General features: G+C 34.7%; 1 pseudogene; it reads right to left on the reverse strand.

The window, feature by feature from the left end:
- Positions 1 to 11688: 11688 nt before the first annotated feature.
- On the reverse strand, positions 11689 to 11958 carry LOC110589018 (annotated as a pseudogene).
- Positions 11959 to 144179: the final 132221 nt, after the last annotated feature.

Raw genomic sequence — 144179 nt, forward strand, 5'->3', positions numbered from 1 at the left:
ATTAGTTCTGTTTCTCATTATTGAGACTATACAAAGTAATGCCAATCTTCTATAATCTTAGCATAAGGATAAACAAAATACTATAGAAAGAGTATATTTGACTTTGATTGTTTTTTTTTGAAGAAGACAAAAAAATGTACTGAAAGTAAAGAAAAAACAAAAAGCAAAGTCAATTCAATTTAATAACCTATTAACGATTGTAGTTCATTGCTTATTATCCAGGTACTTGAGCTTCTTGGGAAAAAAAAAAGTGTGAATCCAAAACAATATTATAAGAAGGTTTGTGGTTAAGATCATTTTTATTGCTCTGTTAATGCTAGATTGGACGGTGATGTCTTTCAAGGGATTTCATTTGAATGAAGGTGCCCGCTGGTTGATGTCTGTATCTCATAGGCTCACTACTAGTCTGTTCTTCAATTGCCTAATCTCTAATTGCAAAATGTTCTGTGAAGCAAGGCTTGGACTCCCTTCATCTCACTCTCATTTCTTTTTTTAAGCTTTTTTTTTTAATAAGGAGAATCAGTTAGGAAATGTGGATGGTGATGCTGAGAATGACCTTCTCATTGATAAAATGATGCTTGTAATTTCACACATTGCCAGTTTTAATGAGGAGATAGCCGGTTATTTTGTTCTGAGTCTTCCCTCTCCATATTATTTGAAGATTCATTTAGCATGCCCTCTCCTCTGGCTAAGGAGATTCAGGAGCAAAAATGAAACTAAATAAAACCAAAATCAAAACTGAACATGCAGGTCTAAACAATTCAAATTCTACAGGAGCAATTTATTTTACCTCATTGTGACTGTATTTTTTTCCAAAGTAGAATTGGCAATACCCTTCGAGTGAGGGCACCCTGCCATACAAACAGATGGACAGGGAAGTAGGTAGCTTAGAGACCATGTTTATTTGTCAGATTTGTTTATAGAGAGCGATGTTTGCAGCCAGACTGGTGAATGTTGCTCTCTCAAAATTTCTCTGCCTTTGGGAAGACTCTTTCATTTTTAGAGCTGAACATAATTAAAAAAATATATATATATTATATATATTTCTGGTTCATGGTCAGACCCAAGAAAACACAGAGTAACTGAATCACTTTTTCTAGTGGAATAGTATTACAATGAATTATTGCATGACTGTCTCCTATTGGGAACTGCTACCAAATCTTTTCATAAAAATAATCTTTGAAAAGGCAGAGGTATGCTTTCAATAAATTAAGGCTAAAAAAAGTTGAGAACAGATTTTATAATTTCTCTCTACCTTATACAAGCATGGTGTATTTAACTAATGGTGCATCATTAAATTATCTCTGGAATTGTTTTTTGGCTGTCTATGAAAATGAAAACTGTAAGTCTAGTTTCATTCTCTTGCATCTGGCTACTCAGTTTTGCCACCACTATTTATTGAGGAGACTGCTCTTCCCCCATTTTATATTCTTGTCTCTTTTGTCACAAATTAATCGGCCATATATGTATGCATGGGTTTATCTCTATTCTTTTCTGTTGATCTGTGTGTCTCTTTTTATGCCAATACCATGCTGTTTTGATTACTATAGCTTTGTAATATAGTTTGAAATCAGGAAGTGTGGTGCCTCTAACTTTATTCTTTTTTCTCAAGATTGTTTTGGCTGTTAAGGATCCTTTGTGCTTTCATAAAAAAAAATCAGGATTTTTTCTGTTTCCATGAAAAATACTATTAGAATTTTGAAATGATTATTAAATCTATAGGATACTTTGAGTGCTATGAATATTATTTTATATTTTTATAATGTTAATCCTTCCAGTTCATGAACATAGAATGTCTTTGCATTTATATGGTTCCTCTTCAGTTCCTTTCATTAGAGTCTTACAGTTTTCAGTACAGATCTTTCACCTCTTTTGTTGAATTTCTTCCTAAGTATTTTATTCTTTTGATGCTGTTGTAAATGGAATGTTTTTCATTTCTCTTTCTGATGGCTTATTGGTGTATAGAAACACATTTTGTATCCTGCAAATTTATTGACTTCATTTATTCTAAAAACAATGTTTTGATGGAGTCCTTAGGATTTTCTACATATAATATCATGTCATTTATAAGTAGAGACAATTTTACTTCTTTCTTTCTTATTTGGATGGCTTTTATTTCCTTTTCTTAACTAATTGCTCACTAGGATTTCCAGTACTATGTTGAATAAAAGTGGTGAGAGTGGACATTCTTGTCTTGTTCCTGATTTTAGAGGACTTTCAGCATTTCACTGTTCAGTATGATGTTATCTGGGGGCTTGTCATATATGGCCTTTATTATGTTTAGGTATGTTCCCTCTATACCAAGTTTGTTGAAAGTTTTTATGATGACAGTTTGTTGAATTTTGTGAAATGTTTTTTCTGCATTTCTTGAGATGTTGATACGATTTTATCCTTCATTTTGTTAATATCGTTTATCATATTTATTCATTTGCAGTTGTTGAAACATCCTTGCATCTCAGGAATAAATCCCACTTGATCATGGTATATGATCCTTTAAATGTATTGTTAAATTTGGTTGGTAATATTTTGTTGAGGGCTTTTGTATCTGTGTTCATCAGGGATATTGTCCTGTAATTTTCTTGTCATGTCCTTCTCTGGCTTTGGTATAAGGTTAATGCTGCCCTTGTAAAGTGAGTTTGGAAGTGTTCTGTTCTATTTTTGAAAAAGTTTGAGATGGATTGGTAATTAGTTCTTCTTTAAATATTTGGTAGAATTCACCAGTGAAGCCATCTGGTCTTGAACTTTTCTTTGTTGGGAGGTTTTTGATTACCGATTCATCTTTATACTATTAGTACTAAATTTGTTCAGGTTTTCTATTTATTCATGACTTTGTCTTGGTAGTTCCTATATGCCTAGGAATTTATATGTTTCTTGTAGGTTGCCCAATTTGTTGGTGTATAATTGTTCATTGAAGTTTTTTATGATCCTATGTATTTGTGTATACATAGGTATCAGTTGTAATATCTTTTTTCATTTATAATTTTATTTATTTCTGACCTCTTTTATGTCTTGCTAGTCTAGCTGGAGGTTTCTATATTTTGTTAATCTTAAAAAAAACAGCCCTCAGTTTCATTGATTTTTTTTTATTATCTTTTTGTCTGCATTTCATTTAGTTTTGCTCTGATCTTTGTATTTCCTTCCTTCTGCTAACTTTGGGCTTCAGTTTTTCTCCTTTTTCTGTTTCCTTGAGGTATAAAGTCAGGTTATTTATTTGAGATCTTTCTTTTTTCTTAATGTAGGTGTTAATCAATATTAGCCTCCCTTTTAGAACTTCTTGTGCTGCATTCCACAGATTTTGATAAGTTGTGTTTCCATTTTTCTCAAGAGATTTTTTGCCTTTTCTTTGATTCCTTCTTTGGCCCATTAGTTTTTCAGGAGCTTGCTGTTTAATTTCCAAATATTTGTGAATTGTCCAGTTTACTTCTTATAATTGATTTCTAGTTTCATACCATTGTGTTCCAAAAAGATGTTTGATGTAATTTCAATCTTCTTAAATTTATGACTTATTTTGTGGACTAACATATGATCTATCCTGGGAAATGTTCCATGTGCACTTGAGAAGAATGTGTATTCTGCTACTTTGGATGGAATGTTTTGTATATGTCTGTTGGGGTCCATCTGATCAAATGTGTAACTGATTATTAATTTTCTGTCTGGATAATCTATTGTTGAAAGTGGCATCTGGAAGTTCCCTGTGATTGTTGTATTGCTGTGTATTTCTCTCTTCAGATCTGTGAATATTTGCTTTATATATTTAGGTGATTCTATTTTGGGTATGTAAATATTTGTAATTATTATATCCTCTTGATGAATTGACCCCTTTATGATTATATAATGACCTTCTTTGTCTTTTGTAACACTCTTTGACTTTAACTGTTGGCTTTCAGAGCTAGATGTTTGGAAGCCTATCCCTCCAAAGTCTTGAAAGTTGAGGTGATAGATGTGGGGTCCAAACCCTTTACTTTTCAGGGAGAAGCTAGGGGTTGGGGATCCGTCTTGATGGTATAGCACTGTGTTGGGGTTTATAGTGAGAGTGTGTCTCAGCCTTTCCTACCCGTTTCTATTTGGGAATTTGTCATTTGTCTGATGTGTAGGAGTTGCTCAGCTGTTTTCTGGATCTCTTTCACAGGGGATTTCTCTGTGGATAGCCATACATGTGGTGTATCACGAGAGCAAGAGAGCTCATGAGCCCTGAATATGTCAGAGAAGCTCTTTTAAAAAGCAAAATTACTTTATGGTTGTTTAATTGATTAACCAAATGTAAGCCACCAAATTATTAATAGCCATGCATTACTTAAGGCAAAAAACAAAAAAACAAACAACAACAACAACAAAATCACTTGCTTTCTTTAGTAGAAATCATTTGCATTTATTTGTAGAAGGAGAAAAGTAAAACATACAAGCCAAAATTTTTGTCAGAATGATTAAGTGAATTATCGCTGTTTTTCCAAGTCTTAAAGTTTTATTTTCACATGCATAGCTGCTAAGTCAGTATTCGCTATATGAGCAATAGGTGCAAATACTCTTTGAGATTAATGGGATATGGCTATATTTTTGGTGGTTTCCGTGTGGCAACTACACAAGCATTGATATTGTCATGACAAGGTTACTGTGTTGTAATAAAGAGATAGGGAGCTCCTAGGATGATGTGCTTGGCTGTCCTTTCTACCTTATCTCTATGCACATCTTTTTTTGCACTGTTCTCCTTATCTCATCCACTTCCTGCCATAATACTTCCTTTAATGCATAGACTAGAGATACTGGAGAATGACTATCTTCCCTTTTTCATGTAGCATTTCAAATTGAGTTATGTTCTGATTGTCAGTTGCAATAGCACCAATAGAGGTATCTCTTTTTTATACATATTTAGGGGATGATTTCTTGTTCCTCTAGTTTGGTGACCCTTGCTAATTTGTTTGGGGAATGTTTATGGGCTTTTGGATTCATTATGGAGGAAATTAATTTGAAGAGAAGATTAAAAAAATAAATAACTTGAGTCAAGGAACCAGTAGGTATGCTTGACCAGGTTCTGTTGTTTTGTTTTGCTTCAAGTATACTTTGATTTAAATCCATTTTGACTCTTACTGGGAAATTTGGGCTGATTGCTTAACTTCATGTGCTCAAGTTTTTGATCTATAAAGTGAAATAAAGTCTATAAACTGATCAACATAGTATCTTGCATGTGTTAGATAAATACTAAGTGCTAGTCCCATTTCCCTTGTTCATGCCTCTCAAGGGCAGGGAGCAGGACTTGCTCTTTGTCAGATCTTTCATTGTTGTAGAAACATCTGTCCGTATACAGGCTTTTATTGTGTGTATACCTAGTAGGTGCACCTAGATAAATGTTTGCTGAATAAATGGACCTGAAGACATTCTGTTAATGGTGTTTGGTTTCTTAGGACATCAGGGTACTGATGATATAGTTTCAATTAAAAGAAAAGGAAAGGCAAATGTTCTCCATTTCTCTGATACTGATACTATGGTTTCTTCTAATCAAACTCACTTAAGTGATTTGAACTTAAATTTTATATTTATTCATCTTAAGGAATGAATTCTTCAGCTGTGTTATACTGTTTTAAGAATGGTAATTCAGACAATCTACAGAAAATTATTGATCATATATTATGTGAATTGTACTGAATTAAGTGCCCTAGCCCTTTAACTTATATTCTCAAGAGGGGGTCACTTTACATAAAGCAAGAGCCAGTCTGATGATGCAGACATCAGCCTTGGGACCACAAAATTGTTTTTCTATTATTAACTGTGTGCCCTTGAGGAAGTTTGTTAATGTTTTGAGTCTCCTTTCCTCATATCTACAGTGAGAATAACAACCACTTTCTAACTTACAGCAGATTTAAATGTAAAGCAGAAATAAGACAATAAGGTGATGCCACTTTGTAAACTACGAACTACTGTACAAGCATATGCTTTTGTATAGGCCAGAAACATAGTCTTAGAGAAGGGGGAAGAACAGCATGAGATGAAACACTCAGAGCATTAAGACTTGGGAAGCAAAAGGGAGGATTAGGCCTGATGTCCCCCACTCTTCCAAAAGGTCACTGAGTAGGTAGCTGGGAGCAAAGGTGTTTGTCTCCATGCCGGGAGGAGGAGACAGGGTTCCAAGTACATTTTACTCAGCTGTGTGAAGAAGGTAGCCTGAAACGGACTGGATTCAACTCCTCTCCATAGGGGAGAGAGATTTAGGTGGCTGAGAGCATCATATTGAAAAATTCAAAGCGTATTTATGATGACACTTCAGGAAAGTGTCTATGTTTTGATGGAACATGGGGTAAAAATACAAATGTTTCATAGTGTTAATTAGAAGCTGAGGAAATAGAAGTGAATTCAGCCTGTGTGTTGCTGGCATCAGGCTCGTAGCAGAAGCAGCAGCTGCTTCGGTCTGTGGGGATCTCTCTACGTCACTGGGACTCTAGCTGGTGTCCCAGTGAGTCTTCCAACCCTGAGGGTTAATCATTTAATTTTAACCTGATCCCTGGAGCCTGGCCCATTGCATTTGATCAGGCAGCAGCCACTCCTTGGCAACCCTCATTTGACTTTGATGGCTGTTGGGCTCTTTTCTGTGTTATTCACTTTCTGTGTCATGGGCTTGGTTTGCTGCCATACTCTCTCTGCTCAACATACTCTCTAGATTTGATGTCCTTGCCTCAAATAAGGGTATCTATAAATTTGGCTGACAGCATTTTCAGTTTGGAGATTAAGAGTCTATGAAAGAGGAGGAGACAGGTAATTGTCATCACTGGGTAGCAAATGAACACTTTTAGGCAAAGCTAACAGTTCCTTTGGCACCATGTAAAAGTACTGAGAAAAGCTGGCCAGGTAATAATGCAACTCACTGCACTGGAGTAGCTAAAAAATTGATGCCTCGTGAAGTGATCTGTATTTCATTTAGTTCTCAAAAATGCCAGTTTGGATATGTAGCTATTTCTTATAAACTTATGAAGCTTCTTTTCTGTTTCTATTTCTTTTTTCCTTCCTTCTTCTTCCCTTCCCTCTCTTCTTTCTTTCCTTCCTTCTCTCCCTCCCTTCCCTTCCATCCATGCCTCCCTTCTATCTTTTCCTTTCTCCCTCGCTCCTTCTCTCTCTCTCTTTTGTGTGTGAAATAAACAGTAGAAAATGTTGAGTGATGCCTGTAGAGACTTGCATATATATATATATATATATATATATATATATACACACACACATATATATACATATATGTAGACACACGCACAATAGTAAAAGTACTTCACATAAAATCTACTTCTTAACAGTGTTTTTTTTTGGTATATAATACAGTATCATTATCTATAGGTACAACATTGGCATAGTAGATCTCTAGAATTTACTCATTTTGTTTAGCTGAAATTTTAGACACATTGATATGCAACTCCCCATTCCCTCCTCCTCATAATTGGCAACCAATGTTCTATTCTTTGGTTCTATGAGTTTTTAGATACCTGATATAAGTGAAATCATGCAACATTTGTCTTTCTGTGACTGACAAATTTACACCGAGCATAATGTCCTCAAGTTTTATACATGTTGTTGCATATGGCAGGATCTCCTTCTTTTTTTTAAGGCTGAGTAGTATTCTGTTGTATGTGTATGCCGTACTTTTTTTTTATTCATTCATCCACCAATGGACATTTAAGTTGTTTTGAACATCTTGGCTATTGTGAATAGTGCCTCAATGATCATAAGGGTAATATCTCTTTAAGATCATGATTTTAGAGGCTCCTGGGTGGCTCAGTTGGTTAAAGCATCTCCCTTCGGCTCAGGTCATAATCTCAGGGTCCTGAGATCGAGCCCCACATTGGGCTCCCTGCTCAGCAGGAAGTCTGCTTCCCTCTCCCTCTGCTCCTGCTTAGCAGGAAGTCTGCTTCCCTCTTCCTCTGCCCCTCCCCCTGCTTGTGCTCTCTCTCTCCCCCCCTTCAAATAAATAAATAAAATCTTAAAAAAGAAGATCATGATTTTATTTCTTTTGGATACTCAGAAGTTGGATTGGTGGATCATGTGGTAGTTATATTTTTAAATTTTTTAAAGATTTTATTTATTTGTTTGACAGAGAGAGAGCACAAGCAGGGGGAGCGGCAGGCAGAGGGAGAGGGAGAAGCAGGGTCCCCACTGAGCAAGGAGCCTGATGCGGGGCTTGATCCCAGGACCCTGGGATCATGACCTAAGGCAAAGGTGAATGTTTAACCAACTGAGCCACCCAGGTGCCCCTCAATTTTTAATTTTTGAGGAAAAAAGTACTTTGGAAAAAATACCGTTTTTCACATTGGCTGCACAAGCATTTCCGTCAATAGTATGCAAGGATTCCAATTTTTGACATCCTTGCCAACATTTATCTTTTTTTTTAATAGTCATCCCAACAGGTGTGAGGTATTATCATGGTTTTGATTTGTGTTTTTGTGATTATTAATGATGCTAAGCATCTTTTCATATACATGTGGGCCATTTGGGTGTCATCTTTGAAAAAATGTATATTTAAGTGCAATGCTGACATTTTAATTGGATTATTAATATTTTGCTGTTGAGTTGCAGGAGTTCTTATATATTTTGGAAATTAACCCCTTATCAGATTTTTGGTTTGCAAATAATTTGCTGTGCAGAAGCTTTTCAATTTGATTTAGTCCTTCTGGTCTATTTTTGCTTTTGTTACATATGCTTTTCATGTCACATCCATGAGATTTTTGTCAAGACCAATATAAATAAGCTTTCCTTCTGTGTTTTTTTTTTTTTTTTTCTCTAAGAGTATTATATTCAGGAGTTTATTCAGGAGTATATTCAGATCTTGCATTGAAATATTTTATCTGTTCTGAGTTGATTTTTGTGTATTGCATAATATAAGGATCCAGTTTTATTATTTTGCATGTGATACCCAGTTTTCCTAACACCATTTGTTAAAGAGACTATCCTTTCTTCATTGTGTAAGCTTAGCACCCTTGTCAAAGATCAGTTGACTGTATATGCATGGATTTATTTTTGGGCTCTGTATTCTGTTCCATTAGTTTGTATGTGCTTTTATTGCCAGTACCATAGTTTTTCTTTTTTTAAAGTAACCTTGCAGTATGACTTGAGACCGAACTATTCATCTTAAATGTGTAATTTGATTAGTTTTGATATAAGTGTACACTCACGAAGCCTCCATTACAATCATGATATAAAACATTTCCATCATATCAAAGGTTTTTCATACCCCCTTGTGGTTCACCCCTTCTTCCACCTTGACCCCACAGAACCACTGATTTGCTTTCTGTCACTATAGATCAGTTTGAATTTTCTAATGGGACTGCTCTGAGATTCATCTGTATAATGTATATTAGTTCATTCCTTTTATTGCTGAGTAGTATTCTATTGTATGGATATACCATGTTTTGTTTATATATTCACCTGCTGATGAGCATTTGGGTTATTTCTAATTTGGGGCTATTATTAATAAATGGCTCTGAACATTTATGTAGACATATGTGCATCATACTGTTTGAATTACTGTAGCTTTGTAATATATTTTGAAATGAGGAAATGTGATGTACCTAGCTTTGTTCTTTTTTTAAAATTTTTTATTATTTGATAGGGAGAGAGAGAGAGAGAGGGAGAGACAGTGAAAGAGAAAGTAAGAGAGCACAAAAGCAGGGGGAGTGGCAGGCAGAGGGAGAGGGAGAAGCAGACTCCCTGCTGGGCAGGGAGCCTGACATGGGGCTCGATCCCAGAACCCTGGGAAGATGACCTGAGCCAAAGGCAGATACTTAACTTACTGAGCCACCCAGGCAGCCTGCTTTGTTCTTCTTTTTAAAGATTGTTTTGGCTATTTGAGGTCTTTTCTGGCTCCATAGGAATACTAGAATTATTCTTTCTATTTCTATAGAAGGGATTTTGGGATTTTGATAAAAACTGTGGCTCAGTCAGTTAAGCGTCTGCCTTCGGCTCGGGTCATGATCTCAGGGTCTTGGGATCGAGTCCCACATAGGGCTCCCTGCTCACGAGGGAGTCTGTTTCTCCCTCTCCCTCTGTCTCTTCCCCCTGCTCATTCTCTCTCTCTCAAATAAATAAATAAAATCTTTAAAAAAAAAGATAAAAACTGCATTACATCTATAGATTACTTTTGCTTTCATATTTAAATATTTGAATTAATTGGTTAAATTATTTATCTTTACCTCCAAAATTTTGGGGTGAGATCAACACTTTAGGATGATGAATTATATTTATTCTATGGCTTTGACCACTCAGCATAAGGTCACATGTTCCAGGTGAAAAGTACATATAATGCATAAATTATTTTTAGCTGCCTTTCTTGTATGTCCCCTCTTCTGTTAGTTTGCTATGATTCCCTGTGCCCTGTTCTTCTTTGTTCATTCTATCCCTAGCCTGTTTTTCCTATGATCAGAATACTGACAACCTAAATAAAGAGAAAAGAGCTATAATCAACTAGTTAACGTGAAAATTTTTACAAATAATGCCCATTTTGAACTATTGAAACTCTAAGTGATATTCTCATTTCTATAGAAAATCTCTAAAGCCAGTCATTTGTGTAATTTTCACTTTATTAAAGTCTTTGTCTAGGCCATTTTAATCTTCTAAAAGTTTAATAATCGTCAGGTGAAGAAGGGGTACGTAATGCCCTAGCCCCTCATCCACTCATCCTATATCAGCCCATGTTCTGTCTGTTCTAGTCCTACCCACAGACCTCCCTCCTGGTTTCTAAGAGTAAGTGAGATAAGTTCAAGAGGATCCACCATAGAGGTATAATTAGACCTGTAAATTGAGTTTTATTTCCTTTCCAAAGTAAATGGATATATAAGAAAGGCATTCTCCAAAGATTGGCTCCCAGGACAATTTAATACAGCTATATGAAGACTCTTTTAGGAAAGAATAAAAGCAAAGCAATTAAAATTCAAAGAAACCTATTGATTCTCTTCCTATATAACCTTCTCTAAAAATTTAATTGGGGATTTTGACATATAAGGGTTAATCTTGATTGGTAAGGTCTTTGAGTTTCAAAAATTCAAAGTGGTGGGAAGTAACTCTACCTACTTGGGAGAAGTGCTGATCATTATCATTATTTTGCTAATATAATTATCATGATTTCAAGAAACTCTCCAGTAGTATGCTTCTGAAACTTTCTGAAATATTCAAACTTAGAATTGAGTTTATAGTCATGAGATACATCATCTGACATTTTCCAGGGAGTGGTGCCAACTGTTGTCTGTTGAGTTAGATATATGACTTCCCAAATCACTTCAAACAAAATCACCTGGTCATAGAGTACCTTCGCTGGTCCTACTGTGCATATCCTTTATTCCATCCAGAAATTGTGTAAACGGGCAGTTTTAATCTGTATCACTTTATTGCTCCTGTAGTTATAGCATTTATTTTCTTCTTCCTCCTCTTCTTCCAACTTTTATTTTCTAAGGGGGTCTGCATTGTTTGACAAAGTTTATTCTTTTCTTTAATATTCTTTATTATACCAACCCTTTTTTAAAATTAGATCAGGGTTTAAAGTCTAAATATACTTAGATAGGTTAAGGTTGTATAAAAAAAAGATTTTATTCTCACTGAAATATTATATTAATGTAGAAATGACTAAATCACATTTTTAAGAAGTTGTGTGTGTGTGTGTGTGGTTTTTTTTACATAAATTGACCCATTTATTATAGGTTAGCGATGTTTCAAATGGTGGAGCTTCTACTGGTCTTCCAACTCCTTCAGTCTTCTGATGGGCGACTTTACTGTGACAGCAGAAGTGGTGTTGTAGGTCCAGGCGCCACCAGCGACGGTTTTCATGCAGGGGCCACAATGCCAGATCCCCACAGCTCGTCTTTTCATCTTGGTTTTGCCACAGAAGGAGCAAGTACTTAGCTTGCTGGCTTATTCAGTCTTCACCATTTTCCTGAGGGAGGCACCGTAATGGGTCCCGTATTTATCCACAATTCTGACCTTGGTGCGTTTAGCCATGTCGCCGCAAACTAGGTCTGAGCCCAGAGAGGAAGAGACTCGAAGTTGTGGTTTTTGACTAGAGATCCTGTATGAACAAATGATTTCAAATTCAGTTACTCTGAGTCGTGGTTGATATCTGACACAGAGACTGCTATACATCAGGTCACTTGGTATCTATTTTATTTAAATGTAGTCATGAGCTTTAAAAGTACTAATTAGACAAATTTAAAAGTTTAGAGCCTTTAGAGGAAAAGGAAGGAGAAAGAAAGAAATATGAAGAGAGATGAATTATAAATCATTCTGTAACAATCAAAATACTGTAATTGTGTAGTTTCAGAAAATGTCAGAACATTGAGGTTTTTGTGGCTTTCTGTTTACTTGTTAACTGCTTAAAATCTTCAGTATTACAAAGAGTATTATTGTTCAAATGCTTTTTAGTTCTCTTTCTTATCATATCTGTTGTGCATATTTTTCAAAGCTATATTGTTCTAGTACATTTTATTCAGTAATTCCAATATGTAATCAAACATATTGGCTATTCAGTTTCTGTTTTCTCCTTGTACAAGATACTTAAAAGCAAAGATTTGATCTGAATTATTTGAATTGAATTCATCAAATTTCATCAGTCTTTAAATTCTTTAGTGGAGTAATTGTTAAATTTATGAAAACACTCTTCTCTACATGTTTTTTTTTTTCCACATGGATTTATTTCAGTAAGCCTTTATATCTTGACTATTTCAATAGTCATCTTAGCAAAAATTTAGATACTGCGATTTCATTGTTTTTTTTTTCAGCCTTACTGTATTGATTCTTTTCATAGTAGCAAGAACTGAGACACCAAAATTCCATTTTTCTTTCCTATAAACCAATATTTTGGTTTCATAGGCAAATACCAACATTTAAAAATAGAAGCATCTTAATAGAAAAAGGACGTTTTCATGCTAAGTAGACTTTATTTCCTCACATTAGACTTTAGAAAATAAAACAAACACATCACTGATTTTATGTTATGTTATTCTTCCCAGTCAAGGAAGCAGTGAGCAATTAACATTGAAACTTTAAAAGTTAATTTTTTAAACAAGAATAAAATGAGGCTTTATTTCTAATGAATTAACAAATTTCAAGTATTCTATAAAACTTTTTTTTTGTGGGGCAAAACCCAAAATGATTAGGATGATTTGAAAACTCTTCTTCTCCATTAATAATTGTAAAAAATTTGTGAACCTGTCTTTTCTGAAACTATGTCAACTGTAGCAAAAATTTAGATTGCACCTATATATGTATACATATAAGTATATGCATATTTTAAATGAACTTGTTAGACTTTCAATGAGGATGTATGTGTCACCAAATATATATTCTCATACTACTTACATATTAATATCATATATACATACTATTGTTATTTGTTGTCTCCAAATTTTATTAAACTATATTCCTTTTTTTAAAAGTTTTTATTTAAATTCCAGTTAACATATTGTAATATTAGTTTCAGGTGAACAATTTAGTGATTCAACACTTACATACAACACCCAGTGCTCATCACAACAAGTGCACTCCTTAATCCCCATCACCTATTTAACCCATCTCCCCACTCACCTCCGCTCTGGTAACCATCAGTTTGTTCTCTATACTTAAGAGTCTGTTTCTTGGTTTGTCTCTCGCTCTCTTTTTTTTCCCTATGCTTGTTGGTTTTGTTTCTTAAATTCTACATATGAGTGAAATCATATGGTATTTGTCTTTTTCTGACTTATTTCACTTAGCAAAATACTCCCTAGTTCCATCCATTTCATTGCGAATGGCAACATTTCATTTTTTTATGGTTGAGTATTATTCCATTGTATATATATATATATACCACATCTTCTTTATCCATTTATTAGTCAGTGGACGTTTGGCCTGTTTTCATAATTTCGCTATTGTAATAATGTTGCTATGAACACGGGGTGTATGTATCCCTTAGAATTAGTATTGTTTTATTTTTTGGGTAAATACTTAGTAGCACCTTTGCTGGATCATAGGGTAGTTCTATTTTTAACTTTTTGGGAAACCACCATACTGTTTTCTAAACTGTATTTCAAATATAAACTATATTTCAAGTAGATATATGAGGACACATATATTCAACATATATTCTATAAACATTTCTGATATTTTAAATATATATATTTATTATAGTATATATAATAATACTATATATTAATATATAAATATATATTTATATTTGTCTATATGCCTATACATACATATGTTTATGTTGTTATGAATCTGGTGTTCTTTAGAATTCTGTGTAATTTATTTTCCATGATAAATTTAGCTTACATCATGGCTTTTCTTCTGGGTTATTTCTATTAAACATGGGTAATTGGCCAGGGTAATTTTTAAATTTTATTAGGGAAATGAAACCTATAAATGATTTTTTGAGAGCTAGATGAAAACCATTCTGTGAAAACTATTAATTTGAGAAAGTAAAAGAAAAGAAAGTGACCATATTAACATTTAAAATATTCTAAGTGCGAAATAAGTCAATCAGAAAAAGACATGTATCATATCTCACTGATATGAGGAATTCTTAATCTCAGGAAACAAACTGAGGGTTGCTGGAGTGGTGGGGGGTGGGAGGGATGGGGTGGCTGGGTGATAGACACTGGGGAGGGTATGTGCTATGGTGAGTCCTGTGAATTGTGTAAGACTGCTGAATCACAGACTTGTACCTCTGAAACAAATAATACATTATATGTTAAAACAAAAAAAGAAGATAGTAGGAAGGGAAGAATGAAGGGGGGGAAATCAGTGGGGGAGACGAACCATGAGAGACTATGGACTCTGAGAAACAAACTGAGGGTTCTAGAGGGGAGGGGGGTGGGGGGGATGGGTTAGCCTGGTGATGGGTATTAAAGAGGGCACGTACTGAATGGAGCCCTGGGTGTTACACGCAAACAATGAATCATGGAACACTACATCAAAAACTAATGATGTAATGTATGGTGATTAACATAACATAATAAAATTAAAAAAAGAAAAAGAAAAAAGGAAAATAAAAAAATAAAATATTCTAAGTGAAAATTTAGGACAAATGGTACTTTTTCATTATAAACAATGATCTGAATATTTATATTTATCCCCACACTGTAGCTTAATTATAATCTTTTATCCTCTTGCCATAAACTTGTTTTAGTTATATTTAAATTTATTAATTTTAATAGCTTTATCAAGATGTAATGGACATATAACATTGTTTAAGGTGTACAGGGTGATGGAAGTTTTAAATTTATCCATTTTTATTACATCAAATTAGCTTTCCAAAATTAAATGATTAAATACAAAGTCTGGTGGTAAAATCTTGACTACTGATATATATGTGTATATATATTTTTTCTTCTATTTTAACCTGCAGAAGGATTTGTACTAGTCATGTAAATGGTCTGTTCTATTAAATTAACACACAGAACTCAAAAGCTGTATTATTCCTTATATGAAAGCAGAACTATTACTTTATTTCTAATACTGGCTAATTTGTTATTCTCTTATAGCTAGAAAGATACACATTTTTGCTTGGAGAGTAGGTGGAGAAAGTTGGCTACTGGAAAGAAGAAGAAGAGAGGACCAACTTGTCTGTTAGTCATAGTAGGCACAATGGGCCCAAGGCAAGCATAACTTTAAAAAAAAATTTTTTTTATTAACATGTAATGTGTTGTTTCAGGGGTACAGGTCTGTGATTTATCAGTCTTACACAATTCACAGTGCTCACCATAGTACTTACCCTCCCCATTGTCCATCACCCAGCCACCCCATCGCTCCCACCCCCCTCTACTCCAGCAACCATCAGTTTGTTTTCTGAGATTAAGAGTCTCTTATGGTTTGTCTCCCTCTCTGGTTTTGTCTTGTTTCATTTTTCCCTACCTTCCCCTATGATCCTCTGTCTTGTTTCTCAAATTCCTCATTACAGTAAGATCATATGATACTTGTCTTTCTCTGATTGACTTATTTTGCTTAGCATAATACCCTCTAGTTCCATCCATGTCATTGCAAATGGCAAGATTTCATTTTTTGATGGCTGCATAATATTCCGTTGTATATATATACCACATCATCTTTTCCATTCATCTGTTGATGGACATCTTGGCTCTTTCCATAGTTTGGCTATTGTGGATATTGCTGCTATAAACATTGGGGTGCATGTGCCCATTCAGATCACTACATTTGTATCTTTGCCATAAATATCCAGTAGTGCAATTGCTGGGTCGTAGGGTAGCTCTATTTTCAACTTTTTGAGGAACCTCCATACTGTTTTCCAGAGTGGCTGCACCAGCTTGGCATTCCCACCAACAGTGTAGGAGGGTTCCCCTTTCTCCGCATTCCCGCCAACATCTGTTGTTTCCTGACTTGTTAATTTTAGCCATTCAGATTGGTGTGAGGTAGTATCTCATTGAAGTTTTAATTTATATTTCCCTGATGCTGAGTGATGTTGAGCACTTTTTCATGTGTCTGTTGGCTATTTGGATGTCTTCTTTGCAGAAATGTCTGTTCATGTCTTCTGCCCATTTCTTGATTGGATTGTTTGTTCTTTGGGTGTTGAGTTTGATAACTTCTTTACAGATTTTGGATACTAGCCCTTTATCTGATATGTCATTTGCAAATATCTTCTTCCATTCTGTCGGTTGTCTTTTGGTTTTGTGGACTGTTTCCTTTGCTGTGCAAAAGCTTTTTCTCTTGATGAAGTCCCAATAGTTCATTTTTGCCCTTGCTTCCCTTGCCTTTGGCGATGTTTCTAGGAAGAAGTTGCTGCGGCTGAGGTAGAAGAGGTTGCTGCCTGTGTTCTTCTCAAGGATTTTGATGGATTCTTGTCTCACATTTAGGCCTTTCATCCATTTTGAGTCTATTTTTTGTGTGTGGTGTAAGGAAGTGGTCCAGTTTCATTCTTCTGCATGTGGCTGTCCAATTTTCCCAACACCATTTCAAACTTAACTTTTATTAGGAGCCCATACAAATGCTTAATTTATTTTAAAATCATAAAAAATATCTGAAGAAAAATAATATATTAATATATTTATACTGAAAGCACTCATATGTTATTTTTATTTTTCTTATGGAGGAAGTGAACTATGAATGAATATGAATGCCATAGTTCTACCTTGGGTAAAGCCCATGCAGCGTATAGTACAATCAGGAATGTGAGTAAATAGGGATTTGATGATATGAAGGTTACTGTCTCAGACTTTTCTGAAGACAGACTAAAATAAACACCAGGTTTATATGCCATGAAATTTTCATAAACATTTATACATTGATAATATTGGCTGAATGAATACTCATGTGAGAAATCACCTTCTCCTGAGTGGACTGACTTTGTTGTGCAGCAGAATTGCCTTGGAGGGAAGCTGTGCCCCTCAGTGCTCAGATAAAAATACTTACCACAAAAAACAACATCCCAGTTTTTCTGTTTCATCTATCCTGTGAGTTTATTAAGAAATTTTATGCGATTTCTGGAGTGCCTGGGTGGCCCAGTCGGTTGAGGGTCTGCCTTCGCTCAGGTATGATTCCGGGGTCCTGGGATCGAGCCCCACATTGGACTCCTTGCTCAGCTGGGAGTCTGCTTCTCCCTCCCCCTCTGCCCCTCCCCCCACTCATGCTCTCTCTCAAATAAATAAATAGCATCTTTAAAAAAAATTTGCAACTCTTTACAAGGAGACTCTTTGCTTTATTGGCTATTTTGGATTGTTTCCCATAGAAAACTAGCTCATATCTAGGTACTTTGCTCATCAAATCTTCTCATAAAGCCATATTTTCAGGCAGAAGTGGAGTTGTTAAAAAAAAATCAAAGTATTTGTATCATTCTCTAAGTGAAATTACAACAGAGATCGAGTGAACAAAGAGTAAGGAAAGACTGGGAAAATTTGGAGTGAAAATGTCATTTATACTCTCCTGCTCATATCTTTTTTCTCTAGGCTAGTGTTTTAATTGGCGACTGTAATAGAAATACATACTTAGAACATCGAATTTCATTGTCATAATTGAGCAAAATTTCTGAGGGAACCTCCTGATTTATAAAAAATTAAACTCTGGGGCGCCTGGGTGGCTCAGTTGGTTGGGCGACTGCCTTCGGCTCAGGTCATGATCCTGGAGTCCCGGGATCGAGTCCCGCATCGGGCTCCCTGCTCGGCAGGGAGTCTGCTTCTCCCTCTGACCCTCCCCCCTCTCGTGTGCTCTCCCTCTCTCTCTCTCTCACTCTCTCAAATAAATGAATAAATAAAATCTTTAAAAAAAAAAATTAAACTCTGGATCAGACAGTTTCGAAGATTATTTTGATAGTTTATATTATGTGTCAATTTGGTTAGGTTGTGGTGCCTAGTTGTTTCTTTCTTTTTTTTTTTTTTTAAAGATTTTATTTATTTATTTGACAGAGAGAGACAGCGAGAGAGGGAACACAAGCAGGAGGAGTGGAGGAGGGAGAAGCAGGTTTCCTGCCGAGCAGGGAGCCCGATGCGGGGCTCAATCCCAGGACCCTGGGATCATGACCTGAACTGAAGGCAGACGCTTAACGACTGAGCCATCCAGGCACCCCTGCCTAGTTGTTTCTTAAACCCTGAAATATATATGTTGTTGGAAAGGTATTCTTTTAGATGTGATTAACATTTGGAATCAGTTGATTTTAAGTAAAGCACATGGCCTCCAAACTGTGGGTCGGCCTCAACCAATCAGTTGAGGGCCTTAAGAACAAAGTCTGAGGTTTCTGAAAAAGGAATTCTGCTTCAAGACTGCAACATAGAAACTAGCTGTTTCTAGCCTGCTGGTCTGCTGGTTGACCCTACCAATTTCAGACTTGCCAATATTCACAAAACTGGGTGAGCCAATTCCTTGAAAGTGGTCTCTAATATTAACCAATATGTATATATGTGTGTGTATATATCTACTTAGAATAAAAAAAAAAAACAGCCTTATTAAGGTATAATTGACTACAAAATTTCACATATCAAAATGTATAATTTGAGAAGTTCTGACATATGTATTAGCAAATCAGATTCTTACTACAGTCAAGGTAGAGAATACATCCACTACCCATAAGTTTCTACTACCCTTATTGGTTGTTTCTCTGGAGAGCCCTGCCCCCACTGTAGCAAGCAGAATAAATATGAGTGCGCTAGGCCCTTTGTGAATCAAAGTTGGGGGTCTGCAAGACCAGGAGTTGGATTTGGTGGTCAAGATCCTTAGCACCTGGTCATCAAAACATGCTGCAGAACCTTTTTAAATGTTAATAAGCAAATGAATCATTACCTTTTCTACTTTTCAATTTTCTCAGTACCTCCTAAATAAAGTACCTATGGTGATATATTATATTTCCAGTAAAGCCGTTAAATTTTAAATGTCTTGGGACCAGGGACAGTGTTTATATTCCTTCTTTTCACACTCAGGCACAGTTTCTGTCTATAATTGCTGCTCAGTAACTATATTCTTAAATATCCTTAGTATATATTGTTCTGTGATTCCATGTATACTATCTACAAGGCTAATGGCTGGTGGTAGCTCTAACCTGTACAACGGTACTTTTGAAAGTAGCTCTGTTATATAACAAATTCCATTCAATGGGGTTCCTTTTAAGTAGCTTGCTGCAATTTTCAATTGCACTTGCACACACATTAAAGCATGTCTGCAAAATGAATTTGTGTAGTTTCTTATAAGCGTCCAGAGGATTAAAAACAGCATTCTATCTTTTTTTTTTTTTTTAACATTACAATGCTTTTCCACTTGCTGTACTCTATTTTCCTGGGTAGAGGATCAGAAAATCTAGTATTTTAGCAAATAGCCTTGTGGTAAGAGAGGTAAAGTGACCTAAGTAGATTTACCTATTGCCCTCAAATTTGGAGGACTTTATATTTTTTAAAATGATGAGATGACCTTTTGGTTTATCTTTGAATTTGGACTGCAGGCGTTCTTATTTGTCTTTTAAATTGAATGTTTAGAGTCAATTTTGTGTGAAGCTCTGAAAACTACAGGCCTGCAGAGCTGGAAAAAGAACATTGCCTATCTCTATTTAAAAACACTGATGGCTATCGTTAGGATTAAAAAAAAAATCTTGGCTTGCTGCCTATGTTTCCCTCACTCTGTGCTATTCTTTCTGTTCCTTTTCATTCTTTTAATGTGCTGTTGTGTTTGCTATGACTTCCTTTCTCTTGACCATGTCATATTCTTGTTGAGTGTTTTTTCTTGCCCTGCTTATCTACTCCCTATTCTGTTCCTTTTTCTGCTTCCTTTTCTTCTCCCCACCTCAAGGCCTCTTGGAGATCAAGATCACTATTCTGAGTCTGCAAAATTACCTTATCTTTATTTGAAAAAACTTCAGCCCATAGACAACCTTCCTGTTGGTCCTGCAGGTGTGTCCCTCAGTCTCTGAATGTATAAACCACAAACTACTAAGGTTTGAGGGGCAAGCTGTGCTCAGGGTGAGATTGTGGGGAAAACATTGCTCTCTCTCACATTTAACCCTGGGAAAGAAATGGAGGGTTCTTTCTGAGCAGGACATTGGAAGAAGAAATGAGAAAGGAATGTGTCATCGTCAGCTTCTATACTTGACATTTGTTGAGTATGGGAAGAAATTGCTGTAATTGAGTTAAGACTTTGTACTTAAACATTTAAATCTTTCTCCAGTTTATATGGTTTATTTTTATTGTTCATATCAGAAAAGAGTGCCTATTCAGAATGTCTTTGATTCCAGAATTTCTCTTTATGTGAGGTGAATTCTTCTATTTTCTTTTCCTCCCTTTTTTTCTTCCCTTTGTACTTTCTTCCACCCTTACTTCACTATCACATAAATATTTAATAACTTAAGCAAGATTTTTTTGTTTCTTTTTCTTCTTTCCTTTTTAACCATCTGAGAAAGGTGAAATAACTAATACCAGAGTGAACACTGGATCTGGGAATGGGAATTAAAATTTTAATGGTTTCAGTTTTTCTTCATGAAAATTCCTACAAGTGTTTTATTTCATTGTGTGTTTGAGATGTGCAAGAAGAGTATATTATACATAATACTGTACTTTAAAAAAGTAAGCAAACAACCTTCCATGAGTTTTTTTGTTTTCTAGGAAAACAGTTTATTCATCTGCCACATTGCAAGAAACAAGCTGTGTTCACAATAAGTATTTATTGAACAGATGGTGTTTAATTGAATAGAGTTGAACAAATAAGTGTACTAGATACATTCAAGGCTTTGTTCTGAACTGAAGGTACCATCCCCTTTCCCTAGTATTTTAAAAATAGTGGCTTGTCTATTTAAAATTTCATCATTTTTATTCCTGTCTCTTCACTCATCTTTCCTTTTCTGTTTCATTGTTTTTAATGCATGGTTTAGATTTTCCCTATTTTTTCTCTCAGTTATCACTTAATGAGAGTGTTTTTGTACAGGGATTCTGCTAAATTTTAAGGATACAGAAATGAATAATATATCTTTCATCCAGTAGCTCGCAGTATATAAAAGCTAATAATGCAGCAGGATAAATGTACTTAAACCTCTAAGAAAAAAAGCACAGTGATTACTAGTTAAACTGCACTAATATTACAATGTACTAATATTCACTTCGATTTATAGATAGGTTGCTGCTCTATGTTAGACAGAGTATTACCCTGAACTGTTACATTATCTTTTAGTGTTGATGGGGCATTTCCTTTTATACTTTTTAAAGAAAAATAGTCCTTTTTTATCAAACAGTACATGTTTATTAAGAGCAAGTCCATAACAAGTCAGAAAACAGATGTTGGCGAGGATGCAGAGAAAGGGGAACCCTCCTACACTGTTGGTGGGAATGCAAGCTGGTGCAGCCACTCTGGAGAACAGTATGAAGGTTCCTCAAAAAGTTGAAAATAGAGCTACCCTACGACACAGCAATTGCACTACTGGGTATTTACCCCAAAGATACAAATGTAGTGATCCAAAGGGGCATATGCACCCCAATGTTTATAGCAGCAATGTCCACAATAGCCAAACTATGGAAAGAGCCCAGATGTCCATCAACAGATGAAAGGATAAAGAAGATGTGGGGTGTATACACTCACACACACACACACACGCACACACACACATGCACACACACACTAGAATATTACTCAGCCATCAAAAAAATGAAGTCTTGCCATTTGCAATGACATGGATGGAACTAGAGGATACTATGCTAAGTGAAATAAGTCATTCAGAGAAAGACAGTTATATTGATTTCACTCATATATGGGATTTAAGAAACAAGACAGGATCATAGGGGAAGAGAGGAAAAAATAAAACAAGATGAAATTAGAGGAGGCAAACCATAAGAGACTCTTAATTCTAGGAAACAAGCTGAGGGTTGTTGAAGGGAAGGTAGGTGGGGAGATGGGGTAACTGGGTGATGGGCACTAAGGAAGGCATGTGATGTAATGAGCACTGAGTGTTATATAAGACTGATAAATCACTGAACTCTGCCTCTGAAAGTAATAATACACTATATGTTAATTAATTGAATTTAAATAAAAATAAATAAAAATTAAAAAAAAAAGTGGGTCAGGCAGTGCATCCAAGTTAAAGGAAGAAAATTAAAGCCTGGCAGACTACAGTGACCCTGAAAGGACTTATTATGAACATTATGTGAATATGTATATGAGATGCCTACCTATGCACTATACAGATAAGATAAAAATAATATATGAAGGAAAAAATATTTGCTACCTTTTATTATTAATAGTGAAAATGTTATTATTAATTGGTTTAAAGGGGTAAAAGAAACAAGTTAACTGAAGAAATGCTGATAAATGGTCCTTCATCTCATGCTATATTTTTCTTGAAGGTTATGGAAAACATAGAATTTATTTTATTAATATTTGAATTACATGTTAACTTTTGGGCAGCATTGAAGGTCACTGCATCAAAGTTGTAAAAACTGACAGTTGGCTATATTCTTCCACCTTCACTTCTGATTTATTGTTAATTATTAAAAATGACATTGCCATGCTAATATTTATATAACTTTTTTAAGTTAGTTCTGTAATGCGTTATTATTTTCAATGGTTTAGGTACATGACATTTACATTTGTTCTGTAACAATAATCCTCACAGGCACTTTGATTTATTTCTTTATTTTAAATATATCAAAAGTATGGCACCAACTCTTTAAGCATGCAGTTTCCTTCTTAATGTTTAATTTTGAATCATAATTTGGTAAGATTTCATTATCACATCATTTCTTAAAAAGTGATTATAGATTCTGTTTCCTCTGTTGCTTGTCTAGGAACTTCAGCCTCTTATTATTTTTAACTTAAATATAAATTTGTCTAGGTATAACATTGTTGGATCATATTCTTTTACTCAGATATCTATATATGTAGCTCTACTATCTTCTGAAATTTAATTTGGTTATGGAGAAATCTGAGAACAGTCTGATTCTCTTTTTTCATATTGAAGTGCAGTAAATTATGGATTTCAATTGTATCATTTTTTTCTGGAACATATTATACATTTTCCATCTAAAATTGTAGTTCTTCTTACAGGTTAGGGAAATTTTTCTTCATTACAACATTGAATGCTTTTAAAATATTATTTAAATTATTCTTCCTCATACCCTACAGATATCTTTTTGGTTTATCTCTACTTATGCTCTATTGAGTTTTTTCTGTTATTCTTAAGTTTATTTTTTCCTACTCATTTGTTACAGGTAATTCAGTACTTTCTGTTAACAAGTCCATTTCTAGTGATGTTTGTTCTGTTTAATTTTGTTTTATTACCATTTTATTTGTTTACTGGTATGTTTTTGGTCCTTAGCTTGCTATCTTTTCTAGCCCTCACAAGAGCTAGATTATATAGTCATTTTATAACCAAGGTAATAGTCTCCAGGTAAGGAGGCAACATCTAGAAAGTCCAAAGATTTTAACACTGGAGTTGGAATTTGTCTTTCCCCAGGCAGTTAACTGGTAATAATTATTTATTAGTGTTTTTAAACCAAATAATAGAGGCTACAGTTTGACTCATTTGTTATTACTTATTATCAGTGTTTTTAGTTCCATATTTTTAAAGAAAATAATTTTTGAATGTTAGTGCATGAGCAAATAGGATGTTCCATTTAGTTGCTTATCTACTTAAGTATACTTTGATATACAAAAGCAAAAAGGTAGCTGAGAGAAAATATTACAGTGGGTGACTCAATTCAGTGATATTTGAGGGATGAGTACAGTAGAGATTTCAAGAATTGAAATAAGTTTTAAATTGGAAAAATCTGTTAGAGGAGGCAACACACACTGTTTAGTTTTAGTTATGTGCTGTCTTACTTGAAGAGGTGGTTATACCAAACAGTCTTTTGCATTTCTATAAATAATTTAGCCAAGAAAGATTTGTGGCCCATAGTCATAGACACTTAGATTACTCCTTGCCCAAACATAGTTGGAAGACTTAAAGCAAAATAAAACAACAGTGTTTTTTTTTTTTTAATTTGAGAGAGAGAGAGCACATGAGAGGGGGGGAGGGTCGGGAGGGTCAGAGGGAGAAGCAGACTCCCTGCCGAGCAGGAAGCCCGATGTGGGACTCAATCCAGGGACTCCAGGATCATGGCCTGAGCCGAAGGCAGTCGTTTAAGCAACTGAGCCACCCAGGCGCCCCAAAACAACAGTGTTTTAAAAGATATTATTCCCAGAGCCATTGGCAGAGACTGAGCTTCCAGAAAAGAGCTGGAATGTCCATTTGAAAATTAGGGTCCAGGGCGCCTGGGTGGCTCAGTTGGTTAAGCGACTGCCTTCGGCTCAGGTCATGATCCTGGAGTCCCGGGATCGAGTCCCACATCGGGCTCCCTGCTCAGCAGGGAGTCTGCTTCTCCCTCTGACCCTCCCCCCTCTCATGTGCTCTCTCTCTCTCTCTCTCTCTCTCTCTCATTCTCTCTTTCTCAAATAAATAAATAAAATCTTTAAAAAAAAAAAAAAAGAAAATTAGGGTCCAAATTCTAGAGACCAGTGGAAAAGACTGAAAAATTAGGGATTTTAGAAAAGTTAATATGACATTCATTTGCCAAACATACATTCCCTTTTTGTTGGGGAGACTAATGATCTTGGGAAATTTGACTTGAGCAACAACAGTCAAATTGATTGGGGTAAGCCTAGCCAACTTCAATTTATATCAGAACACAATGACCAGGAAAAAAAGTGCTTGACTTGGTAAAAGAAAGATAAATTCTTACTCTGTGCTGTTAGGAAATGATATATCTAATTTTACACAGTCTTCTTGCCTGACACATTTAAGAATTAAGTAAATGTTTGTGGAAAATGTAATAGCACAAGGTCCTTAGGCTCAGAACTGGACTCCAAGCAAAGAGATTCTGAAGCATCAGGGTGTGTGTGTGTGTGTGTGTGTGAAATGTCATGTGTGCATGCATGTGTGTATAAATAAGGAATAAAAAGGCATTTGAGACCCTTGTAGGGGGTCAAATTCTTCTTGGGCAGGATTTTGAAACACTTCACATTGTAGGACTCAAACATTTCAACAGATAGACCCTTTATTGCCTTCCTCTCACTATCCTGAATCCTGTTTTAGTCAAATGTAAATAAAACCTCAGTAGATTCTAAACATTTTGTCTTTATTTTTTCTAGGTTCTATTTTGTAATTCAGATTTTACTAACTCCCTTTATTTTGGAAGACCTGAGATGATTCTAAATTTTGATTAATCTCGTCATTCCTGAAGGAGGTATTTGTTCAGTACATTGGGAAGCTTTCAAAATGCTTAGTGTCTTTTTTTATCCAGAGTTTATCTAGGATGTTCAACTAATCAGAGCTATAAGAATAATCTAGAAATAAGTAGAAATGTTTGTGAGCATCTTTTAAGAAGCTAAATTAGGTCCCTGAAAACCCATATTACCCAGAATATGAATGACATTTTCTTTCTTTCTGGACTGCAAAATTCTAGAATTAACTTTTTTTATAAGCATTTTAGATTAATACTCTAAATTAATATTTGATTGGACCAAATGCTCTGCTGATTTAAGCCTTCTGTCTCCATTGGCAGATGTCCTACATCTCTCCACGCATTTACATCTTAAACTCTAGTGTTTTTTTTTTGTGTGTGTGTGTGGAATATTTACTACTCTGTAATCATTTTAACCTATTTATAACTGGCCTAAGAAATGGACCCCATTCTGACTGTGACCAGCCTGTGTCCTCTTTCTCTTCATTACCACAAAGAAATATTCAAGACTTCATACTATTCATCTCAGGTTTAGGAAGACTCAAACTGGTTTAATAAATAGTTTTTCATTGTGTTAAATAGGATTATCAAGCCTTTGCACACAATTCATTTTTTTCTAAAGAACCAATTTTATTTTGTGGTAATGAATGGATATAATATGCCTACACAACTGTAAGAGCTCTTTGTGCCAAACTGAAAATCAGGGGATTCATCTTTGGTTTGTATTCTGTCCTGCTTCCTTTTTTTCCCTCTCAGGAAATATAGCAATTTTTAAATCTGGAGATAGCAGTGACTCTTGAAGAAGTGTGTTGTATTGCAATTATTTTTTAGCACAAAGCATAAGTGTTTTGATAGTTGATAGTATTTATTCATCTGGAGCTCTGGGTAAAGTTATTCTGCATAAAAATAAACAGGCTGATGAAAGGAGCTAGTGCCTGAATCATTTATTTAAATATTCACATTGAAGTTCTGTAATTGTGCTTTACCTGGCTTTTAGATGCAAGCATTTCTCATGCAAAATAGCAGAGGACACACAACAAATACATTCAATATTTTCATTATTTCTAAAATTTAAAATATATATGTATATATATTTTATTCACTGGAGATGGAAAAAACAGAAATCTCCAAATGATTACCAAACCTAATTTTAGCTTATAGTTCCAAACTTCCTACCTTCAAATAGAAGAAAAATGGTTTTCGTATACCCCCCCTTTTTTAACAGCTAATCGGCAGTGAAATACATTAAAAGTACGCAAGTTCTTTTTTTTGTAGTTCCTTTGTTTCTTTTTAAGATTTTATTTACTTGAGAGAGAGAGCACAGAGGGAGAGTGAGAGGGAGAAACAGACTCCCCATTGAGTAGAGAGCCCAATGCAGGGCTGGATCCCAGGACCCTGAGATCATGACCTGAGATCATGACCTGAGCTGAAGGCAGACGCTTAACTGACTGGGCCACCGGGCACCCCATAATGTACACAAGTTCTGTCACAACACTTGGTTTCCATCTATAGGAGCCAGAAAAGATGAACATGTGTTTGTGCATGCATGGGCATGTGTCAGCTTGGGAATACCCTTTATGCCAATTTTAACTGGACAGATCTGAAACTGTTTTAGTGAAGCTTTAGCTACTAAGAATCTTTTTGAAACCTGGCAAAATAGTTCCCCAAACTGGAATTTCAAGCCAGGCAAACTTTGAATTATTTCTCAACTTTGCCACTTATTAGCTGGGTGAACTTGGATGTTACTTAAATTTCCCAATAAAGTACTTAAGTTTCTCTATAACTCAAAAATTTATCATCATACCTATATTCCAGGGAGAGTGTTAATATTAATTTAAAGTATTTATTATGTGTGCTACCTATAGCAATATTTCTAATGTAATTTTAATATTAATATATATATTAGGTATGTTCACACCTGTGCTTTTCTTGTAGATTCTCCTACTTTTCCAGTCATTTTTGGATTAAGGAACAGGAAATAGCTGTTGTTGTTTTTTTTTTATAAAATTAATATACCTACTTTATTTTTTAGAGAAGTTTCAGGTTATAGAAAAATTGAGTAGAAAGTACAGGCTCCCTATTGATTTAGTGGTAAGGCTGGAGGGGAGGCAAAGCAATCTTTAATCCTGTGATTAGGTCCTAGTCTTTTAGATAACCTGTATCCCAAGCCCAGGGAATTGTGATATTTCTTGGTAAATAAAATGTTGGTGCTTCTCAAACTCTAGTGAAATATCATATACAATTTTTTTCAGCTGCTGTTTTAAGGGAATTGAAGAATTAACATGCTATAAATACATGGGATTCTCATTTTTAAATGCTGATTTGTGTATATTTCTAATTTATCTTCTGTTTGTGTTATAGATTTACTATAACATTTTGAAATATAGTAAACTATCCTGTTTAGAAAGTATTTGGACTCAGAGTTTCTAGACTATTAACAATTTATTGATACTCCAGATTTTAATTATCCCTTGATTATTTATGAGATCTCTAAAGGCATTTGTGTAATCCATTTGGAGGCTTTAGAAGTAGTTTCACATCTTCCTTATGCAAAAGTTTTTCAGTACCCTCAACTTCTCATAATAAAGAGTAGAGTCTAGAAATAGAGGTATTTTGGGTGTCCTTTAAGAAGCTAAAATGGAAACTTCAAAGTTCATTTTAAAAGTCCATATACTTTATTTTTTTAAAGATTTATTTATTTATTTGAGAGAGAGAAGAAGGGAACACGAGCAGGGAGGAGGGGCAGAGGGAGGGAGAGAAGCAGACCCCCAGCTCAGCAGGGAGCCCAATGCCAGGCTGGATCCCAGGACCTTGGGATCATGACCCAAGCCAAAGGCAAACACTTAACCAACTGAGCCACCCAGCACCCCAAAAGTCCATATACTTTAACCTAAAAAAAAAAAAGCCATATACTTTATTTACAAATGAATAATCAGAGCCAATGGACAGAATACACATTTTATAGATTCCCTTGAAGTTGGTTATCTAACTTATTCCTAAACTGTAACAATTGTCAGTAACGATCGCTCAGCAGAGGAGAAAGTAGGAAAGGTTTAAAACCATGACAACATTTTTAAAAAGAAGAGCATACTGGCTTAGTTTTAGCACACTGGCAAACTGCTTCACTGGCCAGAATTGACATCATATAGGAGAAGAAAAAGAATTATGAAGATTACCCAAGTTTTAGGAAAAAAATGCATATATATGTATGCCTGGATGTTATTTTGTGTGAAAACACTTTAGAAATATGTGGCTATTTAAACTGTGTGGGAATTGGAGAATTTGAGACCTCTGTGTTCCTGGATAATAGTGGATATATGATGAGTTGTTGTATAAAACAGATAACTTGCCTGGGACAGAGTTTGATTTTCAGCAAAACTAGATTTTCAACAGGAGCATTATGAACAGAATGAAAGTTATAGAAAAGGAGAGAAAATTATCTAAAGTAAGTTCTTTCCAGTGAAATGTTATACATAAGAGGTAATTATTTTTTAGTTTGGTTTTCTTTTGATTTGATTTGGTTTTGTTTTTAGCCCTTAAATTTCTTTTAAAGACAATTGTTCAGTGGTAGTCTTGACTTTATACATAGGGCTGCAATCTCAATATTTCTGGAATTTCTACTCCCTACTATGTTGAGATTATTTAAAATGTTCCTTTTCTTTCCAACTAAATTTGGTAACCTCTTTTGTTATCAATTAAAAAAAAAACTGTCTTTGAATGAAATCTTCTCTTTAACTATGCTTTTACCAAATATATACTAGCTCTGTATAAATTTACAGATTCAGTATTGATTTGAAATTGAATAATCATATGAATAATCACATTAAATATAAATGGTTTATAAACTCTACTTAAAACACAGAGGTTCCGATATTAAATTAAAATGACCCAACTAAGTGCTTCCTATAAGAAATTCTTTGCAATTCTAAAGACATAAAAAGATTAAAATTAAAGAATGGAAAAAATATACCATACTGCCACTAATCAAAAGAGATTTTTATTGATGACAGTATTAATATCAGACAAATTAGATTTTAGAACAAAGAATATTACTAGGGATAGAAAATATAATTTCACAATGCTAAAGTGGTTAATTCATCAAGAGTGCATAATGATCCTAATACTTATGCACATAATAAAATCTTCGAAATATGTGAAATGAAAACTGATAGAAGCTCAAGAAAAAATAAAGAAACCCAGAATTAATTTCCGTTGTTTGAAATTTCACATCTCTTCTCAATCATTGATAGAATAAGTAGATAAAAAATAACTGAATAGAAAATATTTGAATAACACTATCAAGCAGTTTTACCCAATTGATGTTTATAAAATATAACACCCAACATCAACCAAATGCATATTTTCTAGTACACAAGGATGTACTTTATTCTGGATCATAAAATAATTCTCAATGAATTTAAAATGAATAGTATACTTTTAAATAATCTTTAGGTCAAAAAAAATGTCAGAAGGAAAATCAGACAGTATTACAGTCTGATTTTTAAATTAAAATCACAGTGTATCAAAATTTGGGGATACCCCTTAGGCAGTATTTAGGGAGAAATTCCTTGCTCAAAATGCCTATATCAGAAAATAAGAAAGGTCTTAAAGACCTCAACTTAACCTTAAGATACTAGGAAAAGAAAATGATATTAAACACAAAATTTGTAGAAAAAAATAATAAAGAGCAGAAATCAAGGAAATTGAAACAGAAAAAACAATATAGAAAATTAATGAAACCAAAAATTTGTTCTTTGAGATGAATTAACACTGATAAATTTTTAGCCAGACTGATGATGGAAAAAATTTTTAAAAAGTGAAAACTCAAAAATACAATATCAAGAACAAGAGAGATGGCATAAATTCTATAATTATTTAAAATATAGTAAGGAATGTTATGAAAATTCTCATGACAATAAATTTGACTTTGATGAAATAGCCAAATTTCTAGAAAGAAACAATTTATTAAGACTAACTCAAGAAAAATACATAACCTGAGTAGTCTGTTGAAGAACTTCTTTATATAACTAGAAACTTTGCCACAAAGAAGAGTTCAGGAAATACAGCTTCACTGATGAACACTAGTAAATTAAAAAAAAAAAAATCCCATTTCTACACAAACATTCCCCCAAATTGAAAAATATGGCGATTCTCCAGCTTATTTTATTAGGGCAGCATTAGGCTGATCCTGAACTCAGACAAAGATATTTCAAGAAAAACTATAGTAACAATATATTTCATGAACAGACATGCAGAAATTCTAAACAAAATTTCAGTAAATTAAATCCAAATTGTGTTATACAAAAAATATTATATAACTCAAGACTGGTGAAATTTATCCCATAAAAGCAAGGTTAGTATAACGTTTGAAAACCAAACAGTGTAATTTGTCATATTAATAAATGGCATGAGCAAAGTGTTTTGGATGATGGAAAAGTTCTACATCTTCATTGTGATGGTGGTTCCATGACTGTTTTACTTTGTCAAAAGTTGTAGAACTATATCCGTAAAAAGGATGACTTCTAAGTAAATTATACCTCCATAAATTTGATAAAGACAATTACCTTTGTCAATTTGAAATTTATTATGTATTTAAAAATATTTTCCTAAGTATATATAGCTAGATATCTTAAAGATTGTGTTTTTGATATTTTACTTAAATGGCCTATTGCTTTCTGATTCCCTGACCATAGAGTTAATGCCGGCTGAGAATTAGTCAAAGATTATTTGTGTTGAGGTACAAAGCTGAACATAGTGTCTTCTGCTGTAAATCTTCTTGACCATATGGTAAAGGTACAATGTTGGCACTGAACCCTAATATCCATCTGGACAGAGATACATTTACTGAATGAGATAAAATTTTCAAAATCAACCATCTGTATGCCAGTTTTGCAAAAACCAAAAACCTGTAAATAAAACAATTATGTACACAAAAAAGAGTGATTACAGAAATAATGTGATATTTAGTTTGCATAGTTTAAAGCCTTTGAAAAACCTATACTGAGAATTGTCAAATGCAGTATTTTGCTAACTTGAAAATATAAGTCGATCCATATTATTTGTGCAATAATGTCTAATATATGTATTGATCATCAAGTCCAAAAGTTCCTTACCTATTTTCACTTAAGGTTCCCTTCACCTCACTGAGGCCAAACTCAGTTTTTATGGTTTTATTTAAAAATATTCATTGTTTTTGATGTTTGTGGATTTCTATTGTCAGTGAGTAAAGAAGTAGAATAGTAAATGAAATATATTACTTATTAGGAATTGGTAGTTATTCCTTAATTGAGTGTTACTTTCCCAAACAGAAATATTAGATCGTTAAAAGCACAGATCTTGGAGTCATACACATTAAAGTTCAAATCCTAGTTTTTCCTTTTGGCAACTGTGACCTTAGGCAAGTCACTAAATCTGTGCCTCAATTAACTCATCTTTGAAGAAGCAATAATAATATTGGCTTGTTGGTTGTTATGAGGATTAAATGAGATCAGAGAAGGTAAAGTAGAATTATCACTTGTCATGAATAAAATTTGTGTAATTATGGTTATTAAAAAGAGTTGTTTCTTACACAAGCATGAATAGTGAGGGGTGATGAATCCTCTGGGAGATGTGGAAATAAACCTTGAAAACAATATTTCTTTTTCATTTTGTGTGTTGTGAGGTAGCTTTAATATGCTGTCCTGTACCTTGTATCTCAACTGTCTTACCGTTTACAGTGGGATAATGTGGACCACTTGAGAAATAGAATGCCTTCAAGGTTTGTTATAAAACAAATTTCTGTCTTTGTTAGTATTTCATATGTTGCTTACCATTAGACAAAAAGAATGAGAGTGTTAGATATTCTAATAAGAGTTTCCTTGATTGATGTGAATAGAGTGCTCTTTCTTTTGGGTAAAATATTTCAATTGAATTTTATTTCAGATGAAATTAGAAGACTTTCTTTGAACAATGTCTATAGGTTAAGTTATTAGAATGCAAAGTTCCAGATGATAGTCAAGGATAATTTATTTGAGCATATTTTTTACTTGAAGTTTTCTATGAAATTAGATCAACAAAATAAAAAAAAACCTCTTTCCTTCTTAGTACTAATAAGCACTAGAGCATGAATATTTCAAGAATTTGGCCTCATGCAGTATTTCTGCTTGTTATTTGTTTTTGTTTCTTTTTAATTTTATTTTTAAATAAAAATTGTATATACTTAAGGTACACAACATGATGATTTGATATACGTATACACAGTAAAATGATTACTACAGTCAAGCTAATTAACATATCATCTCCTCACATAGTTACTATTTTTTTGTGTGTGGTGAGAACATCTGAAATCTTAGTAAATTCCCAGTATTAAATACAGTATTATTAACTATCGTCATTATGCTGTATATTAGATCTATAGAATTATTCATCCTACATAACTACAACTTTATACCCTTTGACCAATACTTCCCTATTTCTCTCACCTCTCCCCACCCCCTGGTAACCACTGTTCTACTTCCTGGGTCTCAGTATTTGACTTTTTAAGATTCTACATATAAGTGAGATGATGCAGTTTTTCTGTGTCTGGTTTATTTCACTTGCCATAATGTCCTCCAGGTTCATCCAGGTTATTGTAAATCACAGGATTTCTTTCTCTTTTAAGGCTGATGACATATCTGTCTGTCTAATCACAGTGTATCCATTTGTCCATCAGTGGGCACTTGGGTTGTTTCCATATCTTGGCTATTGTGAATAATGCTATAATGAACATGGGAGTGCAGATGTTTTCAAGGTCCAGATGGTTGTAAGCAGACAACTATTCTCTAAATGCAATGGTCATTCCAAAGGAATACTGTGTGATACCACTGAAAACATATTTATGTATAACATTTACCTATTTATTTTATTTATTTTACCTTTTTAAGTGATACTAAACATTTAAGGTTATCTGATATGCATTTAATTGAGTGTAAGAATTATTGTGCACCATGGAGAGTAAACATAAAGAGTAAGCATTTGACCCGCATTGGTGTAATCTCTTCTGGGGTGAGATTGCCCCCCACCCCTCAACATAAAGCAATAATGACATATATATATATATATATATATATATATATATAAATTACATATATATGTATATATATAACAGTAATTATATATATAAGCTTAGTTTTCTTCTACATCTGTAGGTTTAATTATCGTAGCTCTTGAGATAGCCTAGATTTCCAGTTGCCAAAGATGAAATTTGTTCTCTATATATTCATGAATATATATTAGGAAAAACACCCAGAATATTCAAATATTAAGGTTATTTTAGGACCTTAATCATTGAATTAAACAGTTGGTTTGCTGTTTTATAAAGAATATTTTGAAGTTACCTCATCTACCAAATGCATTAAATCAAAAGTGATATAAAACACTACAAATTTGTAAATGATAATTCAGATAATCTGGCACTTCTGTATTAATTTCCTAGGGCTACCCTAACAACTTGCTACAAATGTGGGGGAATAAAACAACATATATTTATTCTTTCAAATTTTTAGAGGCCATCAATCCAAAATGAAAGGTTCTTGGCAAGGTCATGCTTCCTCTGAAGACACAGGGGAAAATCTTTCCTTGCCTCTTCTATTTCTGCTGACTTCAAGAATTCCTTGGCTTATGGTAGCATAAATGATCTCTGCTTCCATCTTCACACAGCCTCTTATTCTATGTCTGTCTCTCTTCTTCTCTTAGAACTCCCACTTGGGCCCACCTTAATCCTGGATGATCTCATCTTGAGATCATTAATTTAATCACATCTGCAAAGTCCCTGTTTTCAAATAAGGTCACTGTGCACAGGTTCCAGAGGACATATCTTTTTTGGAGGGTGGTCACCATTCAACCTACTACACTTACTCAGCTGTTTGATCTTCGTCCTACCATATGCTCCTTCAAAAGAGATTTACCTACTTTTGCACATCTTACTTATTTTTGCACCCAGCCCATAAAATAATTGTATCCAAAGTGTTTTAATCTTATTATGTGAGTCTTTGTGAACCTTGGTGCAGGTGAATCTGAAGTTTCCTTATTTAGTTAGTATCAGTGTTCCTACTGATTTTCACAAGAAGCAAGGATGTGATTGAGTGCTAGATGGTTTTGTGGAACATGCAAGTACAAATACGCATTGGATTTAGTAATTTGGACTTTATCTATAATTTACAAAGTTTGAGGAATCAGCTTTACAAAGGTTGTGAACTTAGTTTTAAAATCAAAACAATTTTAACGTAAAAAATAGCTCGAAAACACCAAGGAGACAACTGAACATTAATCATAGGAGAGTGGGGTTTCACTTCCTTGCTGAAACAAATCACATCTGCTCTCCTAGCTAGTCTATACATGAGTCACTGGGTTTTTCAATTTATGAAATAAAGAAACCCATTTATGTTTTGTAGTAAGATTTAAAAAAATGTCAGTGATCTTAAAAATATTTCTTCTGGCAGACTTCTGATATTTTTAGATTATATATTGGTGAGCTATAGGAATACCTGTTAAATTTCTGCTGCCATAAAAAGAAATCCTACAATAAATATACAAAATATGTATGTTTGGAATATGGTTAAGTGTTTTGTGACCAGTACATTTTGGGGGCAAGATTTTAATGAAAGTCAAGACTGTCAGAGAAGAAGTGCTTTCTAAGCTTTCACTAGTTTCCAAGATTCACTAGTTTCCAGATTCAGTAAAGTTAAGAAGTATGGAGTTCTTAAGATTAGTATGGTATTGGAAATTATCACTTTATAATGGTTATATTAAAATAATATTTCATTAATAACTAATTATTTCTATGCTGTTAACTAATAACATGAAAAGAATATTCTTGGGGCAGATGACCTTGTTTGATTCTGGCTTCTTTCTAATATCATGATTTGGGACAAGTATCAAATCTGAATTTCAGTTAGTAATCTAAAATAGGAGTAATAACACTTATCTACCAAGTTCTTTGGAAAGATAAATAAGATAATACAGATAAAACTAACTAGCAGTGCTTGGATTATAGCGTGTTAACAATAAACGTCATTAAGTTAGAATTTCAATATACGCATACTGAAATTTGTGTTTTAATTTGCCAAACTCTGATTTTACCAAAGCTTAATAATTACTGATGCATAAATTAGTGATAGAATTGCACATTCACCTTCTTTTTGATAGCAACATTTAAAATATTCTGAAGATCAGTTTAGAATATTTAATTAAACTCCTGAAATCAAAGCATAGCAAAAACAGCAATCTTTTTCCGTGTCAAGGAAGAGACTGAGTTAGGAACGTCCTGTCACAGATAGTGTTGTAGCATTACTGCTGTCCATGAAGAAGAAAAAATATATATTTTTGCTGTTGATGATTTGAAAAACTTGAGCTTGTCATGAAAGGACAAAATGTGTGGACACTTTTTTACCTTTCTTGTTTATGACTGGTCTACTTAAGAGAGTAGGTAACCTACATCTTTTTGCTGTTCTTGATCAAAGATTACATATTTTTTTAAAATTTACAAACCCTGAAAATTATTTTAGTTTGCTTTGAATACCAACAGCATAGGGGTTTAGGGCAGTACTTTTAGGCGTTGAAAGAAAGGACCTTGATTCTGTTAGTTATTCACCTCTGTTTCTGTGGGCTTATAGAAATGGTGTGAACTGTTCTGGCAGGAAGGTCATTGTATCATGTCTCCTAACTTACTGTTAACATAAAACAATTTTGCCTAAAATAATTATCTCAAAATTTATTGATTTTATATGTGGTCAGCACTTGCAGTTGGAAATGATTTAGAAGAATACGTGACATTACTGCCCTTAAGGAGCTTAATGTTTACTGGGGGTGCAGCACAAGAAACTACGAGAACTCATTATTTAAATTAACTTAATCTAATGTATTAGGTAATTACTATTCTTGACCTTTAGAGAAAGTACAGATTAGTGTTGATTGCAGTAGTTTCAAAAAATTATCATGAGGGTTAGCAGAATGCTGACTGGAGGTGGATATTGAAGAATGGGTAGAGTTTATATAGATGATGAGAATAAAGAAGGGAAATTGAAATCCTTGTGAGAGCCATCATGTTGATGGTATGTTCTCAGTGGTGTGATGGAACGCTGACTATGCAGAGTCTTCCTGTTATGTATGCACAATGGTTGTTGGACATGAAGAGACGGACTTAAATATAGACAGAATTGTGTAAGCACAACTCTTCAGGCAATGGAAATTCTTGTAGGGTTTAGAAATATGAAATAAGTTGATAAAAGAGATACTTAGAGGGCTGTTGCAATGCCATGGTGTGAATTAAAAGGATACAGTATTTGAAAACATGAAAGGCCATTGTAGTTATCTGGGCTTGGAATGATGAAAATCCAAACTAGGAAAATAAAAGCAGGAAGGGAATGTTGCATTACACATAGAATAACCTTTTGAGGTAGGTGAAACAGATGCTCATTAAATAGATAAAAATCAAAACAATAACAACATCAAAATCAAGGTACCGAGAAGCTGAGTTAAATAATGAAATCAAGTACTGAATGGAGCACTGGGTGTTATACGCAAACAATGAATCATGGAACACTACATCAAAAACTAGTGATGTAATGTATGGTGATTAACATAACATAATAAAATAAAATTAAAAAAAAAAAAGAATGAGAATCCACATGTCCTGGCTCCGAATGCTGGCTGTTTTCCAGTAAATAATAAAAATGAGTCTTAATAAAAATTCAGTCTCCAATGATGTTTTAATTTTGGTAAAGAAACAAATTATAATTTTAATTTGTCACCATTAATATTACATCTTTCTTTACCCAATAATTTATTTTTTCCTCTTGATATGTAAGAAAGCTTCATCAAATTATTTTAATGACAATGCTTAAGATAATTAGAATTTCTCAGCATAACAAATACTAATGTATCTTCTTCAAAGAATGGTGTTAAGAACGAATGATTAGAAAGTAACTGCTACACCATATGGCATATATTACTGTAGAGTATTATGATTCAAATATTTATATTTGTAAAAATATAGTCAATATGGGTTTCATTCAAATGTTTATTATATTTTGCTTTCTGTCATTTCCTTGTTTTTTTACTTGCCCTCCCTTGGTCTGAAATATCCTTTTTGATCAATCCCTGAGGTTCCCTTACTTTAGCTAATTTCTAATTCTTAAGATTGAGTAAGGTTTTGCTTCTGAAGACATTTTTCTGATCCCCTTCAATTGGGTTAGGGCCCCTTACTCCCATATTATCTTACACCCTTTTTTTTTTTCTTTTGTAGCAGTTATCATAGTTATATATGAAGACTCCAAGCTCTATAAGATCAGGGATTGTGTATGTCTCTTCCACCACTCTATTCTCAGTATTTAAGTAGCACCTCTGTTTTGTAACTATGGAATAAGGATTGTTGAATGACTAATGGGATAAAGACACTGAAATTAACTGTTTCTGGTGATCAGGGCATCCTTCTCTAAGTGCTCACAGAATACACCTCCTTTGATTCTCCATGTAGTTGGTTGCTTTGTCCTCTGTATCCCCACAGCATTTAGATCCATATAATTTATATTAATAAATGCAATACCTTGTAATTCCTCTCTTTGCATTATGTTTACAGGGTACTATTTGTGTCTGGACAATAAGCCTCTTCTCTGAAAAGAGTGGTGGCATCTATCATTCAGCTGGGTGACAATGTATTTATTTCATAATCTCTCTGTTTCTTCAACTCTGAACTTAGAGAAATATGAATAATAACTTTATAGGGAGATAATGGGGGGTGAAAACTTCAAAATAAATGAACTAAAGCATATGAGTGTATAGAGTGTGCTCACTGGAAAGCGATAAGCTGTCAACACATTTCTGTGTCTTTTTTTAATTTTTATTCTGTGTGTTTCTTTCCCTTCCTTCTACTTCCCTTCCTCCCTCCTTTCTTTCTTTTCCTAAGTGTTTGTGAACAAAGAAACTCAGACTGTTAGTTCTGTGTCACTAGCACTTAGCATAGTAGCATAATAGCTAAAATATGGTAGTCATACAATGCAGACTTTAGGGCATAGAGGTGATTGAATTAATGATAAACAACAAAATTATTCATTTCCGTCCATTGTCTGAATCATAAAATCTACATGGTGATATTGAGATATAATATAAATTGAAAAGAACTTCTCTGTTAACAACACCTAAATATCCCCTTAATCTCTGCTTCTTACAGATAATAGAAATGCAATTATTGTGATTTTTTTGTAATTTTTTCAGAGTAAGAACATTCATTTAATGAGAGAGGGGACAGACCAGGCAAAAGACAACTTTAAGCTAGAGTTGCAACAGATTTCAGGCTGTTGTTCCATTCATTTCTTCATCCTTGGTTTCATCAATTGCTTTCATCTCATTTCTTCCTTTTAGATGTGATATTCGTTGAGTGATTTTTGCAGATGGCCTTTATCAGGTTGAAGAAATACTATTCTATTACTAGTTTGGTGATAATTTTTTTTTTTTTAAGATTTTATTTATTCATGAGAGACAGAGAGAGAGAGAGGCAGAGGGAGAAGCAGGCTCCCAAGGAGCAGGAAGCCTGATGCGGGACTTGATCCCAGGACCCTGAGATCATGACCTGAGCCGAAGGCAGACGCTTAACCATCTGAGCCACCCAGGTGCCCAAGAATTTTTATCATGAGATTTTTAGATTATGTTGAATGCATTTTGTGTGTTTACCGAGATAATTATGTTGTTATCCTTTTTTTTCCATTAATATAGTGCATTACATTAATTGAATTTCAAATGTTGAACTAATTTTGCATTCCTGAGATAAAGGTAATTTGGTCATTGTGTGTAAATTATATTATGAGTTGCTAAATTTGATTTCCTAATATATATACATATTTACAGTTGCTTTCATAATACTATCTTACTGATTTTTGCATTTGAGTTCATGCAGGTCATTGGTCTATATTTTTAAATTATTTTATTTTATTTTATTTTATTTATTTATTTTGGCATTTCAGTGCCAGAAGGCAACTATGACATGTATGTATGTATATATGTATGTTTATATGTATTTATTACTTAGGTATAATTGATATGTAAAGATGCACATCTTTATACCATTTGATGAGTTTTGTTCATTCTTTGTATCTGGTGTTGGGATCAGAGTAATATTGGCTCAATTATATGAGTTGGACAGTTTTTTCACCCTTCTACTTTCTGAAATTATTCATCCAATAGTGGTATTATTTCCTCCTTGAATTTTTTTTTAAGATTTTATTTATTTGAGGGAGAGAGAGAGAGAGAGATCACAAGCAGGGGCAGGGGATAGAGGGAGAAGCAGACTCCCCACGAAACAGGGAGCCCGATGCGGGACTCAATCCCAGCACCCTGGGATCATGACCTGAGCCAAAGGCAGACACTTAACTGCCGAAGCCACCCAGTGCCCCCCTCCTTGAATTTTGATGGAATTCATCAATGAAACATCTGGGTCTGGAATTTTATTTGTGAATTGAGCTTTTAATTGATCTTAAGATTTTTTTATCTCTTCTTGAGTTTGTTATGGTATCATGTGTTTTTCTAGAAATATAGAAATATATTTTCTAGAAATATTCCATTTCAGTGGAATTGTGTAAGTTATTGGTATAAAGTTTTTAATAATGTTTGCTTATAACTTTTAATTTCCATAGTATCTGTACTGATATAGCCTGATTTTGGTAATATAACTCTTCTCTCTCTTTTTCTTGGCCAGTCTAACCAAAGTTTTATCAACCTTGTTGATATTTTCAGGCAGCAGTTTTAGATTTCATTCATTTTTCTACTCCATTTATATTTTCTATTTCATTGATTTTTCACTCTTTTTTTCTTATTTCCTTCCTTTGCTTTAGGCTCAATTTGCTCTGATTTTCTGACCTCTTGAGATAGACACTTTGATTTAGAATTTTATATTTTCTTCTTTTTAGTAAAAAGGATTATTTGTAGATATATACATACATATACACACCATTATTAGCTGAACATATGTGAAATATATAAATGACAAAAAACACATACACACAAACATACTAAATCCAGTATCTTCTCCTAATCACAGTTTATAGTAACTGCTGTTAATGAATATAGGTCACACTCCTCTTCTTCTTCCTTTTTTTTTTTTTGCATGTCTCAAAATTTTTGTTGAAAAATGGAAATTATGGATACAATATTGTAGCTAAATTGAATTTTGAATTTTCTTAAGTCATTCTCTCTCTCTCCTCTCTCTCTCTGCTCCTTCTCCTCTTTTTTGTTCTCTTTCTTTTTTATTTTATTATACCTATGGACTTAAACTATGGAATTTGCCCTTTTCCTGCTATTTTCTTTCCACAGTTTATAACCACTTATGTCTCTCCTCAAATGCATTGAAACTGTAAGGCTTCAACTGTCTGCCAATTAATCAGGGTAGGTTTGCAAACACACTGTAAGTTCAGCCATTTGGCAAGCTTTTTTGGCTTTCACTTTCAGGTGGTATTATCTATGTGATCTCTTTCCACATGTATACACTTCCCAGTTAGCTAGAAAAGTATGGAGATCTTGTCATTTGCTTTCTGGCTCTCTCTTCTGAGAATCTTCACGCTATTTTTTTTTTTTTCCCAAGGACCTCTGAATGTCCCATCTTGGATTGAAAGGTCAGGATAGCAGATATGAACCTTTTCCCATTTGTTTCCCACTCAGTTGCTAAATTTACTGACAATGTCTCCACTGGCTTAAAACCAAGACCACTCCTTCTGGCAACAGTATTGATAGTTTTCCCATTCTTTTTTTTTTTTTTTTAAGATTTTATTTATTTATTTGACAGAGACAGAGACAGTGAGAGCAGGAACACAAGCAGCAGGAGTGGGAGAGGGAGAAGCAGGCTTCCGCTCGAGGAGGGAGCCCGATGCGGGACTCCATCCCAGGACCCTGGGATCAGGACCTGAGCCGAAGGCAGACGCTTAACGACTGAGCCACCCAGACGCCCAATAGTTTTCCCATTCTTGTCTGCACTGGGAAAATCGTTTCACAACTGTGTTGGGAGGATGGCAACTTGGCACAAAAGGCCACGTACTATCACTATTACTATGCAAAGCTGTATCAGGATTGTGAGTATGCTCCTCAATCTCTTGTTTTCCTTTGAGTGACTTCTAGAACCAAAATGGTTGGTTGTTGACAATTGGCTGTCAATGATTGTTAATGGTTGTTAATAACAATTTTGAAAGAGGATTAGTCAGCTTCTTCAAACTATTATAGCCAGATGTCTGTAGAAGAAGTGTCTGTGTTTCTGGTCCTTCATGAAGGGAAGATTTATTTATTTTTTTGTTTAGTTGTAAAGACAAGAGATAAGAGGAAAGTGTTTCTTGATTAAGGGTGAGGTGTTGGGATCAGCATAGAAATGAAGCCTGAGGTAAACCTACTTGATGTCTTGATTTTTCCAAGGGCAGATCAATGTATGTTGGTAAAAATAGTATCTCCATAAGCATCTTAATCATAGGGAAATAGTCCATAGAGAGGGAAGAATCAGGGTTAAGAGACTAGGTTTCTTTTATCTATGTGTGTCTGGAGGAGCTCAGAATTAATCTCTGAGCTTCAGCATCCTCATCACTAATACAAAGAGTTTAGATTCTGTGGTTTGGCAGTTACCTCCAAATGCCTGCCTATAGATCAGTTGTGTCAGTTTTAGTATAAAGTTCTTGGTCTTCTTCCTAAATTCCTCATTTAGTGCAAGAAGAGGGGAGGTGGGGCCTTTATTTTTAACAAGCATCTCTGCATTCTCTGTGGACCCAGAATTTGGAGGCACTGCCCCCTCCCCCACAGCTCCACTGAGGTTTCTCGCTTCTTCCTCTAGCATGTATCAGGTATCATAAGTGAATATTCTTGGGGCGCCTGGGTGGCTCAGTTGGTTAAGCGACTGCCTTCGGCTCAGGTCATGATCCTGGAGTCCTGGGATCGAGTCCCACATCAGGCTCCCTGCTCAGCAGGGAGTCTGCTTCTCCCTCTGACCCTCCTCCCTCTCATGCTCTCTGTCTCTCATTGTCTCTCTCTCAAATAAATAAAATCTTAAAAAGAAAAACTTTGAAAAAAAAATAAGTGAACATTCTTTTTCTGGACAATTATACACCATCTGTGTGGAATTTTCTTGGTGCATTGTACTTCCCTAAATAAACAATGCATGTTTCCCGCCCCCCCCCCCCCCCTAATTATGGTACCTGGTTCAGACACTGGATATAGTTTATGTAGGTGTTGGCAGCTCAGCAGAAAGAAGATTGTTTACTTAGTGAAAATGCTGGCACAGCCCTCTCTGCAAGGGCCAATAATGCATATAGGGCCAGAGAGGTCTGGGAATAGCCCTGCATCAGTCATCATGCTGTCTGTTCACATCCCCGAAGAAAGGATGTTTTTGCTTTTGGTCTCCCACAGACTTCTTTTTTAAATTCCTAAGCCTTAAGAGAAAAGTAAAAAACAACAACAAACAAACAAACAAAAATGTGGCATGGCATAAGCTTTCTTGGGATATATAAAAATTTGCAGTGTATTAGAATGTATTAGACCCTCTAGTAAAAGAAGCAGGGAAGCTGGTGCTGGCATGCATAGGTACTAAAATTAAATCCATGAGCAATGACAAATAAAAAGAGATCAGACTGTAGAACTTATAGACTCTCTCACTCTTGCCTCCTGATGTTTGTGTATCACTAGAAGTCCAGGTGGCACATATCTATAGTTGCTATAAAGTACTGATTATGTTCTCTTAGCTTAGTGGCATAGAAAGCTAGTGAAGGTAATGAAGGATGTAATTGGTAAATGTGCCTAGATAACATAAAAAAATCATGGACTAGTGTTTTCATAATTATAATAGTTTAATGTTTATACTACTTTTACCTTTTTAAATAATATTTTTGCAGTCAATTGCCCTTTTGTGCTTCACACATTTGTGAGTTTTGCAGAAGAAGAAATAGTGGCCTCCTTTAGATCATAGGAAACTGACATTCAGAAAAATGGCTTGCACAAAATCATAGGGAAAGAAATGGATGGTCTGCAAGAAAGACTCAGTTTGAGGCAAGCAACTGTGATCTCATTCACAAAAGTAGAGACTCTTTGAATATTTGCGAGGTGATGGTCTTAGAAAACAGTGAAACAAACAAAAAAACCAAACAATTCAGGAGAGCTGGTCAGTACAATTCATCACAAAATGTGAACGACCTGGAAAGCAGCTCAGTGTCCTAAATCACTAGCAAATGTGCATGTTTTTCCATCTATCACCCAGTGGTATTAGAAATGACAGTTACTTGATGAAGGCAACAGATTTTATTATGGGATTTGCTACTGGATTTTATCTGAGTTCTTTTTTTTAAATTTTATTTTGTTATGTTAATCACCATACATTACATCATTAGTTTTTTGTTTTTTGTTTTTTTTTACTATTTACCTAGCATTGTAGTGTTCCATGATTCATTGTTAGCGTATAACACCCAGTGCTCTGTTCAATACGCTTTTGAAAGAAAACTTGGTCACTCTTTTGTTAAACATATTTATTAATCTACACATTTAAAATGTATTTGTGTAATTCTTGGAAATGGTAATTTTACTCTTCTTCAGTCTCAGTAAAACATGTCTCCCCTGATGCTGGTTCTTGACAAATCCCCAGACATACTTAGCCTTTAAAATCAATCCCATCTTGTTCATTTCTCATCATATTGGAACAAACAAGACACACAAAAATGTTGTGTATATTTGGGATTACAGATTATGATTTTTAAAATGTGCTGATGTACCTAAAATAATAAGTTTAAATTAATTACTGTGTATCAGAGCAATTTTCTGTCATTCTGTGTTCTTCAAGTCAGGGGTTTTATTCTAAATGAACACATATTTCTACACCAGCAAATGAACATTAATAAGTACATTTTGGGTAAAATGAAGTGAAAATGAAACAGGATTTACTATTTGAGCTGAAATTTTAGGCAAAATTAGAATGTATAAATGAGGCAGTTGATTGATAAAATGGAATTATATGTTTATATCATGATGTAAATGGATTTATAGGAGTTTTTCCTTTGAAAAAATATATAATTTTTATTAGTCTTAGGAATGGCTGCAATTTATCCTTCTCGGATCTGATGGGTCTAATCTGCTGGCCTGGAACTGCTGCTTTCCTCAGGTTGGGTATCTTGCTTCTAGGCAGCCACTACCAATTTGCTCATTCCACCTGCAAGACCCAGGCAAGGTGCATTAGGTCTGAGCCTGAGTCAAATGGCTGCTGCAGTTTTAGTAATATTGTATGTCTAGGCCTTATTGCTATCTTCTGACTCATCTCTTTTCTCTTGGCTATTTTGGCTATTTACTGTTGCTTTGTCCTTTTGAACTTCCATTTTGTGCCATTTGGTACATGTATCCCCATTCTCTCTGACTGTGGACCATATGCTCTTTGCACTCTGTTGATCTCCTCTTTGGTTTTGTTGTACATCCAGTTAATTTTTGACCTTTTTTGTCAGTGAGAACACTGTTGTGTACTTGTGTTATCCCCAGTACTGTTGCTGCATTTTCTAATCATAATAGCATCATTGTTTATTAGTTTGTCTAAGTACACCAGATGTGCTACCTACTCTTCAGTGGCTCTATTGCCTATTTTAAAGGGTTGAAATAAGTTAAAGCATCTGCTCTCTGATTCATTCATCTTTCTCACTCTTGGTTGGGGAGTAGGGTTGGAGGAGGAGAGTTTGTGGGTAATAAGTAGGTCACCCAGACCAATCTGTTAACTTGACCTTTGGGTAAACCAACTAATCATATTTGTCCAGGAAGAAGAGACTTTTATCTTTGAAATGCTTTTATTAGGATATTCCTGGAGGATTGCTCAGGATCAACTAGCATGACTCCCTGGAGAATATCAAATAGGTGATACAACTCTCTGGGGTATAAAATAGAGATGTTTTACATGCTAGCCTTCAATGAGGGTATTCTGTCACGTCACTCAGAAACTTCATGTATGGGGTGTCTGGGTGGCTCAGTCGGTTGGGTGTCTGACTCTTGATTTCGGCTCAGGTCATGGTCTTAGGGTTGGGCTCTGCACTGGGAATGGAGCCTGCTTAAGATTCCCTCTCTCCCTCTCCCTCTGCCCCCGACCCCATGCTTTCCCTCTCTCTCTCAATCGCAAAAAAAAAAAAAAAAAAGAAAAGGAAACTTCATGTATTATGGACCAGAGAGGCTTAGCCAACATGAGAAGAAACTTGGGATCAACTTTTGACAATTGCCTGTGTCCTTAACATTATTTATTAAAATTTGACACTGGTTAAGATCTTTGAACCATGTGAGTCTGATTTGACAATCTGATGTTGTGTATTAGCTCAGGAATTTTGCCTCTGGATTTGAATCTTTGTTCCCCCAGTTTTTGCCTATGGGCTTTGGGCAAGTTACCTAACCTAACTTCCCAGTGATTAATTATCTTACCCATAAAATGGAGACTAGGAATAGTTCATATTTTGAATTAATACATGTAAAATGTAGAACATTGTCTAACACATAGTAAACTTGAACTTATTGTTTAATTAAGATTCAATTTAAAAGTGTGGCCATGATAAAAACCAATATTTATTAGGTACTTAGTTTGTACCAGGTACTGATTTAGGCACTTTAAAATAATTGTTTTCCTCTAACTTTTAAAAAATCAATCCTGTAAGTAAGGAGAAGAATTTCTACAAATGTGGAGGAGACTAAGAGTAGGGTTTTCAGTTTGTCATTCTAAATCATATATAAGGCATGTTACTCCCCACTCCCAAAATGAATGTCTGTAGGTCTGTAATACTCAAAATACTATCTGTGGCATTGGTATCTCCTGGGAGCTTGTTAGAAATGCAGACTCATGTGGCTGTATCAAAGACCTCCTGATTCAGTATCTGCACTTCAACAAGATCCCTGGGATGATTTATATGCCTGTTAGAATTTGAAAAACCCATTTTAGGTAGTTTTGGATGTTTCTTTCCCATTCATTTTATCAAGTACATCTGCCATGATTCCTAAATAAATATGTTTTTAACGCTGTAGATTTTCATTGAACTTTGTGGTTTAATCTTCAGCTACAACCTGAGAGTCATTTTACTCATGTTCAGTGCTAGTACTAAGGAAGGAGGAATGTAAGGCAGAAAATTAAGGAAATGTTCCTTAATTGAACTGAGTTTCTCTCCAAGTAGTTTTATTCATACTGCATTAAAAAGCAAAAACCCAGTCACATGGAATTTAAGTTCATGAATGATTTTAAGTAGAAATAAATCTAGCATTTCCACTGTCTGTATTTTCTTTCACTTGTGTCTCTGCAAAATGAGATCAGATATGGAACATAAGTACTTGATAATTCTCAAAGCCACTAGTTTTGGGGAAAGTAATTTACTCAGATTTTGATCCAGTGTCTTTTTCTACTGTATGATTTATGAAAGATTTTGCAAAAGTTTTTATTATATACTTTTTATGAATCAGGTTTGATTGGAGAAAATAGTGCATCTTGCAGTTGCCCTATTGATTAGAATACCTGGAATACAAATAACATTTTTGTTTTGTAACAGTGCTAAACTTCCATGCATACTAAATCAATTAATTAAACAATGTTGATCATATTGTAGCAATACATTTTAACTTAAACAAAATTAGTTTTACTTATTTCACCATAATACTCCCAAGCTCCATTCATGTTGTTGCAAATGGCAAGATTTATTTATTTTTTTATGGCTGAGCTGTGTTCTATAAGTCAGAAAAAGACAGACACCATGTGGTTTTAGTTATGTGTGGAATCTAAAACACACACAAACACACACAAATGTACAAACAAAACTCATAGATACGGAGAATAAATTGGTCGTTGCCAGATGGGAGGATAATGGACACAGTGGGTGAAGGGGATCTAAAGGTACAAATTTCCAGTTATAAATAAGTAATGGGGATATCATTTACAGTATGATGGCTGTAGACAATAATATTGCATTGCACATTTGAAAGTTGCTACAAAGGAAATCTTAAAAGTTCTCATCAGAAGAAAAAAAAACTGTAACTTTGTATGGTGACAGATTATAACTAGACTGTTGTGATCGTTTTACAATGTATACAAATGCCCAATCATTATGTTGTAGACCTGAAACTAATCTCATGTTGTATGTCAATTATACTTCAATTAAAAAAATAGTGTAATTTTGGGAAGCTTAAAACAGTAAAGTAAGGGAGGAAAAAAGAAAAAAACTCTTTGTTAATCCACACCTTGTAAAAATACTAGCCTGTCATTGATCTTATTTTCAGTCTGCCCAGAGACATTGAAAACATAAAACAGCTTTAGGGCTATAAAAATAAATGAAAACAAACCCAGAGACAACAAAGGGTGTTTTTTCAAAGCTTGGTATAGCATGGGAGTCAGCAACCATCGCTTGAATTTGTCAGAGATTCAAAGCCAGCCAAGGAAGCGTAAAAGCTTTACAGTTAGGGGTGGGAGGGCGAAGAGAGGGAGACTTCGGGTATGCTCTGATTGGAGGTTATTGACATAGAAGTTGGAGGAGGGCAAACTAGAATCACAACATCTTATATATTTGACCTGGAGAGCCTGTTTATTTGGCCTTCTCTAGTTGGTCCTGAGTTGGAAGCACAGGCAAAAATTAGGAAGCTGGTAGTTAGTAACCATATCCTGATTGTTTTCAGCCAGTTACTGTGGAGGTTGTGGTTTGCTTCCTGGGCTGGTTACAGCAGAAGTTGTAGGTCGGAGTTCTATTTTCGTATATCATCTGGTCACCATATATTCATTCTTTCAGGGAAGAATTCAAATTGTTGACATGAAAGAACTAAAAATATTAAACCTGTTATTATACTCTTTAAAAAAGAAAATGTTTTTACTTGGTTTTAGGCCAACGCTCTCAAATATTAGAAGTTATTGGGACGCCTGGTGGCTCAGTTGATTAAGCATCTGCTCAGGTCACGATCCCAGGGTCCTGAGTTTGAGTCCTGCGTCAGGCCCCTTTCTCAGTGGGGAGTCTGCTTCTCCCTCTGCCTGCCGCTCCCCCTGCTTGCTCTTTCTCTCTTTTTCTCTCTGGCAAATAAATAAATATTTTTTAAAAAGTTATTTAAAAATAATACAGGTAAGTATTTGAATATTTGCATTTGTGCTGGGTAAAATGCTGACTGCCAGAGTTAAAGGAGAAATAAAACAAGTTGTTATTGAGGTGATTTGACAGCTATTATTTTTGTTATCTTCTGGACCTCAAAATAAAGCTGCAGTGGGGATTTTAGAAGAAATTTTTAAAAAGATGGATATGATGACTAAATTTATAGTCTTCACACTGGTATAGGAATCATCCCAATGCAACCTTGCAAGCAGTTAACTGATGGTTGAGTGAGAAGGATTGGTCAGCACTATAGCAAACTCTAGTCCAACTTGTGGGACTAACTAAAGAAATGAACAAGTTAAATCATTTTAACCAACATTTGAACATTTATACTGCTCCAAGCTTAGTGAATATTAAAAAGAAAAAGATCAAGGTCAGTCTTCATGGAAATGAGTACAATGGATAGACATTCAGTTACTTTTATCCAAATGCAAAAATCTACTATTCAAATATGACACTGTCTCTTTAGGAATGGATTATGGCAGCTAAAAGAATATTTTAACCAATTGATGGGTTATCATGCTACTTTCAAAGGATAGTAAATTTATGCTTTTTACACATTATGTATGTATCTCTTTTAACTGCTGTTAGGTGTTCAGGTATAAGCACGTCATCAGAATACATGTAACTTGTCAAAATGGCTTTTTAACTTCCTTAAGTTATATAATAACAAGTTTTAATATATTAATTAAAAATTACTATACCACCTATGTATAGCCAGTTGACAATGGAAGAATTTACAGTTAATTCATCTTCAACCTTCATTAAGGTTTTGGTAAAGATAAATAGCACCAGAAACTGGCCGGTTTAGTTTATGTGCTTCTTGGTAATCAATGAAATTCAGTAAAGAACATTAATATTTTCATTGGATTTCTGAAAGCTCTTCTGGGGTTCTGCAAATATTCCCCAATCCCCACATTGGGATTCCAAATTAATAGTTCCAAAAGAATTTTCCAAGTTCTTCCTTGGCTGCAAATTCATATTTATTATAGTGTGTGCTCATATGGTTAGTTAATGAACTAGGCTAAGATAAACAAAATTGTTTGCAAATTGGACAGGCTTAAAAGTGCTTGAAAGAGATTTGTATGTTGAAGAAGAATAAAATTAATACAGTTAAACTGGAGAAAATAGATTCTGTTTTCAAAAGCTTCAAAGAATTTTTATACTGTTGTGTCAGACTGAGTTAAATTTATGTTCTCTCAGTATATGCAATGTTTGCTCTTATTTTTAATTTGCTTTTGTTAATGTTTCATTTTCATGATTTATTTGGAAATTTAACACTCTGAGAACCAGCAGGTGAGGATGAGCTCTTCCCTTATCTTAAACTTAGTCTCTCCTGTAGTCTTCTTCACACTCCTTGAGAACCCCCCACAAAGTGTCTCTTCTCCAGAGAACCCTCCACTGCCTTGCTGCTCACATCTCTGAGCTCCCCTTTCTCTCACTTCCCTTACTTCTCCTTTGACTAGTTACGCACTGTAACCCTACCCATCTTCAAACCTAACAAAAATCCTGCAACTAATACATCTGTAAAACAAAACAAGAATCATTCTAGATATCATCTATGGCCCTGTTCCTAAAGCCTAGTTTTGGAGTTTAACAGCAAACTCCCTCCCTGCCCTCCCTCCCCTGCAACCAAGTAACTTACCTGCCCAAATGATGTGCCCCCACTCCCAAATGAAAACATATGCAATACTATCCTCTGAGTGAATTTTCTTACTGGTTTCTAAATGTAGTCAGTTTTATTCAAGTCCATACACCTGCTACAAACCTCCCTTCTCCCAGTTTTTGCCTTTGAGTGTCCATTTTAAAATTACATTTTAAGGATCCCTTCAAAATAAACATGTTTGTTTGGTCAAAATCGTAGGGATGCCTATGTATGTAGCAACATTTCTCATCTTTAAGATTATAGAAATCTGTTCTTTATGCAAATTTTCTAAAAATCAGCATTATTCTTAAGTGATCAAACTATTTACCCTTTGAATTTTTTATGGAAAATGCTCCATATAAAATATACCCATGGTTGTGAGTGTCCAGCACTCTAGAAGCAACTTTCATTACATTTCCTATGAGAGAAAGACCGTCCCAAAGAGTGTTTTCTTTAAACTTCATTAAAAAAAATGAAAAACCTGAAAATGAAGAGAAAAACACTCGTGGCTATAACAGTATTTAGAAACATTACTAAAAAGAAAGAAAAATAAAACATTAATATTTCTGTGGATAAAATACACTTTATTAAAGCCTGCATGTTTTTGGTGATTTGATTTTTCTGCTGACTCACAAACAAGACTAGTTTATATATCATGTCTTGAGAATTATACAGTAGTTTAAAATTAAATTAACCTAAATTAAATAATTAACAAGTAGATGTCTTATTTGTGAGAACTCTAATGGGGCTCCTGGGTGGCATAGTCACTAAAGTGTCCAACTCATGTTTTTGGCTCAGGTCATGGTCTCGGGGTGGTAGATTCGAGTGCCCCATCTGACTCCTCGCTCAGCACAGAGTCTGCCTGGGACTCCCTCCTCCCCTTTCTCCCCCCCTCATTTCCCCCCTCCCCATGCATGTTCCTGCGCTCTCTCTCTCTCTCTCTCAAATAAACAAATCTTTAAAAAATCATCTTACTATTTGAAAATAACTAACGAGCAATAAAATAACTTACATATCCCTGATATGGGAAATGTCCATTTGCATTTAACATACTCATGACACAGACCACATGCATTCTAGGTACCATTGTAAGCCAGTAAACACTGAGAGTGTTTAGATCAGCCTAGTGCAGTAGAAATAAAATGCAAGACACAGATATGAAACACATATGTAATTTTTAATTTTCTAGTAGCCACATTTAAGTAGTAAAAATAAACATTAATTTTAGTATATACTTATTCAAACCAATATGTCAAAACTTTATTCTTTTACCATGTATACAATATAAAATTATTGAGACATTTTTCATTCTTTTTTTCTTATTAAGTTATGAAATCCAGTGTGTACTGTTTACTTATAGGACATCTCAAATTAACTCTATTTCAAGTGCCTAATAGCCATATATGTAATGGTTCCCATATCTAACAACATAGCACTTCCATTTATCCCAAATTTTCAACTGCTATTGATGAACAACTTGATTAAAAATCCTCAAGTTTGGCCCTGCACAAGCATATAAATGTAGAGAGATGGAAGCATATAAATGTAGTGAAATTAAAGATCTATTTTGCTAAAGTAAGCAATAGATGCTATTTTTGGTATAATTCAATAACCGTATTTTACTTTTATTTCCAATTTATTACTTTTAATTTTTGCTTGATGCTACTCTGGCTCTACACTAAGAAGATTTTCTTCTTTCAGATGGTAATTTGATCTGTCTTAAGAAGTGTTCTTGAAGTACACTAGATTTTTGGAATTTCCATGGTAAAAATTACTATCATTCTAAAACAAAATTTAGAATCATATTTAAGGGAGATAGGCTTTGTAATAAATAGGGAAAATAATAGAGGATGCAGATTTCACAGTTACAGGGTTATCCTTTTAATTAGGAAGTCATAGCAATCTTAGAAAATAGTTGGCAAAAAGGAAGTGAACAATCTAAGGATACTTAGAGTAACCCATAAATCTGTGTATTGAAGCTGTGTGGTTGATTAATTTGGTTATAGCATGCCTACATGTTATGTTTAGTGACTTACTAACTTCCTACAGACTACTTGATTCCAGAGAATTTTTTTTACTGTTGTTTTTGCTGTTTTACATTTCTATATTTTAGTGATTTTAAATAGTCTTTAATATTGGTATCCAGCTTGTATATAGTTGGCCTTAAGAGAATGGATTAAGCAGATATGCCCAGCATTTCTGTGCATTTGTAGACTACATGACTAAGCTATCTTTTTTTTTTTTTTTTAGATTTATTTATTATTTTAGAAAGAGAAAGAGCACGTAGGGATGAGAGGCAGGAGAAGGAGAGAGAATCTCAAGCAGACTCCCCACTGAGCAAGGAGCCGAGGCACGGCTCTATTTCACAACCCTGAGATCATGACCTGAGCTGAAATCAAGAGTCAGACCTTTAACCAACTGAGCCACCCAAGGGACCCTTCACTAAGCTGTCTTGTTCAGAATCGTGTGATCATTCACGTCACATCAGTGCTTTCAATATTATTGGTTTGGGATTCAGTAAAATTAGATGAATAATAATTTAGTATAAATGCCAGCACCTGATGGTAAGGCGTGCACACACAGACACCCCCTACTGCCCACATATATCTTAACAATAAATGAAAAGTTTAGAAAACCTATGAAATGTGTAATATACGGTCAAGAAAAGTATATCCATGGAGGTACATGAAGCTGAGCATTATAATGTTCTAACACCCTTTAATCAAAGACTATTATTTCTACATGATTAAAATGACTAATAAAATAAATTTATGCCCTATGAAAAAATAAATAAGGGAAACAACTTATTATATGTAATGTGACTTGCCCCTTTTAAATCTGAATATCCAGGTCTTTTCTTGGCATATATGATCTTGCACTGACTTTTATCAGGCAGTATCATTTTGTTCATGATTTAATTTTTTTAAGTATCATTTAACCTAAAGGAAGTAACAGGAGACAGTATACCTTCTATGGTTGAAACAACTATACAAATTTAAACATGAAATATAACTCAAAGTGCTTTAAATCTGTTTTAAAGATTTTGCCTGGACATTTCTGTTACTTTTCATCTTTTTTACTTTAAGGATCTCTATAAATTCAGTTATTTCTGAAACCCTCAAATTCAGATATACCTTTTTTAAGTCTCTATCTCCCTTTTCACCTTCATGTCTTGATCCTCCCTTGATCTTTTTTTTTTTTTTAAAGATCTATTTATTTTAGAGAGAGCAAAAGAGCATGTGTGAATGGGGAAGGGGGGAGAATAGGGGAAAGAGAGACTCTCAAGCAGAGTCCCCACTGAGCATGGAGCTCAATGCAGAGCTCAATCTCATGACCTTGAGATCATGACCAGAGCCAAAATCAAGAGTCAGATGCTTAACCGACTGAGCCACCCAGGTACCCCAATTTTCCCTTGATCTTAATGATGGTCAGGTATTTATTCCCTGTATACATCTGATCATTTCTGCCTTCTGTGCCCTTGCACATGAATATGGGATGGCTTTACTTGCTTACTTCATCTGACTTGTAGCCAACCTTCAAGACTTTCTTCAGTGTCAACACTGCACGAAGTCTTCCCTAATTCGCCACTTGAGTCAGATACGCCACTACATTTAGAGTTACCTTGGTAACTCAGTGCTTAGTAGCATGAATAACCCTTCTCCTTCACCAGACTGTGAGTTCTTTGAAGACATGAGCTAGGGCTTAGCTATATATGCAATTTCAGTGCTGAGACCACGTTACATTAAGTATTTATTGGTGAAATCAGTGAGTGAATGGGTGGATGACTGGATGTTAAATGAATGAAGGTACACTTGGCATACTTTGCTTGCCTAGACTTTATCTTATCACCTTTGTATAGAAGATATATCAATCAAGATTCAAATGAAGTGGCAAGAAGACCCATTTCATTTGGTATTAATTTGGAAATTCATTCCAACTTTTTAAAATTATTACAGAAGTGCTTTTTTCCTGATAAACTCCTGTTGATGATTTTGATTGCATTAAAGAAAAGAAAGAACAATGCATTATCAGTATGATATTTAGCAGGTTTTGGTTTGCTTTGTTTTCTTCTGTCGTATTATAGAACTTGAATGACCCTGAGCTCATTTTTAGCTATCAGATGTATTTGGGTAAAATGGTTAGATTTACTATTATTAATCAAAAATGCTTTAGAAAAAACACACCATTTTGTTGGGAAGACTTTTGGTTGGAGATCTGTGCTTAGTTTGTATATGTGCATATTTATGCCAATCTAAAGCTGGAGTAATTGCTTTTGTCTTTTACCATCATTAGTTTTCCCACAGTGCCATTGTTTCCTTAATATTTGAAGAAACATTCCAAGAAACACTAAAACTGTCTTTGTAATCATTGCATTGAGCGATTCTCGGAGCTGCACATTTGTTTGAAAATAACTAATGATGTTGGACTTCTTCCAGGCATCATACACATTTGGAATATTTATTTTTATTCAGTCAAAGAGTATAAACACATGTCTCCTTTCTTAAGGAAAAGCTGTCTCCGTTCACCTCATGCATGGACTTAATAAACTCTCCACAATAAAGTAGTGTTGATTATTGCTTCGCACAGTTGCAACAGCCTCATTAGTTTCATTACATAGCTTGAAATGGTTTCATGCCAAATTAAAAATGTAGGTCATTCAAAGGACTAATGGTGTTAGTTCAGCATGAAGTGATTTCAAGCTCACCTATATCCAGGCCTTTTATCTTACTCTATTACAAACCACTTCTCACAATGGTTGTAATCTTATATGCCATTTTTATGAAATTATATATAATTGCATTATGAGAAACACAGGCTTTACATGTCCACCAGATTATAGAAATTTAAGGCAGTAATTTTCAGTGTCTGATAAAGTATTCAGGACATTTTTTCCTTTAATTTTATGGAATAATAATCATAATTTCATGTTTTCCAGAAATGCATTCCATAGAACACTGATTCTGTTGTTTCTTAGTATGTGCCATTCGAAGAAGAAACAAATGATCAAGTAAATTTGGAAAACTATGAGTTAAACTCTTTTAGATGATTTTCAGTACTGTGGGACATCTCAGAGTCTGATATATGCATTGACAAATCTCACTAATGAATCAATGACAATAAAAATATTTCATGCTTCTTATACCTCAGTTCACTTGCCCTTTCAGCAGTGTTTAGCATCACTGACTGCTTATGTTATTATTTTTCAAAATTTAAAGTCTAATTACTGAAGATTAATATAGTTGCATATTTCAAATGTCAAAAGTGTAAAAATGTATAAAGTAAAAAAGTTTGCATATGCTTTTCCATACTCTGTCCCTTCCCCTACTCAGGTATTCATTGTTATTAAATACCATCTCTTAAAAAGTGATAAACATTACCCACATATGTATGCATGTATGTCTGCAGGTATATACATATTTTTCTTTTTAAGATAAAGATTATCATACCTTTCACCGTATTCAGTACCTTTATTTTTAACTTTTCAGAATAATTCAAGTTTTTTTTCCATGTTAATACATAGATTTTTTTGTTGTTGTTCTTTTGTAAAGGTATGTGGCATTGTATTCTTTGGATGTAACAATTTTTTTTAGTCTGTCCTATATTTATAGACCTTTAAGTTGTTTTCAGTATGTTACTGCCATAAATATGCATCAACCTTGTTCATATATTATCTCACATGTGTAGTAAATATTGGGTTGTTTTTCCCAAAGTAGAATTGCTGAGTACAAAAGTATTGCATTTATAATTTTGATAAACATTAACAGATTGCCATCCACAGGGGTATTACGATAACATTAGTAAGAGAGTACCTGTTTATACCCAGATTGGCCAAGATGATTTATCAAATTACAAAAATATTTTTTCTAGTCCTTTTTTCTGATTTAGAGCTGCCTTCTTCATTATGTATCCTGTGCTAAGATGCCGATGTTAATCTTTAATTTAGGAGTTTTGCACTGAAAGCTCAAGTGGACTTTCTTTATAGTATTTTGTTATGCAATTTTGGTCACATGTTGGTATTAATGTTATATTTGCTTCAAAAAATTTGGACAATTAAATTACAAATTAAGTTCTGACATAATTTAAATAGCATTTGAACTGTCTACCTTAATGATCTGTTTGAGTTTTCTGAAAACACTTGGATCAGGTGCTTTTCTGGGAGGCAGTTCTTCGTATAATTTCTGTATCACCTATGTGAAAATCTCAAGTGATTAGAATGTATATCTCTTTGTGCTTTTTCATGTTAAGTTTTGTGGGCTTTTTGTTTTGTTTTGTTTTGTTTTTAGATTTTATTTATTTATTTGACAGAGAGAGAGAGACAGCTAGAGAGGGAATCCAAGCAGGGGGAATAGGAGAGGGAGAAGCAGGCTCCCCGCTGAGCAGGGAGCCCAATGTGGGGCTTGATACCAGGACTCGGGGATCATGACCAGAGCTGAAGGCAGACGCTTAATGACTGAGCCACCAAGGCGCCCCTCATTTTAAGTTTTTTATATATAAGGAAACTCTCTCTTTGTTTTATGAATTCAATAAAAGTAGATGAGATTTGGTCATATTTTTTTTTTAAATTACTAAAAGGACAATTGAGTAGGTAAATTTCCATTATATGAAAGAAATTAAATTTAAGCACACATCCAGATGTAAATGCTCTTTGTGGAAAAACAAACAAGTAAACAAAAGCAATAAAAAACATTTTTTTCTTCTTTTCTTTTCTTTTTTCTTCTGATAGTCTATCCTAATCATCATTACTGCCTCATCTAAGGGGTAAAAACTAAGTAATTTTTCTCACTATTTTTACATTTCACCATCATGGATGAGTCTTGGTCCATGGAGCTTTTCATGCTTTCTTCAGAATGTAAGTCAGAAAACCCTTAAAACAGATTCCTACATGGCTCAGGAAATATTTTGTAGCATATGATGACATTCAAGGTGAAAGGAATTTCCTTTTCCTAGGACTATATTAATTTCAGATTCCTAAAGCCGAGTATACTTAATGAAATATGTATTCTGAACAGGTGCTCAGTGGCCATGTGTTAAAATTCCTCTTTGGACTGAGTGATGGGCAAATGTGTTTAGATAAATGTACCATCTCTTGCTTCCATTTGGCTGTGCTGACCTGTTTTGAATTCTGGAAGCTAACATGGGTATGTTTCATCAATCTTATTGGAATTTTTTTTTTATTATTGGATTTGTTCAAAGTTCATTATGGATTTGGGAGCAGATGGTCCACCTGTAATATCCAATGATATCTGATCATTGGGCTACATCCACTTTCACAACCCCATAATTGTTCTGTTTTGTTTTTTAATCAAAAGGAGGAAGAATAATTAAGTAAAATAAATGTTTCTTATATTTAATTAAGTAGACAGATATTATGTGATAAGCATCCATCCCTTTGTTGTTTTTCTAATAATATTTCAATCTTTGTATGAATATAGTAAATGTCTCTAGTTCATATTCTTCTATAAAATAATCAGCAGGGAAAAGAAAGACCTTCTCTACTACGTAGGCTGTGGATAGGTGGAGAATATGTGGTCCATCCATATTCATTTAGAATTTTCAGATTATAATAGTTTCTTTAGAGCTAGGCCTTAAAAGTGTGTGTGTTGTGTAATTTTTAAAAAATCAACTAATATTTTCACAGTTATGAAGAAATAGAATAATATTTATTGCTATTATGAGATTGATAACAGAAATGGTGAAATGCGCCAGTTAAATTAATTTTTATCTCTTATGCTATGCTACATGATGAAAATATTTCATGTGGACGCTGTGATTGCCTGAAAGGAGAAGATATCTTTGTGTAACCTGTTTTCTGGGACCAGTAAAAAAATATATAAATTTTCCTTATGTAGGTACTTGCATTAAGTCATTTCCCATACCTCTGTTAGGAAAGGTGGTTTGAGCAGTATTCTCTTAACCTTTATTTACACTGAATCTAACTATTTTTTGTGATTTGGTGGAATAATTTATATTACATTTACTTAATTATGCTCTATTTAAAGTAGTACCACTTACACGTGAATCATAATAGGATTCTTCTTAGTGATAGAAATGAATTTTCCAAAAAGAGAACAAAACACGTGTTTGGTTTTTTGTTGTTGTTGGTGGTTTTTTGTTCAACTGATGTGGATCATAGTCTGAAACAAGGAGAACCACATTTTCACTTCTACTATAGAGTTAGTTAACAAATTGTGCTTTTGGTACTCTGGCAAGCATTTTTTAAATGCTTCTATATATGTGATTCACAGTTTTTACCCTATTAGTTTATGGCAATCCACTTCGATTTTCTAACATTAATCTCACTCTTCTAATTTACATAATACATCTCTGTTACAAATATAACTTATTTTTTACAGAACATGAAATTAACTGGGTTAGTAAGATGGTTACATGGGTAACTGCTGGGAATATAGTACATGTTTGTCAGTCCTTTGCCTAAATTTTATTAAATCTGCTCCAAAGTCCAAAAACTTTGAGATGTATATGTCTTCCCTCTTTTTCATGCCTGGCGTTCAGCTTCTGTAACTTTTATTCCAGTTCCAAAAATGGCAGTAGAATAAATGTCTCATATATTGTATTTGTCATTGGAAACATTCAAAATGACTCCCTCCGTGAACAGATTTTAACAGACCTTTGCTTTTCAAGTAGAATGTCAATGACTTTAGAGTTTTTGGTCTCCACCTTAGACATCTGCACAAATGAATGTCTTTAAAACATTCTGTTTATAGAGTTGGGAATTACCAAATGAGGCCCATTGGAAAGGACATCCTTTTTATTTTAGATGTTTGCATAATTGTTATTTACATGCAACAGCTGAGACTGCAGAACAAAAATGAGTCATTCAGATGTTCATTTCATTGAACAAAGTGCACCTGCCTTGCCAAAGGCACTACTTCTTTAGGAATAATAGCATTTTTGCACATCTAACATAAAACATGCATTGCACTCTCAGAGAACAGTTTTGTTGTAGTAGATTATGGTAACTAGCATTCAGAAGAACTTAAATTTAGTAATAGCTCTGTCATGTATTAATTACTTCCTACAAATTTTTTTTTTTTTTTTTTTTTGCTTCCATGAGTGTCATTTCCTAATATTTGAAATAGAGTTAATGTTATCTGGGTTGCCTGCTTCTTAGGCACTTGTTGTCCTACTACAAGCAAAGCAAAGTCAGGGTGAGCAATAGTTCATCTTGGCTATGTGACGTAAAATGGTCAATCTAGAGATAGTGAATGGTTTAATGTTAAATGCATATTATCTAGAGAAATCCTAAATAAACTCTGTTTCCCGATGTGTAAATCTAGTTTACAGAGGGAAAAGTCATATGAAGAGTTGTATGTATTGTACACATATACCTTAGAAAGACAGGAGGAGCCTATAGAAGTTACACATGTAGATTCTGGAGCCAAACTGCGCCAAATAGAATTTTGCTGTATCACTTAATGTCTCTGCGACCTTGTGGAGATAATTAGCCACATTGTGCCTCAGTTTCCTTATTTATAAAACAAGGATAATGATGTCTACCTTATAGGGTTCTTAAAGACGATGAAATGAGTATTAAACTGTTTGACATATGGTAAGCTCTCTATTATAATAATAATTATTATTACTTAGCTGTACACTTACAAATTTGTAAGGCACTTTCCTCAGCAGTCAGGTGTGGTATGGTTCTTCCTTGAAATATGGCTGGTCTGTTTAGAAATAAACTATAGTGTGAAAAATCTGGACAGGAGATAAGTCTAAAATGATGTGTCTAAGAAAGTGATGTCTTACTCTATTCAATTATCTATTTATGCCAAAGACACAGTTAAACTCACACAACACTCACAAAACTAAATTATTTCCTTATTCCTTCATTCAGATCTGTTTGAAAGGAGGAAGTACAGTATATTATCGTCAAAAACTAGGTTTGTGATTCCAACTCTACTAGCTATAGTATCTTAGCCAAATTTCTACCCTTTCTGACAGTCTCCACATTTGCAAATTGGGTCTGTTGTGGGGATTTAATGAAACAGGTGGTTTTTCTGGAAGTGGTCTTTAGAACATAAACCTTACAAAAAACACTAATATGAAGAGGAGGAGGGAAGAAGGGAGGGAGAATAATCTAATAATAGATCATTAAATATTTTATTGCTATTATTAGTTTAATAACTTCTTTAACATGGAAATTGGGGGACGGCATTTCTTTTTTTTTTAAGATTATTTATTTATTTATTTATTTTTGAGAGAGAGAGAGAGAGAGAGCAAGCAAGCATGAGCAGGAGACGGGGCAGAGGGAGAAGCAGACTCCTCGCTGAGCAGGGAGCCCTATACAGGACTCCATTCCAGGACCCTGCAATCATGACCTGAGCCGAAGGCAAACACTTAACTGACTGAGCCACCCAGGTGCCTGGCATTTATTTTCTTAAGAATTTTAAGCAATGACTCCAAAGTGTCCCTGCACATAGTGGGCTCTTAGTACTGGCTGACTGAAGAACTGGATGAATGGGAGAGATCCTGATGATATTTCAGAATGAGGTACGGGCTTCCACCTGTGAAATGAGTAAGTCATGGGAATAAAAGGTACAGCATAGAGAATATAGTCTATGATACTGTAATAGTATTTTATGATGACAGATGGTAGCTTCACTTGTAGTGAACATAGCATAAAATACAGAATTGTCGAATCACTCTGTTGTGCACCTGAAACTAATAAAACATTGTGTGTCAACTACAATTAAAAAAAAAATAGAGAGAGGAGGAGTAATTAAGATGGCAGAGTAGTAGGGGGGGCCCGGGGCTTGCCTTGTCCCTCGAACACAGCTAGATCAACATCAAATCATTTTGAACAACTAGAAAATCTATCTGAGGATTAAGAAAACTGCACAATTGGAGGGAGGAACATGGCAGATGTGAGGTTCAGAGACATGAATTGAGAGAGAGAAAAGCCACAGTCCTGCAGAGGGCTGGGGGCCCTTTGCACAGAGAGAAGTCAGGGAGAGAGGGAGAGAGTGGGAATGAGCACAACACATAGGGTTCCTGCAAGGTCCCGTGGTTTGGGGATCCCCTGGGTCACATGGGGAGAGAACATTCCCTTTCCTGGAGTGCATTTGGAAGAGAGTTTTTTGCCTCTCCAAGGACAAAAGACTCACCAGGCAGTGTTGAGCAGCCATTCAACAGCAGGGGACAGAGGCGCATGCAGAGGGCAGATAACCTGGTTGTAGCTGTTTGCTGTGCTACAGCATAGACTTAGGCACTCATGCAGGTGTGCTACTCTTTTTCTGGGACAGAATGGTACCAGGTGCAGTGCTGGTAGGCTCTCCTCTGGGGGAAGGGAATGGGTCTGTGCCCTGCCAGTTAGTTTAAGAGTGTTGTTTTGAATCCCAGAAGCTGATCAGAGATAAAACACAGGAGAACACTGGGCATGGAGACAGCCAAGCACTGACAGGTTGAGGTCCAGGATCTGATGAAAGCCTGGGAAACAGATGAGGAGATTGTTCACTTTTCTGTGAAGGCCTCCTGAACAGTAGCCCCAGGAGTACCCCTCCCCTGGATGAGAGGGTGGGTGACACCACCTTCCACCACCCCCCACCCATCAGCACCGTTGGACTTCAGAGAGAAGCACAGTGCCTCCATCGGAGGCTGGAGTCCCTTACACCAAACCCCACCCCGCTGGACCCAGCAAGGCATCTTTATTAGGACAGGTCTGATTGTGGAGCCCGGACAGCAGGCTTCTCCCTCAGGAGACCAACATAGGCCCTCTGCATGCATCAAGACTACTAGTGATCCTAGAGTGCTCCAAAGTGTCAGCTTCAGTTCTGGTGGAAATAGGACCAGACTTTTTTTTTCACATTCATTTATAATTTATTTATTTATTTTATTTTATTTTTATTTTGTATTATTTTTAATTTTTAATTTTTTTTTCTTTTTTTCTTTGGCATTAGGCTTACGGTTTTTTGTTCATTTGTTGGCTTGTTTGTTTCCTTTTCTCCTTTTTGAAGCAGGCTTTTTTTTTTCTTTCTTTTCCTTTGGAATCAGGCTTATACCTTTTTTTTGTTTGCTTTCTTGTTCCTTTTCCTTTTCTCTTTTCTTGGATCAGCGTTTTTTGTTTTTTTTTTGTTTGTTTGTTTGTTTTTCTTTTTTTAATAAGGTTTATCTTAACAAACAAATCAAAGCACACCTAGTTAAAAGTCCAAACACTCCACACTGCATGCAACGAAGAACGCTGCAGAGGACTGAACTTGTAGGAAAGAACAGCCAACACACAACAGCAGAGTGCACACAGCATACGCCAGAAACACTTCCCTAAGCACCACATCTTGGACAGTGTAGGACCCCTTCTTAATATAGTATTACTCTCAGGAGTAGGGAGCATAACAAGCTTTCATAACACACAAAAGACAGAAACCTAGACATAATGGTAAGTTGGAGGGATTCTCCCCAAAAGAAAGATCAAGAAGAAATCACAGCCCAGGATTTGCTCAAAACAGATATAAGCAATATATCTGAACAAGAATTTAGAACAGTAATCATAGCTGGGCTTTAAAGAAGCATAGAAGACACCAGAGAAACCCTGACTGCAAAGATAAAAAACCTAAAATCTAGTTAGACCAAAATAAAAAAATTCTATAACTGAGATGCAGAATTGACTGGATGTAATCACAACGAGTATGGAAGAAGCAGAGGAAAGAATGTAGATGATAAAATTATGGAAAATAATGAAGCTAAAAGAAGAGGGAAAGAAAACTACTAGATCACAAATATAGACTTAGGGAACTCAGCGATTCCACAAAGCGCAATAATATCCATATCATAGGAGTCCAAGAAGAAGAGCAGGAGAAGGGGGCAGAAGGTCTATTTGAACAAATTATAGCTGAGAACTTCCCTAATCTGGGGAAGGAAACAGGCATTCAAGTCCCAGAGGCAGAGAACTCCCCTCAAAATCAACAAAAAGAGGTCAACATCAAAACATGGCATAGTGAAAATTGCACAATACATAGATAAAGAGAATTCTGAAAGCACCTAGGGACAAAAGGTCCTTAACTTACAAGGGTAGACACATAAGTTTAGCAGCAGACCTGTCCACGAAAACATGGCAGGCCAGAAGAAAGTGGCATGATATATTCATGGTGATGAATAGGAAAAATATGCAGCCAAGAATACTATATCCAGCAAGGTTGTCATTCCGAATTGAAGGAGAGATAAAGAGTTAACCAGACAAGGAAAAACTAAAGGAATTCATGAACACTAAACCAGCTCTGCAAGAAATATTAAAGGGGACCCTTTGAACGGGAAAGAGAGACCAACAACAAAGACTAGAAAGTAACAGAGACAGTCTATAGAAAAGCAACTTTACAGGTAATACAATGACACTAAATTCATATCTATCAATAATTATTCTGAATATAAATGGACTAAATGCTCCAATCAAAAGACATAGGGTATCAGAATGGATTTAAAAAAAAAAAGACCCATTGATATGCTGCTTACAAGAGACTTATTTTAGATCCAAAGACACCTCAGATTGAAAGTGAGGGGGTGGAGAACGATCTATCATGCTAATGGACATCAGAAGAAATCTGGAGTACCATACTTATGTCAGACAAACTAGATTTTAAAACGAAGACTGTAATAAGAGATGAAGAAGGGCACTATATCATTATAAGGGGTGTATCCAACAAGAAGATCTAACAATTGTAAATATTTATGCCCCCAACATGGGAGCAGTCAAATATATTAATCAATTAATAACACACTTATAGGAACTCATTGATAATAATACAGTAATAGTAGGGGACTTTAACACTCCACTCACAGCAATGGACAGATCATCTAAGCAGAAGATCAACAAGGAAAGAATGGCTTTGAAAGACACATTGGACCAGATGGACTTAACAGATATATTCAGAGCATTTCATCCTAAAGCAGCAGAATACACATTATTTTTGGGTGAACATGGAACATTCTCCAGAATAGATCACATACTGGGTCACAAATCAGGCCTCAACAAGTATAAAAAAGATTGAGATCATACCATGCATATTTTCAGACCACAACACTACGAAACCAGGATTCAACCACAAGAAAAATTTTGGAAAGACCACATATACATGGAAGTAAAGAACATCCTACTAAAGAATGAATGGGTTAACCAGGAAATTAAAGAAGAAATGAAAAAAATACATTGAAGCAAATGAAAATGAAAACAGGACAGTCCAAAACCTTTGGGATGCAACAAAGGTGGTCCTAAGAGGGAAGTATATAGCAATACAGGTCTTCCTCAAGAAACAAGAAAAGTCTCAAGTACACAGTGGAATCTCACACCTAAAGGAGCTGGGAAAAGAACAGCAAAAATAATAAAGCAGGCAGAAGAAGAAAAATAATAAAGATTAGAGTGGAAATAAATGATATAGAAATCAAAAAAACAATAGAAGGAGATCATCGAAACTAGGAGCTGGTTCTTTGGAAGAATTAACAAATTGACAAACCCCTAGACAGACTTATCAAATGAAAAGAGAAAGGACCTAAATAAATAAAATCATGAATGAAAGAGGAGAGATCACAACCAACACTGCAGAAATATTATAGGAGAATATTATGAGTAACTATATGCCAACAACTTGGGCAATCTGGAAGAAATGGATAAATTCCTAGAAACATATAAACTACCAAAACTGAAACAAGGAGAAATAGAAAATTTGAACAAACCCATAACCAGCAAAGAATGTGAATCAGGAATCAAAGATCTCCCAACAAAAGAGTCCGGGACCGGATGGCTTCCTAGGGGAATTCTACCGAACTTTTAAAGAAGAATTAATACCTATTCTTCTTAAGCTGTTCCAAAAAACGGAAATGAAGGAAAACTTCCAAACTCATTCTACAAGGCCATACTGATTCCAAAAACAGACTAAGACCCCACTAAAAAGAATTACAGACCAATATCCTTGATGAACATGGATGCAGAAATTCTCAACAAGATACTCGTTAATCGAATCCAACAATACATTAAAAGGATTATTCACCATGATCAAGTGGAATTTATTCCTGGGCTGCAAGGTGGTTCAATATCTGCAGAACAATCAATGTGATACATCATATTAATAAAACAAAGGATAAGAACCATATGATCCTCTCAATAGATGCAGAAAAGGCATTTGAGAAAATATAGGATTCTTTCTTGATAAAAATTCTCAAGAAAGTAGGGACAGAAGGAACATACCTCAACATCAATAGGCCATATACGAAAGACGCATAGCTAATATCCTCTTCAATGGGGAAAAACTGAGAGCTTTTACACTAAGGTCAGGAAAATGACAGGGATGTCCACTCTCACCGCTATTGTTCAACATAGTACTGGAAGTCCTAGCCTCAGCAATCAGACAACAAAAAGAAATAAAAGGCTTCCAAACTGGCAAGGAAGAAATCAAACTTTCACTCTTTGCAGACAACATGATATTCTATGTAGAAAACCCAAAAGACGCCACCAAAAAATTGCTAGAACTGATATATGAATTCAGCAAAATCACAGGATGTAAAATCAATGAACAGAAATCTGTTGCATTTCTATACACCAATAATGAAGCAGTAGAAAGAGAAATAAGGAATTGATCCCATTTACAATTGCACCAAAAACCAAAAGATACCTAGGAATAAACCTAACCAAAGAGGTAAAAGATCTATACTCTGAAAACTATGTAACACTTACGAAAGAAATTGAGGAAGACACAAAGAAATGGAAAAACTTTCCATGCTCATGGATTGGAAAACAAATATTGCTAAAATGTCTATACTACCCAAAGCAATCTACAGATTCAATGTGTAGCAATCCCTATCAAAATAACACCAGCATTTTTCACAGAGCTGAAACAAACAATCCTAAAATTTGTATGGAATCAGAAAAGACCCTGGATAGGCAAAGTAAAGTTGAAAAAGAAAAGCAAAGTGATAGGCACCACAATCCCAGACTTCAAGCTGTATTACAAAACTATAATCATCTATACAGTAGGGTTCTGACACAAAAACAGACACATAGATCGATAGAACAGAATAGAGAGCCCAGAAATGGACCCACAACTATATGGTCAACTCATCTTCGATAATGCAGGAAAGAATAACCAATGGGAAAAAGGCAGTCTCTTCAACAAATGGTGTTGGGAAAACTTGGACAGAAACACGCAGAAGAATGAAACTGGACCACCTTCTTATACCATACATAAAAATAAATTCAAAGTGGGTGAAAGACCTAAATGTGAGACAGGAAACCATCAAAATCCTAGAGGAGAAAACAGGTGGCAACCTGTTTGACCTCAGCCACAGCAACTTCTTACTGATACAGCTCCTGAGGCAAGGGAATCAAAAGGAAAATGAACTATTGGGACCTCATCCAGATAAAAAAACTTCCGCACAGCAAAGGAAACAACAAAACTAAAAGACAACCTATAGAATGAGAGAGGACATTTGCAAATGCCATATCAGATAAAGGGCTAGTATCCAGAATCTATAAAGAACTCATCAAAATCAACACCCCCCCAAAATAAATAATCCATTTAAGAAATGGGCATAAGACATGAACAGACATTTCTCCAAAGACATACAAATGGCTAAGAAACACATGAAAAAATGTTCAACATCACTCATCATCAGGGAAATACAAATAAAAACCACAATGAGATAAAACCTCATACCACTCAGATTGACTAAAATTAACAACTCAGGAAACAACAGATGTTGGCAAGGATGTGGAGGAAATGTAGTCCTCTTACACTGTTGGTGGGAATGGAAACTGGTGCAGCCACTCTGGAAAACAGTGTGGAGGTTCCTCAAAAAGATAAAAATAGAACTTCTCTATGACCCAGCAATTGCACTACTAGGTATTTATCAAAAGGATGCAAAATTGCTGATACGAAAGGGCACACGCACTCCAATGTTTACAGCAGCACTATCAACAATAGCCAAATTATGGAAAGAGCCCAAATGTCCGTCAACTGATGAATGGATAAAGAAGTGGTGTGTATAATATTACTCAGACATCAAAAAATATGAAACCTTGCCATTTGCAACAATGTGGTTGGAACTAGAGTGTATTATGCTAAGCAAAGTAAGTCAGAGAAAGACAAATACCATATTATTTCACTCATATGTGGAATTTAAGAAACAAAATAAATGAACATAGGTGACAAAAAACAAAAAGAGGCAAACCAAGAAACAAACTCTTAACTATAGAGAACAAATTGATGGTTACTGGAGGGGAGGTAAAGTGGGGAATGGGCTAAATGGGTGATCAGTATTAAAGAAGGCATATGTTTGAGATGACCACTGGGTGTTATATGTAAGTGATGAATCACTAAATTTTACTCCTGAAACTAATACTACACTATATGTTAACTAACTTGAATTTAAATTTAAAAAATAGGAGATGCCACTGTAGAGAAATTGCCTTACCTGCCCTTATTTGAACTGGGCCAAAACCTTTGGACTGGGCAAAATGGCAATTGTTTTTTTGTTTTCTTTTTGTTTCTTTTTTCTTTTTTTTATTACTATGTTGTGTTAATCACCATACATTGCATCATTAGTTTTTGATGTAGTGTTCCATGATTCATTGTTTGCGTATAACACAATTGTTTTAAGCAACTATTAGAGAAGTTAGAAAAATAGACATCTGATGATTGCAAACTTTCTAAAGTTAAAAACAATAGTCAATCAATATGTAACTCAGAGTAGCTTAGCCCATTAAAACACCCATAGAAAACTTTTTTCTTTTCTTTAACTCATGTAATTGCCCTATTCCTTTTCCATCGGTGGGGGGTAGGGGTGGGGGTGAGAACATGACATATCTCTGTAGATGGATGAGGCTTTCCTGAATCTACTCTAGTTCTCTGATGGCATTCTAGGCATATATTAAAAGATCAGTTAAACATAATGTTGTAAACTTTCTAATTAGCAATATTTTGAGAGTTTAAATAATTTGATCCAACAAATGAAATATTTTCACCCATGTAAAGGCACTACCTTCGGGGCACCTAGGTGGCTCAGTCATTAAGTGTCTGCCTTCAGCTCAGGTCATGATCCCAGGGTCCTGGGATCGAACCCCGCATTGGGCTCCCTGCTCGTGGGAAGCCTGCTTCTCCCTCTCCCACTCCCCCTGCTTGTGTTCCCTCTCTCGCTGTCTCTCTCTCTGTCAAATAAAATCTTAAAAAAAAAAAAAAAAGCACTACCTTCCTTCCCAATACAGCATGTGAAATTTTGGGAATTATCAGAACTCAAGTATGGATACTCACTGATAGTGCTACACTAAATTTTCAGTTAATCACTCTGCAGTTATAATCATGGCATCATCTTTAAAGATGAACACAAATTTTGAACCATGATTTTTGAAGTTTTAACTCTTTAATTTTGCAGATAAATAATCTACCTACATTGTCTAACTTGTTTGATTGTATTAAATTATTTTGTTAGACGGCTAACAAATAATTGTATGCCAATATGAAACTAAATTTTTCCAATGTGGAAATTATCTTTTTCTTCTCATTTTTCCCATTGGAGAATATATACAAATATATAAAATATAGTATATGGATTAATTATTATAGAGTTGACAACCATGTAGCATCTAACAACACAAGAAGTAGATTTAGGCCTTATTTTATGAGTAAATTCATCATAAGTTTTCATATCTTATCAAGTCATCTCACCTTTTAAACAACATAACAATGAACAGAAAATAAAACAAAAAAAAATGCATAAACAAAATCTTTGAATTCTGCCTCACATCTAGCACAAAATTAACTTGAGCAGAATTGTTTACCTAAATGTAAAAGATGAAACAAAAAGGCTTCTAGGGGATAGCTTTGTAAGTTAAGATAGCAAATATGTCTTCTACATGATACAGAAAGTACTAACATGTACAAAAAGATTGCTGAATTAGACTTCATTAAAATTAAGAACTTCTGCTCATCGGGAAAACACTACTAAGAGAGAAAAGGCCAAGGATAATAAGGAAGAAGATATTTGCATTACATGAATCTAACTAAGTACTCATATCCTGAATATAAAAAGGAAAGTTTAAATGGTAATAACAGTCCAGTTTTCAAAATGGGGGAAACAATAGGATTATTTGAAATTTAAAAAATTCCAAAATAATGGAATGTAGTTCACAGAAGAGGATCTTGTATTTCATAGCATTTATCAGATGCATTAGTTAAAGAATGTCAACTGTCCAGCTGATTTTTTTCTTTTTTTTTTTTTAAAGATTTTATTTATTTCTTTGACAGAGAGAGACACAGCGAGAGAGGGAACACAAGCAGGGGGAGTGGAGAGGGCGAAGCAGGCTTCCCGCTGAGCAGGGAGCCCGATGTGGGGCTCGATCCCAGGACCCTGGGATCATGACCTGAGCCGAAGGCAGACGCTTAACGACTGAGCCACCCAGGTGCCCCAAGCTGATTTTTTTTTTAGTAGGTCCATATAATCAAAGTGGAGTTCATAATTCCATGAGAGGAAGAGGGAATTACTTAAATCAGACTGCATCGCTGTATGGGGAACGGTGGCAACTGTTCCTGTTGGAATGAAAGATTTTACAGTAATAAAACAAATTTAATGGACTAGTTCACTCTTTTTCAATCATGCTGTTAAAGTTTACTATTGAAATACTTGCTCTAGGGAATTACCATCTCTTAGTTTATTTGCAGCCTCTGTCCTGTATAACAGCAGGACTGTTTTTTCCCCCTCAGAAAGATGAAATTGCAACAGCACAGTGAATCTCAAATAATAAAAGCAATTATATTAAGAAAAACAAAACAAAAAACATAGTGTTTTAAGACTTTCTACTACAAATACTAGATTTAAGACAGTGATTAATTTTATTTATTTAATATGTTCTAAGGTATCCTGAAGGTAAATAGTGAAGTTATCTAAGAAACAAACTGCATACAAATATCCGACTTCACAGAATTATCCCACCTTTGCAGGCTTTTATGACTCATGTATTCATTGATAATCAAAAAAGAAATCAATTATTCTCTACTTTTCTAATTATTGTTCCATAACTTAAAAAAAACTTTCAAGTAATGGCTTTCACTTTGAAGTCGTTGTTTTCCCAAACTCACAAATAAGAAAGAGTCACTGACTGTTATTGACATATTTTTTAATAAACCTGGAACTTTTTTGGGTTGGTTCATGTAGGGTTTATTCCCTTTATGTTCCTACTTATTTTGTGTCTTTCATCTTTACCTTTGTTCTCTTTCCTATGAATTCCTCTCCTGTTAGAAGTGCAACTCTTGTAACTAAAACCTATAGTTAAAATTGACATGAACCCAATAGAAAAATGAGCAAAAAACTTCAGCTGGCACTTCAAATATTAGGATATAAATGGTTATAAATATATGAAAAGATACCCAAATTGTATAGCATTTTTAACATTTATCCTCTTTAATTTTATACAAAATGTGCACGTATGGTTTTTTAAAATAAAAGATTAGCTATTATTATTTACATAATAACATATTAGCTCCCTTTCCCCAGTGTTTACCACTGGGTTAATACAATGGAAGGCAGATGGAAAAATTTTCTATGTAAGTGGCCAGAACTTGCAAAGAACTTTCATTTTCTCATCCCCTAAATGGGAAAAGTGGCAGTTGCTCTCTCCTATCAAAAAAAGAGACAAAACCTTTAGTCCTTGGAAATGGGGTAGAAAGGATTCTGAATTCTCCTGTTTACCTTTTGAAATGTAAATGCGGCTCTTTAAGGGTCAGATGAGCTCTGGTGTCTCCAGATTTGGGGATCTAAAGTTATCCCCAAGACCTTGGACCTCATTCTCTCTTGAGATGTAAACACATACCTGATTTTTTAATTCTCTTATGTTTATTTATATGAATGTTATTTATAGTAGCTTTCATATTTGGAGACTTGGAGATCACTCATTGTTGAAAATAATCATCAACTAACATCGTAGGTGCCTGAGATAAACTACTAGTTAGGACTGACAAGAAGGTGACCAAAAAACTTAAAAGGAAAAACTGGAGTATAAGATGTTCTTAGGAGATCTTTAAAATTTCCCACATACTCCTGGGAATCTAGAAGGACATACATATATGCAGGGATCTGTGTTGTCCAGGAAACACCTGGCTGATGAGAGTCTGTACAATCATAAATGGAGAACCAAGGGAGAAATGTAAATTGCCTAGTAGAGTTTTGAAGGCATACTCTGACATACACAGTGAGCCCTTGGCTAGACTAGGCTAGGAGATTTGTTAGTTCAAGAAATTTAAGTAAATTTGTGTCTAATCATTAGCAGAGCATTGAGCAGAGACTTTAGTAGCCTCAAATGATAAGGAACACAGACATTATAAAATTAGTACAAAAAGTTCAGATCATGATCCCAGGCAGAACAACAAAATAAACAGAACAACAAAAATAACAAAGAGCAGAACAAGAGCTGTTGGGGAGAGGAGGAATGCCATTTTATACTAATTTAATGTCCCGTATTCAACAAGAAGTTGTGAGACATCTAAAGCAGGAAATTATGGTAGTGTGTAGTGTGTGTGTGTGTGTGTACATGTCTCTCTCTATATACCTATCATATATATATATGTCTGTATGACAATAGAGACTACCCAGATTTTCTACTACTAGACAAAGACTTTAAATCTTCAATTATAAATATTATCAAAGAACAAAAGAAAGCCATCTTAAATAATTAAGGGTAATTAAGTAGCTTAATAAGTTAAAACAATAAAGAGATTATAAAAAATCATTGTATAGAAATTCTAGAGTTGAAAGGTACAATAACTGAAGTGAAAAATGCATTAGAGAATCTGAATAGCAGATTTGATCAGGCAGAAAAAAGAGTAATATTGATGATAGATCTAGTCTACTTTGAAGAACAGAAATAAAAAAGGAAGAAGTATTTTAAAAAATGAACAAAATATCTGGGGTGTCTGGGTGGCTCAGTCAGTTAAGTGACTGCCTTCGGCTCAGGTCATGATCCCAGGGTCCTGGGATTGAGTCCCAATTCGGGCTCCCTGCTCAGCGGGGAGTCTGCTTCTCCCTCTGCTGCTCCCCCTGTTTGTGCTCTCTCTCTCTCTCTGTGTCAAATAAATAAATAAATAAAATCTTTAAAAAATGAAGAAAATATCAGAGATATATGAAGCAATATCAAATGTACCGGTGTACACATAATGAGAGTCCTATAGGGAGAGAAGGAGAGAGAGAGAAAGATAGAGATGCAAAAAAAATATTTAAAGAAATAATGGTCAAAAACACCCAAAACTTTGATGGAAAGCATTAATCTATACATCCAAGAAGGTCAACTAACTTCAGGTAGGATAAAAGAAATCACACTTACCACCTCATAGTGAAATTGCCAAAGCCATAGACAAAGAATGTAATTTAGCAATAAAGAGTAATGAAGAACTGATACATGCTAGAACATAGATGAACACTGAGAGCATGAGGCTTAGTGAAAAAAGCTAGATTTTTTTTTTAAAAGATTTTTATTTAGTTATTTGACAGAGAAAGACACAATGAGAGAGGGAACACAAGCAGGGGGAGCCAGAGAGGGAGAAGCAGGCTTCCCACTGAGCAGGGAGCCCAATGCGGGGCTCGATTCCAGGAGCCTGGGATCATGACCTGAGCTGAAGGCAGAAGCTTAACCACTGAGCCATCCAGACGCCCCAAAGCTAGATGTTTTAAAAGGCCACATATTTAATGACTGCCATCAGAAGAGGCAAACACATAGAAGCAGAAGGTAGATTTGTGTTTCCCAGGAGTTGGGAGATTAGGTGGGGAGTGACAGTGAATGATTTCTTTTTGGAGTGATGGAATGTTCTACATTGGACAGTGGTGATGATTGCCCAACTACATAAATATAACACACACACACACACACACACACACACACACACGCATTTTGCCTGGATTTTGTTTTTTTTCCTTGAGAAACATTGGTCTTAACGCTATTTACCTACTGCTCAAAATACTCTATCATATTTAGTAAACAAAACTAATACCAAGATGTTTCTTTTCTAGAGTTAGAGAAAACTAACATTTCATTATATTCCAAATATGTTCTATAATTATTTTAATTTTATGTATAAAGTAATTTAAAAAGTAGTTGGGGGAGAAGGTGTAAATTTTGTGAAGAATTCTTCTGGATTTTCTTCTAACCTCTGAGTAGAGAAGAATCACGTGAGAGTTAAAATGCACAAATCCATATCCATTCATTCAATAAATATTAATTGAACATTCACATAGACTAGGCAAATAGTCATGGACCCTGGAACTTAAGGAGTTTATTCATCTAGTACAAGACAGCCTTATATTAAATATATATATTAAACATATATATATTTATATATATTAAATATATCATATTACACAAATATATGGTATGGAGAGAGTAAAAATCTAAGGAAACATTAACTAGGATAGCTAGGGCTGATTTAATGTACCTTTACACAAATATGTATCTTACTTATATTATAATTACATATTTGTCCTTCAATTGATGATTCTGGTTGCTGTTGCTATTATTATGCCCCATATGTACAACTGTGATAAAATACCCAGTGACCAGCTGCCCCTTCTGTTCTGAAATTCTCATGAGCCATTTGACAAATTATTATTTTAGATTCTGCCAATAGAGTCTGTATCTGTCTCCAGAAATGCTGATTCTTACCCTCCCAGCCACACCGTGTGTTCCTTCAGAGTCATGCTGCTGCTGATTGCTTTATTCCATCCCAGTCTGCATCTGCTTCTCCCTGCCATTGACATTTATGCCACATTGCTTTATATTATGCTCTGTGCATCCCTGAAGAATTAATCCTGCCTGCCTTTTATACAATTCTCCCTTTTTAGGTCATTCTACTTTCTCAGTTTAACATTCAGCTAAAATACTTTAGAGAGTGAAAAGCCCAGTATGGGTGAATTATGATGAGCAGTTTCTTCCTCCACAGTGACTTACTGGAGACTTTACTTTTCTGTTTTCCAGTGTAGCTTATGTGAGTAGAAATAAAACCTTTCTCAGAATGTGTGAAGAGAAGGACTGAGGCACAAACTCAGATACAACTAAAATGTTTCTGAGTAGATAAATTATATATGCTTTTTATATTCTTAGTAAAATATTTGCAACCCTGATCATAACCTTGTCTTCTCTGAAGAGACATCAAAGTAACTGTATCTTGAACTTACATGCACTTCTTCATGTGCTCAATGAACATCCACAAAACATTTTTCAGTGCACAGGTATCTAGTTCATCCTATCCAATGGATCAGATTCTTGTTATGATAGTTTAAATTATAGCACACAAAAACAGAACTCATATTCATTGGCATGCCATTCTTCTTCTTTTTTTTTTTTTTTTTAAAGATCTTATTTATTTATTTGACAGAGACAGAGGTAGCGAGAGCAGGAACACAAGCAGGGGGAGTGGGAGAGGGAGAAGCAGGCTTCCTGCTGAGCAGGGAGCTCGACTCAGGGCTCCATCCGAGGACTCTGGGATCATGACTTGAGCCAAAGGCAGATGCTTAACGACTGAGCCACCCAGGCACCCAACATGGCATTCTGAAAAAGGTGATGCTTACCTGAATTTGTCCAGACAGGTCAGATTTACTTAGCTGAAGGGCCTGTATACAGTGATACAGAGAAGAAAGGAATATGGCATATTTGGACTTTTGAAGTAGTTTAAGGAAAATAGCCTTTCAGTACATGGTGTTTATCAGTCATGATGTTTTCTATAGATAGTATTGCCTTTCCCTCACACTCTTTATATTCTGCAAATGTTGGCCCTCTTCTTTCAATGTGGGCCTGAGAAATGATCTAATTAGTCCATTTTTTTCCTTAAAGCCCTGTCCCTGTTTTATTTTTAATTTTTGATGTTTTTTCGTCTTGTGTTCCCTTTGCCATATTCAGTGTTCTTCAATAAGGAAGGGATATATGATAGTTACATATTTAATTTTTTGAGGAACCCTACATACTATTTTTTTATAGCTGCTTATACCATTTTATATTGCCACGAAAAGTACAAGGGTTCCAATTTGTCCACATCCCTACTTCTGAGTATATATCCAAAAGAACTAAAGTAGAATCTGAGAGAGATATCCCTACTCCCATGTTATTGCAGCATTTCCAGTGCTCAAAGTATGGAAACAACCTGAATTTTCATTGACAGATGAATGAATGGATAAACAAAATGGGAGATATATATATATATATATATATGAATACTATTCAACCTTAAAAATAAAAGGAAATTTTGCCATTTGTGTCAAAATGGATGAAACTTGAGGACATTATGCTAAGTGAAATAAACCAGTAACAGAAGGACAAATTCTGTATGATTCCACTTATATGAGGTATTTAAAATAGCCAGACTTGGAACACCTGGGTGGCGGCTCAGTGGCTTAAGCGTCTCCCCTCAGCTCAGATCATGATTCCAGTGGACTGGGATTGAGTCCCACAATGGGCTCCTTGCTCAGCAGAAGCCTACTTCTCCTTCTGCCTGCCGCTCCCCCACTGCTTGTGCTCTCTCTCTCTCTCTGACAACTAAATAAATAAAATATTTAGTTATGTTAGTCATCATGTAGTACATCATTAGTTTTTGATGTAGTGTTCCATGATTCATTGTTTGTGTATAACACCCAGTGCTCCCTGCAATATGTGCCCTCCTTAATACCCTCACTGGGCTAATAAAATCTTAAAAAAAATAAAAAATAAATAAAATAGACTCATAAAGCAGAAAATAGAACAGTACTTGCCAGTGCTGGGGGTAGGGCAAGTGGAGAATTCTTGGTTTCAGTTATGCTAGATGAATTAAGTTCTAGAAATCTGTACCACTTGGTGCCTATAATTAACACTTCAAAATTTAAGTGTTCTTACCACAAGAGAAAACAAGGGGACGCAAGGAAGTTTGAGGATGTGTTGAATATATTTATTGCCTTCACTGTGGTGATAATATAAAAAATATTTGTAATAATCCAAAGTCATCAAATTGTATGCATTAAATATGTTCAGTATGTCTAATATCAATTATATTTCAATAAAGATGTTAAAAAAAGAAAAATAATGATGAAGGGAAACAAACTCTCTTTCAGTGAGAAGAAATGTAATGGAGTCTTTATTCTACCACACTTGATATATTATCAAAAATTTGTAGGCAAGAGTAGCTCTTGGCTTTTGCAGATTAATTCAGCAGACTCTGAGGAGGAGGTCTTGAGAATTAAAGCATACTGACTTTAGAAGCTTCCTAAAATATTTCGGAATTAAGATAGCCTCTTGTGACATTGATGGAGGGTAAAAGATAGGGTAGAAGTATCATATGATAGTCACTTTCCATCTCACTCTTTTTCTTTAATTGGATTCATCTCTTTTGACTTAGCATTTATAGGAAGTTTTGGGTAATAGAAATTAATAATTTAAAAGCTATGCTTCCAAAATATGTTCCTTAGAACACTATTCCCTTAAGATGCTCCTTTAAAACTGTTTTTGGAAGTGTAAACATTTTAGGACTTCTGTCTGAAATAATCTTTTGAAAAAAATTATATGTTTTATTTTATCCTATATCCTCTAGTAAAGAATTTTGTTTAATTTTCTGGAATTCAATATTAACCAAACTTATTTGACTCAACAGAATTGATTTATTTTGTTATATAACCCTTCTTAACATCCTTGTATTCTGTCTCAAATTTTGTTTTCTTCTAACATAACACTTACTAACATACCAGGTAATTAGGCTTCCTTCAAACACCTCAAAATAATTATTACCTGAAAATATAAGTATGAATAACAGATAAACACAGTATCTATTAACTCTTCTCTTTCCAGTTTATCTTTTATACTAGTTTCAGAGCTAGTATTTTAGTCTTCTGGGAAAAAAAAAAAAAACTGAAAATGACACTTTGGTTTATAAACTCATGTTTAAAGTATGTTTTATTAAATATTCATGTAGGCTATGATAATGAGTGCTATAGTCTATATTCAGGATACCTTATCATGCATAAATCCCACTTAAATTTCAGTCATACTGAACCATTCCCCCAAAGAAGTTCTCTAGTTGTACCTTAACCCCTTAAGCTGTATTATTTTAATCTCTCTGTATGTCATTTCATTGTCTTTTCCAGTCAAAATCATACTCATCTGTCATAGTTGCAGAATGTTAAAGCTGTATTTTACCTAAATATAACCTCCTTTACAAGCCTTCTAGAAACTTAAATTTTACACCAATCTTTCATCTGTATTCCCAGACCTCATGAGTTATATCTCAATTATAGAATGTATTCAAATCCAGATTATTCTATAGTTTGTTTATAGAATTTGTGTCACTCCCACACTTAGTGCATTGTTTTGATCATATGAGGGATGTGGTGACTGACGAATGATGAGAGAGTCCATATTTTCAAACAAGTTTTCCTAATTATTTTCCATTCTGGCATTCTTAGTGTTCATTATCTGAAACACATTTTTGGACACTTTGTTTCTTCTTCATAAATACTTACAGGCAAAGTGTTCAAGTCAGAAATACTTTTAAATATCCTATAATACATGAAACAAGGCTAGGCAAATAGACTTAATAAGCACTTGTGTAGGGGGAAGGTGTTTCTGGTTCTCTCTCTCTCTTTTTTTTTTTAGATGTCATTACACTCGTCTAAATATTTCAACAGGAGTCTTTAGAACATTTTTAGGGAAAGGCAGTAGTAACGGACAGGACTACACAGGGAGTCTAGAAGTCTAGTTTCATTCAATAGTATTTGCATAATTAAATTTGGTAGAGCAGCAAGGGAGGCAAACACATTTTACTTGAAGTGAAGACTTGTGCCCTTATAGAATTCTGATACATAAAGCTCCTACTTGTTGGCCCATAGAAAATAGAAAATTATGCTCTGTGGATGTCCAACCAAGCTAAATATGTCTAGAAAAATAACTTTTCTGTCACATCCCATTATATGGGTGAGTAGTCAAACAGGTAAGAGAGTAAGAAGCTTATATGTTTTAGAATTTTATACTGAAGATCTCTTTCCTCACATACAGAAAATGAAAGCTAAGATGAATAATTGAAAATTTTAGGGAACTTTTGAGCATATTTGTCACTGCTATATTTATTGCTCACATTTTCTCATATTTTCACATGTTTCCTCAGTTCCATATTCAGTGAAGTAAGACTGCTTCAATTTATATCATCAGAGCTCTCTTACATTTAGATTTGTTCATTTCCTAGTATAAGCACATTGATGATCTATTTTGCATATGGGGTCTGAATTATTTAGAGAACATCAGTGATTTTCATTTTTCTTTGAACTTGTGAAATCATTTTCTGTCCTGTTATGGAAAGAAGGAGCATATTGATGAAATATTGGTGAACTTTTCTGTGCTATCCAACATACATGATTTTCTAAGGGTGGAGGGGAGACAATATTATAAATATTTTAGAGTCATAAATACTTTTGAGTCAGATGAAATCCTTTTTCATTTCTGCTAAGTCTTCATTTTCATGCTATATTGAGGGTGCTGTAAAGAAGCTGAAAGAGACCTTGACTGCTTTTTAAAATACCAGATATAGAACTCTTCCATAAGCATTACAGCTACCACATGGGGAGTGTTTTCTTATAGCTGAATAATATGCAACCATTTTGAAAAGTGGTGTTTTTCAGCATTCATGGTTTGCTTGGTAAATAATTCAATTTGTTATCTACACTCTCTGTATAATTGAGTGCTCTAGAGAGCCACTTTTTAAACTGACATGCACATATGGCTATATAGAGACCTCTTCATAAAGACGATATGAGCATGTCTTTTGCTTACACTCAGGAATGGAGAATTTAGAGAATTTCTGTTTAATTATTTGGAATCAATCAACACTTACTAGATGAACCACTTTATCATCCCTTTATTATTTTTTAGCTTATTCTTTTCCTTGATGGCCTGCATTATTTTCCCTTCCAGTCCTAGTTTATAGAAGTATTTGTCTTTTGTGTGTCTTCTGAAGATAGAGAAATGCTATTCTCTGTTTCCTTTTTCTTATACCTTACTCTCTCCCTGTGTTATCTTCTATCAGGGGGACACACATGTCTACTTCTGAAATATCACTAGTAACTATGGAAATGGGAGGGGGGGAGGCAGAAGAGTGTGTGTTGACTCTTGAAGACTTTACTCCAGAGATTTTACATGTCGTTTATACTCATATCTCATTAGCTATTAGAGTGAAATGCAATCCTACTTTGTGATTAGAAGAAGAAACAGAAATACTGTAGATCAGTACAACTACAAGAAATTAGTTTAACCCAGTAGTATCCTACAATTTATCTTTAATTTTTAATGAGAAGTAAGTGGCAGTAAGTGAAAGTTTCTAATTCTAAGAAAAGCCTTGATCTATAAAAAAATTGTTATTGAAAATACAGAGCCATGATCCAGCTTACTACAAAAAGTAACTCACATTATATCCTATGTGGTATCTGTTAATTGTCACAATAATGTGTTTATAGATGGCAGAAAGGAATATACATAAACCACATTATTTGAGAGTTGGGGGAAGGCATATCTTGTCTCTTACTTTGAGGCTGGTGTTGGGCAGGAATAATACATGTTGAAATTATTCTCATTGGTAGATGTGGACCCTGGAAATGTAAATTAATTTTGCTTCTTACTGGCAAAGTTGGATTTCTTATTTTCAAGGAGTAATTTGGCTACCGATAACCTACACTGAGTTTGGTTTGGAGAATTCCCAATGGGAACTGGAGCATGTTGATGTCTTCCTTGTGCTTGCATATTTCAGATGTCAGCCATAGAATCAGAGATTCTACAGAATTTACAGAATTTGGGTTCTCCTTCTTTGGCCCTCTTCTTTCTGAGGTTTAACTTCTCAATTTCCAACAGATGTGGATATGGTTTTCCTGACTTTGTCCTCTACTTCTTTAAGCCAGCAGGTGTGTTTATTGGAATTTTAGTCATCTCCATGGAGCAGTATGGGTCATTCCATAGGGTCAAAGCCATAAAAACAAGACATTCAACTAATGTTGATCCCTTCTTTAAAATGTTGACTTCCCTCTGCTATCTGCCTACTTTCATACATTCTTCAGTGCCTCTGGTATATGCATTTGCTGTCTGCATAAGATATGGTACAAAAGAAGCTATACAACCACACCTGCAGCACAATTCTTAAATATTAACATTTAGAATTGCTCTCAAAGAACATATTACAAGAGTAATGGAAATACATATATCTGAATCTCATGACACATTCTGCAAAAATGCACAGTCAGCAAAAGCCAAAATATGAGAGGGTGATGTATTGTGGAGAGTAGGAGGCACAAAAACAGAGTGAAGAGAGTGTTCCTGGAGAGCGGTGGCCTGGCCTGTGGTGTCAGAAGATAAATAGGCAGAATGGCATGCATGCATTGGCGTAGTCCGACAGCAATGTCAAAGCCCAAGTACAACTAGAAGCAGGTTTTTACAGAGGGCTTGGTTGGCATGATACATTGTAACTCAGGGGGTAGAGGGCATTCAAGTGCAAGTTATGGACATAATACGTACAGTCAAAGCAGAGAGAAGATGTCCTTACAGAGGAGGATGGTAGTAGCAGAGATAGGAGATCAGTTACACAAGGAGAGGATGAGGTGATGGAATAGTGTGTTACATTAAGGATAATTGGAGACAGGTTTCTCATTTTCTCAGAAAGGAGTTCCAGACCCAGAAAGGGGATCATGAGTCAACATGTCAAACTATTTTCAAGTAATTCAGGAGGAATTTTTTGGTATTTATTGTATTTCCAACGTTTATAAATGTTTAAAAATTTTAATGGTATGTTTAAAAAATAATTTTAAAAAACCTTACTGAACTTTGAGTTTCAGATCTGACATGTACATGGCATTTATAGATGACATTATAAAAACAAGAAAAAAACCCTAAACTGAAAATCAGTGACATTTTATGGACCCATAACAGAACTGAGTTTACAGGGCAAACTACCATCCAGAAATCTTGAAATACAGGAAAATCCAGACAGTCATAACATAGATGTACTACTTAGAATTGAAGCCACTGGAGCCATAAAGTGGTAGGAACACTTACTTATAAATTTGTTGAATTAATATTGACTCAGTGTATGACAGCATTACACTGAGAAATTCTTGGGACTTCAGTATTATGGGGGACATCATAATATTAGGTTTTACTTCCAGGAACCTCTGACAAGTTCTCATGATGAAAATCCAAGAAAGATCCCCTTCTGGCTTTGGAATGAGAAATGAAGGAACAACCATTTTTAAATACATCCAGAGCATTTTACATAACAAGGTCCTGTTTTCTATGGGTAAAGACAGATGTCTTTGGGAAAATATCTGAATTTAAAACTGGGTGGTAAATATACAACATGAATCTGGAGTCTCCTGTAGTGCCAGAAAATAAGGCAGTACTAAAAAAAAAAAAAAATCACTATGATGAGAGTATGTCAAAGAGATACAGAAACCAACTAAAAGGACCCCTAATGGCCAAAGCTGGAATGATTCAGCAGAAAAATAAAATAGTATCATACTCTACCCAAATGTATAAAATAAATATTCATGTGTCCATACTGATATAAGTAAATGATTGAATAAATTAATAGATGGAGTGGAAGAGATAAATCTCTCATGAAGAATAATTCCAAATAATTTATGTACATACTCTGCCTTCAAGAAGATGGAGTATAACTTCCCACTCCTTATATTGGTCTCTGCCTAGTGATTTCTTTCCAAAGAATACATAATGGAGAAGGAAACCTGAAAAACATTGCCTCAGCCAGGTGATCAATGTTAACATGAACAGTAACAAATCATGTTGATAGTATGTACCCTTGATAGATACGGTAAAAATGGTACTTTATCTGCATGATCTTCCTCCCCCAAATCCATAGCCCTGGCCTAATCATGACTAAACTATTAGACAAATTCCAGTAGAGCTACATCTTACAAAATACCTGATCAATATTCCTCAAAATTGTCAAGGTAATCAAAAACAGAGAAAGTCTGACAGAAACAGCCTCCAAGAGATGCTTATGGAGATAGGACTACAAAAGGCAATTTAGGGGTGCCTGGGTGGCTCAGTCGTGAAGCGTCTGCCTTCGGCTCAGGTCATGATCTCAGGGTCCTGGGATCAAGCCCCGCATTGGGCTCCCTGCTCGGCAGGAAGCCTGCTTCTCCCTTACCCACTCCCTCTGCTTGTGTTCCTTCTCTCACTGTGTCTCTCTCTGTCAAATAAATAAAATCTTTAAAAAAAAAAAGGCAATTTAGTAGTCTAGATGGTATCCTAAAATTAAAAAAAAATGATGCTATGTAAGAAACCAAGGATCTAAATAAAGTATTGATTTTAGTTCATATTGTATTAATGTTTATTCCTTGATTATAACAAATGTACTATACAATAAAAGATGTTAATGATAGGGAAACTGTGTGTTGGGTTTATAGGGATTTCCTATACTGTCTTCTGTTGATCTAATTCTATTGTAAAGTAAAAAGTGTGCTTAGAAATCTATTGCTGAAATTACTTTAAGATGATTAAAATGTCTTACTTATAAAAGAATCATTTCATCGAGAAATTAAAAACTCTGCTAAGCAACTCTTGGGTCAAACTGTATATCAAACCAAAATTGCAGGATTTCTGAAGCACAGTAATAATGAAAATGCTGAATATTTAATATCTGTGAGTTCCAGTTAAAGAGATCATAGGGATAAGAAAGCTTTGAATATTTATATACAAAAATATAACAGATTAAAGATGATTAATTTTTCAATATGAAAATGTATAAATTATACAACAAAATGAACTGAAAGGAAGCAAAAGGAAAAATAGCAAAAATAATACAAAAAATTAGTGGAAAATTGTGGAAGTAATTAATTTTATTTTGGAAGTAATTGATTTTAAATGATTTTTCTGAAAAAGCTATGTATTCAAATAAGATAATCAAATAACCTAATTAACAAAAAAGGAAACTATTCAAAAAATACCTAACTAGACGTGACAAGGGGGAATTAGCTATTGAGACATGAGATATTTTAAAAATCTATGAGACAAATTTGTATAACTTTCTATATATGTATTTTTTAAATAGGTTAATAGGATGATTTCCTAGAAAAATATGATCTACGAAAATTGACCTCACAGAAGCCTTAAATTAGACCAAATGATTAAACATAGCATTATTAATTGATGGGTCAACCTAAGACTTATTTATTTATTTATTTATTTATTTATTTATTTATTTAAGAAAGAGTGAGAGCACACAAGTGGGGGAGGAACAGAGGGAGAGGGACGAGGAGACTCTGTGCTGAGCATGGAGCCTGATGTGGGGCTTGATCCCACGAGATCATGACCTGAGCTGAAATCAAGAGTCAGACACTTACCCAACTGAGCCACCCAGGTGCCCCCATGTGTTTTTTAAAGTAATGTGATACAAAGCTCAAAACATCACCTATGAAGTATCCTTGCCATGAATGAACCTGAATTTTATCAAGCCTCTAAAATGAACTTTCAGTTTATAGAAAATGTAACTCTCAGTTTATAGAGAATAATATAAAGATCCTATAGAGAATTCTCTATATAGAATATGTAGAATATATATGTTAAAAGAAAACATGAAGAGGCATCTGAAAAAGTACAATATGTATGTCATTTTATAATGTTCTTGGCTTAGTCTTTTGAGAAAAGAAAATACTAGTAAGAAAAACAGCAGTGACTAATTAAGCACATCAAGGGCCCTCTCCACTCCTTATATGACACCACTTTGGTATGGAAGGACTCTAAGTCTTACTTATTACAATCTTGGGTTTCACTAAGAATATCCAGTATCTCTTGTATGTATCTGAATTTTCCCCTTACCAAGCATAATTATAAAATGACTCTAACAAACTATATTCTTTTTTTTTTTTTACTTTGTATATTATTTTTCCATTTACAAAATGAAGGAAAGTCAGATGATATAGCGTAATGGGCAAGTCTTTGCTAGCCAAGAGTTGTTTACAAAGGTTCTTTGCCCCAGGTCAGCAAACTACATAGCTTATGGACTAACGCTGGCAAGATACATTTTTGTTGTTGTTGTTTTTTTCTGTATGGCTTGAGAGATAAGCATGGTTAATACATTTTTAAAATGACTATACAAAAATCAAAAGTAGAATAATATTTTGTGACACATGAACGTTGTGTGAAATTCACATTCATTGTCCGTACATGAAGTTGAGTAGCTGTGTAAAAATGACACAGCTAAAAATGTTTACTATCTAACCTGTTAAGGAAATTTTGCTGACCCCAGCTCTAGAACAGTGTGTAGTCCTGGCTGAACATCAGATTATCAACAACCACTTGCTATTTATCATGGCCCTTTGCAGAGCATTCTCTCTTTCTGATATCATTAGTCCTACCCATGTCTTGGAGTTATGACTTATTTCACTAGGAAAGAGTATGGTGCAGAGTGAAGGCTTCTCTACTTTTAATATATATGACATAAAAATGATGCAAATATAATAATATAAAGATCCTAATGAAGGAGAAGTCAGTGATGCCATTGAACCATATATTTAAGCCAGATGAAATAATCACTTTGGAAGACTATCAGTATTTATTAAACTTATACCAACTTAAAAAATACACACACACACACACACATCTACTAAAATCAGCACTGCTCCTGGTGTATGCTCAAGATTAATAACTACATATTTCTTCCAAGGGATATACACAAGAAAGCTCAGAGAAACTTTATTCATAGAGACCAAATATTGGAATAACTCAAGTAACCATCAACAATAAAATGTATAGGAAAATTTTTTATATTAATCCAATGCAATACTACATTTGAATAATATGGAATAAAGGAACTACACATAATAAGATGGTAAAAAATTTAGGCAAAATATATCAGTATGATACCATTTATACAAAGTTTAGAACAAAAAAATAGTTTAGAACAGACAAAACTATGGTGCTAGGTGGTAAGAGTCCACCTAACAATTATCTATAGGGAGTATGAGTAGGATGGGTGTTGGAAATGTTATATGTTGATATAGTGCTTTCACAGACACTTACCCTATTTCTATCACTGTCTCTACCTCTATTTCTAGATCTCCATTATATACATATCATAAACAAACATTGTTATATAAATGTTCACTGGGATACATACTTAATATTTGTGTATTTTACTGGTTGTATGTTGTCCCACAGTTTAAAAAATGAAGAAAATTCAAATGGCACAGTGCAACTGAGAAATCTTTGGTAGTCCAAAGTTGTTTAAAATGATTATTTGGATTAAAAAAACTAAGCCAAACAAACAAAAGCATTCTTAGATATTTGGTTTTCGTCTTCTGAAAAAACATGTTCAACGTTGATTCATTCTGTTTCATATCTTTTACAGATGAAATACTGTGCAAAGAGAGTAACTGTAGTCATCTGGCAAATATGAGAACATATACTATAAAAAATGAATTTAGATAGCATAGGGCTCCCCTGGGGAAAGGGTGTAAAAGACAAATTGTTGAATATATGAATGGATTATATGAATTATATAAGCTTTTCATCTTCTAAAAGTATTCAGTAATATTGACATTGAGACCAGGATATAAGCATAAACATATTTAGGAGAATAGTTTCCAGAACTATTTGAAGAACCATATCAAGGTCCTTTTTTGACTTCTATTTAATTTCAGTGTTCTTAGCCCCAAACATGAAACTTAACAATATTATTGCTAATAAGTACAATTCTTAAAATCAGATGGGGTGGCAAAATATAGTACAACTAATGCCATTGTACTAAAAACACATTTCTGAAAGAATGCTTTTCTGTTCTAAGTGCTATCCTTTTGTTTCAAGGGATCACTTTACGCTGAATTCCTGAGTTCAAACGAATTCAGGCACTTTCTTGGATACCCTTTTACTGACATTTACTGACAATTGACCTGTAATGTTTTCCCTTGGGAGAAGGTAACATAAAATCTGTGCTTGGTTTTTTGGAACTCCTTATGCTCTAATTTAATTTAATGGATTGACTTAGAGTAGCCTATATATATATGTGTGTGTGTGTGTGTGTGTGCATATATTTTTTTTTCCACATAGTTTAAGAACACTTCCTATTCAAATCCACCATTAAGTTTTGATGAAGTTTCTTTATATTAAAGACAATGAAATAATTATTAATCAACAAAGTTAACTCTAAGAAACCTATACAGTATATAATCATTCCTTACAATTCAATACCCTTGTGAATTAGGAATAAAACAATAAAAATAAAAGTGTATCAGGAACAATTGTTAACTTGACAGGCTTAAACTACTTTAAGGGCAAGAACAAGTCTTACTGTTAAAACAGATACTTTGCATAAAATATCATCAAGAAAATATCTTAGGGGATATCATTGTAAATTTATTTTAGTATTTTATTTTTCTGCACTTTGCTTTACAAAGAAAACCCTTTCCTTTGTAGGAGTTTGCAATATGCAAAAGTGCTGTAGCAATTTCTGTCCATTTTTTTCTTTTTTTTAAATCTAGTTTTCCTGCTAGAGGCAGAGCTGTTTCTGGAGGAAGGCATTAAATCATGCTGTTAGCTCTCCCCATTATTTTATACACTTCAAGATGGAACTGAAAATACCTTCAAATAGAAATTTATATGGCAGCGTTAAATAACTTCAAACTCAATGTGCTTCTGCAAGGATTAACTAAATGTTCATATGCAGTTTGTACGTAGTAGTCAAGCAGAGCACACTGAAAATATTGAAAGAGTAGAAAAGGACTAAGACTTTCTACAGTTTGTAATACTTGCAAGTTTTAGTAATGACAAAACAGTCATTACCATTGCTTTTTATGGCCTGTTTTTTTCTGGGAGTTGCATTAATCAAAATTACTTTGGTAGCTAAAACTGAACAAGAGAAAGATATCAATAATAGACTATGTAGTTAAATGAAAAGCAAGACAAAAAGCCCTATGTGAGCACATAAAATGCAGCATTACCTAACATTAAAATCTACTACAGCAGACCAGTAGCATATGAGCAAAATTAAAATTAACAGGCTGGTGTTCGGGCTGGGAAACATTCATTTAGTTCCTACTAATGATACCCTAATGGACAGCTTCAGTGTATGATGGGGCATATTTTCATATGAACTGACTTTCTTGCCTGGATCAGTTTTTATAAGAAATGAAAATGCTTAAAAGTGAGAATTTTAGAGGAAAAGGTAACTTTGCACAGAGACTTTCTGAAAGATAGCATTACAAACTAGCACTCCCTTTCAGAATTATCTGCATATTCACTAAGTTGTCATTTGAAAAACGGAATCATCTACTGACTGCATTTTGAAAGTTCAGGGCTAAAAGATTATGAAATGATGCTGGGACTTGGTTAATTCTATAATCCTGTTCTCAGGGCAGAAGTCAGTTGTGCAAGTACAAGTTCTGAAAGTAAATGTTCTTCCTAGAAAGGTGTATGAGAGCAATTTAGAGTACCTCATGATGGTACATGCAATTTTAAAGATTTATTTATCTTTTTATTTGACAGATACACAGCAAGAGAGGGAACACAAGCAGGGGGAGTGGGAGAGGGAGCAGCAGGCTTCCCGCTGAGCAGGGAGCCTGATGCGGGGCTCGATCCCAGGACCCTGGGATCATGACCTGAGCCGAAGGCAGACGCTTAACGACTGAGCCACCCAGGCGCCCCTTGTACATGCAATTTTAAAGCTAACTTGTTTGTACTGACAGGAGGGAACATCCTAATGGGGGCCCTGAGGGACCGACTTTGACATTGTGCCTAAATGTCAATAAAGGTTATCTATAATGTAATTTACTTTAAAGGCCATTTTGAGTATCTGGAATCGCAATTCCAACTATATTTCCATTTGTAGACTTTAGCATCGCTAAAGTGCTAGTCTTTCTGAGAACACAGTAGAATGAAGCCAATCTGGAAAATTGGTTTTATTGGCACTTAGCTGAAACTTACTAATATCCATTTTTGGTTTCTATTCACAGATCAGACATTTCATGGGGCCTTTGTAAGCTCCGGTAAGAATAAGATTAACATGGTAAGTGAAATGTTTGTTGACCAACACCATGAGTATTTACTAAGAGTTGATAAATCGCTAATTATAGCTATTTGCATCTTATTGGTTAGACTTTTTAATTGAACACAGAGCAATGCTGTCATAGCACATTCTGCTAGGTGTGTTTTATATATGCATTTATAAATAAATAAAATAACATATAAATGTATAGTAGCCTTTTTAAAAAGATTTATTTATTTATTTGGCAGAAAGAGAGAGAGAGTGTGTGTGGAGGGAGGGGTAGAGGAAGAGAGAGAGAATCCCAAGCAGACTCTGTGCAGAGCCCAGAGCCTGATGGGGGGCTCGATCTCATAAGTCTGAGGACACACTCTGAGATCACTACCTGAGCCAAAACCAAGAGTCGGTCACTGAAATGACTGCCACCAGGCACCCCATGTATAGTAGCCATTTTGTTTGGAATTTCTAAGATCTTAATAAGATCTTTAAGATGAAGTTTCTGGCACCTGTACAGTATGAGATTTCCACTATTCATAATTTGTAATAATTTGACTCAGACTATGCTATTCACAAAATGATAACTAATAAAGTGAAACATGCAGAAAGGTGTTAATATTCCTGTGTAATGCATGAAAGATAATAGATTATTTTCCAGAGTTAGCACAAGTTTTGACTGCATATAAGCCCTAAATATTACAAGTGATTATTTTTTATTCATTATTTCAAAACCAAATGAATCTCTATTATTTAACACTTGATTAATGATGACTATTTGCTACAGGATCCTGACAGAAAGAAAATGAACTTTTCCTTAAACAAATTAATTTGGATTGCTCTTAGAATTACTAAGATTTCACTTTATATAAGGGATTATTAATAATTGTCTGGAATCAAATCCTATGCTTTTATGCAATTCAAAGAATTAGTATTCTTCACTTGAGTATGAAATTAAAAAAAAATACTAGTGGAATATAAAGCATTTCTTACTTACCATACAGGAAAGTACCTATAAACTTTTATCCATATATGATAGGTATGTCCTGCATGCATTGAATATCCTGTTAAAATCACATTCTATAAACTTCTATAACCTCTATTCACAGTTGTATTATTATATCTGTATATATTTAAATCTATAAAAAATATAAATTTTTTAGAAAATGCAGTAATAGGAAAAGATGCTTTCCTATACTTTTTTTTTCCCTTTCCAGTGTTTTCTCTTTCATTAATTTACTCCTTTGCTGCATCTGTGTGATCATGTGCACCAATAGTACTCAATCCTAGAGGAAAGGTAGAATTACATGAGGAGTTTTTTAAATATACCAATACCTGGCCCCAACCAGATATTTTGATTAAATTGGGAGGAGACCTGGCCCAAGTTAATTAATTTTTTTTTAAAAGAGAAGACCAAACAAAAACAAACTTTTGACTTTAATATAGCCAGGTTTGAAAATCATTAATATATAGGTCAAGCATAATGAGTATTCTGCTATTTATCATTCTAAATGAACTCATATTAAGTATGCCTTTTGTTCTATAGCAAATATTTTTGACCCATCTTCATTAAATAAAAAAGAAAGAAAAGTTAAAAAGGAAATCTTTACAATAGTCAAGACGTGGAAACAACCCAAGTGTCCATGAATGGATGAGTGAATAAAGAAAAAGGTGGTGTTTTTTACTCAGCCATGAAATAAGAGGGAACACGTTTTGTTTTTCTGAGTATAGATGTCACACTAGTTTCAGGTGTACAATATAGCGATTAGACTCTGTACTTTATACTATGCTCATCACAAGTGTAGCTACCATCTGTCACCATACAACATTATAATACCCTTGACTATATTCCCTATGTTGTACCTTTTATTAAAAAAGTAGGAACTTTTGCCACTTGTGAAAACATGGGTGAAACCTCAGGGCAATATGCCAGTAAAATAAGTCAGACATAGAAAGATAAATACTGTATGATCTCACTTATATGTGGAATCTAAGATGAACTCATAGGAACAGAGAATAGATTGGAAGTTAGGGGGGGGGGGGGGGTGGGTGAAGGTGGTCAGAGGGTACAAATTTCCAGTTATAAGATGAGTAAGTTCTGGGGCTGTAATGTACATCATTGTGACCATAGTTACCAATAATGTATTGTACACTTGAAAGTTGCTAAGAAAGTAGATCTTAAGTGTTCTCACCAGAAAAAAAAAAAAAGTAACTCTGAGGTGATAAATGTGTCAACTAACTATATCATGGTAATTATTTCACAATATATACAATATACAGTCATCATGTGATGTACCTTGAACTTATACAATGCTGTAAGTCAATTATATATCAATGAATCTGGAAAATAAGTAAATTAAGTAAGTTTTTATTTTTTTTAAAGATTTTATTTATTTATTTATTTGACAGAGAGATAGAGAGAGAGAACAAGCAGGCAGAGAGGCAGGCAGTGGGAGAGGGAGAAGCAGGCTCCCCGCCGAGCAGGGAGCCCGATGCGGGGCTCGATCCCAGGACCCTGGGATCATGACCTGAGCCGAAGGCAGCCGCTTAACCGACTGAGCCACCCAGGCGCCCAAGTTTTTTAAAAATTAAAGAATTTTTAAGAATTATTGATAGAATGATGCCTTGATAGGATTTACGTAAAAGTTTGGTTTACCTGCTTTTTTTCCAACTTGGATACCAGAATCTTGACTTCTATAGTGGTGATTGTATATTTAAACTTGGTGGCTTTATTTTTTTAACTTGGGCTTTACTAAATATGGAAAGTGATTTTAAAGAATGTCCACACTCAGAAATTATAATTATATTGGACAGTTAAACATGCAAGAACACTGAATTCTATGTAATAGGTTTTAATTTCCTTATCCTTGAAGATCTAGCAAAACAAATGAATGCAGTTTAGTTATATCTCCTTACTATTACTACAATGATAATAGGAATTCACAGATATAGAATGCTCACTATGTACCAAAATCTGTTTTTAATCCAGTAAATAAGTTATCTCTTTTAATATATAGGGTAGTCCTATGATTTTGCAATATTATTATTCCCTTCTCTCAGAGGAGGAAAATTAAATATAAAGAGGCTGAGTAACTTGCATGAGTTTACACAGTTGATACATGATTGAGCTTGGATTAGAAGTCCACAGTCTGGATTCAGGTCCCTGGTTTTATTTTTTTCCTTGTTATGCCTTATGTTTAATATTTATTCCAAATGTATGTGGTCTCTCTAATAATCCTGCATTACAGACAAAGAAACAGAGTCAGGGATAATAAGTAATTTTCCTAAATTGAGCAGCTAATAAGGGGCAAAGTTGAGACAATGTATACGCTACTCCAAACTCCATCATACTTTTCTACCAGAGTATGATGCGTGTTTCTTCATAAGTGCATATTAAAGATTTAGTCATGTTATATAGAAAAATAGAAAAATATATAGAAAAATATATTATTTAAATATAACAACTTCTTGATGTTAAAATTATTTCTATGATATGATGTTTTGATTAAATATATGCAGATACTATTTTTCCCTTTGGTATTATGTTTATTTGAGAAATGCATTGAAAACTAGTTTCAGTGACTTAAAAATTGGCAAAAATCAAAGATATTGATGATTGATGAATTTTTAAAAGCAAAACTGAAGTTAAATGTTCTAAAATTCAGTGCTCCCGAAGTCACTTCTTCATCATATTTTCTTAATTTTGGCAAGGCCAAAATTACTAAGAATGATAACAATCACAAAGCAAATGTTTTTCTAGATTCAATTTATCATAAGTAGAATTTTCTTAATTGTCAATTTGATAATACATGAAAATTGGGAACGTATGTTTGCTTTGATTTTGTGTCACTTTGTTTTCAAGGATAAAGCTTCTTTACCTGTGGAATTTAGTTGATCTTGGGGTAACAACTAACGTATGTTAAATAATAAATGTCCTCTTAGAATGTACTTTCTGAAAAAGGAATGTAAACTCACCTGAATTCCACACTGCTTTTAAGATATTGTTGTTTACCATATTACAGTAGGCCTTACTACAAATAGATAGCTGCTCCAAATTCATATATGTGAAGTTAAGCTACAGTATATCTGTATCTATGCATTTCAATATACAGATATTCATATATAGATATATCTGATATATGAAACTATTAATTTGACCCAATTCTTATATAGTTAATCATTATAAATGAACTCAAACTAATATACCTTGTGTTGTATGGCAAATATTGTTTTTACTTACAATTTATGTATTCACACAGAGCTCAACAAAATGTTGGAAAAAAGGGAATTGAGTTCTTTTTTCAATAAAAGCCACCTGTTCTGTTAGATCATCCAGAATTGATTTGATCATGTGGTCAAAATAGATTTCAGGACACATATTTTCATTTCAACGCTCCATCTTTTCTGTTTGAAATGTTTTATTTAGAAAGTGTGGGAATTGCAAACTGTGGTTTATTATCAGTCCTAAATTATAAAATTACAGTAGGAAGCTAAATTACTAGGGGCTCTTTTCAAGAACCCATTTTGATCATAGTAGGCACATTTTATGAGGCAGACAGAAAAGTGCTAATGGATAGCCACTTTCCTGCTCACCAACCTTATGCAGTGGAATCTCCCTCTCTCCTCTCTCCATCTCTCCATCCCTCTTTGTTCTCTCCATCCCTCTTTTTTTCCTCCTTCCCCCTTTTCTTATCCTCCTTCCTTCTCCACCTCTTCATTCTTTTCCTTTAATATTCTCCTAAAAGAACCTTCATCTAATATTCTCAAGCTCTAGTTTCTCTGACATTTTTATGTTTTAAGGCTTCAGTGGGTGACTCCAACTTATGTTAAGATGGGATAGTCTAAGAATTTCATAAAATTAGTTCAATAAGTGAAAAAAAAAAAAGTAACCTGACCACATGTCACAGATAGTATCTCTGTACATATGTTTCTCATCCTGATAGGATCTGCTCCACCAGAATCTGTTTTTAAATTAGTGAAAATGGTCTTACCTTTACCCATAGCCAAGCCAGAAATCAGGGATCACACTTGATTCCAGCATCTCCTTCAGGTTCACATCACATCAAAAATTATATACTGTAGATTCTAAATTCTTAACGCTCTAGCACTTTCCACATTGTTGCCTGGGTTCAGGCTACCACATCACCCCTTCCCTAGATTATTATAGTAACCTGCAAATGAATGCCTGCCTCAAGGAGAACGCTTTGAAGCAATTTCTTAATCAGGCAAAATCAGAGATTTTTGTCAAATGTAATGGTCATGTTTTTCCTCAATTAAAGCCATTAGTGTATCTCTATTGTCTTCAAGATAAAATTATAACCCTTTCAAATGGCAGTACTCTCTATGCCAGTGGTTCTCAGCTTGGGTTGGTATTCCCCCTCTGAGATGTGTTTGGAAATGTGGTGTCATTTTTGGATGTCACAACATCTAGGAGATGGTAATGGCATTTACTGTTCAGATACCAAGAATGTTAACACTCTCACCAGCATTGCATAATGGTTCCAATTCCTCCACTTGTTATTTTTTATTATTTTTAATTGATAATGGTTATCCTAATGGGTGTGAGGAGATAACTTGTGGTTTTGATTTGCATTTCTCTGATGATTAATGATGTTGAGCATCTTTTCATATACTTGTTGACCATTTGTGTGTCTTCTTTGAAGATAATGTTTATTCAAGTCCTTTGGCCATTTTTAAATCATTTTTTGTTTGTTTGTTTTGCTCTTGAGTTGTAGGAATACCATATATATTTTTTCAACAAATTTCATTTTCCAGATGCAAAATCAACAAGATCATTTTTCACTTGATGCATACTTCAGAATACATAGTTTTAAAAGATATATATAAAACATTCCATCCAAGAAAAATAGAATACCCATTTTCCTCAAGTATACACAGAATAATCGCCTGGTTAAATCACATGAAAAGAGACATAACAAATATTAAAAACTTGTGAAGACTGAACTCATACCAAGTATATTTTCCAATATTAATCTCTTATAAGATATGTGGTTTGCCGATACTTTTTTCCCATTTTATCTATTGCCTCCTCACCCTATTGATGTTTCCATTGCTGTACAGAAGCTTGTTAGTTTTATGTAGTTCCACTTGTCTATTTTCACTTTTGTTGTTTGTACTTTTGGCTGTAGTCACTATGGAAAACAGTATGGAGGTTCCTCAAAAAAATTAAAAATAGAACTACCATATGATCCAACAATCTCACTTCTAGTATTTATCCAAAATTAAAATCAGGATCTTGAAGAGCTATCTGCACTCTCATGTTTATTGCAGGATTATTCACAGTAGCCAAGAAGAAGATACATCACAAATGTCCACCAACTGATGGATTGGTAAGGAAAATTGATAAGGAACATGTGACACACACACACACACACACACACACACACTGAAATATTCAAAGAAGGAAATCCTGTCATATGCAATGACACAGATGAATTTGGAGGGCTTTATCCTAATTGAAATTAGCCAGTCACAGAAAGACAAATACTGCATTATTCCACTTACATGAGTTATCTAAAATAGGCATATTTATAGAAGCAGAAAAGTATAATGGTGATTACCAGGAGCTGGGGGTGAGAGAAAATGGAGAGTTGGCTGTTCAATGGGTATAAAGTTTAATGCATGCAGGCAGGAAGGGAAAAATGAAGGGGGGGAAATCGGAGGGAGAGACCAACCATGAGAGACTATGGACTCTGAGAAACAAACTGAGGGTTCTAGAGGGGAGGGGGGTGGGAGGATGGGTTAGCCTGGTGATGGGTATTAAAGAGGGCACGTACTGAATGGAGCACTGGGTGTTATACGCAAACAATGAATCATGGAACACTATATCAAAAACTAATGATGTAATGTATGATGATTAACATAATAAGATAAAATAAAATAAGAAGTTAAATGCATGCAAAATGAGTAAGTGCTAGAGATCTGCTATACAACATTAAGCTTATAGTTAAATGATACTGTACACTTAAAAATGCACTGAGAGTAGATCTCAAGTCATGTATTTTTTCCCACACACACACAAAAAAGGCAGGGATGATAAATATGTGGAAGAGTCATATACTTGCAAAAGTATCCACCCTAACCAACAATAATGAGAACATTGGGAAACAGTGTGTGATAGCAGAAATATAAAGAAGCAAATATAATAGATGTAGATTCTTTAGAACAAGTTAATGTAATATGATGGGAGAAATCAAAGATGGGTTCATTTCTTTAAATTCTGCATTTCCAATGCTGGCACAATGTGTAGGGTGATATATTTTCATCAGTATTATTCTATCTGAGTGATTTGTAGGCATTTAAAGGTGAAAAAATACATGAAGCATAAAAAGACTATAGAATCATTTGAAAAATATTCTGTCTAAATGTAAATGCAGCTCTGTTCTTTGAGGATATGAGACAACCATGGTAAAGGTCGGTGATAAAGAGAAGATAACATATTTCAGCTTTTCAAGAACTGATGCACTGAATAGAAGAACAGTAAAATATTGGACATTAAAGAAAAGAGAGGAAAGAGAGGAATGGGAACATATCCTAAAATTTTGATAAGGTCAAAGAACCCATGTGCTTCACTTTAAAGGATAGCATGTCAAATGCTTCAAAGAAGCTAACAATATATGCTAAATTCAAAAAAGTCTACTTTATTGATTATTAAATGCTTTGCAGAGTAAATATTCCAAACATTTTATCAAATTGACTTTCATTGGTAAGTTTTTTTAATTTAATTTAATTTTATTATGTTAGTCACCATACAATACATCATTAGTTTTTGATGTAGTGATCCACGATTCACTGTTTTCAAATAACACCCAGTGCTCCATGCACTACGTGCCCTCCTTAATACCCATCACTGGGCTAACACATACCTCCACCCCCCTCCCCTCTAAAACCTTCAGTTTGCTTCTTGGAGTCCATAGTCTCTCATGGTTCGTCTCCCCCTTTGATCCCCCCCCTTCATTTTTCCTTTCCTTCTCCTGATGTCCTCCATGCTATTCCTTATGTTCCACAAATAAGTGAAACCATATGATAATTGACTTTCTCTGCTTGACTTATTTCACTTAGCATAATCTCCTCCAGTCCCATCCATGTTGATGTAAAAGTTGGGTATTCATCCTTTCTGATGGCTGAGTAATATTCCATGGTATATATGGACCACATCTTCTCTATCCATTCATCTGTTGAAGGGCATCTCGGCTCTTTCCACAGTTTGGCTATTGCGGACATTGCTGCTATGAACGTTGGGGTGCATATGGCCCTTCTTTTCACTACAACTGTGTCTTTTGGGTAAATACCCAGTAGTGCAATTGCTGGGTCATAGGGTAGCTCTATTTTTAAATTTTTGAGGAATCTCCACACTGTTTTCCAAAGTGACTGTACCAACTTGCATTCCCACCAATAGTGTTAAGAGGGTTCCCCTTTCTCCACAACCTCTCCAACATTTGTTGTGTCTTGCTTTGTCCATTTTTGCTGTTCTAACTGGTGTAAGGTGGTATCTCAGTGTGGTTTTGATTTGAATTTCCCTGATGGCTAATGATGATGAACATTTTTTCCTGTGTCTGTTAGCCATTTGTATGTCTTCTTATGAGAATTCTTTGTTCATGTCTTCTGCCCATTTTTTGACTTGATTATTTGTTTTTTGGGTGTTGAGTTTGAGAAGTTCTTTATAGATCTTGGAAATCAGTGCTTTGTCTGTAGTGTCATTTGCAAATATCTTCTCCCATTCTGTGGGTTGCCTCTTTGTTTTGTTGACTGTTTCCTTTGCCGTGCAGAAGCTTTTTATCTTGATGAAGTTCCAAAAGCTCATTTTTGCTTTTGCTTCACTAGCCTTTGGAGATGTACTTTGAAAGAAGTTGCTGTGGCCGATGTCGAAGAAGTTACTGCCTATGTTCTCTAGGATTTTGATGGATTCCTGTCTCACATTGAGGTCTTTCATCCATTTTGAGTTTATCTTTGTGTATGGTGTTAGAGAATGGTCGAGTTTCATTCTTCTGTATATAGCTGTCCAATTTTCCCAGCACCATTTATTGAAGAGACTTTTTTTTTTTCCATTGCATATTTTTTCCTGCTTTGTTGAAGATTATTTGACCATAGAGTTGAGGGTCCATATCTGGGCTCTCTATTCTGTTCCATTGGTCTATATGTCTGTTTCTGTGCCAGTACCATGCTGTCTTGGTGATCACTGCTTTGTAATATAACTTGAAATCAGGCAACGTGATGCCCCTAGATTTGTTTTTCTTCTTCAACATTTCCTTGGCAATTCAGGGTCTTTTCTGATTCCATACAAATTTTAGGATTGTTTGTTCCAGCACTTTGAAAAATGTCGTTGGAATTTTGATCGGGATGGCATTGAAGGTATAGATTGCTCTGGGTAGCATAGAGATTTTAACAATGTTTATTCTTCCCATCCATGAGAATGGAATGTTTTTCCATCTTTTTTTGTCTTCTTCAATTTCTTTCATGAGTGTTATGTAGTTCCTAGAGTACAGATCCTTTACCTCTTTGGTTAGGTTTATTCTGAGGTATCTTACGGTTTTTGGTGCAATTGTAAATGGAATCGTTTCTCTAATTTCTCTTTCTACAGTCACATTGTTAGAAATGCAATGCAATGTAAGAAAGCAACTGATTTCTCTGCATTGATTTTGTATCCTGCCACATTACTGAATTGCTGTATGAGTTCTAGTAATTTGGGGGTGGAGTCTTTTGGATTTTCCACATAAAGTATCATGTCGTCTGTGAAGAGAGAGAGTTTGACTCCTTCTTTGCCAATTTGAATACATTTTATTTCTTTTTGTTGTCTGATTGCTGTTGCTAGGACTTCTAGTACTATGTTGAACAATAGTGGTGAGAGTGGGCATCCTTGACGTGTTCCTGATCTTAAGGGAAAAGCTCTCATCTTTTCCCCATTGAAGATGATATTCGCTGTGGGTTTTTCATAGATGGATTTTATGAACTTGAGGAATGTTCCCTCTATCCCTATACTCTGGAGAGTTTTAATCAGGAAAGGATGCTGTATTTTGTCAAATGCTTTTTCTGCATCGAGAGGACCATATGGTTCTTCTCTCTCCTCTTATTAATGTGTTCTATCCCACTGATTGATTTGCGAATGTTGAACCCCCCTTGCATCCCGGGGATAAATCCCACTTGGTCATGGTGGATGATTCTTTTAATGTATTGTTGGGTTCTATTAGCTAGGATTTTGTTGAGAATTTTGGAATCCATATTCATCAGGGATATCAGTCTGAAATTCTCCTTTTTGATGGGGTCTTTGCCTGGTTTGGGGATTAAGGTAATGCTGGACTCATAAAATGAGTCTGGAAGCTTTCCTTCTGTTTCTATTTTTTGAAACAGCTTCAGTAGAATAGGTATTATTTCTTCTTTGAATGTTTGGTAGAATTCCCCAGGGAATCCATCAGGCCCTGGACTCTTGTTTTTTGGGAGGTTTTTGATCACTGCTTCAATCTCGTTACTGGTTGTTAGCCTATTCAGGTTGTCAGTTTCTTCCTGTTTCAGTCTTGGCAGTTTATAGGTTTCCAGGAAGGCATCCATTTCTTCCAGGTTGCTTAATTTATTGGCATATAGTAGTTGATAATAATTTCTTTTTTTTTTAAAGATTTTATTTATTTATTCATGAGAGACAGAGAGAGAGAGAGAGGCAGAGGGAGAAGCAGGCTCCCAAGGAGCAGGAAGCCCGATGCGGGACTCGATCCCAGGACCCTGAGATCATGACCTGAGCCGAAGGCAGACGCTCAACCATCTGAGCCACCCAGGCGCCCTGATAATAATTTCTAATAATTGTTTCTATTTCCTTGGTGTTAGTCATGATCTCTCCCCTTTCATTCATAATTTTATTAATTTGGGTCCTTTCTCTTTTCTTTTGGGTAAGTCTGGCCAGTGATTTATTGATCTCATTAATTCTTTCAAAGAACCAGCTTCTAGTTTCATTGGTCTGATCTACTATGTTTCTGGTTTCTAATTCATTGATCTCTACTCTAATCTTAATTATTTCTCTTCTAATGCATGGCTTAGGCATCATTTGTTGCTTTTTCTCTAGTTCTTTAAGGTGTAAAGTTAGTTGGTGAATTTGGGATTTTTCTATTTTTTTGGGTGAGGCTTGGATGGCTGTGTATTTCCCCCTTAGGACTGCCTTTGCAGTATCCCATAAGTTTTGGACCAATGTGTTTTCGTTCTCATTGGTTTCCATGAGTTGTTTAAGTTCTTCTTTGATTTCTTGGTTGACCCAAACATTCATGAGCAGAGTGGTCTTTAGCTTCCAAGTGTTTGAATTTCTTCCAAATTTGTTCTTGTGATTGAGTTCCAGGTTTAAAGCATTATGGTCTTAGAATATGCAGGGAATAATCTCGATATTTTGGTATTGGTTGAGACCTGATTTGTGACCCAGTATGTGGTCTATTCTGGAGAAAGTTCTGTGTGTGTTCAAGAAGAATGAGTATTCTGTTGTTTTAGGGTGGAATGTTCTGTATATATTTATGAGGTCTATCTGGTCCAGTGTGTCATTCAAAGCTCTCGTTTCTTTGTTGATTTTCTGCTTAGATGATCTGTCTATTGCTGAGAGTGGAGTATTGAGGTCACACACAATTAACGTATTGTTATCAATATGACTCTTAATTTTTGTTAACAGTTGGCTTATGTAGATGGCTGTTCCCATGTTGGAGGTGTAGGTAATAATAATTGTTAGATCTTCTTGTTGGATAGACCCTTTAAGAATGATGTAGTGTCCTTCTGTGTCTCTAACTACAGTCTTTAGCTTAAAATCTAATTTGTCTGATATAAGAATTGCTACCCCAGCTCTCTTTTGAGGTCCGTGGCATGGAAGATGGATCTCCATCCCTTCACTTTCAGTCTGGATGTATCTTTAGGTTCAGAATGAGTCTCTTGTAGACAGCATATGGATGGGTCCTGTCTTTTTATCCAGTCTGCAACCCTGTGCTGTTTTATGGGAACATTTAGGCCATTCACATTGAGAGTGGTTATTGAAAGATATGAATTTATTGTCATCATGTTGCCTATGAAGACCTTGTTTCTATAGATTGTCTCTGTAAATTTCTGTTCTATATCACTCTTGGGGTCCTTCTCCTTTTATAGAACCCCCCTTAATATTTCTTGCAGGGCCGGCTTTGTGGTCACATAGTCTTTCAGTTTCTGCCGGTCTTGGAAGCTCTGCATCACTTCATCCATTCTAAATGGCAGCCTTGCCGAATAAAGTATTCTTGGCTCCATATTCTTCTCGTTTAGTACCCAGAATATGTCTTGCCAGCCCTTTCTGGCTTGCCAGGTCTCTGTGGATAGGTCTGACATTATTCTTATGTTCCTCCCTGTGTATGTAAGGAATCTCTTCCCCCTAACTGCCCTTAAGATGGTTTCCTTGGTTCTAAGATTTGCGAGTTTTACTATTACATGCTGGGGTGTTGGCCTGTTTTCCTTGATCTTGGGAGGGATCCTCTCTGCCTCTAGGACATGAATGTTTGCTTCATTTCCCAGATTAGGGAAGTTCTCAGCTACAGTTTGCTCAAATGTATCCTCTAGTCCTCTCTCTCTCTCTCTCCACCCCCTCAGGGATCCCAATAATTCTGACACTGGAACATTTCGTGGTGTCACTTATTTCTCTGATTCTGTTTTCATGGATTTTGAGTTTTTTCTCCCTGGCCTCCTCTTTTTTCTTCTTTTCTATCAATTGGTCTTCTAGATCACTAATTCATTCTTCACCTCACTTACCCTTGCTGTTAGATTATCTAGATTAGATTGGATTTCATTGATAGCATTTTTAAGTTCTGCCAGTTCAGCTTTCATTTCTGCTCTTAGAGATTCTGTTGCTATTAATCGATTTCTCCATTCTAGCTATTGTCTTCATAACTGCTACCCTGAAGTACATTTCCGACATCTTGATTATATCTGTATCCATTTGTAAATCTGTGGCAGAAGTCATAGTCTCTGAGTCTTTCCTATTTTGGGGGTTCCTCCTCCTTGTCATTCTGTTGAGGGGTGGTTGAGGGAATGTAGAGTCCAAATTATTGACCACAACCCTAGAAAGATGCACCTGTTTTGTGGGACCTTAGGGTTGCTAGCCTCTTGTTCTCCCAGCCTGTCTTCTGGGGGAGGGGTCTGTAGCACTGTTACTTAGGCAACCCTGTTTGGGCAGAGTTGCCTTGCCCCCTGTGGGGGGGGGGGATAGGCTCAGTGAAAACTGGTTTTTGGGGGCTTTTGTTCTCTGGTGGCTTTCCCTGATGGCTTTCTGTGTCTCTTCTGAGAGTCAGTGCAGAAGAGACTGTTTCCAGTCCTCTGCCTCAGAATAGAGAGATCCCAATCTGTTCTTCAGTGAGCTCTCCAGGCCACACTATCTCCGTTTCTGTCTGTGCTGTTAAAAACTACAGCGTCCTGGGTTAGGAGCCCCTCAGCAGCACTCCCAGTCTTCACCTCCAGGTCAGGGCTCGTCTCTGCCCTTTGTGCTTTTAAAACCACCAGCCACCCCCAGTTCACACACATGGCCCCACTGCTCCAGGTCAGTCAGGGGGGCTACCCTAAAGTCCTTTCCCCCATCACTACGGGTCTGCGAGTCTGTGCCCAGTCCCCAGCATAGGAGGCTTTGCGCTCCTGTGTTATTTCATCTTACCGGTGCCAGCACTTATGGCAGCTCCCTCTCCCTTCTGTTTATCCTCCGATATCTGCCTGCAGAATCACGGCTCCCTGCTTCATACCTCAAAACCAACCAACTGCGATATTCTGTTTGTAGAGATCCAGATATATCTTCTTACATCTCAGGCTGATTTCATGGGTGTTCAGAGTGGTCTGGTAGGTATCCAGCTCAATTCCAGGGACCGGTTGGAATAGGGTCCCCTAGTCCTCCACCATCTTTTCCTCCATTCCATTGGTGAGCTTAAAGAGTACAATTGTATGACAGTAGAAGCTTGAGTATAACATGAGGGATTAAAGTGAAACTGGTTCAAGAAATTTGGTGATAGGAATAAACTAAAACAATGGGTGGCAGCTAGAAGTGAGAGCATATAAAGTAGAATATCTTTGTTTACTAGGGTTTGGGTTTGAAGCTGTAAATCTTATGTTAACAAATATTTATGGAGGGGCTACCTGTTCTAGGCCCTGTGCAGGGCTGTGTATCATAGACACATTTATAATGGAGAAGCACATGTGTACACAGAAACATACCCTTTCAGGGCTCCACAGAATTGTCTTTTCATTTATCTTTCAAATTCAGAAGACATCATGTTGAAAACTATCTGCTGTAGCTCTGTGACTATTATAGCGTTTTTGGCAATCTGATGTGCTTCCCAGAAATTTGACCTGTCTTCTAGCAATAATGTTTCCAGGATCAATAAAGTAGAAAAATATGCCACCTTGTTTATGTCCTCCATTTTGTCATTTATGGACCCCCTATAGTCCTAAAATTATAAGTCAATTACTTTTAGGTCAGGTAACTCATCTCTTAGAGGATAAGATGGAGGACTAAAACTATAAAAATGATTTTTTGATTCCCATGTCTGTACCTCCAACCCTAATCATTTACCAGACTTGTATTGCTCTATAAGACATGTATATTCAACATGTATATTCAACATAGAACATCTATATTCATAGAACATGTATATTCAACAGTCATAAATGATACAACATCATTACAATGAAAAAATATAATACATATTCATTGTTTTATGCTTTTAATGCCAAGTGTTGTGTATACAAAGATGGAGGAAAGAAAGTTGTTCCCTGCTGTCATGGAGCTTGCAGTTGGAACACTAAAGAACCACACAATAGCAAAATTCAGATCATGAAGCCTTACTCAATTTCTATGAACAGAAATAATTTTTCTTATGATTTATAGCTCTTCCTGTGCACCTCTGTTAAAATATTTAATTATCTGACTTGCTGTTGATGTATTTATATGTCATTTGGCCCTCACAGACTGTGCACTGTTGAATGGTTACACAATACATATGCAAAACATTGATAAATTTATTTGAAATTAAATAAAATTTATATATTTCATTGTATAAAACCAACCACATTTTATTTCTAATTCACAAAGAGGCTAATGAGTTTGGCCTCAGGAATATTCTAAACTCTAATGAAAGCAGCCTCATAAGTATTGAAGGCAATGGATTTTTACTTCCATGTTGTTTGTCATATTACAATTTTATATTTTTGATTAGACATTAAGGGACAGAAATAACAACCTTAATAATACCCCTATCTTACATTAGGCTTATCATAAACAAGTAGGATACTGTTGATTTCTGGTAGCATTAGTTTCAGGAAAATTGTCTCTAAAAACTTGAAGAAAGTTCTATGTGAGTGGCTTACATTTTTAGGGATCAGGTTTATTTATAATGGTAAATTTAACTCATTAGGTAGTGGCTCTCAAACACTATATTTTTACTGTTGGCGAATCTAATGATAGAAGCTTGCCACTTACACATCCCAGCCCTTCCCAGAGAGAGTATAGACATATTCTTTAATAATTCAGCTCTGTCCTACAAAGTCATCTGAGGGTAAGTTTATGCTTTGGGTTGTAGGATTCCATGTGTAGTGCAAGGAGATTGAACTGTTTTATCTATTATTCTTATGCAGAATTTTCAGTTCCAAAGGCATAGTCACAGGGATATGGGATCATTTTGATTATGTAGATTTAACAGTTTATTAAATGTAATTCTTTCTATTTTCTCAGTGTTGACAGAGGCTCCAAAAATGGAGAACAAATCAATAGATAACAAGGGATTCCACATGATAAAGTGAGATGGGGGTCCATCCCATCCATTAACATATAAAGGAGGTAAATAGAATTGGTTCTACTAGGATCACCACTTTCAGTTTATACAGAAGGTTGAAGAGGCCAGGGGAATGTTCTTTGGAGAGCATTGTTAATGTGCTAGATTCTTCTCTTCCAATGGGCAAGGAAATGATGGTTCTTCCCATCTCTTCAATTCAGAAAGGTACTTCAAATGAAATACTCGTAAAGATTGACGGGTGTACCCTAGAGTTTGAGAAACAAAGGGTTTCATGTTCAACTTAAATATGAACAGTTATGGAAAGGTTACAGAAGTACTCTGTCATTTCATCCAGGGGCGGGAAAAGATGGATCCAGAGAGAACTGAATGGTGAGTGGTAGCAAAGATTAAAAGAGGAGGTCTCTTTGTACCCTACTGAGTACAACTTACATGCTAAGGCTGCTACACAACTGAGAGTGTCGAAGCAATAACTTTTTCAGAAGTTAAAATTCACAATAATAATTGGAATTTGAGCATTTATAATTTTATAGTTACTATCTTTTCTCAAATATATTAGGTCTTTAAAATCAAAATAGAGAATAGAGTTAAACATTTGACATATTTGGGTAAGGCACATATTTTTAAAACTACGGAGGCAGTAAAGGCTGTAGATGTAACTCAAATGATCATAGATTCTCCTGAAGTTTGTAAATCATATAGCCAGTTTAAAATTATTTGATATATTTATTTAATATATTTGAAAATACAGAATTTGACAAATCAAAATATTTATTGACTTCTATATCTAATTGTAATGTGTTCATTAAAAATATGCCCTATAATATATAATGACATGGAAAAATACAATATACACAGTATATTGGTAAGCAGAAAATCTGGAATCCAGTTGTCTTAGTCAGTGTTCAATGAGGAGAAAAGAACTACACAGTAATTGGAATAAAAAATATAATATGGAGTATTATTAAGTAGCAAGGAAGGATTAACTATAAAGAACTGTAAAGAAAATAGATAAAAGCAACAGCTATTATCTTTAGGACTGAGGCATAGCCCCCAAGAAAGGTACAAATTTGGAAGATCCCCTCCCCACAGCTGCCAACCAGGCCTCATTGCAGAGAGTACAACTCTGGCCGTGGATGGTAGAGAAGTTTGCTGAAGAACTACAGGCCAAAGCTGGCAGTCAGGAGTGTCCTGTGAGGTAGTTTCCACACTGACTGGGAAGCTACTCCTAAGGGTGATGCTGCTGGAATCTGCTGGGGTGAGTCCCACTGGCTGCCTCCTATTCCACTGGTGCATGGGTAGGGGAAGAAAGGCAAACAGGAGCACTCCACAAGCAGAAGTCCCCATCTGCTCCAATGTCCCTTTGGCGCCATCTAGTGACAAAGCTTAACGATTGTGCCAGCTGACTATGAAGAAATACTTGCAGAGTTCAGAAAGGCAAAAAAAAAAAAATGGATTTGGAGCTGAGAGGCAATAAAGTGATGACTGGCATGCCAGCTTTATTATGGAAAATGTATAAAATCTGGAAGGATTACAGATGGCTGTACCTATAGATAAGTAGAGATATAAAATATTTTGGCATATAGGAAACTGAAAAAATATTACATAATGTAATAAATGATATATTTTTTAGTACAGGCAATTAATGGGACAGTAAAAGTGATATATATTTTTTATTTTGACAATTTAAAAAGAAGTGAGAACCTACAAGAACTACCGCATCAGTTAGGTTTTCTATGAAAAAAAAATTTAATAACATGAACATCATTAGGAAAAAGTAGTATAGGATATTTCAGACTGTGTCAGGAGTCTCCAAATCTGGTCCACTAAATTAATAAAAATTAACATAGCCAACCCATTATTTTCTCCACAAAAATTGCTTTCTCTGAAAGACTGTGTCTGAAAACTTAGAACCAGTAAAATTAATTTTCTGAAAGTGTATCTCTTTTAAACAAATGCTATTAAATTCTGAGAATTGCTTAGAATGTGAGGATCTTTGCATTATTTTTCTGTGCAGCCATATCCTGTTAAAGCAGAAGTTCTCAAAGTTCTTCCAGGACCAGCAATATCAGCATCACCTCAGAACTTTCTAGAAAGCAAGTCGTTGGCTCTATCCCAAACCTCCTGAATGAGAAATTCTCATCATTTGCCCAGCAATCTGATTCCAAATGATTTCTAGGGTGATCTGATGCTTGCTATCTGGAGTTATTATGTATGGAAAAATAGCAATAAAATGCTTTAACCTCTCTCTTTCAAAAAGAATGGTACAGTTTAAGTACTTGGCCTACCAGGTATTTCAACTTTTGCCACTTGGAGCATTGAAGCAAGTATCAGGATCAACCAACTAATCTAATACAGTAATGTGTTAGAATTGGACGTTTCTGTGAATTCAGATTTTTGTTTTTCTGCAAAAAATATTGTCATCACTTTCAGAGATTTATTTATATCCTAGAAGTATAATCCTACTGAATAGCATTTATTTTTAATTGATAATCAAATAGATATAAAATTCTATAGGGTAATGGCGTCAAGTTACTTAAAGTAGATATTCCTGAAATGGATTCTCTCTTCTAGAACACCTTTTTTCTTCCAATATTGATTTTTTTTTTAAGATTTTATTTATTTATTTGAGACAGAGAGAATGAGAGACAGAGAGCATGAGAGGGAGGAGGGTCAGAGGGAGAAGCAGACTCCCTGCTGAGCAGGGAGCCTGATGTGGGACTCGATCCCAGGACTCCAGGATCATGACCTGAGCCGAAGGCAGTCGCTTAACCAACTGAGCCACCCAGGCGCCTGATTTTTTTTTTTATTTAAAAGATTTTATTTATTTATTTGAGAGAGAGAGCGTGCACATGAGAGAGAGAGAAAGAGAGAGCGCACGTGCGCGCAGGAGCAGGGGGGTGGCAGGCACAGGGAGAGGGAGAAGCAGGCTCTCCGCGGAGCAGGGAACCTGATGCAGGGCTCGATCCCAGGACACTAGGATCATGACCTGAGCCCAAGGCAGATACTTAACCGGCTGAGCCACCCAGGCACCCATCCAATATTGATTTTTAACTTAAAATATTTATGATGTTTACTAGGAAACTATAAACTTCCAGGTAATATTGTTGTTTACTGATGTGTATATTTCAGCCATTATATTCAGAACTGATCTGATGTCAAACTAATGTATTAAACAATCTTTGTATCCATATAGTATCTGGTTTCAGGTAAAGTACTGCTCTCCTTAGGCTTCTTCATCTTCCGTGTTTAGGACGTGGACAGAACAGACCAAATTGACCCCAAAATCTGAGATGCTGTATCATTTTTGGTTGTTATAATTTCCATTCAGTATTACCTGCCCTGATCTGCAGACTGGTGATGTCTGCACACACCCAGGGGACCATTTGCACTCTGTCTACCATCAGCTTCTTAGAGTAAAGGTTCACATCTTTGACTTACATGATTGTGAACTAAATATTTCACTTTGCATTATGTATTTATTTATGTCATTACTTATAAGTAAAAGAATATATATTCATTCATGATATTTTGGTTCAGAGTGACTGCATTACCAATTCTAAGGGGCTGAATTCTTAACAGATTCTCAATAAGAAGACACTTACCTTCTCTTGTCTGTTGGATATGAAAAGAGAGAATTGTATTTTAGATTTTCATTCCATTTATGCAATGGTTTGTTGATTCAGCCAGTGAGGCCACAAAGTCAGATTTCCATGGTGAAACTACCTCCCTTGGCATTTTGCAAGCATTTATAGGAATATTATTCTTCCTATGACACAGGTTTTGAAGAATTTATTAGGAACCTATTGGGTGATTCTAACTTATCTGTAGACAGATAAAGATATCACATACTGAAGAAGAATTTGCATGTTAGCTGGATGAATTCTGTTCTGTAGTGCAAGGGCTTGATCTTCTTTTCCTCCAACCAGTTTTCATTTGCTATCTGAATTCTGGTACCATATTTTCCTTCAAAAGCATATATTTCTGCTTTTCTTCCAAAATGTGTTTAACTTTCATGTATATTACTGTATGCCAGAACGATAAAAGTTGTCTTTCTGAATTAAATTCTGTACCAAATTGCCTTTTTAAAAATATAGATAGATAATTTCATGTACTCTTTTTCCAGCTTAATGAAGTATGACTGACAAATAAAAAAGTTCATTTACTTATATTATCCAGGGCAATTTCTAAAGTGTACAACATAATTGCTTAATATTTGTACACATTGTGAAATAATTACTGCAACCCAGTCAGCATAGCCATCACTTGTTATCTTTCTGTTGTTGAGAACACTTCTGATCTACTCCCTTAGCAAATTTCAAGTATACGATACAATATTATTAACTACAATTACCTTCTTGTATTTTAGATCCTCAGAACTTATAACTGAAAGTTTGTATATACCCTTTGAAGAACATCTCTCCATTTTTCCCACTTCCCAGGCAGCCATCATTTGACTGTTTCTATGAGTTTAACTTTTACAGATGCCCCACATTAGTGAGATCATACAGTATTTGTCTTACTGTCTGGCTTATTTTACGTGTGTCTGGCATAATGTCCTCCAGGTGCATCATGTTGTCAAATAGCAGGATTTTCTTTATTCTTTATGGCTGAATAGTATTCTATTGTATGTATGTTTATATCTGTATTTTCCATTTTCTTCTCAAGAGCTCTTGATGCTTCCTGCAGTATTTTCAAGATCATAGATGACTGTGGTAAACTGAATATGGAAATGAGGATCGTAATCTTGCTTCAGCTACCTTATTACAGTAACTTGTTTGTGTTTGACCAGTGGAGAGTGCCAAAGGAAAATTCAGAGAACTTTACTTGATATAAATATTTTACTGAGCAAGAAACAAACTGCTCAGAAATGGGGATACTTCAAACCTGAAACTGGTATGACTCTCAGAGGTGTAATGTTTCAGGATGACTTATAAAGTGGAAATGAGGAAGGTCTTTAACCTTTACAGTGATTGGTTATAACAATGGGAGATTCCAGACAGCAGTGTTGAAATTGATTATTTTATACCACGTTAGGAAGATGAGTTAAGATTTATTTATGATTATCAGAGGTATTTACAAGAAAATCTAAGTTATCTTTTACTTTATGGTCATAAAATAAGCTAGACTAAATTTTGTTTATGTGGCTTAAATGGTTTTGTCTGCCCAAGGGATCTTCAAACCTGTCCTCCATTTTATTTTACTTTAACAAGAGATTCTTCTGTTGTTTTTAAAATCATGGCTAAAGTTAACCTTGGTACCTCAAGATTTCCTAAACTCAATGAACATGTAGATCTCCATCTATAGCATTTACACTTTATTAGGATCCTAACTTCAAAAGGCATAAACAGTAGAGTCTGAGATGCCAGGGAGGATCACAAAAAATAGTGTTCTCAATCTTGATCACATTATCACCTATTAAAGGAAACTAATTAAACAACTATTTCAACAAATGCCCCAATCAAGAGTATATTTCCTTTTACTATGTCTTTGTTTTTACATATATAACATATATACCATGTACCAGGAGCTATATTCAATGTTATAGAAGTGTTATCTTCTTTAATAATAATCAATTATTAAATATTCAATTAGAATACTGAGGAACAGAGACATTGAGTAATTTGCCTTAGGTCACACAAATAGCAACGGGAAGAGATGGGATTTGAATATATATATATATATATATATATATATATATATATATACTACAGGTACTGGAAGATGGCACTCTATTCATGTAAGATACACCTCCATACTGTCACTATAGCTATTCATTCAACAGTCTGTGTCCTTGCTTTACCTGAGTGGCAGCTTTTGGATTATATGATATGTGATATGACAAATGAATCTCATAGAAACACTCCTACTCTTCTTTTCTGTAAAGTAAGTCTTGATTTGAAGTGATACCATGAGGAACCCTGTATCCATGGACTAAACTCCCTGTAACTCTTCTGATAGTAGTGCTAACTAAGGTCCTGTAAGCATGAAAGGAAAGCCTGTATCCAGAATATGTTTGTTTTTCTGACAAAGTGATTTGTTCTACTTTCCAGGGTGGAAGGGCTCCAGTATAGTCAATGTTCTACCAGTTGGTGAGACAGATCCTCAAAGAGTACAGTTCTGGGAATCAGCATTGATTGCTGTTGCTGGAAAGTTGGACATTTGGTAGTAGCACTTTGGAAACATGGTAAGTTGTCCCATGTATCATCTCCATCCCTGCCTTCATGACTACATCATTCATGCAACTATTACAGTAGCATTGAGGTGGTTGAGGTCAATTGGTTGAGTGGATTTTTGTCTGTGTGGTTACTTTGTATCTGTTCTGTCCTGGGTATACTCCGGTGGGTGTTAATACGAAATCTGAAGATCTCCACACTATGTTTCACTCCTATATGCCCATCACATGCCTCAATTCCAGTTCTTTTTGCCCTAGATCTTTCATTTCTCCTCCTTCCAGGTCTTTGACTAGTTTGCCAATGAATTCACTCATGTTCATAAGTACATATTTAATAAAAGCCTCAACCACTCATTTTATTCAAAGTAGAAAATCAGGTATACTGCACAAATCTCTGGCCACAGGGAAGATTTTCTTTACCACTGACTCTAAAGGCCATTCCTGAATGGCGCTTTATTGCAGCTTTACTGTGATGACTTATTCATGAACCAAGTTAGGATTTTTTTCTTTGTTATCTGGTGGTAAGGGATATCCTTAAGGGTCTGTAACTGCACTGAAGGAGTGCCTCTTTTGCAATATTGGTGGATGTCCTGGGTATCTGGAGTGCCTGCTCACTCAGTTTGCTTGTATTCTTCAGTCCTGTTCATGTTGGATTCCACATTTACACTCCCATATTAAGGTGGAATATTGTCGGGCCTGCCCAACTTTATGACCCAGTGAATTTGAGGAACCCAGTTCATGATGAATAGTATTTTCTGCATTATCCCTTGTTGCATGTCAAGAACTCTGTCTCTGCCAGTATCTAGAAACATGCCAGGAACTATGTTTCAAAAAGTGCATAATTGGCTATTGCAGATGGCGTGGCCTTGTTTAGACATCTAGTGGTCTGCATTATAATTCTACTTACTATTTCCCCCAGCCAGTATTCCTTTCCAAGAGTTTAAAATCCCAGTTTACATTGATGAATGTTTGAAAAACCACTCCATTGTCTTAATGCCAGAAGCTATCTGTGGTCCATCTACCACAGATATGGAATCATCGTTGCCAGCTGGAAGGAAGACGATTCAGGCACAAAATCCAATATTAGCATTTGCTCTCTTGAACCACTCCACTTCTGGTAACAATTGCCAAAATTTCAATATCCCAGGAGTAGATAGTAATTAATGTAAAAGATGTTTATCACGGTGTACTCAGTATTGACACCTATGGAAGGGAGATGGAGGAAGCAGGTTTGGGTAGGCAGAGAAATGTCACTATGCCATCCCAGTGAAGGGATTATTATCTAATGAGGAGCTCTGTAGGTGGAAGGGCCTTTCAATGTTGTCCTGAGTTGGGGCAAAAGGGCTGTACCTTTTTATTCTTACCTTGATCATTGTTAGATATAGGCTTCTCTGGAATAAGCAAGGCTTTGAGTATATCAGTTATTTTTTGACTGAGGGAATTTCTAAAGGAACTGACAGTTAAGGGTTATTTTCTCACAGCAATCTCATTAGCTGGGGTAATAAGTCATTCATAAAGGGAGATATGGAAAACATTACAATGTATTCATTTCAAATATGTTGGATTCCTTTTGTCTATAATTACACACAAACACACACAATTTGGCAACATTTTTCTGGTAGTTTTTCTTTGTTAGGTAATTCATTTTGCTAATATGTTTTTTTTTTTCTTTTAACAAATACTGTGCAAGTTTTTTACTTTTTTTTATTTCTCATTGAATGAGTTTGTTTTTCCTAGTCCAGGTGTTTATTGGGTCTCCCTTGCTGTTAGGGACTGATAATTTCAACATTTCTGGAGAGCTTACTTTCACAATACAAAAGTCCTCTCTTTCTTAGTAACTGCAAACACATACTGCTTCCTGCAAATATGGCTTGTTTGTATAATTTTAGGGAACTCTTACTCTTTTTCTCCAAAATAGACTGGGTTCCAATGGCTTCTGCCAACATCCAACTCATTTTATGTTTTCTTACATCTAGATGCTTATTGCCTTTATTTAGCTTATACTTTCTCCTCGGAAAGTATATTTTGTGCTCTACTACAGCTGCGTTCAGTACCTAGAATCTATGTTAAATTTCTTCCTTCTTCCTTATATGAGTATTATGAATAAATATAATTGCTTTTGGCAGTCCTTATCAATATTATCGTCTTATCAAAAATGTGTTTGAGTTTTTATTTTTTCTTATCTGTATAGCTTTTGAGTGAATTCTGAGAGGAGAAAGGAAATATGATCCATTTTCCAATCTATATGAATTCTGGACCCTGACCAATACATATATTAGAATAAGCTCTTTAAAAGTCCCTCTACAAATGTAACTGAATTTTCAGTAGATGTTTAAAATAGGCTGTGGAAAATTGGCAGCCTTATGATAGTAAGTAGTTCAATCTATTAACCTCCCAATTATCCTTGCATTTCTTTATATCCTTTAAGAGAATCATAATACCTCAAAGTGTATATTGCTATTGTAGATAGTATTTTGATTTCTATTATATTTTTTAGATGAGTATTGCTGATATATGGTAATGCTACTGATTTTTGTTAGCTGAGTTTATATCTGGTAACTTTGTTGAACTCTTCTATTTGTTATGGGTTGCTATTGATACCCAATTTCTCTGTGCAGTTTTATTATCCTCAGAATCATGCCTCACTTTCTTCTCTCTTCTTCCTCTGAGATTATGTCGAAGAACTGTAGTTCATCTTGTTCATTGTTGAAAGACAGTAGGCATCCTGGTGTTTTCTTGGTTTTTAAAGGGATTACATATACATTTACCTATGTTGTTTCCTAGATGATGTTGGTACATGATCTATATTCGAAAGAAGAATTCCCACTTTTACTAATTCTGTGCATTTTTAAACATTTTGAGATGTTGAACATTATCAAATGCTTTTTCTACATTACTTTACAATTTACATCTTAATTAATTTATGATAAGACACTGACAAAAGTTTTTCTTACCTAAATTAGTTTTGAGTTGCTGGGATAAAACATATATATTTTTTAAAAATACAGAGTTGGACTCGGATAATATAATGATTTGGATTTGTGGCAATTTTTGATCACTAGAGAGCTGCCTTCTCTTTTATTGTACTATCTTTACAAATTTTGGAATTAAGTTTATTTAACAAGCAAGTAAGGCATTTCTCTCATTTTTTTCTAATAAAACTTAAATAAGATAGAGAGTTCCTTGATAATTTGGTAGCCTATTCATGTAAAACAATCTTGTAAAGGCATAAAGATTGTGTGGGGGGTATATGCAAGGTGGGGGGGGAGGGAGGCCTCTAATTAGCATTTCAGTTACTACCATGCTTGTTTTTGTATACTTTGCTAAATTTGACATTTTGTATTTTTCCAGAAGACTGCATTTTGTCTAGGTTTACAAATGTATCGGCATATGGTTGTGTGCATGTGTGTACAAACAAATGTGTATATATGCACACAGCATATGTCTACATATATTCATTTATATGTATATTGTGTGTGTGTATATATATATATATACTATATTTTGTCTAAATTAATTTTAAGTTCTGTATTTTGTTTACTTTGACATTCTTTCTTGTGTAAAATATCAAGTTTTGTTGGAGCAATTTGCATTATCAGTCTTCTCTAAGGAAACATTCTTTAGCTCTGTTTTAACTTATTAATCATGCTATTCAAATTTTCTACAATGTGAAAGGTTTATGAGAGTTATTGTATTAATCATGTTATTCTCTATGGCTTCTTTTATCTCTAGTGAATTGTGTGTGTGAGAGGGAGTTAGGAATTCAGTATGTTTTTGAAGTTAGCATTGTTTTAGGAGCCAGTGACAAGAAAAATTTCAAAAGGTATTGATAGAAATAGGTGGGATAGCTATAAAACTGTAAGGTGTTTACATGTTAGGTGTCTTTTTAGCTGTTTGTAAAAGACATCAAACGAATAATGTCTTAGTTGAGACTTTGTCTTCTCAGCCCATAAAATGTCTGGAGGACAGGTTTTGCTGGCTTGGGTTTAATGGCTGAGTGTAAGAACTGTGGGCTATCATCTTACCTTAATTTGTGTTGTGTAGAATTTACATTTAGTTCCCATTAAGCACTTACTATGTGACATGTTTATTTTTTTATATTTAATTCTTTCCAAAATACTGTGAGGTGGGTCTTACTATTTCTCCCTCAGATGACTCTTTAGGATATAAAATCACTACCAAAAGTTTTTAGGAAACTTTAATTTCTCATTGGCTGATGAGACACAGCCTGGTCCTTGGATTGGACTTGCCTTAAGTGAAATCAAAGCATTCTGCCAACATCAGAAAATATGTCTGGGTATCATGCCCGTAAAGCTCAAACATTTGTAACAAACTCCCCAATAAATCTAGAGAAAGTCACTCTGTTACCTTTTTATTGCTTTTATTTTAATTGAAGGAATCAAGCACAGAAAGTTTTCACGTGTCTTTTTCAGTCGGAAGTTTGACTTCTCCTTCTGGGTCACTTTGTGTCGCTTTCCCATCATTTCCGCACGTTTGGTTCCATCGTTGCTTATGCACGGGGTGTGCCGCTTGCCTGTAAGGGCTGATTTTCTTTTATTGATGGGGTGCAGGCTGGCCTTTCAGCCTAGTAAAACATGAGAAGCCGGGGTGAGGCGGGGGGGGCTTGTACGAGAGCGGGTGTGTACGAGTCTCCACATTCCAAGTAAGGCAAATGTTATGATACATACCCATTATCTTATGGTACGAGGTTAGGGCTTAATAACTTTATACTAGAAATTGAAATATAAGCCGACACCTGAACATTTTAAACAGGTTGGACTTTATGGCTTTTTCAAGTCCCATCAAGGCCATGTTAGCCTTAGGCTGGTGAGTGATTATTAACAGCATTTGAAGTACAGTGTTTGTAGCACTAGCATTCTTGTATCTGTACTTGAATGTATAGTTAGCATGTAAGTGAATATGTTCATTCTTGTGGGATCCAGGTCTAACCATCTGGTTTCAAATGCCAGAGCTCATGTGGAACAAAAAGAGTGAATGATGGGACAGTATTTTTTTGGGTTGATGGGAGGTTTGGGGACCTATCCATATCTGCTGTTGATAAAAAAAATTTCCAGGTCAAAGTATGGTAGGACCCACTATGCACACATTTTCAATCTGTGGATGTCATGGTAGAAATATGCTACTTACTGGATATCTGATTTGGGTTTGTATTTAGAAAGCTTGTTTATGATATTTCTTGCCATAATAAGTGATACATCTGTCCTCAGTTATGCTCATATGATGGTACCAAGGGGGAGCAGAGAGGGGCGGGTGAAGATTAACTCTTGGAAAGTATATGTAACAATGCAACAAGCTATACCATTGACTCTCTATTTACCTCTTACTTGAAAGCAAATGGCAACATGTTTTAATGGCTTTTCTGTACCACTCTACCGAGAGCTCATTTACCACAAGAAGCCTTATCTAAAAGTGTATTTTGTAACAACCTCACAGTGCTGTACCCAACAAAACGTCATTTGTATTAGCTTTGTATAAAAGTATTTGTGGCTTAGGATTTTTTATACGTATTATATCTTTTTATAACTTTCCAGGAACTAAGATGATGTTATACATTTTTTTTTCTGTCAGTGCTTTAGTTCAGGATTGCCAATAAATTATTTCTAAAGGAGGTCTGAAAGTGGAAAGAATGGTTTGATTTTACACCGTGAGTTGCTAGCATGAAGGCCTTTTATTTTTGTACATATTTTGCAAAAATTTTGCCTCTTGCTATTAATATTTGCTTTGTAAGAATTACTGACATTTAATAAACATTTATAAACTAAAAAAAAAAGAAAATATGTCTGGGTTCTGTTACCAATAAAAAAGAGGGAGTAGAAATAATAGTCTCTAACACAAAATCTTTGTAGAAGAATTATAATTATGGCAAGATTAAATTAAAAGTTTATGGAGGAGCATAGTGAAAGGTAAAATATATTAAGTTGCTTGGAGACATAAGTTACATGATTAGTATCATCTGGCTTTATGTAAATAATAGTTAAATGAAATGATTTCAATAATTCTGCTTCCTTTGTTTTAAAGACTGAAAGGTTTTTATAATAAAACAATAGAAAGAAAAATATCACCGTTCCTAACTATAAAGCTTTGAACTACAAAGCTCTGAACTCTGTAGTCTTTGAATTTATGTGGCATAAGTTAAAAAACAAAAGTAAATTGTATTAGAAAAACACATTGGAATGCAAACAAAAATCAAGTGTGTTCCTTGCCCATCAGAAGGATATGTAAGATTGATCATATGAGGCTTTTTTTTCCCCTGGATCTTAGAATTGTTGGAGAAAAATTCTAAGAAAAAATTTTAAATTGTACACTATGGAGTATGAGAGTTAACAAAGTGTGATGCAAATTGAGAAGACAAGGAAGATAATTTGGAAAAACATCCATGTTTTTAGATATCTTTGTACAAATACATGCAATTATAGTTGTGATAAAACTCTGACTTTTATAAAAAAGAAATATAAGTTCATGGTTATTTAAGTTGTTATAGATGAGAGATAAAGGAGTGGATAAGTATGATGGAAAACTTGAACTGTGCAATGAAATGGATTTAATTTGTTAGCTGACTATGTGAGTTAGGATATACAATCATGGTAATCTGTAGCACTCTGGATTGTTATGACTTTGTTCTTGCTTTTTTCCGTGTATAACTTTATCACATTTCTTTTACTTTTTAAAAATTATATCTTAAATATAAAACTCTCTTCTTTAAAGTTTCTTCCTAATCTATTTCACTTGGAAATGATTTGTATTTCTTTTGATTATCCCCTGGTGATTTATTTGTAACTTTTAATGAAAGACACACACACACACTTTCTCTCCTACTAACAGACTCTAGTCTTTGAAGGCAGAACTTTATTCTTGATTTTTTTCTGTATCCTAAAATAGTTTATCTCATGCTGATTCATGTAGAGAATAGAATGAAATATCTTTTTGTTGATAAAATGGAGAATATAGATTTAAGGGCAGCAGAGTTATGTATTTAAAAAAAAAAAGCAAAAAAAAAAAAAACCACCACACGTTAAAAAAGTAGTTTCCAAAAATATTGATTAATAAATGGATGGCTACTTGGAGAACAGATTCAGTTACCAAGCTTTAGGCATCCTGTAAATTTGAAAGAAAATATCCAGAGTTTGTTTTTATCAAACCTACTTGGAGAATTTTTAAAAGAACAACTTTCAGGTGAAAAAATGAATTCAGTGGCTCCTATATTATTTCTACCTTTTAAGATGATATTTTTAAAGATTAAATTGTGTATCCATCATTAATAAAACCTATGAAAACTCAAATTCATATAGCAGATTGGTAATTTCCATAAAGATTCTATAAAATGCTGAATCCTGTATCACACACCATGGGCTTATTAAAGTATTCAGGATTATTCCTAAAATATATGTGGCTTGATGTGCTTCAGAATCAGCTGCCAATCTTGATGAAAATACAGATGTCTAGAATCTATCTAAATCTTTTGGATATGGGAAAAGACTCAATATTTTTATCAAGTCCCCAAGCAGATTTTGATACACCGTGAAGTTTTGTAATCACTGATATAAGTGTTTTTTTACTAAGTCACAATGTCATAGGTGAAGCAGGAAAGGATGAGAACTAAGTATTAATATCTGGCTCTTGTCTACACCAGAGACACAAAACCAGGTTTCTTTGCAGTAGAGTCAGACCTGTGTAGATCGCAAGAGATTTTTCAACAAATGGGGGGAAAACTTTTTTATTTATAGAAAAAAAATGGATCTTTAAATCAAGAAAGAGTAACCCAATAATTAAGTGCAATTCCTGTTGCTGGGGGGTACTGGAGCCATGTTTTAACAACCTTCAAGATTTCAAACTTACCATACAGAAGAAAATTTTTATTTCTTTGAGTTCACCAGAAACAAAGTTATTGAACCATATTGTACACAGTGTGAATGCAAAGTCAGGGTCCATTAATAATAAAAGAGACATTTGAATGAGAACATTTAGATGGCTCAGTGGAGTGTTTCAGAGATAGGCTATTGAAGTTATACTTAGTTGGCGGCTGCAATGTTAGAGAATTAAAATGATCTAAGACTGGAGTCTTAAGACGAAATTTACTGTATTTTTAGTATCTTAGATTTTCTCTTATTCCCTGTAGAAGGTACCTGGGATTATTTGATTTTTCTCTTATTTTGGTAGGAATAGCTTGATAAATATGTAAACGTTAGTGTTGGGAAGACCAATTTTTAATAAAGGAAAGATATTCCACAGTAGTGCTGGGACACCAGGTGCTGAGGCTTTTTGCCTTGGATCTCTCAGTGCTCTAACTACATAAGTTAATTAACAGCAACCTACGAAAATATGTAAATTAATTATTTAGTCATTTCAGGAGTAGAATGTTCTCTGGTGAAGAGAGTCACATGAGGAGCTACCATTTTGCTCAGTGGTCAGTGTAGTTGGTAAGGAGTCATTTGCTCGTATAAACGGTGGCTGTATGACTGTATTGAGCTAAACCCATTTGGTGATAGGTTCTTCTTTTAGTGAATTTTGCTTCCTGATCAGATTATCATGCATATAGGCATCACCTCCAGCAACCTTTAATTAATGAGTACAGGCATCACACTTTATTGGTAAACCAGTTCCTTTCATAATTTTCTTGGGCTTGTCCCAATATCTAGGACTTTGGTTCAAGGGAAGTTTTTACAAAATTGGAAATGCCATTCCTAAAAATTTTGATTCTTCCTTTGATAAAACAGAATTTTCCTTCAGAATCTATGAATATGTTGAGAGTTACTACTAAAATATAAATCTACTTCAGTAGCATTTGGAAGTCTTCAAGTCCAAAAACCCAACAAAAGCTGATACCCCAAAATTCTCATTACTAAACACATTAATCAATTGTGACGTTGGTCACTGATAGTTTAAATTCTGTAACATATGAAAGAAATAGGGAACCCAAATGAAGAGCTTGTTTGTCACTTACTGGGTTACTCCAAGGCTTCTTGTGGCGGAATTCTACTCAAATTTGTCTGCTTACCTGGATACATCATAGAGAATTAGCCACATCCAGGTATTGATTGTGTTGTCTCTAGTATCCAAAGATGATAATCGATTGTTGAGCCTCCTTCATTATAGAAACAGATGAGCCTATGGCCAGTGGTTATTCTTTAATAGGGAATGAAATTTTCTTTATGATTATACAAGATAATCATCTGGGGAGAATGGCCTGAGATTTTACCCTAGTTCATGGCTTGCCAAATTTTTTCTCATCTGTAATTGTGTAACACCTCTTATAAATAATTTCTTTAATGGAAACCACTATCAGACGATCATTAATATAAAGAAATATTTGGACCACAGTTGAAGTCTCTATTATAGTAGGGTTTTTCAGATTTACTGACAGCATATTACTGTGGAACAAAAATACCTCCATATGAGGATGGTTCAGGTATACTGCATTTCCTACTAGATGAAAACAGCCTGGTATTTGACTTCCTTTGAAGAAATATCGACAAGAAGGAAATATCATCAAAGGACACACACCAAGTAGTAATAGCTACTGGCTTTTTTCATCAGCTGGACAGGACTGTTAAACTGGACAGTAAAATAGCACAGTCTCTGTGTTATATCTGGTGTGACAAAATGATTTTATAGTTTGTATTTTCAGTTGCACAATCCTAGAAGGCTCTGAGAGTGCAGTGACCTTAAAGTGTGCAGATTCTGCCATTATAGTGGCCACTTGCAGGGGTTATAATAAGCATACACAACTAGTGCATTAGCACTCTGACATTGGACTTGAGTAGTGCTGAATATCTGTAACAGTTATGCAATCTGAAAAATGACTAGCAAAATTATTTCAAAGATCCCTTAGTTTCAGCAGTAGATGATACTAGTTGTGAATCCTAATTGGGTAATTTGTTTATTTTGGTCTCTCTTAGGTCTAGGTATAGATAGCTAAGGTGTCCAACTGTATCGATTCCTTAGGACTGAGAAATTTTCCGGGACATATTGGGCTATCATTTTAGAGGTGTACTGTAATTTTAAAAGCATTTTTGATTGCTGGGTCCATAGGTTGTTTTCAGTTTTATTACTATGATAAAAGAATACTGAAAATAAAGCATCTACATTTTTATGCTAATTGTTTTCTCATGATACATTTCTAGATATAAGTGGAGGAATCGAATTATATAAAAATGTTTATAGTTCTGCTAAATTGTCACTCAAATACCAGCTTACTCCCCAAAACGTTGTTCTATAGTTCTACAATATAAATGAATGTTAATTATATATAATTTCTATAAGCTTTACCTTTTTTCTTAAATTGGAATGAAAAGTTAAGGATCTATATAGTGTATCCAGACTATATTAATAGGACCAAAACTATGGCCATATTTTTTGGCTACTTTAGCAGTTATGTTTAATTTCATTCTTACACAAATTTAGGGCTTAATAAATAAATGAAACATGAAATAATGTTCCCAAAAGGATGGACAGCTTATATCATGATCCATCACATATAACTTAAGTGTTACAGGAAAATATAATACTATCCTAGAATTGCATATATGACAGGTTGATTTATCTTTGTGTTCTTTGTGCTTTGATGCACAGACTTTTTAATGGCAATTCATTCATTAATTTGACAAGGTGTACCTCCTATGTGCAGGACACCATGGTGGTACTGGGGCTTTGTATAAATGAATAAATACAGACTCTGCCCTCAAGGAGTTTAAAAACTAGTAGGGGAGAGACATGAAAATAAATAACAATGATACAGGATGAAATGATAAGTGCCTCCAGAGAGGTGTGAAGGCAGACTCCAGGATAATGCTGATATACAATTGCTTCTATCTAACAGAACCAGGTAAGTTGACATTGGTCGGGACTTTAAATGTTGCATGGTTTTACTCTTCAAAAAGGTCATTCTTTTTGAAGCTCTAAAAATAATAAAAAGAACATTATAGGGGCGCCTGGGTGGCTCAGTTGTTAAGCGTTTGCCTTTGGCTCAGGTCATGATCCCAGGGTCCTGGGATCGAGCCCTGCATCGGGCTCCCTGCTCCGCGGGAAGCCTGCTCCTCCCTCACCCACTCCCCCCTGCTTGTGTTCCCTCTCTCACTGTCTCTCTCTGTCAAATAAGTAAATAAAATCTTTTTTTAAAAAAAAAGAACACTATAATTTCATAAATGATACATAGCATTAAAATACTCGTAGATTTCTTAAGGTGTCAATGATGTAAGGAATCTCAAAAATCATCTGATTCTATATATTATCAAGACATGAATAGAGTCCTTGGGACATTGAGGCAAGTTTTCAACAAAGCCTCAGCTATTCATAACCATGTATAATTCTATGAGAGTTCCAAACTTGAAGACTACATTTTTCTGATTCCTAGATTATTTACCCTGGGCAGAGAGTTGGCTCCTTAAGTCTTGCTATGGTGGAGAAACCTCAATTTCTCTCTCTATTTATAATCAGTATTTAAATCAAAAGGCATTTCTTAAGAAAGTAGATCTTAAGTCCTCATCACAAGGAAAACAAATTTCTAAGTATATATAGTGATGTTAGTCAGACTTACTGTGGTGATCATTTTGCAATACATACAAATAGGGAATCTTTTTGTTGTACGCCTGAAACTTACATAATGTTCTATGTCAATTATACCTCTTTATACCTGCACTTCTTAATATTGATTTTTTTAATTGGATAGTATTTTCAATTGAGAATCAGAAAATTGGAGTTTAGCTTTTATTTTGTAAACAGTATGAACAATTAGTAGTAAATTCAGTTAAGTTCTTTGACCTTCCTTGATAAAGTTTTCTTCATTGGTTAAAATAGGAGAAATCACCCTATCATCTCCAAGTGCCTTTCAACTCTGTCTAAAATTTTCTTTGCTTTTTTCCCCTCATTAAATCATAAATGAAATATAAATTTTGTAATTGATTTTACTAGACAGAACATCCATGGAGTTGGCTGTTGGAAACTCTCATGATCAGTTGTCATAGCATCAACCATTAATTGCCTCAATGAGAATGCATTGTTTTATAAGAATTTTTCTTCCCTCTTCCAGAAATAACTCCATTCTACAAGCTAAATTTTTTGTCTTCCGTTTCTATTCGATGCATTGTTAAAATTCAAGCCCAAATTCAACTGTTACTGTAAATTATTTTTAAAGTTATAATTACATGCTTTGTCATTTAAATACAGTTACATAATTACTGTAGAGACTTATTCTGTGTTGAATGCAGGTGGGATGCAATATAAAATGTACATTTTATGAACAAAGGAAAAAAGTTGTGCAAATCACAGCTGTAATTACTAGGTGCAGGTGCATAGCAAAAGAAAAATGATTTTCTAGTCACTATATTCATTCATCTTATTTTGAGTAGGAAATTATAGTTTTTGTAATAAAAAAAGTTGTCACTTTAATTTGCTAAGCACTTGATTAGTTGAATAATATCCAAAACTTTTACTTTTGTAGGTAATAGACTGTTCTGGGGTTACTTTCTAGAAAATATTGAGAGTTTTGTTTTGTTGTTGTTAATTCTGTGGTATAATATTATTTTCAGACTGTCAGTTCAGTGCTGAAGTCTTGTTTGGAACATGAGAAATGGGTGACTCTGTCTGCAAGTCTAGCCCTCTCACCTCTGTAGCTTTCTCAATAATCCAGTGACAAAATCAAATTATCAGAAGTCATGAAGGGGTGGCTCCTGGCAGTGTGTATCATTCTGGAGTCCCATCATTGGCAACGTCATAATTTTTATCAACTATACACAAACAGACACTAGTGCCAAGAGAATTCAAGATTGATCAGACCACCCACACTCCAACTTCTACCCCCTAGATGCTTGCCAGTTCGTGAGACTCTGGCACCTTACTGAAAATCGGCCTTTTATTTTTTTAAAGTGCTTTCTAGTAGATTTATTTAACTTTGAAAGAATTTTTTTGCCAAACCTTTTCACTTTATCTTCTTGCACATTTGAAAATCTTTTTGACCTGGTAAAATTGCATCTATACATTTATTTAAAATATTTTAAACTTTATACTATATATGTACTTTTTCACTATGAGTAGAGTACTCTTCAATTTAATTCAAAAGATATATTTCTAGAACAACATAATATGCAGGTATTCAAGTATCCTATTTATATTGTATTCTTCCGCAAAGTTTTATTACAATTATAATTTTAGTTAGAAACAATCTCTAGGAATTGTAATGTATTTTTCCCTAAGTGCCCTTTGTAAGCTCAGACATGAATATAATTTGTATATACTAAATAATTGAAACATAGCCAATTTCTGCTTTTTAAAAATACAGGCCGGCACAGATTTTACTTATATTAGTCCTAATGTAATAATCAACTATATAATTTGCATTTATATTTGCATTTGAAAGTTTCAGTAAGAGTTAATGCCTAGCAATAGAAAATACTTGTTCAACTAATTATATTTTTCTTCAGTGAGATGGTTACTTTGTTATATGCCATAACTGACCACAAATAAAAGATTTTTATGATTCACTAGATGAGAGGGATAAAGAGACATTTAAAAAAATCTCTTCTAACAGTATAAATTTATTTAATATATACTTTTGCCTCGATAGAAAATATTTATATCCCATGATTGAGAGACTCTAAAGCCAGAGATGTCATTCTTAAGTGTTTGACTCACTGTTTTTGCTTGTGTGTAGAGGTGTTTATATAAATACAAATATAAATATAAATGTAAACTACTCTAGAAGACCAAACTTGGCCAGGCCTTTTTGCAAGTTAGTGCTTATCTATTAAGCTTTTGAAACTACTTTTCCTATGTAATTCATGTAGAAAGCTAGTAAATAAATACTTGGCTCATGCATGGCCTGACTTGTCATATTTGTCCATAATCAGGACCATGAATTACTTCCAGATTACTTAGAGCCCAATAGGAGGATCCTGTTTGGTATGTCTATATAAAATACAGTTAATATTTTTATGAATGAGTCATATCATGAAGATGATGACATAGATTGTTCCTGACTTTGCTTTCCATCACAAGAACAATAACAATTCAAGAACAGGAAACCACTGAGAGAATCCTAGAACATGAGGGTGAGGCTGAGGTAACACCCTGCACTACAGATACCGAGACAGATGGTGTTAGAGGGTAAAAGAGAGCAGCTATGTGTTAAACAAATTGCCCTTCCCCCATGACAGTGCAGCACTACATGGAGAGGTCTCCCCTGAGCTTCTGGTTCCTCCAGTGGGAAAAGAGAACCCTGGGAGAGGGGGGACGTTCAGCTCCCCTCAGCATTGTGGGTTGCTTTTCAGGGGCCCCTACTCTGATCTCACACCACTAGGGATCTGACTGTGATAGAGAAGGAGGGAGAGGCTTATAACAACTAGAACATGGATCTAGGTAGGCTGAGCTCATACCTGTAGTGCCCAAGTAGTAGTGAGACACTTTAGATTACCACAGATTAAGATTTCTCAACAAAGAAAAACCCATGACCAGATGGCTTCACTGGTGATTTTTGCCAAACATTTAAAGAATTAACACTAATACTTCCCAAACTTTTCCAAAAAAATGAAGAAGAGGGAATATTCCCAAACTCATTTTGTGAGGCCAGCATTATCCTGATAACAAACCCGAAAAGGACACTACTAGAAAAGAGAACTACAGGCCAATATCCTTGATGAATATAGATGTGAAAATTCTCAATAAAATACAAGCAAACCAAATTCAGCAACACATTAAAATGATCATTCATCATGAACAAGATGGGTTTATCCTTGGGATGCAAGGATGGTTCCACATATGCAAATAATTAGTGTGATACATCACATTAATAGGAGGGAAGAAAAGAATCATATGGGCATCTCAGTAGAGGCAAAAAAAAAAAAGCATTTGAGGGACTTCAGCATCAATTCATGATAAAAACACTTAACACATTAGGAATAGAAGGACCTTGTCTTAACATAATAAAAGCCATACATGTCAAGCCCACAGCTAACATCATATTCTGTGATGAAAAATTGAAAGCTTTTCCTCTAACATCAGGAACAAGACAAGGGTCCACTCTCACCACACCTATTCAGTATAGTACTAGAAGTCCTAGCTAGAGCAATCAAGGAAGAGAAAGAAATAAAAGGTATTAAAATTATAAAGGAAATACAATTTTCTCTATTTGCATATGACATGATTTTATATATAGAAACCCTAAATGCTCAACCAAAAAAATGATTAGATCTAATCAATTAATTCAATAAAGTTGCAGGATACAAAATTGACATACAAAAATCAGTAGCATTTTTATATACTAACAGCTGATTTTCTGAAAAAGAAATAAAGAAATCTGTCCCATTTAAAATAACTTCAAAAATAACAAAATACTTAGGAATACATTTAACTAAGGAGGTGAGAGATCACTACACTGAAAACTAGACATTGATGAAAGAAATTGAAGAAGAGAAATAAATGGAAAGGTGTGTCATGCTCATGATTTGGAAGAATTATTATTGTTAACATGTCAATACTACCAAAAACCATCTATAGATTCAGTGAAATCCCTATCAAGCTTCCAATGGCATTTTTTACAGAAGTAGGGGGGAGAAAAGAGTCCTAAAATGGATATGGAACCACAAAAACCTTGATTAGTCAAAGAAATCCTGAGAAAGAAGAACAAAGCAGGAGGCATCACTCTTCCTCATAGCAAACTGTATTCTAAAGCTATAATCATCAAAACAGTGTGGTACTGACATAAAAATATACACATACGGTGCCTGGGTGGCTCAGATGGTTAAGCGTCTGCCTTTGGCTCAGTTCATGATCCCAGGGTCCTGGGATCGAGTCCCGCATCAGGCTCCCTGCTCAGTGCAGAGTCTGCTTCTCCCTCTCCCTCTGCCATTCCCTCTGCTTGTGCTCTTTGGCTCTATTGCTCTGTCAAATAAATAAATAAAATCTTAAAAAGTATATATACACATAGACTAGTGGAATAGTATCAAGAGTGCAGAAATGCTCCCATGCACCCATGGCTCCCATGGGAGTCAGGAATATTCAACAGAAAAAACAATTTTTTCAATAAATGGTGTTGAGATAATTGGATTTTCACATATAAAACAAACTGGACCTGGATCTTACATCATCCACAAAAATTAACTCAAAATAGATTGAAAACTTAAATGTAAGATCTGATATCATGTAACTTCTAGAAGAAAGCATAGGAATAGTTTTTTGACATGGGCCTTGGTAATGATTCTTTGGATATGACACTTAAAACACAAGCACCAAAAAAAAGAAAGAAAGTGGGACTACATCAAACTACAGTGCTTCTTCATGTCAAAAGAAACCGTCAACTGGAAAGACAAGCTATTGAATGAGAAAAAAGATTGCAAACCATACATCTGATAAGGGTTTAATATCCAAAATATATATAGAAAACTCAGTCTCAAAAAAATAAAAATTTAAAAATTTAAAAAAAAATTGTCAAAGGACCTGAATAGACCTTTCTCCAAAGAAGATATACAAATGGCCAAAAGACATATGAAAAGATGTTCAACACATCTAGTCATTAAGGGAATGCAAATTAAAACCACAATGAAATACCACCTCATACATGTTATAATGTCCATCATCCAAAAGACAAGAGATAACAAATGCTGGCATGAATATGGAGAAAAGGGAATCCTTGTGCACTGTTAATGGGATTATAAATTGGTACAACTGCTATGGAAAACAGTGTGGAAGACCCTCAAAAAATTAAAAATAGAGCCACCGTATGATCCAGCATTTTTACTTCTGGAATATACCTAGGGGATACAAAAACACTAACTAGAAAAGGTATCTGCACCCCTGGGTTCATAGAAACATTATTTGCAATAGCCAAGACATGGAAATAACCCAAGTGTCCATCAATGAATAAATGGATAAATAATTTATGGTATATATGTACATTGGGATACTATTCAACCATTAAAAAAACAACAACAACAACAACACAGGGAGATCCTAAAATCATTTGCAACGGCATGGATGGACCTTGCAGGCACTATACTAAGTGAAATAAGTCTGGCAGGAAAAGACAAATATTGTGTGATCTCACTTATATGTGGGGAAAAAAAAAAATTTTAGAAAAAGAGATCAGAGTTGTGGTTACCAGATGCAAATAGTGGGGGGTGAGAGGAAGGGGAATTGGAGGAACATGGTCAAAAGGTACAAAGTCCAGTTATAAGATCAATAAGCACTAGGGATATAATATACAACATGATGACACTGCTGTGTGGTATATAGGAAAGAGAGTTAAAGTAAATCCTGACCTCTTATCACAAGGAGAAAAATTTTTCCTTGTATTTTTCTCTTTTATATTGAGAAGATGGATGCTAGCTGAAACTATTGACTTAAACCATCATAGGGTACGCTTTAAACTTATACAGTGGCATATGTCAATTGTTTCTCAATAAAACTGAAAAAAATTGTATGACCTACTCCTATATTGGAATCTGATATCAGAGAGGAGGAAGTAAATATTAATGTAAGACTCTAAAACATAAACACTAAAATGCAGACTATATTAGGGTAAGCAAGCAGTTCTTGATATGAAACTTTATGTAGCTACTTTACCAACATAATTAATAATTGATTTCTAGTCTAGAGTTTAGTTCTACTGTTCCTTAGCCAAAGGGGAAAGAAAACACCTTCCTCAACTCTTATCAGAATTGGTTAGGTAATATTAATATCTATAGTGGGCTTTGTGAACTTGGTGAAATTTATGTTCAGAAATAAGTGTGCAAATTCTTTAAACATTCAGATGAGTGCTTGTATGGTCTGGAACCTGTTTAATAATTCTGGGAGCTTAAAGGACTCGAGTGATTCTTAAAATATAAATATTACTAATGGTTTGTACTTTGACATGTTGAAGATTATAATGTCCAATATCAAGGCTATTTCAGTAAGATAATTATGGATATAATGTGTTTAATTGAGATGTATGGATAATGTTGGGTAAGCATAGAGATCTCAAAATGTAGAGTTAGTCTCCTCAGTTGTTGAAAATATGGTCTTCCTAATAAATACACAAACTATTCTGTCAATTTAATCTAGAATTAATTTGCACAACTGTTTTCATTAACTGTAATTTTCTGTGTTATCAGTCCTTCAGTAAATTAACATCCTTCTTTTTTCTGTGTAATTATTAGTGGTTAGGGTTGACATTTATCATATTTAAAGTGGTTATTAATATAAACATATCTTATTAGAGATGTCAATTGAACATCTTGAATTAACTATGACTCATGCATTCATACTCTCTATATGATAATCAAGACATAAGTTTTAGAAGATATATGACTCAACTACTGTGCTCTTTTGTATATTTTAAAATAGTACCTGCACAAATTTGGGGGTTATTAGACCAAAGTAATTTTTTGGTTATATTTGTTTATATATGCCTTGTCTCTTTAGTGACTTTTGCTCATCAGTTCCACAGTGGTACAGACCATATTCAGAATTTGACTCTCTCTTCATTGACATATCAAGTTCAAACATGGTATCTAGCCGCACAATTTTTCTGCAACATATCCCAAATCTCACTAATATGCTGTAAGATAAGTTTGTTACACTTCATAAATTGTTATTGAATTACTATTACGGGCTACACTTCCAGACACAATGGGACAATTGTCTTAGGCTTACACTCTCACTAGAAGCAACTATAAAACTGGACAACATATAAAATATGACATTTTCCAGGCAATGTACAATAGGTAGAACAGGTCTTAGAGTCTTGAGAGAAAGGAAAACACATGAATGTGGGATTTTATCCTATAGCATTTTTCTGACTATAGAGCAGAGGTGTAGTGGCCAAGTAGAGAATGATTGTCTTGCTGAGCTCAGCAGGTAGAAATAGAAATTCCAGGGTGCCGAATTTGTTGGAATTTGTGGATGATTACTCTGGAAAAGAGAGAGCTGCACAAAGAGAGGTACCTAAAGTCTGTATGATGTCTCTTAGATTTTTGGCTAAAAGCTAGGCTGTGTATAAACATAGTGAGATACTATGGGGCCTAAAATATAACAGGTTTTACAGGGCTGAGTGCAAAATAAATATGCTAGAGATTGCACAGGGCTGGAAATTCTGGACGTCCAATCTATTTAGAGTAGAGAGATCTCATTGAGATATTCAGTAATCACTTGAGAAAACAGAAAATCTATACTTTAGGAGTAAAGACTTCTCTAAAACAGTGTAAAGGACTAGGTAGTAAATATTTTAGGATTTTGTGGCCATATGTTCTCTAAAACAACTACTCAACTTTGCCATCTTAGTGTAAAAAAAAAAAAAAAAAGCCAGGCAATACATCAAACAGATATGGGTCTTTTAAAAAATACAACAAAACATAAAAAGAAGCGAAAATGGACCATAGGATGAATTTGGCCTATAGTTTGCCAACTTCTGCACAGGAGTATATGTTACTGAGTAAAAATCTTAAATAGGCCTTCTTAACAAAGCATAAAACCAAGCCTGGCATGATCAATTGCTGACTAGGTGTTTTTGGGAAGTCACATATTTATCAAAGGAGAAAAAGTAGAGCACCACCCAGTCTTTCCCATTTTATTTCTCCACCTCATACACAATCTGGTAGTTTCCCTTACCTTATGTATAAATGGCCTGGCTTAACACACACAGACACACACACAAACACACGCACACATGCACGCTCATATGTGCCTGCATATACATGTATATTCACACACTATATATGTGTGTGTCCATAAAGCTACACATATGTCTTCATGTGGATGCATGTGGATACCCACAGACCATATATGTATATTCATGGATAACTATGTTCAGTTGTACAAATTTGATGGTGTTTTACAAAGTTCTGGACCTGGATTAACAGACTGATTTTTACAGGTGACCTAGTGTAGTCCCTTTAAACCTTTCCTTTCTAGGTAGTGTTGAGCGTAGAATTACTTGCTAACACAGGATGACTGTTGCTGTTTTACCTTTCTATAACCTTGATTAAATTTTTCATTAACAACATATTTCCAAATGCCACAGGATTTTTTCGTTTGTTTTCCTATAGGCAAATATTCAGAGTTTTCTGACTTTTAAATTTTTCTAAATACATACTCATTTTGCAGACATAGCCAATGGGTGGTTTCACAATTATTGGTTGAAATTACACAAACATCAAACTACAGTGTGTCTTGTTAAACATTTTTATATTTTTTTGGCATAGGGTGAAAATTTTTTAGGATTTCATTGAAGAGATGCCAGAAAGTTGTCCAACTGTTGGAGAATATCAGAAGGTACTTAGGTCATTATTTATCAAATTTCTACTCTGGAACTAGTACCATTTTTATTACTAAAAATGTAAAAACAAGTCCCATATTCCTCAGCAGATATACTTGAACATTCAAGGTGTTTCCATAAGATCAGTATAAGTTAATGTGTACTATAAAGAAAAAAGTTAATATTTTTTTTTAAAAAGGGTGAGTACTTTAGCAAGAGACAAGAGATAAGAATTTACATGAAATGAAATCTATTTGAATCTGTTTCAAGCTGGAAATGAGGCTAGTCTTTTAATGATTTTAGCTATAGCTTTCTTAATGTCTCCTTATAAATAAGCCACACAATAAAATCTATGATCTATTTTTTTAGAACTTATTGTTTGATACAATTTTGTTTAGGGAAAACTATTTCATTTCATAATTGAAAATAAGAGTTAAAATAACAGTATTCTTTGGAGATGAAACACAGGGACATGTTCAAACTGGAATAAAAATGAATGACAACTAATAATTATTCTTAAAGCCAGATGTTGATAGCTGGGAAGGCTATTGATAGAAGCAAAGGGGATAGAAGATGAGGTAAGGGACCAGAAGTTGAATTACTTTCCTTTCATTTTATTGCTTAGGGCCAACCTGAGAAGAGTCATAATTTGGCATGCAGTTTTTGTCCCTCAGTGTCTTGGAGTTAGCTGGAGAATGCTAGTAAATATTAAACCATACAAACATGACTATCTTTTTATTCACAAAAGGGACACTAACATACGTATGGGGGAAAATAACTCTGGGCTTGGTGTCATTGCCAAATGTGTCAGCATTTGCCAGGTTCCCAAGTATTCATTACCACTTGGAGAATTTACACCTGGTAGGTAAATGTTACCTAGATGGCTGTTGCATATTTAGAGCAAGTTTCAGGAAATTAATTGTTAGCATACAGAACAGAGAGTGGCTGCAGAGTATTCCTTTGTGGGCTGAGTAACTCTGCATGGAAACCATATTTTGGAAGATAAAGTATGCAGTAAAATCACAATGAGTCCTAAAGGAGGAAGGAAAAAACTGTTAGAGCAAATTCTTGAAAATTGTGAATTCTCCATCATTTTTCTCAATTCTTTCTATGTGTTCAGTCTAATATATTTCTCTTGTGATGGGCTAAACTGGGTAAATTCAATAAAATAATAAAATGAAGGTAAAAGGCCTTTTGTACTGAACCATTTATACATGTAGGGTATTACAGAGTTAGAATCCCCAAACTAACAGGCTCCCAGTCTTAAATGTTCCTGTGTTTTAGGGACAAGGGACAGAAAAATGGATTAGCAGTGGAAATCCAGGTAGCCCTTTCCACTGACTCTGCTCACATCCTGAGCATTTTTTTTTTCTTCAGTCTAATGGAACAAGTCTTATGTCTTATTGTCCCACTGCAATGGGAACTTTTGTTGTTTTTCCTCAGAGAGGAAGAGTCACTGAGAGCCTTGTTAGAACAATCAGGAACTAACTTCACTCCTCTTTTCTAGTCCAAATAAACCTAATATCTTTAATATTTCCTCATCAGTTTTCCCGTATTCAGAATGTTTCCCTCTTGTTACCCTTCTCTTTATCCTCTCCATTCTGCTCCTTGATGTTTATTTTGTTGCTTTGATTTAAATTCCTCTGACTGCTAATGCCTTTGAACTTCTCCCTCTATGATTGTTAGCCTTTTGAGTTTTGATATCTTTAAATTGCCGCACCCTGTCCTGTGCTCATCTGTGACAGATTTTCTTATGGTTTTGCTGGAAATCCTAATCTATTCTAGAAACTAATGAATTTTGTAAATATCCTCTCTCATTTTCTCATCTTTCTGTTCATTTCTCTGTTTCCTTCATCACATTTTTTTTTCTAATTTTGAAGTAATCAAATCCACCATTTTATTTACCTTATAATCTTTGGTTTGAAGTTTTGTTATTAAGCCCTTTATTTTTTCTCCATTATGGAGATAATTTCTTATATTTTTTCTCCATTAACTTTGTAGTTTTAGTCTTTACATACAGTCTTAATATACAGGTTTTCTTTGGATTCTGTGCTCTGCTGGACTTGTTTGTCCTACAATAATACCACACCCTGATTACTTAGGTTTTATAGAATAATACAGTATTTTATTTATTTATTTATTTTTAAAGATTTTATTCATTTCTTTGACAGAGAGAGACACAGCGAGAGAGGGAACACAAGCAGGGGGAGTGGGAGAGGGAGAAGCAGGCTTCCCACTGAGCAGGGAGCCCGATGTGGGGCTCGATCCCAGGACCCTGGGATCATGACCCGAGCCGAAGGCAGACGCTTAATGACTGAGCCACCCAGGCGCCCCAATAATACAGTATTTTAAAATTGATTTTACTCACTTCGCAGCATTAATTCAAAAATCTTTGTTTTTTAATAAGATCAAACAGTACATTTAAATTTTCTTAATTTCATTAATGTTTCCTGAGATTAAGAAAACCTCACCTCTGTGACTTCAGCATTTTCTCTTATAAAAATGGATTTTCCGAAGGTCTTTGGAGACAGAGGCTAAAGTATCTTGGCTGAGATCTTATTATTAATTCATGAATTGATATTAAAAAGAAAGACGCAAACTTATTTTTTCACTTTAAACTGTTCATTAATAATTTCATAGTCTATTTGTCTGAATCTCTCAAAATCTCTCAAAATTGGATCATATTCAATTTATGTCTAAGTACCGCCACCAAAAACCAACTGATTAGCTTTGTATATAATAATAATTAAAAAGAAAGTCCATTATCTCTCAACAAACCATCTCAGACGAATGTAATCAATTTGTTCTATATGAAGTTGGATGATCGACTATTTTTTTTAACTTTTTAAATGGGTGGATTGGAGTTAGTCTAAAAAAAAGTAAATATTTAGATCAAAAGTCAATACTTATCTTCTCACTTACCATGTTAGTTTTTGAATTAAATATTAATGTCCCACTGACTGGCTATGACACAGTAATACATTGTAATTTAATTTTACATTCTATTATTTTAAAAGTTATTGTTTGTGGAATATTACGTTAGGATCTGGCTAGGATATATTTGTTTATGAGTGATTCTTTTTCCCTTGGATAATATTATTTATAATTGTACCTAACATTTCTTTAAAAAATTTCTGCCAATTGAAAAAGCCATAGTAAAGTAGAAGAATTAACAATGAAAATGAAGTACAGTGATTAAAGATGTAGAGACTGTGGCAGCCTAGAAAGTAAGCAAGGAAAGTATATGATGGGTGAGGGAATTTTCAGATATGTGTTCAATGTTGTTGATTATTGGTCTGTCTATCTATCATCATCATTGTCGTCATCATCACCATCACCACCACCAGCACCACAATCTATCCTATCATTCATTTAATAGGTGAGTACTGATCATTGAGTTATATATTTCCTATTGCTGCTGTAAAAAGTACCACAAACTTACTGGCTCAAAACAATATGAAGTTATTTTCTTAGAGTTCTGGAGGTCAGCAGTCTGAAATCAGTTTCACTGGACTATAATCAGTGTGTACAAACATCGATGCTCCTTCTAGAGACTTAAGGGAGAAATCTCTTTCCTTGCTTTTTCCAGCTTTTAGAGGCCACTTGCTTAGCAACCCCTTGGCTTAGCACCCCTTCCCCTTTCTTCAAACATAACGTAGCATCTTCTCTCCTCTCTGGCCACTTCTCCATGATTACATTTTCTCTCTCTTGACTCTGACACTCCCACTTCCCTCTCATAAGGACCTTTGTGATTACGTTGGGCTCACAGGATATTTCAGGGCAATCTCCCTTTCTAAAGGCCCTTAATATAATCATATCTGGTAAAAGTCCCTTTTACCATGGAAGGTGAAATAGTCCCAGGTTAAAAGGATTAATGACTGAACATCTTTGGGAACTCTTACTCAGCCTACGACATGTTATGTAATCTGGAGATCATTGATGATGTAGTGAAAGATCGGGATATGGAGTGATAGAGAAAAGTGCCTGGTTGGAGATAGATTAAAAGAGAAAGACAGGAGAAAAAAATTACAGCCACTGAATATAGAAAACTCTTTTGAAGGATTTTACTGAAAATGGGGGACAAAGAAATTGAGTACTCATTGGCACAGTGGCATTAATAATTGTTTTCTTTTTTAAATTTAAGATGTGAGAAATAATAGCATGTTTTGTTGACAGATATAGGCAATACAGAGTGAAAATACTGATGTATAAGAGAAAGGAAATGGTTTTTGGGAAGCTTCCCTTGAGTATGGGTAAGATCATGAATATTTCATTTATGGAAACAGGAAGGTGGAGTATGAGGGGTGGGTGGGTATACACGAGATGGGCATTTGAGAATCATCTTTGCTCAGTTCTCTCAGTGAGGTAGGATCTGAGTATTGTTGACTGTTAGGGTGGCAGGGGCAGTGGTTAAGGAGAAGGTATGAAACATTTTCTAGCAGACTGGAATAGTTAATAAATTAGAAAACTATATTATAATTGATCAGCCACACTAAAGTTTCTCTTGAGTTTCACGGTTATAAATATAAACTCTTCAAGTAAAAGGGTGCTAAGTTTTTCTCTAGTCATATTTAACTGTATTGGGGTAGGAGGGAGAACCAGGGAGGTTTTGTTTTGGTTTGGTTTTCTCCCTTACCATGCTTGTGACTTGGCTGAATGAGAACTGTGACACTAGAAGGGGCAAGTGAGTTTAAGTTGGGTTCAGGTGGGTGGACCATGACATTATAGCTGGGAAGGAGTGGAATAGATAGCTAGTACCACTGGGTTGAGTGATTATTGGGGAAGAAGTAATAGAGAAGGAGTTAGACGGAAAGGTGGTGGTAGAAAGAGTGAAGTGTTTAAAATTGAGGTTATGAGATTATAATTATTAGTAGTCACAGTCAAGGTATAAGAATTTTTTTTAAAATTTCTACTCAGGTAGTGGTAGGAAGGGAAATAATCAGGAAATATGTGAGGGGATGAACTGTTTTTTATTTATTTATTTATTTACTTATTTATTTATTTTTGTTCTATCCTTCCTTCAAGTTTTAAAATAAATGGTATATTTGCAAATGGAACTGAGCCAGAGTGATGCTAACCAAATAGTTACAAAAGCTCATTGATTTGTATCATTTTAGTTTATAAGAAAACAAGAAATAAAAATCCTAGGCAAATTTTATTTTTACTTACATCATTTTTATGTTAAAAAGTGTTATCATAGAAAGTGGTTTACCTAAAAGTATTTTTTGTTAATGCTATTATTTTTGGGAGGACATAGGAATTATTCTTTCTGGAAAGTTTGGATTTATCCTAAGGACAATATTGAAGGCACATATTTTTTTAAACAATAGTGTAGCATGGGCTGAGTTTTCAAAAGTTTAAAGTTTGTAGGCTAGATAAGAAATGGGAAGCATAAATCATGATTACAGGACAGTAAACTGATAGAATCCTTATGACGTGGTGAAACATGGGGAAAAGAGGGGAATTTTTGTGGGGGTTTTTTGTTTGATTTTATGCCAAAAAAGTCAGGAGGAATTTTTCAGTGTAAAAATCCTGGGAGGGAAACCAAAGATACTTCACAGTGTCTGAGTTTAGATAAGTGGTTAGGACACCCAATCAGGAAGCTACTCAAAGATGCATAGCACTTTTTTTTCAAGTTTTGATTTAAATTCCAGTTAGTTCACATACAGTGTAATATTAGTTTCAGGAGTAGAATTTAGTGATTCATCACATACACACAAGTGCTAATCACAAGTGCCCTTCTTAATACCCACCACCTGTTTAACCCATCTCCCCACCCATGTCCCCTCCAGCTACACTCAGTTTGTTCTCTATAGTTGAGAATATCTATTCTGGTTTGCTGCCACCCCTTGTTTCTTAATTCCACATATGAGTGAAATCGTATGGTATTTGTCTTTCTCTGACTGACTTATTTTGAATATGCATAGCACTTGTAGCCCTGGAATGTGGACTCCAGAGGAAGGCTGCTGTGTACACAGCCAGGCTCTGCCTCACACATGTTGCTAGGTCTCAATTTCTTAATGGATAAAATGGGAATAATAATGATAGTGAATCATTGAGTTGTTTTGATGATTAAATAAACCAATGTTTATTAATCTCTAACAATAGTACTTGGCACATTGAAACCCTTTAGCCAAAGTTACCTTTTGAATACTGTGCACTGCATCCTTTTCTTGACCTCCCCTTGTCACAGAGCAGAGAAATAGATCACTGACAGGGAAAATGCAAACACCATAGAACAGAAGAGCTAGAAATTCAGAGTTCAAAGAAACCAGAGAGAACAGATGTTTCAAAAGTGATAATTAGCAGCCACCATTTATAGAGCATGTTGTCATACATTTCTTTAAGAATACTGTTGGTAAAAACTTGTGGCTTCAAAGCAAATTTTTAATCACTAACCAAATAGATATCGAGAGAATCCTAAATACAAAAATAAGGACTCAGATCCATATCAATAACAGGAAGAAAGAATTTGACAAGCATGGGTATCAAAAAAGTATCAGGAGAACTTTGAGAGTGCAAGGAAGAGCCAGAAATAGAGCAGATACACACACATACATAGACACATGTGTACATATGTATGTTTATGTGTGCATGTACACATATACACATATATTATACATGTTATACAATTTGTAATCTGTTTGTATATTTTTTAATTAAATTATTTAGCCTGTCATGTATATGGCTCTTTAGAAGTGATTTGATATTCTTGGTTCAACTTTCTGCTGCCTGCATACAATACTTAACAAACAACTCTAATTAATATCTCTTATGAAATAAAGTCTTAAAGGTCATATGCATTCCACATGCATATTGACAGGTTATTATAACTAATAAAACATAAGTAAAATATTCAGAAAATTATCTGAGAATATATTCTTAATAAAGCATCATAATTGTCAGATATTTAAAGACAGCATAGAGCAAATCTGTTACTAACAAATCATGTTGTTTGGTCATTCTGATTCATTGGAAATGTTCATTACTGTTGTTTTGTGCAGCAAATATCTGTAAATTTTAATTTTTTTTAGTAATGGATGAAGTAATATTAGAATTTTGTGCAAAAATACTAAAGTTCCCAGATCTCAACAATCTTAGATCATTATTTCTCAAATAATGAGAAATAAGAACCTAAAAAATATCACATACATTTTTCAAGAGATCAGACTCCAGACTTAGCTCTTAAGAATATGTTAATTAGAAAACATTGCTAATGGGCTCCCTGGCTGACTGAACAATGACTGGATATAGTGTTGGACAGATGTCTTAGTCCCTGAGATTTGTATCTATGTCTTGTAAACTTACATCAAGTAATATCAAGGAGTTTCTGAACTTCTTTACCCATAGGTAATTAATTGCCTTTCTTGCTCACACTCTATTTCCATATCTAAAAACCACAACAACCTGGCCACATATGAGGCACTATTTAGGCTTTCTTTCTGTGTTCTCATTATTCAAATGATCCCATAGTCACATTGACCAGTTCCTCTGGTTTCCTTCCTTTCCATCTGTTCACCATTAGGTTTCCTAAATCTTTGAATATTTTGTACTATGACCTAATTGTCAGAATGCTTATTTGAATTCTCAAGGACTCTTTATATTATAGACAATGATAAAACAAATCAATTGAGACTGGATAATTCTTTATGAGTTTGTAAACTAGATTCAGTTTCTTTAATAGGTACAGGACTATTCTGTTATGTTTTTCTGTGAATTTGCCTCTTTCAACTATTCTGTCAATTTTTTGGAGAAAATATATTTCTTACATTTTTATAATGTGTTGTCATTATATTTATGTCTGTAGGCTCTTTAGTTCTTCATTTCTTTCATTGTTGAGATTGATGTATGCTTTCCAGTTTTTTTCTTGATCTGCCTTGCTAGAGTACTATCAATTTTAATAGACTTTTCAAAGAAAGAACCCGCTTATATTGTCAATTTACCATATTTTAATGTTTGTTTTTTTTTTTCTTTCTTTATCATCTCTTGTCTATATCCCTTCTTTTCCTCTATTTTTTCTGGGATTGATTTGCTGGCCTTTTTCTAGCATAGGTAGAAGCTTAGATCATTGATTTTTCTCTTTCTTCTTTTCCAGTATATACATTAACATGTAAATGTCTCTCTAGGCACAGCTTTTGTTTTTGTTGTGCCCAGAAATATTTATATGCAAAATTTCATTAACACCTGGGTATAATTTTTTTCCAATTTTTATTGTAATTTTTGCCCTATTTCTTATTTTCAATATGTTTTTCTATTTCCAAGTAGTTGGGAGTTTTTCTCATCTTGTTTTTTAATATTGACTTAAATCCTAATTGTTCTCTAGCCTAAATACATATTAAGATTGTTTAAAATACATCTTTTAACATTTGTTTAGTTATGTCTTGACACAACGTGGTTTAAATGCAAATGAAAATAATGTATTTTCTATTTTTGTTGGCTTTCACATGTCATTCTCATGTTGATCAGTTTTTCTGTGTATAGCATATTTCAAATAATGGTGCACACATTTGGACAAATTAATGCCTATTCTTCCTTTTGCACTGATTTCATTAAAAATTATGTTGGAGCGCCTGGGTGACTTAGTTGGTTGAGTGTCTGACTCTTGGTTTTGGCTCAGGTCATGATGTCAGGGTCGTGAGGTTGAGCTTGTGCAGTGCTGCACCCTCAGCACCAAGTCTGCTTAAGAGATGCTCTCTCTTCATCTCCCTCTTCCCCTCCCCCACTCACACTCTTGCACGAGCACACTCTCTCTCAAATAAATAAATAAAATCTTTAAAAAAAGATTATAATGTTTCAATTAGCCATACTGAAAAATTAAAATAAAAAAAAAGCAGGGGGAGGGGCAGAATGGAAGGGAGAGGGCAAGCAAATTCCACACCGAGCCTGGAGCCCCACATGGGGCTGCATCCGTGACCCTGAGATCAGGACCTGAGCTGAAACCAAGAGTCTGATGCTTAACTGACTGAGCAACCCAGCCTCCCCTGAAAAATTTAAATTTACTTTGAACATTTATTTTCAAAACATTTGATTAAATCACCAATATATATTAATATTTTACATGATGGGCTTTAAATTGATTTGGAATAGTTTTGATATGTTTTATAAATTTTAATATGATCTCTGTAGACCATCCTGTTTCAGCTTAATCAAGTCATCGTCTCTCATGCATTTTGTTCACAAGTCTCTTTGGTAAACAAGGGAAGTTCTCAGTTTCTTGTAGATTTCTGAGTTAAGAGAGAGATGAGAAGAATCTGAGAGATGCAGACCCCTGTTGTGATGGTCTTGGCCAAAGAAACATCTAATCAAAGTGGGGATGGGGAGTAAGAAAGGAGACATGAAATGGAGACCTTAGTCTACTATGGTGCTACATTCTAGAGTGTGCTATCCAGGGGAATTGATCTGCCCAGCAATGGCTGGGCCATGTAAGATGAGAGATTGCTACTAAATGGGTGCTTCCAGCTGTTCTTTGTTCTGTCCGATGTCCTGTTGTACCTTGTTTTCTACCAAAGGTTTCCTATCATGGTATCTGTTTGACTGCTTCTGTGCTCACAGATTTAAATACTGGCCTGACAGCTTCAGCCAATATTATTTATCCAAAAAAAATGAGAGGAAAATTTGAGGAGTCAATCCTTTGACCCCTTGTCAGAGGATCACTTTGTTGTGTTGGTTCGTTGTGAATATGTTTAGCTTCCATCTAAGAGTAGCAGAGGAAGAAGTCTACTATTCGTAGAGACACTCAGTGACTAATACTGTCATTTACAATCCTGACTTATTTAGATAAATTTCAGCTCCAGACTCTTCCCTGGGGTTTGAAAGTTCATTCAAAAGTTAAGTGAGGGGCGCCTGGGTGGCTCAGTCATTAAGCGTCTGCCTTCGGCTCAGGTCATGATCCCAGGGTCCTGGGATTGAGCCCCGCATCGGGCTCCCTGTTCAGCGGGAAGCCTGCTTCTCCCTCTCCCACTCCCCCTGCTTGTGTTCCCTCTCTCGCTGTGTCTTTCTCTGTCAAATAAATAAAATCTTAAAAAAAAAAGTTAAGTGACTAGATGTACAACATAGTAATTTGACAAATTTATACATTATGCCATGCTCATCACCAGTGTAACTACCATCTGTCACCATACATTATTACAGTATCATTGATTATATTCCTTATGCTGTTCCTTTTACTCCTGTGACTTATTCATTCCATAACTGGAAGCCTGTATCCCTGACTCCCTTCACCAATTTCTCCATAGCCCCCCAATCACCCTCCCCTCTGGCAGTCATCAGTTCTCTGTATTTATAGCTCTGACTTTGCAAATGCAACATTGTGTCAATTATACTAAAAAAAAATTAAATGGCATAGTAGATTCCAGCAAAATATTTGATATAAAATATAGGTTCTTATGTAAATTATTGTTTCCATTTGATATTAATTATGGGACTAGTGTTGTTCTATGAATAAAATGGACTAAAGCAAAACCTTTTAAAAAAAGTTAAATGACTGGGGAGACTAATAAATTAAGAAGACAGTGGATGTGGGGAATAAAGAGTTTAAATTATGGAAAAAGCAGGGTTTTTTTTCCCTCTTTTTTTCTATAAGCAAACATTGCTATGGCCATAGGGACTTATTTTTGTTTGTTTTGACCAGGATTTTTCATATGAAAAATTGATAATTGGCTAAAAATCTTTATTCTGTATGATCAGGCAACAAAGACAACTTGGAAGATTTGCTCATCTGGAAGGAGAGGGAGGGTGGCAAAATGCTGTTTATATTGTAGGACCACTCAGATTTTAAGAACAGAGTAATTATAAAGAAAATAGGTATTAAGTAACCATAGAATGAAGAATGCACTTTTGATGAGAGAAATAAAACTTGAAATATTTTGCAGTAACACAAAAAACCTGGATAATGGAATTGCATTTGTTCACCTCCCTTTGGAAACCAGTTACCCTTTTCTCTTTCATGTCACATGCTGAAGTAGTTCCTTCAGATACAGACTGAAAGTAACTTTTCCCCATGAATTGATTGCCCTAATGGAATGTGATTCATAATTGAAATTGATAAATAGGTAATAGATAGGTGTTCATACAGCCTATATATCACACTTTCACTCTTTTCTCCACCTTTTTGCATATATCACTGCAGTGTGTTTTATGTTAGGGTGATTATTTAACTTTTTTCCCAAATATACAGATACAGGGCTCAAAAATAAAATATAAATTTCAGACAATCTGTAATGGTACTGGTTACCATTATAATACTTTTATATATATATATGTAGTTTTTAAAGTAGAGCCTTTGACAATAATTTGGATTTATCATCAAAACTTATAATTTAAATTCAATCCTCTGTTTCTATTGTTGTTATTAGTATGTATTTATTATTGGGGAAATTTTACCATCAAGTTTTCTAATTTATTCAACTTAAACCTGGAAGAAAAGAAATTACAGACCTACCCTAGGGAGGGGGCAATTCCTTTGTAGAAGTGCTGTACCAGTGGAGGTGTGTTGTTGTTGTTTTATAATACGGACTTTACTTTTAGACCATTTTTAGAGCATTTTATATATGAGAATTAAGAAGATACTTCCCAGGTAGAAATTTTACATATACACTAATATATGTAAAACTAATAGAGTTTTTCTAGTTATTAACATCTTATATTAGATAGTATCCTTTTTACAATTAATTAACCAATATTGATATGTTATTAACTATAGTCTCCAGTTTATTCAGATCTCCTTAGTTTTTACTTTTTTTTTTTAATTCCAGGATGTTGAGTTTTATTTATTTTAGCCCTCCCTTACTTTCTGTTAGAACAATATGTTCTGACACATCTATATATTTCTTCTCCAAGTCCTAGAACAAGTGTTTCTCCAAGAGCCTTGGTTTCCTTTTATTAGAGAATCAATCATATTAAAAACTAAGGTCTGATGCTAGATATGCTCATTGACCTTTAGGCCCTCCTACCTGACAGAGCAAAGATATATATAAGCATACAAACCTGTATATTTATATATCTATAAATATTTCTATATGCTAACTACTTGTATTATATTAAGCTATACCTACTAATGTCTTACTATTAGTTCTTACTAATGTCTCCAAATGCAATCTATTAATACATGAATCATTCTAGCTTCCTCCCCTTGTTTATCTATAAATTCCCACCCTAGCTGTGAGAAACCTGGCTCTCACCATCTTTTATCCATTACTTAATTGTTCCTAATGGAGTTTTAAGTAAGTATAACATTCTTTCATTGTTTTAATTCTTCCTAACATCATATAACTCTCTTTTCCTGGACTATATGCTATTTTTAGCCCTGTTTTCTAGTCCTCATCTTCCATCACTTTAAATTCCAGGATTCGACCTAATACATATTGTTCAAGTCTCTTCTTCTGACACAATCTTCTAAGATGCTGTGTGTATACATAGAGCATCAGATGATATCTTACAATCAGTGTATATTCCAGTATTACACAGCTTGGAGCAAAATGCTACAATTTAAAATGCAGCTCATATTTATTATAGGTATGTATGTGAATGCCTATGTACTTTCTTATGTTTGTGTCTGACATTTGCTTGTACAAGTCTCCGATTACATGTACTATAAACTTTATCAGATATATTAACAACCATTTGAAATTCAAAGAATAAATCATAAAATACCCAATACAGGTTTCTCTAACATACATTCACATGAAGTATGTTGAGAAGAGATAACTAATAGCATGTTTTTCTTTGAGAAAAATACTATTCTTTTTATTGCCACTTTATGATTTGATGTAGTTTCAGGAATGCATTATGTTGAAAATGGGTTCTGATTGATAAGGGGATGATTTAAAAGCATTGCAGATTTTATGCATGTCGAGTGATTTCTTGTCTGAAGATGAAAAATCTAATCAATGTCAATAAAACATGTGTTTAACTTCTTTTTCTAGTAGTATAGGAAGAACTTTCTTTAGCTCCATTCACACTTTGTTGACCAAGTAAGTACAGTATGAAATGAGTATGAGAGGCTTGATTATGGATCTGGTCTATAATCTATGGCTTCAGACTAGAGAAAAAGTCACCAGATCTTCAAATCATCAAACTTATTCACCTAACTCTAATACTGAACAACATATTTCAGTTATAGCCTATTGTAGATAGTTTTATGCTTTACCAGTTTTGTGTATTTAAAATTTTAAGTCTTATTTATTTTCCAATACTATTTTAATAATATTTCAGGATAATTCTAATAATTGCAAGATTAGTAGAATACATAGATCCATGACTGGTATATTTTTTCACATTGATACTCATTAAAATTGTAATGTTTTCTATAGCTGCTTTCACCAGGTCACCCTCTTAGGTTTTGTAGTCAGAACTGTACTTGGCCAGTTAGTTCAAAATGGAGGATGTTTCTTTGAGGATGGGTCCATTTGTTGAGTATACTTATATGTTTTTGAATAAACTATATCTAAAAGTTATATGGAACTTATTATTTTCTCTGGTACTAGTTTAATTAATATTATGCATATATTAACACACTTAATTTTCACCAGAACTCTGGGTTCTATCATTTTATTTTATTTTTTCCATGTTCTATCATTTTAATGGTGAAGATATTGAGGGATAGAAAATGTTTGGTGACAACTTTAAGATCACTGAAGCTAGAAAATAGCAAACACAGGA

Source organism: Neomonachus schauinslandi, chromosome 12, assembly GCF_002201575.2.
Source record: "Neomonachus schauinslandi chromosome 12, ASM220157v2, whole genome shotgun sequence".
NCBI lineage: Eukaryota > Metazoa > Chordata > Mammalia > Carnivora > Phocidae > Neomonachus > Neomonachus schauinslandi.